Source organism: Dermochelys coriacea, chromosome 10 (genome assembly GCF_009764565.3).
Source record: "Dermochelys coriacea isolate rDerCor1 chromosome 10, rDerCor1.pri.v4, whole genome shotgun sequence".
Lineage (NCBI taxonomy): Eukaryota > Metazoa > Chordata > Testudines > Dermochelyidae > Dermochelys > Dermochelys coriacea.
This window is the reverse complement of record NC_050077.1, coordinates 32838883-32978891: the sequence shown is the minus strand read 5'-3', so window position 1 is coordinate 32978891 and position 140009 is coordinate 32838883. Positions and strand designations below refer to the sequence as shown.

The 140009-nt window shown below is 50.8% G+C and overlaps 5 protein-coding genes across 11 annotated transcripts; 2 read left to right on the top strand and 3 right to left on the bottom strand.

Annotated features, from left to right (window-relative positions):
- Positions 1-24483: 24483 nt before the first annotated feature.
- Positions 24484-31396, bottom strand: LOC119863088 (forkhead box protein J1-B-like). The gene is given in 4 exon segments (XM_043493855.1): positions 24484-26999; positions 27002-27551; positions 30189-30733; positions 31294-31396. Coding segments are annotated over 4 exon segments (1392 nt in total). The 5' UTR covers positions 31370-31396; the 3' UTR covers positions 24484-26778.
- A 12462-nt stretch (positions 31397-43858) lies between these two features.
- Positions 43859-48588, top strand: NUDT16L1 (nudix hydrolase 16 like 1). Of its 2 annotated transcripts, XM_038420476.2 has the most exons (3): positions 43859-44120; positions 45952-46212; positions 47481-48588. In XM_038420476.2, the coding sequence occupies exons 1-3, from the start codon at positions 43920-43922 to the stop codon at positions 47895-47897; spliced, it is 879 nt and encodes a 292-aa protein (XP_038276404.1). In that variant the 5' UTR covers positions 43859-43919; the 3' UTR covers positions 47898-48588. The 2 variants fall into 2 exon arrangements, with proteins under 2 accessions (XP_038276404.1, XP_038276405.1); XM_038420477.2 differs by lacking the exon at positions 45952-46212 and having other exon boundaries at positions 43879-44120.
- Positions 48589-52568: 3980 nt separating this feature from the next.
- NAA60 (N-alpha-acetyltransferase 60, NatF catalytic subunit) lies at positions 52569-108361 on the bottom strand. 6 transcript variants are annotated; one of them, XM_043494481.1, is made up of 7 exons: positions 108231-108361; positions 72165-72280; positions 71235-71364; positions 70326-70422; positions 59732-59966; positions 57878-58064; positions 52569-57210 (listed from the first exon to the last, which is right to left on the bottom strand). In XM_043494481.1, exons 2-6 carry the CDS (start codon positions 72272-72274, stop codon positions 57908-57910), a joined length of 729 nt encoding a protein of 242 aa, XP_043350416.1. In that variant the 5' UTR covers positions 72275-72280; positions 108231-108361; the 3' UTR covers positions 52569-57210; positions 57878-57907. The 6 variants fall into 6 exon arrangements, with proteins under 6 accessions (XP_043350416.1, XP_043350415.1, XP_038276683.1 ...); XM_043494480.1 differs by lacking the exon at positions 108231-108361 and adding an exon at positions 103947-103965; XM_038420755.2 differs by lacking the exon at positions 108231-108361 and adding an exon at positions 95692-95863 and having other exon boundaries at positions 72165-72282.
- C10H7orf26 (chromosome 10 C7orf26 homolog) lies at positions 99072-114512 on the bottom strand. Its single transcript, XM_038420754.2, is given in 14 exon segments — positions 99072-100836; positions 103947-103986; positions 108231-108299; positions 108302-108589; positions 108592-108615; positions 108618-108755; positions 109358-109393; positions 109396-109512; positions 109515-109521; positions 111536-111661; positions 111663-111758; positions 112544-112585; positions 112587-112743; positions 114361-114512. Coding segments are annotated over 13 exon segments (1350 nt in total). The 5' UTR covers positions 112737-112743; positions 114361-114512; the 3' UTR covers positions 99072-100619.
- Positions 114513-122563: 8051 nt separating this feature from the next.
- DNASE1 (deoxyribonuclease 1) lies at positions 122564-136528 on the top strand. Its single transcript, XM_038419601.2, is given in 9 exon segments — positions 122564-122684; positions 122687-122709; positions 126875-126963; positions 130761-130844; positions 131448-131563; positions 133072-133184; positions 134413-134512; positions 134515-134566; positions 135550-136528. Coding segments are annotated over 9 exon segments (846 nt in total). The 3' UTR covers positions 135698-136528.
- The last annotated feature ends 3481 nt before the right edge of the window (positions 136529-140009 follow it).

Genomic DNA, 140009 nt, shown 5'->3' with positions numbered 1-140009 from the left:
AAACACCTCATTGAGATGAATGGGCCACTTCACAGCTCCCAGAACTCCCTGTGCTGTAGATGGATGTGTAGAGCCCCCTGTGCCTCATAGGGCCCAGAGCTGGCGCAGGGACTCTGCATCTTCACTCTGCGGCCCCTGCCTGCCACGGGTGGGTCTGTGGCCTCCTCACAGCCTCACCACCTCCCCTTAAGCCATGGCCAGGAGGAAGTGGAGCTGGCCCCTGAGTGGTGCATAGCTCAGTGGTCAGAGCAGCAGAGATGCGGTCAGAGCCCCAGGCGAGAATATTCTGTGTTTGAGAAGATGTAGGGGATCAGCCAAACGCCATCTTTAGGAAACCCCAGTTCATTGACTAGAGCGCTGATGAAAAACTGAATTTGATCCCTTGAAAGAGGGATGGTCTTCAAAGGAGCCTTTGATCTCCCAACTTTCCCCTTTCTGATTCTGTGCTGACAGTGGTTTTGAGAAGAATCTGTTCCCTCCCCTACAACTACCCCCAACATCCTCTACAATCTCTCCCAGTGCCTGCTCCACCAGATCAGGGGGTGAGCTCAAGGGTTTCCCCTTCCCTCCACTATTCTCCAATAGGGAAAGGGAACCCAGAACTCCCCACTTCTCCATGCTCCCTCCAAGCATGGGGACAGGGCACCAGGCTTACCCCTTTTCCCCCACGATGCTGTTTCTAGGGAGAAAGAGGAGCTCAAAGCAGGGTAGGAGAGTATGGGGAGAAAAACAGGGTCAGAGTTGTTCAGGAGGGTATTGGGGGCCTTCAACTCTGCCTCCCAACTCCCACGTCCCTGCCCTCTCTCCCCCTTTCATTCCTCCCTTCAAAACATACTGCCCACCACTGGCTCCATGTCAATCCCTGTCTTCTCAATCTGTGGGACCCGCACTGATGCCTTGCCCCCATGACTTTAGATGGCCAAAAACTATTATTCTAACACTGAGAAAGAGGACAACTTTGGGTAAAAGCCCATCCTTTTTCAGTGTGAGAGAGAGAGAGTGTGTGTGTGTAAGCGTAAAAGATTGATAAGGAAACTAATAACATCGGGGGAAAGGGAAAAATCCATGTCTGGCTGGGCTAAAGACTGAAAGGCAGTGTTTTCAGTTTTGGTAATAGAAGATCCCAGCATTGTTGAGCTGTGTGTCACACTGAAGCCTAGAATATTGACACTGGGCTTAATGATCTGGTACTGTCTCAGTTTTTAAGTTCTCAGCCATTTTGACTTCAGGAATTCCCGGGGGCCACATCCAGCCCTTCAGATGTTTTAATCCAGCTCTCAAGCTCCCACTGGGAGCAGGGTCTGGGGCTTGCCCTGCTCCAGCCAGGGAGCAGGGTCAGGGGTTGGCCCTGTTCTGTGCATGCTGTGGCTCCGCATGGCTCCCGGAAGCAGCGGCAAGTCCCTCCCTCTGACTCCTATGCATAGGGGCAGTCAGGGAGTGCTGCACGCTGCCCCCCACCGCAAGTGTAGCCCCCACAGCTCCCATTGGCTGGGAACCATGGCCAATGGGAGCTGCAGGGGCAGTGCCTGCAGACGGGGCAATGCACAGAGCTGCCTGGCCATGCCTCTGCCTAGGAGCTGGAGGGGGGACATGCTGCTGCTTCCAGGAGCTGCTTGAGGTAAACGCTGCCCGGTGCCTGCCCCCCGTCCCTCTCCTGGGCCCCAACTCCCTGCCCTAGCCCTGGTCTCTCTCCCACCTGCCGAACACCTCAGTCCCAGGCCAGGGCACCCTCCTGCACCCCCAAATTCCTCAGCCCTACTCCAGAACCCGTACCCCCAGCTGGAGCCCTCACCTGCTCCTACACCCCAACCTCCAATTTCATGAGCATTCATGGCCCACCATGTATGCCCACCATACAATTTCCATACCCAAATGTGGCCCTCAGGCTAAAAAGTTTGCTCACCCCTGCCTTAGAGTTATCACTTTGAAGCCTAAAGTGTCTGGTATGAGGGACTGGTATCATAGGACGCACTCCCCTCTCCCGCATGGCTGAGACAGGTGCTGGGGTTATTAAGACCTACCTGGGAAGTGTCAAGGACAGGGTCAGGCTAGGGTGACCAGATAGCGTGAAAAATTGGGACACTTTTTTTTGGGGGGGGTATAAGACAAAGCACCCCTCTCTTCACCCTGTCCCACAGCAAGGTTCCTGCAAGGTGTGTGCATACCTTCTGCCTGCTCTCCTCTACCTTTCCCTTCCCTCCCAGGAGTTCTGCAGTCTCGCTGCAGCCAGCCCAGAGAGCTCGACCATCACGGGCGTGGAGCAAGGGGGGATGACCCTTCTCTGGCCCTGCCCAGCCCAGGGAAATTGCTCCTGAGAGAATCCCCAGCCATTTATACCTGCTGTTCCATGGCTCCACCGTAGGGCAAGGCCATTAGGCGTAAGGCATCCCCCTGCGACGGAGAGGGGAGCACCAGTGCTCTGGACAGGAGAAGTTCAGTGGATTGCTTCTAACAAAGGCAGCCATGGACTTCAACCACAGGTCTCCCGTCAGAACTGCCCTACCTGTACAAGCAGGACCACACACATTTCTGCATCCCTCGGCAGGTCATGGGGCCTGAAGACCTGATGTTCCGCAGCCCCGGGCCCCTCCGTGACTGGCCCTGCGGACAACGCCACTTTGTGAGGCACCCCCTGAGAGGGTGTGACCTCGACCAGGCGGCTCCAGGCTGAGTTTCCGCCTGGCCCGAGATGGGTGCAGGTGCTATGGGAGGGAGGGAAGGGAACAGGAGGCAGAGCCCACCCATGGCACCAGACTCTGAGAGGTCCCCCCCAAGCATTGAGCCCATTGGTCAGCCACACCAGATGGGCTTGTCCTCCTGGCCTCACCAGCTCTAGATCTCATGGAACAGCTGCCCTAGGCCACCCTGCCCAATGGATGTGTGGAAAGGTCAGGTGCGCAATACCCAGCAAAATGGCAGCTGTGGCCGGTGCCCAGCTTGTGGCTCCAATTGTCTCCCCTGGCCCTGCCCTCTTGGAGCAATTACCCTCATCCCACAGATCACTTTGACTCTTTCCCCCCAGCTGGAGAGGCACGTGGGGTTAGAATGGAGGCCCCTGGTGTGGGGGTTAGAGGAGACACATGGGGTTAGAATGGAGGTCCCAGGAAGGGGGCGAGATAGAGGAGACACATGGGGTTAGAATGGAGACCTAGGGTCTAGAATGGTATGGGGAGGCAGGGTAGAAGCGACACTCGTGGTTGGAATGCAGGCTCCTAGTGTTGGGGGGCACTATGGGGCTCTCGGGAGCCTCCAGCACCTCAGCCCCGGGCCCTGGCGGGTCAGTGAGAGGAAGGGCTGGGGTGCCTCCCCATGGCGCTGGCTGCCTGTTGCTGGGAGGGAAGCCCATGGTGGGCCATGCCCCTCTTTCCAAGCCTGCCTCAGGGCAGGACAACATCTCCCAGGATGCCGCACGGTGGCGAGAGAAGCTTTTTCTGCTTGGGTTACCATGTTCAGGTTCCCAAATAGATGCTACAGGGGGGCTGGGGTGTAAGGAGAATGGGGCGGGGGCAGCAGCTGGCTCCCCGGCTCTGAAGGCACCGCAGAGTAAGGTAAGTAAGTAAATCGTGGACATTTGTTCATATTTCAAAAATGTGCTTTGACGGAGCTCAGAGGACCAAAAGCGAGGTCAAGTGTGGGAAAACCTGGCTACATGGTAACCCTAGTTTCTGCCCAGCGTGTCATGATGTAGTGGCCGGATTTGGCGCCGAAGTCACTGCCTGCATCCCTCTCCTGCTCTGTCCTCATGGCCGGGCCTCGCTGTGAGGAGCTGCATGCCGCCTCCCACTATGCCGGCCCAGCCCTTAGTGCTGTGGGACCGGCTCATGGGCACAGCCTGGGATGGTGCTTGATGAGATGAAAGGAGTAGATGTGATCGGAGAAAGCTACAGCCAGGGCAGCCCCCACCGTCCTCGAGGACAGGAGACTATGCTTCTGTGCGGCCTACATGAGGACGCACACCTGCTCCCCTCATCACCGAGCCATTGACTGCCCCAGATCCACCTCCCTGTTCTCACGGGTGCCAAGGAGTCATTTCGGCTGGACTGAAGGCTGCCAGGAGCCCTTCCAGTGCTTGAAATCCACCCTGCTAGCGGCAACGATACCAGCCTACCAAGATTATGCCCTTCCCCTCAAATGCTGTTCACATGCTGCCACATGGGTTGGGTGCGGGGCTCTCCCAGGGCAGGTAGGTGGGGGTTAGCATATGCCAGCCGGGGACTGAACGGCTCGGTTATGGACAATGGTCACTACAGCAACTTCCCAGTAGAACTGCTGGCCCTTTTCTTAGGTTTAAGAGGTACCTGGCAGCTGCTCACTTTACTCTATACACAGACAACAACCCCCTGGCACAGCGCCACTGCCAGGCGAGGAGCACCTGACCAGCTATGCCACCACTGTGCAGTTCAGGCCTGGCTGAAGCAACACCAATGCAGATGCTTTGTATAGGCGCAGAGCACATGGGGTCTGGCATGGAGTGGGGGGGGGATAGAGGACCTTGGGGGGAAGGGTGAACAGAGCCCCTGGCAGTGGGGGGAATGGAGGGCATGGGGTGGAGTAGGAATGGTGCACACTGAGCCACTGGCCTGGGGGACCCTGGAGTGAGTGGAGCTGGGACTGGAGGGCGCAAAAAACCCTAGGCTGGGAGAAGGTTGGGGGCTTCCAGGGATTCCTTGCAAGAGAGGTGATTGGAGCGTAGCCCGCAGGGAGCTGATGCGGAGATGCAAGGAGCTCCTGGGGCTCAGCCCACAGAAGCTACAAAGAGTGCGCCCCTCTGGTTTGTTAAACATCAGCTGGCTCCCAGCAGAGTCCTCCTATCTGCCCCCACACACACCATGTCTGGGGCTCCACATGCCTCCTGAGCACTGGGTGGTTCATGTGTGCGCTTCCCCAGCCTGCCAGCTGGCCCAGTCGGTGCAAGGTCTCAGCCCTCTTAGTGCAGCTGTGCCCTGGCTGAGCTCTGCCTCGCAGCTGTATCCTTGACTTGGATGGAGCCTGCTTTTTGGATCACCCATCCGGTCATCTGCCCCTGCCCTTGGTCCTTCCCCGATGGGTCTAATCCCCCAAACTCCTGCCTACGCTCATGGGGCTCCAGGCTGCCCTTGCGCCAAGGTGCCTGGCCTCAGACCCTGAAAGGAACAATGGCCTGGGGTTCTCCAGCCCCATCCTCCTCTCTCCCAGAGCCTAGTTTGATTATTCCTTCAGCCCTATTCACCTTGCCCAGGCACTTGGAATGGGGCAACTGCCCTCCCAGCCTGCCTCCGGGAGCCAGTACCCCGTGATAGGGGATTCCCAATTCACATGGCAAGAAAGACAGCTAAGGAAAAGCAAAAAGAAAACGACCTTGAATATGTGACATCAAAGGGATCTTAGCAAATAGAACAGCGTCCCAGCCCTGGAAAGGTGTGAGGAGCCCAGCTTGGCCAGTGCCTCGGGCGTCTGCATGGGGCTGTGTCTGGGGACTGCTCTGAGGAACGGGCCGCTCAAGCAGGCCTCACTGACCCACATTGATTGGCTCTAAAAGGCCTGGGCTGCTTCCAGGCAGTGGGACCTCAGGGTCAGACTGCGCCAGTCCTAGTTCCGCCTGACCAGTGTCTGGACACGTGCTTCATGGAATTGCTTCAGTTTGACATTCTGAGCAGAATTCACATTGTACCAACACCCCCAACAGGCGTTTGTGTGAATTAAATTGTTGGAGCTCCCTGTTCCCACTGGTACTAAATCAGCTACTTGGTGCCAGACAGGGCAGAAGCTACCCCCCAAAAGGCCAGAGGTGAGCAATGCCCACTGCAGTTTGGGCAATCCTCAGGAGGGGCCTGGCTTATATCCAGAAGGGCATCTCATGCAGCTCCACTGCACACCCAATCTTGACTGACCCAGCCCGTCTTAGAATCAATCCTTATCCCGATCCAGCTTGCCGACTTCACTTCCTACACATGCCGGAGGCTGTTCCCTCGGAGACCTGCTGTGGAGGTCAACTATGTGCCATGAGTCAGCAGTGTGCCCTTGTTGCCAAGAAGGCTAACGGCATTTTGGGCTGCATAAGTAGGGGGCATTGCCAGCAGATAGAGGGATGTGATCGTTCCCCTCTATTCGACATTGGTGAGGCCTCATCTGGGTACTGTGTCCAGTTTTGGGTCCCACACTACAAGAAGGATGTGGAAAAATTAGAAAGCGTCCAATGGAGGACAACAAAAATTATTAGGGGGCTGGAGCACATGACTTACGAGGAGAGGCTGAGGGAACTGGGATTGTTTAGTCTGTGGAAGAGAAGAATGAGGGGGGATTTGATAGCTGCTTTCAACTACCTGAAGGGGGGTTCCAGAGAGGATGGATCTAGACTGTTTTGAGAGGTACCAGATGACAAAACAAGGAGTAATGGTCTCAAGTCACAGTGGCGGAGGTTTAGGTTACATGTTAGGAAAAACTTTTTCACTAGGAGGGTGGTGAAGCACTGGAATGGGTTACCTAGGGTGGTGGTGGAATCTCCTTCCTTAGAAGTTTTCGAGGTCAGGCTTGACAAAGCCCTGGCTGGGATGATTTAGTTGGGGATTGGTCCTGCTTTGAGTAGGGGGTTGGACTAGATGACCTCCTGAGGTCCCTTCCAACCCTGATATTCTATGATTCTATGGAGGTGGGTACAGCCAATGTGAGATTTACACCATCTCCCCCGGATTTTCAAGGCCCAGTGAGAGCTCACCAGATGCTGTTGGAACCATGATGCTTTCCAAGGTTCGGGCCCCTTTCTTCGGGCCAACCCATTTCAGGGTGCCCTGCCCTTCACAAAGAAAAGAGAACTCTTACCGGGGCTCCTGCCGGCTTCTCCGGGATCGGTTGCATTACTGCACTGGATGCCTCATGGCACCCATCTCCGCCACTCCAGATTCAGGAATCTGCACCCGATTCCCTTTCAATCGGCTGAGGGTAACGGAGGCCATCGCCCGTCTCTTCAGAACGGCACTTGCCTATCTCTTCGGAACAGCTCTTGCCCAGCCCTTTGGACCAACCGACCCTATTCACCCTTCTCCACTCCAGTCTTCAAAGTTCTTGTTTGAATATTTGCTACTGCCACCAAGCTCTGCACCTACCGCAGCTCTCCCTGGGCCCATACCTCAGCAGCCCTCCTGCCTGTCACAGCATAGATCCCTCAGCTCTCATCGCTGGCAGTGGCTGGGGATGGGACCAACGCTCCAGCATCTCCATTTTCCAGGCAGGTGAGTTGTTACATGCTCCTTGGATTCCCACTTCCATGGCCACCATCCTGCTGTCTGTACCAACCAGCAACTTTTCTGGGCTCTGATGAGCATCGGCATCAGGTGCCTAAACCCAGTGTTCGGCTCATCTCACAGCACCAGGTCTGCTTACCGAAAGTGAGCACTAGGCATTCTTGTCCCACGCCCGGCTCCATGAAAGCGAGCCGGGCACCTCACCCATGGACAGCCTGAAAGAGCTTGAGATTGTTTCAGCCCCACAACCTGTAGTCATTCGCTGTGTCAGATAAAACTGCTGATACAGATGAGAACCAGCTCCCCGTGGGAGCCAGCGACTAGATGGGTTGCTGAGTATGCCCAGGATGGACGACTGACTCGAGTGTCCTCTGGCTTTGCCCTGCCCAGGCATGGTTCAGTCTTATCGCCAAGGGGCTGCAGGTCAGGACTGAGAGGCATCAACAGAGCTGCAGGATGCTGGAAGAGCTGTGTGGGGTCCCCATACTGTCTGGAATCACTGTCCCTTAGTCTAGCCCCTACTATCCTGGCTGGTCCTGGCCCCATCTCCATGTGGGATCATCCACTGTGTATTCCCCTGGGGCTGGGCTGAAGGGGTGGGGGCTGGGCTGGGGGGTTGCTCTGTCCTGGGGGGGCTCTGTACAAGGCCTTTCCCAACAGGTGGGAGGGGGCAGCACAGAGAGGGAATAGGGAGCACAGGGCTGGGGGGCACAGATTCACCCTGACCACACCGGGTGTGCTGGGAGGGTACACTCCCTGAGTCCCTGTCAAGCAGCATGAGGTTCCCCACCACCTCCCCCATACACACCCAGCACTACACAGAACTAGGGGTCCCAGAGAGAGCCAGCCTCACTTGGCCCATTGCATCCCACTGCCCCCCGCCCTCAGTACCTCTGCGGGGACCTCAGACCCACCTTCCCCAGGGGGCCCTCTGGGACAGAACTAGCCCCTGGGACAGGGAATGAGGCACAAGATTCAGCCAGGGTCAGAGAGGGGAATTCGAGCCCAGGGCTGGATCCCCACAGCCCAGTACTCCCCAAAGGGGCCCCAGCTTTCCTCTCCCCCCAGGCCCTGCCTTCCCCCTAGGCTGTGATGCCTGGGACCGGGCCTTGCTCCCGCTGCTGGGACATGTGCATGGGGCACAGCACCCTAGTCCACACGGGACCTGTGCCAGACAGCTCAGGCCAGCGACCAATCCACTGAACAATGGCCAGGCAGTGGGGGAGGCGGTGGCTGGAATGCGGAGCAGGGCAGGTGCGTCTGTCTGGTGGTGCAAGCAAGCCCCAGCTTGCCCTGTGCTAAGCACCTCACACAAACCCTGGCCCAGGGACAATGGGCAAGGGAGAGGTAGTCAGAGGGATCTGGTTTCCCTGCAGCCCCCCCGCCCCTCGTCCAGCAGGCCCAGCATGGGGAAGGGACCCTTTTCTCCCTCACAGACTCAGCCTCTGTAACGATGCTGGTTCTGGTGGGACCCAATGGAGAGTGCCAATTCAGGACAAACTGCTTAAAGCAGGGCAGTTACAGCCCAAAGCTGGGGTTTCTGTGCACAAGCAGGCAAACCAAACCAGCTGGAAAGAGAGGACTTTGGTCTCACCCCACTGACTAACCACAAGTCACACAAGCAATTCCCTTAGACACTCCAGTTTCCCAGTATCACCACCAGCGCCACTCGTTATGGGGACAAATAGTTATGAAAACCAATACCCCAGTAAAAGAAAAGAGCTTCTCTCGATTCCAAAGGACCAAGCCCCAGACCCAGGTCAATATACAAATCACAAACTTACCCACAAATCACGCTATCGCCAATCCTTTAGAATTAAAATCTAAAGGTTTATTCATAAAAGGAAAAAGATACAGATAAGAGCTAAAATTGGTTAAATGGCATCAATTACATACAGTAAGGGCAAAGTTCTTGGTTCAGGCTTGCAGCAGTGAGAGAATAAACTGCAGGTTCAAATCAAGTCTCTGGAGAACATCCACAGCTGGGATGGGTCTTTCAGTCCTTCGTTCAAAGCTTCAGTGTAGCAAAGTCCCTCCAGAAGTATGAAGCAGGACTGAAGACAGGATGGAGGAGCTGCAGCAGCTTTTTATAGGCCAGGTGCATGCTGGAGAGGACCCTGAAGGCAGCCATCCACTCACTGTACATGGAAACCCTGAAGCATAAACCGAACCAGGGTAAAGCCTTCAAACTGACCAGCAAGTGGGACGCCAGCAACCATTTCCTCGCTGGGGGTGCTTCACCCATTTCGCAAACTGGCGGTTCATCCACCATGCCCATCTCAACTGCATCCCGCTCAACGGAGCTGTCCGCCACGGGAACCGAGACAAGCATTGCAGGAAGTGTGGCTACTCCAACGAGACCCTGCCCCACATCCTGTGTAGCTGCAAGCCCCATTCCAGAGCCTGGCAGCTGTGCCACAATGCCATCCAGAACCTCCTGGTGAAAGCCATCGAACCGCGCCTGGGGGAGGTCGCCATGAACTGCGCTATCCCCAGTACTGACAGCCAGTTGCGACCTGACGTGGTAGTCACCGACGAGGCCCAAAAAAATCCTCGTCGACGTCACAGTCTCCTTTGAGAACAGGACCCTGGCCTTCCGTGAAGCCCGAGCTCGTAAGCTGGAAAAATACACCCCCCTGGCTGACACCCTGAAAGCGAAGGGCTACGAGATGCAGATGGATGCCCTGATCGTTGGAGCCCTGGGTGCTTGGGACCCCTGCAACGAGTGCGTGCTGTGGACCTGTGGGATCGGTCGACGCTACGTATGGCTCATGCGGCACCTCATGGTCTCGGACACTATCCGATGGTCCAGGGACATCTATATCAAACACATCACCGACCACTGACAGTACTAGGAGGTGTGAGCCAGTATGGCATCATGCATCAACTATGAGAAAGGGACCAAGAGACTTTTTCCATTGGACCATATGAACTGGAACCATAAATTCATTGAACATTAAATCTCACCAAATGAGGGTAAATCCATCCTCATCATCGTATCCACTCATTATACTCCACACCTGAACATAGCCATTATATGAACAACATACCCCCATATCTCAATGGCTATACTTTGGCCTGTTAACCTTTTACTCCCAATCGGGGATATTACAGATTATGTATTCCTTACGCCACCCATTCCTAAACCAAACTTCGCACCCCTTCATAATCTGTACATTATTCCCTGATAACCAGAAATTTATATACTTAAACTCTGTACCGTTTTTTTTTATTTTAACATCATCTTAATAAAATTATTAATTCTCTTGCCATGTGGTCTTTCTTTCTTTGTTCCAAAGACAAGCTGTCCATCACACGGCCTGGAAAAACCTCAGAGTTCTGTCCATAAGCATGTCGCTGCATACCTTGCTGAGTCGCCAGGCATGTCTGCCTTCTCTCAATGGGTCAGTTGTCTAGCTGATGGGCCTTAATTGGCCATCAAGCAGGCTAGGTAGAGCTGACACCAACTTGTCTGGGGTGTCACCCGGAAGCATAGCATAAATTTGAAATACAGACAGTATAGAGTCAATACTTATATCTTTAAATACAAAAACATGTATACATGATACATGCAAACAGACAGCATAATCATAACCATAACCTTCTCTTAGACACCTTATTTGACCCCCTTTATACAAGATTTGGTGCCACTACAGGACCTTGGTTGCAACAATGTTCTATACGGTCCCAGTTCAAGTCAATAATGTCACAGCTTTCTTCGCTGCTGCTCTGGCCCATGGCTTTGGTGCCACGATGGGGCGGGTGCATGGACTCCTCTTCCTCTCACCCACTGGCCCAGGGTCCAGACACCCAGGGGTTAGGCTGGAAGAGACACTTTGAGCAAGAGACTCTGCTCTGTGAGCCCCAAATGAGAGGGGAGGAGGAATCGGTGGGAGGGGGGAAGATATCTGCCTCCAAACTAGCCAGCTAACAAGAGCCTGGCAGTGCTCCCATCTGGACTGGCAGAGACAAGCCAGGCAAGCCTCTTGTTTGGGCCCAATGAGCACAGAGAGCCCCTAGCACTCTCACCGCATCCTGAACCCTGCCAGACATTAGTGAGGGGTTGCTCACACAGCCTCTGAACCAGCCAGGCTGTGTGTGCCACAGACTCCACCGGATGGGCACGAGGGCCAGGGGAGCCCCCCGGCCCCTTCCAGGGTCCTGAGCCTCATGATCCCCAAGCAACCTCTCACCCCAGGACCAGCCTGTGCTGAGGAGGAACCTCAGGCCTTATCAGCAATTCTACCACCCGGGCTAGAGCCAGGCAGGGACAATCCAACAGGCCGGACTTGGCCTGGGGTCAGTTGGCATCAGCTGAGCCCAGTGCACTGCAGCTCCTTACCCCAGCTCAGGGTTTGTCCCCTGTGCTGGAGGGGTGGGGGGAATGTGACAGATGGCATAGCTGGATTCCCATGGGTCAAAAGTCCTGGAGCACATTGTTCCACACGTCTAAGGGTAGACACCCCTATCTGGTGCTAAGACCAAACCTCATCAACCCTGTGAGAACAGGCCAGACGGTTGCTGCATTAGGCCATCCCTCCCCTCCCCCTCTCTTAAGAGATGAGGGCGCAGGGGCTACTGAGCCACAGGCCAGAGAAAGCCCCACCCTGAAGCCTTGTTCTCCAAGTCACTCCTCTGCAGACTGCCCACAGCCCTGCCCGTTCTGTTCTCAGGAGCTGAGCTTCTGTGGTGCTTTCCCACACCTCCCGAACACCTTTGTTTTGCGTCCTTCTTTCTCTCATCAAATTTTGCTCCCGCCCTGTTAACTCCCCGGGTTTATTTTCAGCTCCATTAGCACATCAAAACCAGCCCTGGTTTTGGGGGGCCCCGTTCTCCCTGGGGGGGGGGTGTCTGGCAGCTCTCTGCAGGCAAAATCAAACACAAAACCAGCTGCCCCAGCTCATTAATCCTGGAGAAGTCAGCGGGAGACTGTGGGGCTTGGTGGAGCAGTTTGGATACCCAGAGCCACTCAGCCAGACGCCCCATCTCTCAGAACAAGGCAAGACTATTAGAGCGTCAAGAGTCAAGCAGCAGTTATGGTCAAGCAATGGGGCTGCAAGTTCAATGCAGCCTCTGTGCCGCCAGCCAAGCAGTGGCGGGTGTCAGCCTGGGGAAGGGCTCCCCTGGGAGATGCCTCAGGCCTCTGTGGTTCTTGGCGGGTACTGTTCAGGGCAGCTTTGGTAATTCATTGGTTTCAGCACAGGGGGCACAGCACAGCCTTTTGAAGGGGATTTCAGACAGCGGTTGGGTTCGTTAATGTCCACATGACACAGAGTAGGGGTGTTAGCCCTCCCCACCCATACTGGCCAAATGCAAACATGGGCAATTGAATTTCCTCTCCATGTACACTCCGGCAGTTTCAGTGGGAAACAGCGTCCTTCCCTGCTGTCCTGAACTGTGGGATAGCATTGCTATGCTCTGTTCAGCAGCTGCTACGTCCCACCCCAGAGACTGCTGCATCTCAGCCAGGAGGGAAGCAATTCTTGGGCATGTAGTTTGCAAAGTACTTTGCAATCTTGTGGGCTTCAAGGTGCTTGAAAAGCAAGCAGAGTCCCCGGGGGTGCCATCCCTGGGGTCAGGTTTGGGAACAGGTGCCCCACCCTAAGAAGGAGGTCCAGATGCAGAGGTAGACTGACTGTGCTGGGGCTTGGAGGTGCCAGAAACAGAAGAAATGATGCCTGGAGCCACTTCAGGAGCAACAGCCAAAGGGAACAGGGCTGGTCTCTCCTGCGTCAGAGCTCATTGGCTTGGACTTAGTGCCCGGCTCAGCCAGGGCCAGAATCCAGATCCAGAGCCCCAGACCTGGCCCTAGCTACTCGTCCATTCTGCCTGGCACTCTGGGGGTGATCTGGGGACTCCCCTGGCTCTCCATGTCTCCGATCACTCACCCTAGTGGCTGCACCTCACCCAGAGTTCTGGCAGGTGATGGTCAGGGGGACTCAGTTGCAGAAAATACAATGATGGGCCAAGCAGAGACAGACCAAACCCTCCAACCTTGTGGCCCTATGAAATATCCCAGCTCAGCCAGGAGGCGCTTCCACCAGTCTCAGCCAGTTCCCAGAGCTGAGCCAGGTAGTGGGGTTGGGTAAAAGCCCTCCCTCTATCTTCTTGTAGGACCACATCACGCTTGCAGCCATGGAACACTGCTGATTCCCGTCCCAGGGACAAGGGCTGAAGGTGACTTGAGGTGGCTGATCAAGTTGGGACAGGCCAGGCTGGGGGCTGTGAGGGGAAAGGCAACTGAGCAGAGGGCTGCCTGGCCAATCGGGGCTGCCTGGCCAATTGGCTGGGACCGCATCTCTGCAGAGGTGCAGGTGAGCTGGTTTCTGGGGTTTGCTATCAGGAGCAGACGGAGCCCCGAGGAATTTCCCTGTGACATGTAGGAGGGTAAAACACACCTCGGGGGAGGGGGAGCTCACAAAACGCAGCATCTCGGCCACCCATAGGGCAACATTAACCCAGCCCGGCAATCCTTGGCCAGGTCTAGGCTGAGCTCTCAGGGCTGTCAGGGCCTGTTCATAGACAAACCCCCCGCCCATCTCACCTCACCTGCCATCTAGAGCAGGGTTCCCCGTGCTCTGGCCGGTGGTGCCAGCACTGTAACTGCATCTAGCTGGGAGCCATGCGCAGGCTCATGCTGCTTGCAGCTAAGGCCGGGAGCTGGTAGGTGAGATGACGCAAAGGGCCTGTGGCCAGGGGGAAACCGGGCCCTGGGTATTGGCTCTGCATCATGTCCCAGCTGCTCTCTGGAAGTATCCTGGGTGGTTCAGTGCTGGGGCAGGCTGTGACCCTCTTATTAACCACCCACATGCCCCCGACCCCAGCCTGGTATCTCCCTGGTGGTGGCTCCATGCTGTGCTACAGCCTGGTCTGTGCAGGGGCTGGGGGCCTAGAGGGGCTGAGCAAACCTTTGCACAACCAGATCAAAATTCAGCCAACCCCCTTCCCCGCCCCGAGTTCTGCCTCTGTGAGCATTTCCCCCAAACTCCAGCCCAGAGCCTCCTAAACTGACCCCTGGGAGCCTCCTCTGGGGTATGTTTGGGCTGGACGCAGCCCCCGGATCAGAACCCTTGGGGACGGGCTGGACGCAGCTCCAAGATCAGAATGATGGGATGGGTTTGGAGCAGCCCTTGGGCTCCCCGGGGGCGTTGAGGTGGTTTGGACCCAGAGTGGAGTCATGCAGCACACACAATCGGGTTCACAGCCAAGCCCCACGTGGACAGGAACAAACATCCCCAGGAAGCAGAAATTCAACAAGGAAGGGGGTTCTCCTGGCCTGCCCTCTCTGGAAGAGAGAATGTGGAGGGAGCCTGCACTGAGCAGATTCCCAGCCCAAAGGCTCAGGGTGCTCTGCACTGGACCTGTCAAGGGTCAACAGCGGTGGTGAGGTGAACACTCTGGTCTTAGGGCACATTCTCTAGCATGCTCCTTTCACAGCCTCCATCCCCTAGGCTCCCAGTACTTCACAAGCAGCAGAAATTAATCCCCATAGCCCCGCAGGACAGGTCAGCAGCAGCATCCCCATTGTACAGTCAGGGAAACTGAGTCGCAGAGAGCTGGGAACCTGCCTGAGTTAGTGGTAGAGCAGGGAGTAGCGCCTAGGCATCCTGAATGTTAACCGTGAGAACAGCCCCTTGCGCAGTGCTGGGCACCAATGTTATCACCAAGTTGGCCATGCCTGGCCCCCACTCTGGATGAGATATCAGTGCCACTGGGGCAGCTAGTCTCTCCCCCAAAGCTGAGTCTCTGTGTTCTTGGTGGGAAAAGGGCTGCAGCTGAATAATGGAGCCGTTTTCACTTGGGGTGGGGATTGGGGGAGATTTTGTTCAATGCTGACCTGTTCTCAAAGGAGAATGGACCCTGTTTACTTTAAAAACCCTCATGGTTCACATCTGGTGTGTCCCAGGGGCTGATCCTGTGTCACACAGGCCAGGAACATGCCATTAGCCCTGCTGGGCCTTTGTGGCCTCTCCATGGACTCCCCACTCCCACACAGCTGTCCCTTCCCCTTCCCCTTGGCATTGCTCCTGTCTCAGCAGCAGGTGAGGGGGCTAGGAGAGCAGGGATTGTCCCTGTGCGCTCTGGGAGCTGGGGAGGCCCAGTCTGAACAGCCCCTTTGGGGAGGATTGTTGCTTCTGTCGGGGAGGAGCTGTTTCATTCCTTCCGCCTCGGAGTTCAGAGGAAGCAGCAGGATGTGGACACCCACCCCACTCTGCCTGCTGCCGTAGGGATGTCCAGGAGCTGCCCCACTGCAGCAGGGGGCCCACACACTCTGGCACTCATGACAGCGAGGCCTGCCTGGCACAGCCCTGTTCACCTGGACTAAAGATGGGCCCAAGCCACAAGATGCTGAGTTGGATCCAAACTTTCCCCATAGGGGCCTTTTCCAAGCCAGAGTTTTGCTTCAGGCTCATCTCTAGGCCTGAGTTATCCCAAAGTGCTTTACCCACTATAGCCCCAGAAATCACTTTGCCCACCACAGAACTAGAGCCACCTCTAGGGTGGAGCAAGGCAGCTGTTTAACACCACACAGCAGTTCAGAGCAGGAAGCAAAGAAGAACGTTGTCTCCAAATTGCAGCAGGAAGGGAACTGGAGAGGCACACACAGTAACTAGAGCCAACTGAAAAATCAAACTCTGTGCCAAAAATACTGCCCTTCTGGCATTGGTTCCATTTGAAACGGAGCCGTTTTTCATTGTTTGCCATTTTCTGTGTTTTCCCCCGCTAATATTTCTATTGAAAAACGTTACTGAAAAGTTTTGTTTGTTTGGAGAACCATTTGGAGACATTTCTGGGGAAAAAAACTTCCTATTTTAAATGGAAAAAGTTTTTTCACAAAACATTTGGCCATTTCTTTTGCTCAACTTCTCTTTTCTAAACTTGGCCATTTTTTTGTGGAGAACCTTTTCACTGGATACCTTTGGAGCCGCTCTAATATTCCTTCAGGGTGGAATTTGCCTGGACAACTTAATCAGCCCCTCTGTGCTCGTGATCTGTGCTGGGGGACCCCTTGTGAGCCACATGCTTAGGGAGGTCAAGTTTCCTTCATATGAAAAAGCAGCCCAACCTCTGAGAGCACAACCCTGGGACATGGGAGCTTGCCGGTCAGGCCCCAGCTCTGCCATAGACGCTCTGTGCAACCTAGAACAGATCTCCCTCTGCCTCAGTTCTCCACCAGTCAAACGAAAATAGCAGCCCTGACCTGCTTTATAGCAGTGACTTGAAGGGATGAGCGCCCCCAGTGGAATAAGCCACAGCAGATGGTGCATGCCAGGGCCAGGCCTGAGCAATGCTAGGGTCTCAGGCAGGGATGGAACTTGCTTTCAACCCACAGGCCTTTACCACCTGGATCCAGGGCATCCCGGGGAGACCTCAGGACTGACAGCTCATTACAGTGATGAGTCTCAGCTGCAATGTGGCTTCACCATCACCCAAAAAGGCCAGCCTAGCCAATCAATGCTCACTGCCCTTGCTCTGTGCCTGTGCCCTGTAACTGGCACAGAGCAAAGGCAGTGAGTGTTGATTGGCTAGGCTCCCTGCCCTGCCTGCTCAGCATGGAGTGCCAAAGCGTGCAGGGCAGGGAGCCAGCGCAGAGTGTTTCTTTGTGCCATGGAGAGCACAGCTACTGCCCATACTCCTGCTATGCCCAGCCAGCATCTAGTGTGCAGTGCTGGCACAGTGTGTGGCATAGGCCACCAGTCTCACACTGGCAGGTGGGGATGGCACCTAGGAACACCGCTGTGTGCTGGGGACCCTCCCTCCCTGCCAGCACTTTCCACGTTCCCTGTAACCCCCTGCTGCCTATTCCCCCCCTCCCCAATCTCTTCCCAGCCTGCTACTGGCCACAGGTTGGCTTCCCACACACCAGGGCTTGGGGCAGGTGGGTGGGGGAGGGCTGGGGGCTGGCAAAGGTTTATAAGACCTGAGCCCTGTGGTGCAGAGCCCTGGACTTGGCATAACCCGCAGTCATTTTGTGTTCTTCCCCCAGAAGCTGAGAACAAGAAACCCACATAGTCAGAAAAGATAATGTGGCCTTGCTTAGGCAGCCAGACCAACACAGCTGTAGCTTTGGTTAATCAGACTAATAAGTGACAGCCATGAGAATAGGAGTGTGACTAGCTGACCTTGGGGCTGGGTGTCTGACTGTTACTGTTGTGGCTAGAAGTTGCTTTGCAGATTAGTAGAAATGATGAGGGGTTTTTTTGCTGTTGCTAGGGAAATAGCCCATTAGGTGTTATTTGGGGTTCTTCGAGTGCTTGCGCATGTGCGCGCCGCATTGTTCCCTCAGTGGTAGCTGTCGGGCCGGCTTTAGTGCCCTCTGGTGCCGCACACTGAGGCACTGGTATAAGGAGCACCGCCGGCCCTGGACCCTCTCAGTTCCTTCTTACCACCTGTGACGGTTGCTGGAACAACTCCCCTTGCTTTGGCAAGGAGTTTTCAGTGTTTTGTCTTGTCAGCTTAGTTTATTAGTCTTAATGTAGTTGTAGTGTAAATAGTGTAAATAGTGCTAGTGTAGATAGCCCACTGTCTTTAGTGTAGAGGGGCTCCCTTTGCCCCTGGGGCCGGGCATGCCTTGGTCCCTGGGCATCAAACTTTGTGCCACCTGTGGCAAAATTATACTGGTGAACGACCCACGCTCCAGTTGGCCGAAGTGTCTGGGAGAGGCTCACGATCGAACGCTCTGTCAGATCAGTCAGGAGTTTAAGCCTCGTACGAAGCAAGACAGAGAGGTTAGACTGAGGGCTCGCTGCATGGAAACCTCTCGGATTCAGCGCTCCGGGACAAAGTGCCCCAACAGCACCGCGCGTCTTGATGCTCTTCTCCAGCTCCGGTTCTAAGAGAAAAAACATCAGAAAGAGCGCACCGAGAGAGGCCTGGTGCCGAGACAAGGCAAACAGGAGGAAAGCACTGGAGTGCGACCCACGTCGGGCCACTCCTCCAGCCCCGATCCTCTGGCAGCACCCTTAACTCCACCCCAGTGAGTCTGGTGTGGGAGCCTCATCATAGCGTCAATGGGATCATTGGTTCACCCCCTCCCGCACTTCTGGCCAGGTGTGATAGGTGCCGATTGAAAAGTCAGCCGTTAATGCACACACAAAAATCTCCTGTCCCTGGCTGCTCAGATGGAGACCCCACTTACCCTTCCCACATGCCTGTGATAGGGGACCTGCCATCCACTTGACTCCCACCCTGTCCTCCCCTGGCTGGCTGCCCCCTGGGCTTCTCGCCTTCCCTGGACCCACCAACGCCCGCTCACCGACTCACCCCCCCCCCCCCCCCGCCCCGGCTTCTCCTCTCCAGCTCCCAAGTAGAGGAGAGGGATCAAAGCAGTGGGAGGGATCAAAGCTTTTCCTTGGGCTCTGCGCTAGGACCATGCCTGGTTCAGTGGCAGGGCAGGTCTGTTTCCTTAGCCCCAAGGCCGCTGCACAGAGCTCTGTCATGGGCCCAGGCCTGGAAATCACAGGGCTGGAGGATCATCTTGTGTCATCACAACAGCTCCTGGCTCCTGCAGGCCCCAAACTCCTGTGGCTCGCAATCAGTTGGCAAGAGTTGGCAACTCTGCCAGACTGCCTTTCCCTGGCTATTGTGTGGTAGCTCCAAGGGGCATTGCCCACTCCCACCCAGCTGCCCAGGGGTTCCAACCCCAGGCTCACCTGCAGTAACTCCCCCGCATGTGTAGCACTCAGATGCCCTCCCACCCCACCGCACCCCCGTGCCCTGGGCAGTCATCCACCCCTAAGGCCGGCCCTGTTCATGTGAATTGCTCCAGTAGGGAAAAAATCCCAAGATTTGCGAGTTCTATCACGGGATCCTGAATGAGGCTTAATTTTACTTAGAACTCACGTCTCTCGTGATACATTTGTGAGAGTTGGCATGTCTGGAAGTGTCTCAGCCCAGCCCTTGGGGCGCAGGGTCCTACTTTGCAGTGGGGCCACTGATGCCTCCCCATCACATCCCCCAGGTCATACCCAGAGGCTGTGGGGCCCTCACTGAGGTGTGAGCCCCTCGTGCCTCTCCAGCAATCTGTGGCGGGGGACTAACATCTTGAGGGGGTGGAGGAGGGGGAAGTAGGGTGAGAGAAGGGGGGTGGATGGGGGCGTAGAAGCCTGACTTGTCTGGTGACCCCGGGGTGGGGGGAGGGGGCTATGCTAGGGGCCATGTGCCCAGAAGCTGCACGTGCTGGTGCCAGGAGGGCCTCATGCGGGATGGGATTAGTCAGAGCCTCGTTTGTGCCGAGACAAAGGCAGGAACAATGAGGCTGCACCCAGCTGGTTGGGCCACTCCCACTGGGCCAGGACGCTGTTCACCCCATGCTGATCGCAGGGCCCACGTCTCCCGCTCACTCGCGCCGGCATGCTCGGTTCTCCTGAGTGCTACAAGACACGGCGGGCACTGCCGGGCGAGCCCAGACAGGTACAGTGCACCTGATGGGGGGGGTACACACAGATGAAGGGAGAGGGAGGCACACACAGAGGGGGAAGGACACACTGTGGGCGGGAGCTCAGGCAGGGCAACATGGTGCCAGTCTGTGGGTTCAGGGTCGTGTCCTGCCTGCAGCTACCGGGGGGGGCTTTCTCTCCTCAGCCTTATCCCCCAACCCATGGCCGCTGCCCCAGCTATGTAAGGGAGGGCGAAGTGGGGGCCTTACACGCATACCTCACACTGACCCACAAGTGCCCCCCAATACTCAGGGGCCTGTGCACCCCATTTTAGTGTGCCCTCCTGCATGGAAAGCCACGGGGCTGGCTTTTGGAGAGTCCCCCACGTGATGATGGCAGGGCTGGATAGCCATGGGCTGCCCAGTCTGAGCATTGGGGGCATGGGAGGCCTAGGGCTCCAGCACTGGCAGGCATGGCACCAGACACCCGCTAATGGGGCCTTTCTTCAGCAAGCCGCTCCCTGCCCCAGAGCTGAGCTGGTGCTGCAGGCTACCTGGAGGAACAAGGGTGGCACGCATGGCACCTCCCCTCATCCAGCCCCACCTGGGACACTGAGCTTGGGAAGCTCCTGGACCTGGCCCGTGAAATGCCCAAGGGCTGAGACTCCTGAGCGATGGAGGGGCCCAGTTGTGTCTCATGCAGCCTGGCCCCAGGGTTGGGTTAGCCCACAGCCTGCTCCCTGGGGCTCCCTCCAGCACCTGGCCCTGAACCCTGGGGCCCTGCCTCTGGAGCGGCTCTGGCCCAGTCCAGAGAGCTGAGCTCTCCAGCAGTGACTGGAGCTGCCCCCCCCCCCTGAAATATAGAAGTTAAACTACACCTGTGCCACCTGTCTCTGCTGGTGCCCCTCAGCCCTGACCCTCAGCTCCTCTGCTAGTCTAGCCTTAGGCTGCCCCCCAGCTCTGCCAATACCCCTCAATCCTGACCCGGAGCCCTCCTGCTATTCTAGCCCTGGGCTCTCCTCTGTCCCCAGCTCTGCCCCTCAACCCCCCCGCTATCCCAGCCCAGGGCTCCCCACGCTTACAGCTCAGCTGCTGCCCCATAACCATTACAGGCAGCCCCTTGCCACCCCCTGCTAGTCTGGACCAGAAGCTGCCAGGTGTGCAAAGGGAGGTGGGTCAGCTCCTGCTCACTGCTCTCGATCCCACTAACCCGGCCCCCCAAGGGGAAGGGCTGTGCAGGACCCCACCATGCTGCCCTGCTTTAGTGAAGTGGGGCGGGAGCTCAGGTTGGCCCTAGCCCCCAGTGGGATGTACGCTGTGGGGCTCAGTTGTGGGGACTCCCAGCCCCATTCCTAGGCAGGGCTGGCCAGACGAGTTCTGTCTGCTCTGCTGGGCTCCAGGAAGCAGGGCTTGAAGCTCAGCCAGCTCCTTCCTGCAAGTAGCTTAGCGTGACATTGCAGGTGACATGTCCCTGTTCCCGGCACCTGTCTTCTGCAGCTGTCCCACAGCCCAGCAGCCAGGGCGTTAATCAGCCATTGTGTGCCCGGGTTCAGTGCCGGTCACTCTGGCGCTGGCAGGAGCTGCCTGCACCCACCCGCTGGGCTCTGTTCCCACTCGCAGCCCACGCCATGCAGTCCTGTGCGCTCACGCATGACATTCACAGCTAGCGCCTGCATGCAAACATGCCACCCACATTCCACCTGCCAGCCCCACGCAGTGAGCCCAGACCGAGAGCCAGCCCGCACGGAGGGCAGGGGAAAGGGCCCTGTAGACAGCCTGGGGGCAGTGGAGAGGCCCCAGGGGTCTGGCTGGGTTAGAGCTTCCAGCACAGACCTGTTATGAGAACCCCATCCCTTAGCAGAAGGGGGACCAGACACCCCCCCACACACACACTACTGGGTCCCCACTGCCCGTCTGCCCCAGGGGGGAACTGGGTATGGGCTGCACAGAGGAGGTGTGAAGGAAATGCGGGGCCCAGCCTGGCCAATCACAGGGCCTCCATCTCACCGTCTCTGGCAGCTTGTGAACAGCCCTAGGGAATTGCCCCCGTGTAGTTTTGCATGCCCCCCTGTCCTGCAGGGATGTGTGAGAAAGGCCCAGCCGGGTGGGGTGGTTTGAATCACTGGATGTGGGGAGCTCAGAGGGCCCCACAAGGCAGCAGGTTGGGGCTTCCCAGGCCCCACAAGGGCACTCACTGCAGTACATAGGTTCTTGTGCCTGGAGCTCTGGGTGCTATGGGTGGGTCTGTGCCCAGCATTAGGTGCTGAGATTTCAGCAGGGCTTGTAACCCATTAGTCTCCCCATGCTCAGCCCTGGCTCTCCAAGTGCCTAGGGACTCAATGCAATGGGTTATAAAATGGCACTGAGAGCAGAGATGCCCTAGCACAAGCCCCCTGCCAATGGGGGGGGCCCTGGGTCTGAGCCTCATGGTGGGAGTTTGCTGCACTCCAACACCCCCAGGATGGGCAGGGCATCAGGCAGTGCTGGGTGAGAGACCTAGAGATGGGGGTTGCACATGGCCCCATGAGCGTGGCAGCCCAGCCGCAACATCACGTGCCCAGCTGCAGGGTGGGCAGGTTCCCCCTCACCCCCACAAGCTGTGGGCACATTTGTTGCCAGAGAAGAGGCAGAAGCAAAGAGGAGGAGATGGGGATGGGGCAGAGTGTGAAAAGGGACAGAATAGGGGGGCAGTCAACCTAAACCCCAATCCCTCAGTGACCCCCTCAGGCTCCCATTGCCCCCAGAATTCCCAGATAAAGGCTGGCAGGGTGGGGGCAGGGTAGCATGCCCCAATGCCCTGCAGGAACTCAGAGGGCCGTATTCACCAGGGCGGTCACCCACGCCCTCACCAACTGCAGCAGCAGATATGGGTATGTGTCCGTTCATTTCAAATATGCAAATCAGCTCATTAAATGATTTACCTAAAATATCACCCATGGTACTGCCCAAAATGTGATAGCATGGGGCACCTGCCTAAGCCAGCCCTCAGCCGGAGGGGGCGCAGTGGTTCGAGCGGGCAATGCAAATAGCCAGGCCAGTGTGCTAAACCTCAGTGGTTCAGGAGACAAATTAGTGCTCACCATTCCCCAAAGAGCCACGGTTGCGTGCATTCATTGTTTCTGGCACCAGAGCGCTAATCCTATTTAAACAGCATGACAGGAAATACTGAGGTTCCATATATGTACATGTGGTGTCCTCTCTCTATTATCTCACAGCAAAATCACTGACAAGGTTTATTATTTTATCAACTACAGTTGGTTAATTACATAGTAAAAGCCTCCTGATTGGTTAATAACTCTGATCAGTTAACAATGAAATCACACAAGGGTTTAATATCATGGGCTGCACAGTGCAGCGGGAGGCACATTAAAGAGCCACTTGAGGCTCGCGCGCCGCAGTCTGTGGCTCACTGGCCCAGGCCATAGGTCTTGCAAAGCAAGCTCAGCATTCCCAGCAACCTGAACCCAGCCAGCACCCACCCCCCCAAGCCTCAGTCTCTGTTCCTAGCCTGGCTCTGGGGACCCCCACGGCAGCCAGCCCAAGTGCTGAGCCTCCGGGCTCAGCCCTTCACATTGTGCTGAGTATTTGCTGATCAGCCCCGAGGATGGGGGCAGGGAGGGGGATTTGGGGCAGTGCTGCCCACTGGTGAGAGGCAGACATTGGCCCTAGCTCCAGCCAGCTGAGCCAGCTCCACTGCTTGGGGATCCTGCTAGCTGCCCTGGGAGGGACTCGGAGCCAGTTCCAGCTCATGCCATTCATCCTCCTGCTTCAATTTACAGCTCCCAGCTTCAAAAGGCCATGCCCACTGGGGCTATGCAGGGTCAAGGGGCCTGGGCTGCAAGGCACTTTGGCTTTGGTTTATGGGGTCAGTGAGCTGTTGGCTTAGTGACCCAGACTAACGCTAAACTGGTTAGGTGAACAGTACCGTAGGGAGTGGGGAGGGGCGGGGACAAAATGGGGTTTTGCCTCTGTCCTGATTCCCATGGCATTGCTGCCAGGCTGGGGAAGACTGGCAGAGCGTGCAGCAGGCATAGGTGCAACTGCAGCTCCAAGGGCAGTGCCAGCTGGGCTGAGGACAGCCCCAGCCAAATTCCAGTGTGACACCCAGAGCAGCAGCGCCATCTCCCGCAGCCCAGGGGCAGTCTCTCTGTGTGGTGTCCCTCAGCCTGCGGGGTGAGCTGAGACGGATAAAAAGGCCAGACCCCACGGAGGCCCCTGCTTTCCCTGCTACTGCATGGGAGGCTGCTGTTCAGCTCTGCTCAAAGGGTCCAGCCTAGTGCTCAGCACACAGAATAGGGTGGGAGTGGGGGATCATGGGGGTCAGCAGCCACCTGGCTAAGCATGCCTTGGACGGGGTATGGCAGTGCCAGGGCTCTGGGTGGTCAGTGGGGGGGGGGGGGAAGAGGCTCAGAGAGGGAGGTGGGGCTGGGGAGCAGTGAAGGGGGAATGACCTGAAGCTCTCCATGAGGTGGGAGGGGCAGAGGGGCTGGACTCCACCTGGCTGGAGGTGCTGAGCACCAGATTGCTGCCCAGCTGGTTCAAGCAGGGTGAGGCCTGGCAGCTTTGGGGCACAGAGGCCCCAGCGTGTTGACATCTAGCACAGGGAACCCTGCGCTGGAGGTTTGCACCCCTGGATGCAGCAATGCCCATATTAGCTGGCCCAGCTGGTGTCAGCCCTGCTCGCCACACAGGGCTCACTCACCACGGCTGCCCGGCCACCCCCCCCGTTCCTCCGTCAGGGGTTAGAAGAACTGCCTGGTACACTGATGGGCTGGTGTGTTCTCAGCCTGGCATTAAGAGCCGTGCCACTGTGTGCTAGGGGGTGCTGGGCACAATCCCAACACATGCAATGGGCCATGAACGGTGGAACTGAACGCCACGCTGTAGGAGGGGTCCATTTTTATTCTTTTTGTCTTCTACAATAAAAACAACAAACAAAAACCCAAGGGAATTAAACACAAAAAGCTGCACAAGTCAGAGACTTCAGCATGTGGCTTCTCCCAGGAACCTCAGTGCTGTGCCAGATCGGCAGGCCCGTTCGCTGCACGCTCAGACAGCAGCAGGGAAAGAACACATTGTCAGCAGCGCATCATCCACAGAACAGGGGCTTCGGCACAGGTGCTCTGAGCGCTGGTGTAGGGTTAGTCGTCACTGTGACCTTACCGACATGTATGGAGCGTTTGCATGCTGCTGCATGTCCATGGCCCAGGCAGGGTGAGGGGATGGGAGGATGTGGGTGGAAGTGGGAAACATTAAGTCGGACTCTCCTGACACGTATGAACGTGCGTGGGCGTGTTTACAAATTCAGCCAGATCGCAGGGCCATCGCAAGCCCCGTGATTTCAGGCCAAAGGCTACAAGGATGCGCTTCAGCCCGGCTCCTTTGCCCTCTGGGTGCCTGGGCACGGCTCCAACGGGCAGGGGTTTGAGAAGCGTCCATAGATCCATTGAGATTTTGTGCTTTGTTTTCTGTGAAATCTCCAAGAACGCCTGTGGCCTGGCCCAGCAAAGCTGGGCTGTCGTTTGAATGGCTGTAGGGGACACACAGCCACACACACACTTTCTCACTCTCACACCCTGCCTCTGTTCCCTCTTAATTAGGGATGTAAATATCCATTTAAAAAGTTAACCATTTAAACAATTACAATTAGGTCATTTAAATGGTTAACCAATAAAGGGGAGAGGGGCTGAGACCTCTGCGGCTGAGGCTGCTCTGGCCCACGGGTCTGGGGGCTAAAGGTTAGGGTCAGTTAAGCCAGGGGTGGCCAACCTGTGGCTCCCAAGCTATGTGCAGCTCTTCAGAAGTTAATATGCAGCTCCTTGTATAGGCGCTGACTCCAGGCTGGAGCTACAGGCACAAACTTTCCAACATGCTGGGGGGTGCTCACTGCTCAACCCCTGGCTCATCATTCTCATTTCACAGGTGGGGAAACTGAGGCACCAAGCTGTACTTGCCCAAGCTTGCAGTGCAGGATAATGTCAGAGGTGGGAACAGGACCCAGCTGGCCTATTTGCCTCTGCCCCTCACTGGCTCCCTGCTCCAAAGAGTAGCACTGGCCACGCCCAAGGTAGGGCAACCTCTGCCATCTTCACCCTGAGGGGGAGGGGAGGCTGCCATGCCTAGCAGCCAGCCCAGATGAGGCGTAGAAGCAATGAAGCTGGCTAGGGCCCTGCTGCAGAGCCAGATGCTTCCCTCATGGGTGGAAAGTGGCTAGCTGTGGCTTAGAGCCATGCAGCCGGTGGAGGCTTCTTTGCTTTGCCTGGCAGACCTGCAGACCAAGGCTCAGCTACTGCAATGGGCGAGTGCAGGAGGGAATTTCACTGCCAGCTCATACCCCTCCCTGGCTGGACATCAGCAACTCCCAGCAGGAGGAGCAGCTGGGTCTCCAGGCCACTGGCCAAATACTCAGGTCCTGGCAGTGGGGCTCATGCCATGGCACAGCTGCTCCCTCCTAGCTCCTGCCATTGCCAGGCTGGGGCAATCCCAGCAGAGGCCCCTCACAGCCCAAGAAGCAGGTCACCCACAGCGGTGTTGGTGGGGCAGGCTATGCAACTCTGGTGCCAGCTCTTCCCTCCTGCCCTGGGTCATCCTGGTGTGTTTTGGGCAGAAGGCCATTCACAGCAGTTCCCTCAGAGCCTCCTGCCCACTCCTTCCCTTCCCCTACAGCTTCCTCAGGCGCCTCCCCCATGGTCCTGCCCAACAGCTGCTGCCACCTTGCCCCCCCCCCCCCGCAGCCTGGGGCCACGATGGGGCACAGAGCCTCCTGTGGCTTAGGGCCAGGATCCGGCCTGACCTGCAATGGTCACTGCACGGCCGAGTCGCCGGTCTGGGGCATTACAGCTTGCCGGGGTGGGAGTAGGGGGACGACTCCCAATGCGACCCCTTCACGAGGGCTCAGGAAGCTGCAGGCAGTGGCATTCGAGGACAGCAGAGAGACAGGGCCTTGCCCACAGAGCACTTGGGAGAGCAGGAGGGACTCAGCCTGCCTTCACGCCAGGGGGTAGGAGACAGACAGGGGCCCAGCGCTCTCTGCAGGGGAACGGTCACACCTGGGCAACCTGCCAGGGCTTGGATCCAGCTCAGCTGAGTGAGGGGCAGTCAGAGAAGAGCAATCAGTTGTGGAGCTTGGCGCTGCAGCCCACAGGCACCTGGGGCCCTGCCCCAGAGGAGAGAGGGGGATCACATGAAGGCATCAACTTTGTCCCAGGGCTGCGTCTCGCTGAGGAAGCTGTCACAGAAGTTGAAGCCCTGCTCAAAGCCCCAGGGGTTGCTGAGTGCCTCCCCCCTCGCCTCCTCCCAGGGGTGCTGGGGGGAGTCAGCAAAGGGGGTGAAATCCTCCCCGTGGGAAGCCCCTGGGCTGGGGTGACTGGTAGCCAGAGCGCCCCACTTGCCAGCAGGGGTATGTAGCTGCCTTGCATGGCAAGGTCCACCTCTGTGGCCAGCGAGCTGAGCGCTGCGTTAATATCCAGGTCCTCAAAATTGCTGCCGTTTCCACGGAAGACATCGTCAAAGGCATCGGCCCAGTCAAAATCTCCCCGCAGGGCCTCTGCATCTCTATCACTAGAGGGCAGCAGAGGGGATGGGGCAGTTCTGGCTGCCAGGCAGCCATGCTTCGGCAGAGGGCTGGGGGCATCCAGCAGGGGGCAGCGTTGGCCGTGCTGGTGCAGACGGCCATGGGTGGCCTGGTGAGGGGTGTGGCCTGGCTGCCCGTCCCCCAGGTGGGGCATGGGGGACAAGAGGCTGCACCCAGCCTCTGGGGTGGGCACGGTGGGGTGCTGTCGTGGCAGGCTGTAGGGCGCGGCCAGGGGCCGTCTGCGCTTGAACACACCGTTGACGAACATATCGGCATACTGTGGGTCGATCTCCCAGAAGCCCCCCTTGCCCGGCTCGTCCTTCTGCCGTGGCACCTTCCGGAAGCATTTGTTCAAGGACAGGTTGTGCCGGATGGAGTTCTGCAGCCAAGAGAAGGAGGAACAGGCCCATGAAGGACATGGTGGCAAGGCAGGGCCAGTAGTACCTGGACCTGCTGAGTCCTCCCAGCACCTAGAGAGTTCATAGCACTAGCCCCATTGGACAGATGGGGAAACCAAGGCACTGGGCTTTACGGACCATGGAGTTAGGCATTTAAAGATCTTTGAGGATCTGGGGCTAAGTGACTCACCTGGGGAGGAAACTGGATCAGAACCAGGCCTCCTGACTCCCAGTCCCAACCATTAGCACCCTTTACCCAATCTAGCCAGTCCCTTCACCTCTCCATGTCCCACTAATGTGCATGGGGTGGGGCCCCATAGCCCTGCAGGGTTGCCAACTTTGCCCATTGCCAATATCCAGGCTCCATTGTACAGATGGGGCCAGCAGAGTAACATACATGTGTGACTCACCATGTGAGCATTTGGGGTTGGGGGCCAGGAAATTTAGGCGCTACTGGCCAGGCGAAGGCCTCAGTCACGAGTGGAGCAGAATCTCCACTTTCAGTCTTAACAATGTCCCTTTCTAGCCCTCCTGGCTGAAAAGAAATGTGACTGGAGGGCGACCAACACGGGGCACCTGACTGAGTCTGCTGAGAGCCTGATGCTGGTGCTCTCTGAGACAGGAAAATGCCCCATGCATCTCAATGGCTCCTTAACACCAAGCCTCTGCTCTGGGGGCCGCCCTGCAGAGGCTGTGCTGGAGCTCAAGCATCCTCCCCCAGTCAGGGCCATCCCTCAGCCTCCAGATACAGATCCAGGGTCCTTCCCTGCCCCCCTCCCCCCCCCCCCGACAAGCAGCTCTGGACCAAGTGCAGAGAAGAGCCTGTCCACTTGAGGCCACCCTCTTCCCCAGTGCGGCAAACCACCCCCCACCCCCAGGGCTATGCAGCAGCCGTTGTAAAAGTACGGCCAGACCTGAAACCAACTGCCCATGTCATACACAGCTCTGTCCAGCTGAATGAGCCACAGACGCTGGACCCCTTTTCCCTGCAGCTGGGCTCAGGAGCAAAGTGTATGGGCTGCGGGCAGGGAGATGCTCCTCCCCAGAGCTGCTCCTGGCACCTTTCTGAGCCTGAGGCTTATAAGACGACCACGAGCAAGCTAAGGTGCGGCCTGTGGGGGCAGCACTGGGCTGCACGTGCCATGTCGGCATCAAGGGGTCTTTGGGACATGCTGGGCAGGTGTCACACCCCCACCCTGCCCAGCTCCTCTCCTGAGAGACTCCCAGGCGTCCCAGCAAGGCAGGGACCAGCAAAGAGCCCGTGTGGGTTTAGACACCAGGGACTAGTCCTGTGTCTTTCAGAGGGTCTTTGCCTTGCCCCCAGAGAGCCGGCAGGGCAGAGCAGCACCCGCTGCCCGCAGCAGGAAGGCCCGGGGAAGGGGCCGCATGGAGCCAGGACTGTTCAGGGACAGCAGTGTGGCTGCATGGGCTGGGCTCCCCCTTGGAGCTGGGGGTGGCTGGGCTGGAATTAAGCTGCAGCCACCAGGGGGTCTGGCAGCAGCCCTGCGGATTAGCACTGCTTAGTTCAACCTGCCCTGATGCTGCCCAGCAGGTGCACGCGGCCTTGGTGTGTTGCTAATGGGGACCTCACCTTGGTCTAAGAAGAATGCATGTTGGGACCACGTTTTCCAGCTTCTCCCCCCCCAGCGGCTCCCACACCCAGAGGAGAAAAGACACCCACCGTTTCCTGTGTTAGAATCACAGGCTTTTTCAGCCAGTCTCACGAGTCTTTGGGATCGGAGCGATGGTGTCGAAACACTTGGGGTGGGTAGCGTGGGGAGCACGGGTGCAGGGCTGCCCGGAAGCATTACGCTCTCCATGTCCAGCTCCCATGAGCAGGAACAACATGCCTGGGGTCGAATCTGCCTCTTGCTCACTTGTCAGCATGGTCAGAGACCTGCTGATGCCTCCTGGGACCCCCGCCCCCGCCCAGAGCCCTCCCTGCCAGAACTCAGGTGGCCCCATTAGCAGCCCTGGATCTAGACAAACAAGCCCAGTTTGTTCATCCCCCACTCTTTTTAGCAAGGGGCTTTTGATGAACCCAGAGATACTGGCTCTTGGAGTCCTCCCCCCCCCCCAAGTCCTGTCACTTATCCCTCTGAAATCCCAGCAAGCTCCTCTCTGCACAGCAGAGGTGGGGAAGAGATCTGCATGGCCACCATGACGAGTGGGCAGAGCTGCCAGAGTGAGGAGACTGCTCGGTAGGTTTGCTGGGAGCTCTCCCACAGCCGTGACCCGCCCCAGAGGAGGCTGCATTTCAGTCCCACCCTCTCTACCACCTGTAGAGTGAAAGGCCACATAGAAATAAGGGTGGATGAGCCACCTTTCCAGTTTTCCCCATTCCAGAAGACACCTGGTGGAGGAGCAGCCACACAGTTAAACACAGTGTTTGTTGGGGTCTTCCAAGAAGCAACAGAGAAAGAGAAACAGTGCCCTGCACTCCCCACCCCCACCCCTTGGCACATGCAGCTTCAATGGGGGGGTGAAGGAGGCAGAAGGAATCAAATGCCGCAGCTCATTTATCCACCTGTGGAGCTCTGGTCCTCCTGATGACAGACGGAGGCCTCCATTGTCCATCGCTTCAACAGGACTGTTAATTATTCAAGCCACCGACTCACCTGCCAGCTGGGCTCAGCATGCCGGTAGTAACAGAAGTTCTCCGTGATCCAGCTGTAGATGGCTGACAAGGTGACCTTGGCCTGCTTGCTGGCCCGTAGAGCCATGCAGATGAGGGAGGCGTAGGAGTAAGGGGGTTTCACTCCAGGGTTGCTCTTGTAATCGATCACTGCCACGCCAAGGCCAGGAAGGTAGCTGGTGCTAGGAGAGGTGGCTGTGGAGGTGGGTTTGCCAAGGCGCAGGGGCATCCCCTTGGCTGCAGTGTCTCCTGCCGGTGGGCTGGCCGGGGCCTCAGACCCTTGGAAGAGCTGCTGGGGAGGCTGCTGGAGAGGGTGGCTGGGGACAGGTGGTCTCTCTGGATCAGCGGTGACGATGGAAAAATCTTGGAGCCACTGCAGGCTGGTGAGGCTGTCGTCCAAGGTCACGGCCCCGCCCACATTGTCCCGGTCCTCAGGGTGCAGCAGCAGCCACTTCTCCTTGAACCGGGCAGCAATGTCAGGTGCGGCGAGGATGGGCATCCTCCGTGGATAGGCTCCCTCCACTCCCACTGTGGGGCAGAACAGAGGCACATCAGCCATAGGCCAGCCCTCTCCCATGCCCTGCACAGCTCCTTGTGAGACGCACCGCAGAGGAGGACATCTGTGGGTGGAGGGAGGAGAGACCCAGGATGCAGGGAGTGGACAGCTAGGGCCGGGACTTCCAGGAGCTGCTGGGGCCAGCACAGTCCTGAGGATGTGGATCTTTCCCTGGGAGTGTAGCCCTTCTGCCAGGTGGAGTTGGCAGCAACCAGGGCCAGGTTTTCAACATCCAGGGGTCCCTCTTAACAAGCCCCCACCCAGGAATCAGGGAAAACTAAACACTCCCCTCCCCTGGTGCCTCTAAGAGAGAACAGCACCCCACTCGCAAGCAGAGTCTGTGCTTAGAGGAGAAAATGTAATCAAAGGGGAAACCACCACAACCGTGATTCGAACATGTCTTCCCTTGAGCAAAACTCCCACCCCGGAGTACAGGCAGTCCCCCTGGCCTCCGCTTCTCAACTGGCGGTGTGCAAGTCCAACCAACAAATGTCCCTGTAACACACCACCCCATCCACCACACCCCACTCACAGCTGCTGTCCTTGATCAGCAGAGACCCAGCATTCACAGAAAGAAACCTCAAGCAATGTCTTCCCTGCTGCTGCATTCATCTGCTGCCCCTGGCCTCTCCCCTGTGCCCCAGGTACTGCCCCTGGCCTCTCCCCTGTGCCCCAGGTACTCGGTGATTTCAGCTCTCAGGGTGGGAACCTCACTGCTGCAGGCTGGACAGTCTTCTGCAGAAACCACCTGGTCAACACTAAGACCTGATTAGCATGAAATTCAACTCTAGCTGATCACTTAAAATGAAAGATTCCCAGTGGAGCTTGATCAGTTCTGTGTTTAAACAGTGGAGTGGGGCAGGTCAGATGGTGCCTGTAACCCTTAAGTAGAGTCAACACCTACAGGCACAAACTCCTCCCCTCCTTTTGCTGGTAGAGGGCATCCAAATCCCCTGCTTAGCGAGTTCAGTTCAGTTGAGGGTGACCCCCACCTCAATCAGGCCAGGCTACGCACAGTCCTGGTGCCCTTCAATGGTACAATAAGGATAGCATTTCATGAGCCCTGTATTTTGTACCCCAGAGCCAGCCAGAACTGATAACTTGGGCAACACAGCTCTGTCTGCTCGCACCTAGACAGAGTTGCTGTGTTGATGTAAATACAGTCTGGCCCTGAACCCCCCACCCCCAGCTCATTACTAGGTCTCAGGGAAGAGCTCATTCAGACCTTACTGGAGGAGGCTCCAGCACAATAGAACAGGCATATCTGACACCTTCCAGCAGGGACCTCAAAGCACCTTGTGTTACCATCTGCATTTACACATGGGAAACTGAGACAGCACAGGGACCTGCTCAGGGAGCACCAAGGAGAAGGGCAAGGAATCAGCTGGTTCTCACCCTTGGAAAATGCTCCCTCAAATGCACAGTCCCCTTTTGCATTGAGCAAGGGCAGTGCCCAGGCTTGGAGTCCCCTGCTCCCTAGGCGATGGACGGGGCTGTGCAGCCAGCAGGGAGACAAAGGCCAAGCAGTTGCCACCTGCAGCGAGATGAGTTACACTGGCACCTGGCTTGGCCCTGCTCACCTGGGACGTGCAGTGTGGAAAACAAAAGTGCTGAGGCGGCCTCCAGGGAGGAGTTCTCCTGTTACTGCAGGTGGCCAGGTGCTGCCACTGAAGGGCTCACAATGACACTCATTAAGGTCGTGCGCCAACAGACCGGGGGCGCTGCACAGCCGACAGGGAACACAATGCCACTGGGGAGGGCGGCTCAGGGTGGCCCCAGGTGCTAGCAGCTTGAGAATGGACCAGCAGCCACATGTGTGGCAGAAAACCTGGAGAGCCAGACCCATTGCTAGCTGCCAGGAGGGCCCAAGTGTGGCACGATGGGGCAGCTTAGAAAGTACCCCTCACTCAGTGGCTCCTGAGCAAACCTCATGGCAGCCAGGGAGAGCCAACCTGGGGCATCTACAAGAGGGGCTGCTCTACTCTATGCCTGACACAGCTAGACCCACAGCAGGCTTCCTGAGAGTCTGGTTACTGCCACCTGGGAGGCAGGGCAATGTCAAGCATAGCCTGTTACAGACAGGGAAACTGAGGCACAGAGCTAGTGTCTCCAGGCCACGCAGAGCTGGGACTGGAACACAAGAGATCTCGGCCAAGCCCTAGACCCTCGGCTGAAGGCAATCTCCCCCCCCCCCCAACCGGGGATGAAGGCCGTCACAGCCCCTAACGTCTGAGAGGCTCCCCTCTGCCCCCACCCACAAAATGAGCACGACGCTGGTTATGCAACTAGGCTAGAGGCACGGATGCGTGCGGATCCCATCGGACCCACAGCTCCAGCTCCTGGGCCCTCCAGACAGAACCAGCTGTGCGGGGGCAACCCCGTCCGGGATCTGCTCTCCCCACCCAGCTTTCCCTTTGGGGGAAAATCAGGAAAGGAGCCACGTTCACACGGGATCCAGAGCCAAACCCGATGCCCGCACGTCTGCTCGGAGCCAGCGGATGCGCTCGTCGCGTGCCTCGCAGCCTGGGTGCTGGGAACAGCAGCCTCTTGGGGCAGCGCCCGAGCGGGGGGCGACCAGAGGGGGCGTGTGTTCCTCGAACTTGCCAACCCCCGAGCTGGGCTGCAGGGGCTAACCCTGGCACGGGGCGGGCGCGAAGACAGAGCCGGGCGCTTGCCGGGGCAGCGGAGCTCTTACCTTTGCAGAGCGGTGCGGGCTGGGGCGGCGTCCCCAGGGGCACCTGGCTGGACCGGGAGAGACACGCGCCGCGCTGCTGCTGCTGCTGCTGCTGCTGCTGCTGCTGCTTCTGCTGCGGCTGCTGCCACCCGCCCGGCTGGCCCGGCAGGGAGAGGCGGGAGCGCCCGCATCGCCTTTTGTAGGGCTGGGGGGAGGGGGGCGGGGTTAAACCGATCCTGAGTGTCTCATTGGCTGCTGGCCTGTGGCGTCCCCTTGCGCCTTCTGGGCCAATGAGGCCCGGAGGGAGGCTCCCCGCCCGCTCAGCAGTTAGGGAGCCGCTATAAATTCTCGTGCTGGACAAAGAAAAGCGCCTTGACTTGAGGGGCCGGCAGCAAGAGCACCAGGTGGGCCTCCAGACTATGAGATTGGCTTAAACCTCAGGAGATTTTTAGAAATCCTAAATCTGGCTTCTCCCAGTTGGTCTCCTGGTCTCTGAGCCTTTGAGGGGGTCACGTTTTCCAGCTTTTCTCCGCAACCGCCAGGGCTAGGAATGGATTTTAAAACGCAAGCTGAGTCTCACATCATCACCTGACTCCAGGAGCCCAGGCTTTAAGAAAAACACCAATTGTTAGGAGGCCCATGCTGAAATCTCCAGAGCTGGCTGCCTGTGAAACTAAGGAAGAGGGGAAAATGTCTTCCACGTAGGTCCTTGGCCAGTGGCAAGGATGAGTCTGGCTTGTGTGGGAGGGTGAAGAAGTGGTGTGAGAGCTGGGGGATAAGAGACGTTCAACCACCTGCAGCTTCCAAAGCCTCAGGACCTCTGAAAATCAGCCCTTCAGAGGAGACCCAGAAAGGTCTATAGAGCAACGCCAGCTGCAATGCATATTGCAGCTCACAGAGCCTGCAAATCCCAGCATGCAGCATCCCATACTGGCCAGAGCAGGGGCCATGGAGACCACAGGCACAGCTCCAAGCATGGGGGATGACAGAGGGTGTATATCCTATACCAAATGTGTTGCATCCCAGGTGAGCTGGCCGCTGGCAAAGGGCAGTGTGACTGTATTTAAATGTGGCACCTTCACCAGACAAAGCCCATGCTTCAAAAGGGGGGAATTATCTACACACTATATGTAGGGAAACTGAGGCATAGCCTTGGAGGGAAAGTTACTTGCCCAAGGTCACACAGCAAGTTCAGGACAGAGCTGGAATGGAACCCAGGAGTCCTGGCTCCCAGTCCCCTGCTCTAACCTTCCATGAACAATGACAGACCCCAGACTTTTCTTAGCCCAGTTTAAACATCAGCTACAGCATTTCCCTCCCTATCAGAGCACATGGTCCAGTTCTTGGATGCTACAGGTCCCAGCATGGTCTTCGGGGCGGCAAAGTTTCGACACCTTAGCCCCTGCTTCAGCACTTCCCCTCATCAGTCTGATAAACTAAACAGCCCCAGCCCTAGCTAGTCAGAGGCCAGAGAGCGGGGTAGCAGGAAGAGCAGAGGGGGTCTCTTGGAAGGAAAGAAATCAAACTGCCTCAAGAGGCACTGAGCATACACGCACTGCTGGCTCCCCACAAGTCACACTGTGTTTGGAGTCTCCTATTTGCACCCACTCCCTGGTGAGCCTTGGCTCTGGGGCAGAGTAGGGCTAGACAGGAGTGCCCCTCTGCCTGACAGCAGGACTCTGCCTGAGCAGCTTTTATTTGACCCAAACTTATTGGAGCAGCTCCTGGGGCTGGTCCCAATGTCCGACACATTCAGTGTCCCCTGGACTTTAGTCCTAGTCACTTCAACCTCAATATTCCCCTCTCTCCCTACCCCATAGGCCTCAAAGGGGAGGCCAGATGTTGAGCTTTGGCCACCAGAGCTGGACTCTGAGAGCCACCAACAGCCAGCAAGGGCTGGGGAGAGGGAGGCAGGAAGGGGACCTGGGCCAGGGACCCATCGCCAGGTCGCCAGTTCTGACCTAGCCCAGGGAAGTTGTGACTAGATGTTGTTGGCTATCCAGGATGTGGGGGGTGCTCATGGGATGGAAATCCACCTCATGCTCTGCAGCATTGGCACAGATGTGGCCAGGTATGCTGAAGGGCGTGTGAGATGCAGGGACAGGGATCATGCTGGGCTGGAATATGCTGGTGATTGAAAGGTTTTGGGTGTTAGCTGGCAGCACCCCCCTGTCCCACCCTGTTTAACTCTTGGCCTGTGTAGACTGCCAAGGTTACCAGTAGCCACTGGACCTACAGGTGACCAACACAGGGGCCCCCCCAACCAAAGCTCTGCCACAGCATCCTGGGGACCTTTCTGCAGCCACAAATACATCCAGTGCACATGGGCCTCCAGAGGGGTACATGACTCCTCACCCATGTGCCAACACACTGCTCTTATTGCTGTCACTCGTTAATGGACCACCCCCTCCCCATGGCATACAGGTCAGTAGACATCACTGAACGTCCTGGCTATGGGGAGCCAAGGTCAGATTATACTATGGGATTTTTGGGCTGAATAAGGTCAAGGTCTGAGTGAGAGGCAAAGAGCCACGGCCCCAGAGAGATCCCAGCAGAATCTACTACCTGCATCCAGGCAGGCTGAGTGTTAGGTAACCAATTACTTTCTGCAAGAAACAGGCTGTGGGACCCAGCCCCGAAAAGAGCTTGTGAAAATAAAGGTGTTTCCAGTGTGTGATTTCAAACAGTGTTCAGAAATCCAGAAACTCAGGGCACATTGCAGGCTGTGCTGGTCTAGGGATACCTGCCGGACTGTGGTAGGAGAGGAGGGGTCAATTCCTGGTGAGTGTGTCAGCCCAACTCTGAAATATCTGTGGTGTATAGATCGCTCATTCCTCTCAGTGCTATGGGAAGCAGAGGGGTTGTTGATCCAAGGCTCTGACTCTGAGCAAGAGAGCTGCTAGAAGAACCTGACCAACAGTTGTGACAGTTGAAGTCTCAAGCAAGTTTTGCTTCATGGCTCATTACCAAGGCCCTTCCCCCTCCAAGAGAAAAAGCCACAGTTAAGCACTTTAGTGCCCTCAGGCGAACATAGCACTGACTACCTAAAGGTCCCTGGTTCAATCCTGACTTTGGCAGGCCCATCATCAGGTGCCTTTGCCAAAGGAGGCCCTTTTCAATGATGACAGCTAAGTGCATTCCCCCCTTTCTGAGATAGGGAGGGTAAGGAAAGAGCTTCTGCCTCTACCTGGGGGTGGAAGGAAAGGAATCCTTATGGCCAACCAATGAGCTGCAGGAGTACTCTGGGTGCCTGGCTCTGTGCCTGCTGCCTGGGAGATGTGAACCCTTTATGTTCCTGTGGTGGGACAGGACAGTTCTCACCCCTCAGGCAGGTAGAGGTTACAGAGCTCAGCTGAGCAAAGTCAGTCCCAACCTGGCACAGGTGGGAGGCCTGTCAAACTTGGAGAGGGGTGGTCCTTTAAAAGGGAGGATCCAAGCCATATGCAGGGTGGCATTCAGAGAGCAGAGCTCGTAGCTCAGGGGGCTGCTTACCAGGATGGCTGAAGAGCCTCTGCTGCCTGCATCCCCTGAAGTAGAGGGACCATCTTTACTTTGTTTGGAATCCAGGACCCTCAGCCTGGGTCCTCTGGACAGGAGGGGTCAGGGAGCCAGACCGCCTTTCCAGACACCTCTGCCCTTTTTCAGGCAACTCTGGGGGAACCTGGACTCTTTGTGGGCTCCAATGTTGTTTGGTTTGCCCTTGCTGGCTTTGGACTGCTTTACATCTGGAAGGGGGGCTGCCACCTCCCTCAGACCTACAGCCGGAAAAGCACATTCCAAACTGGTTCTCCCGCAACATCTACAGCCAGATAGGGATGTCTGGGACAGGCCCACCTTCACCCCATGGGCCGCCCTCGAGGTACAACCTCCACATTTCTATTCAGAGAAGGCCCTTGGTGTCTTTGCTTCATCCCATCACTCTTCACTCACAGATCTCCTTTACATCTCTGCTTCCAAAGGGAAGCCTAAGGCTTTGGCAGCAAAGGCCAAGCAGCTGTTAACATGCTTTGTGCAAGCGGCCATGGGACAGCTGTTTTTCAGGAGGAACCATTCCTCCCAGCTGGACTCAAACCAGGGATCTAAGGGCATAATTCCAAGCACACTATAGCACCCTGAGCGACCCACTGAGCTATCGAAGAGCACCAGGCTGCACCCCCAGGGCAGCCCATACATATGCCTGTGCAATCTCTCCCCAGGCAGACTGCAGGCACCTTCTCTTGGTTAAATGGAGTAACGAAAGAGGGCAGTATCATCCCAGTGTGGGCAGAGCACTCTCTCCTTCCCCAGCCCCCCAATCCCTCTATCCCCCTCAATCCCAGCCATTTGAGGGTTGATTCCCTCCAGAACCTCTGAAAAGAACCCAACAAGAAGGGATGAGTGAATGCTAATAACAATTTGGGCACAGAGCCAGCTGATCTGGAGACACTTCAGCCATGGCTGGAACACCAGGAAGCTGGGTTTTTGCCTTTGATTTGTGAAGGAAATATCCACCTCAGTCTCCTTTACCCCCCAACATTTCAATACCAACTGTAGAGAAAGGAGCCTGCCCAGTTAGAACAGGCAGCTGTAATCAATCCTTTCCAGCACTGCAATGTGAGCAAACAGGTCATCCCCATAGCTGGGTGAATGGGATGGCTGGAGCTTTCCCAGCTCAACTTTGCAATAACTGAAGATCGGGGGGGGGGGGCACATAATCCTCCAGCAAAGACCACCATGCTCCCTCTGAAACCCCAGCCAGGAGCAGACACCCACACCCCAGCATCTGCATAGCGCTATCGAAGGCGTGTAACAGGAGCAATGCTCTGGGCTGGAACAGGGATCTGGGGAAGGGGAGGTGTGGTGTTTAGATGTTGCTTGTAATTATTAGAATTGGGAGCACTGGCTGTTGGGAGTCTGAAAGGACAGGAAACAGGAAGGAGGAGTTGAAGAGGCTGAGGGAGAGCTACTGAGGGTGCAGCAGCAGCAGCTTGGTAAAGAGGTTTCCACTTCAAAAAATAAAGTCCTGTTGAAGTTTGTTAGTACCTTGCCTGGCTACTACAACATTTTGGTGACGAGGATGGATCTTCTGCCTCTGAACCCACCTGAACCCTTTCTACAAAGCCCAGGTGAGCCTCCAATTGCTTTTACTGCCTGGATCCATATGTTTGAGACTTATCTGCTTGCAATCAGTGCTACAGAGATTTCTGAAGTAAGAAAACGTGCTCTGCTAATCCACTGTTTTGGAGTAGAAGGGCATCGTATATTTTACACTTTTCCCCTTGCAGACGATAAATATGAGACTGCACTCACGGCATTAAAGAACGTTTTTGTACCAAAAGTGAATGTAGTAGCTAATCGCTACAGATTTCGCCAGCGTATGCAGAAACTAGGGGAGACTATAATGCAGTATATTGCTTCCCTGAGGAGTCTGATTGTAACTTGTGACTTTGGGAATATGGCAGATGAGATGATTAGAGACCAGCTCATTGAGAAAATAACCATGCTTCTTGTAAGAGAATGTTTACTTCTAGAACCACAACTTACACTAGAAAAAACAATAACCATTGCTACCCAGATTGAGTCAGCTATAGCTGAAGCCAAAATAATGAGCATGGATACAGGAGGCACAGTCCAGGCTGTGCCTCCTTTGCAGAAGAGTTCACCCGTGCTGCAGACAAACAATTGCAAGAGGAAAACTAATGAAAAAACACCAAATCAGCAAATTCAAAATACAATAAAAGCATATTTTCACTGTGGATCCCCACAACACCTTGCAAGCTACACAGGATGTCCGGCAAAAGTAGCTCAGTGCAATCATTCCAAAAAGATTGGGCATTTTGCTAAAGTATGTTGCAGCAGCCAGTTCAATCAACAGGTGCATGCAGTTACAATACCAGATGTTACTTTGCTAAGTGTGGACAAAATCACTACTGCACATATTTCAGAACAAATAAGTGCATGGTAAACGTTTCAGCCATACCCTCAGGCAAATCACACTCTATTCAGCTAATGTTGGACACTGGATCAGCAGTATCTATACTATCTGATTCCATCTATTTGCATTACTTTAAAGATGTGCCTCTTACTGAACCCAAGCTTCACTTGGTGTACTACTTGAAAAACCATATTCCAGTGCATGGCTGCCTGCCCGCAATAGTTACTTTTGGTGATTGCTGTGTAATTGCAGAGTTCTACGTTGTCCACAAAGGCACTCCTATCCTTGGCAGAGATTTATTGGCTGCTTTAAATCTCAGGGTAGTTAATGGACGACTTGATCTTCCTCAGCAAACCACTCTTGAGGTATACACACCAGTTTCAGCTGGGACCCAACACCAGGTTGAGGAGAAACTCAGCTGTGCTTATGGGTTTCTGCATAAAGTTAAAATGTGGAATAATGTGATGCCTATATGACAGAAATTATGGCACTTACCATTTTCAGTCAGGGAAGCTGTTTCAGAGGAACTTAGAAAACTTGTTCAAGAGGACATTATTGAAGAGATTAACTCCTCGGAATGGGTTTCACCTTTAGTAGTGACGCAGAAGAAGAGTGGAGGCATTCGCCTTTGTGAGGACTTAAGGGAGCCAAATAAAGCACTGTGATTGTCAGCCATCCTCTTCCTCAAATTGAAGAAGTATTTGCAGAACTCTGTGGAGTTTTCTACTCTTGATTTGCAGTGCGCATACCACCAGGTTATGTGGCATGAAGATAGCAGAGACCTCACAGCATTTATTACACATGAGGGACTATTCCGTTTTAAACGTGTTCCATAAGGTCTCGCATCAGCCCCAAGTGCCTTACACAAAATTGTCATTGATTTTGAAGAATCAACATGGAGTTCAGTGCTATTTAGATGATATTATTGTGTTTGGAAATACTTTGGAGGAGCATGACAATAACCTGCAGTCTGTACTAAACTGCATCAGCAAAGCAGGCCTCAAGCTCAATAGGTCTAAATGCAAATTTAGACAAACTGAACTCTCCTTTCTGGGGCATACAACTTCACAGGCTAGCCTAAAACCTGATCTGGCTCATATCCTGGCAATTTCAAATGCTCCTCCTCCAACAGATTTGCAAACCTTATGTTCCTTCTTGGGTCTTACCTCCTGATATGCAAAATTAATTCCCAATTATGCTTCTGTCATTGAACCGTTACGAGAATTACTATGGGGAAGTTCAACCTTAGTGTGGACAATGGGTGCACAAGCTAGTTTCGAAATGGTGAAAGGCTTGATTGTACATAGTCCAGTACTTGCACTATTCAGTCCTGCATTGCCCACAATTGCAACTACTGATGCTTCTGATTATGGACTTGGGGTTGTCCTCACACAACTTCATGAGGATAACACAGAGAGGACTGTTGCATTTGCTTCAAGGATACTAAGTAATCCTGAGAGAAAATATTCTACAGCCAAAAAAGAAGCACTTGCTTGTGTCTGGGCTACTGAAAAATGGAGAACTTACCTGTGGTGCCACACGTTCAAGTTGCGCACAGACCACAGCCCTTTGATGACGTTGCTCACCACAAAAGGACTGGGAAGAGCAGGATATTGTATTGCTAGATGGTCTGCAAGACCACTCTCTTTCAATTATGAACTGGAATATAAGCCTGAAAACCAAAATGTGGTAGCTGATTGCTTTTCTCGCCTGCCTTTGCCTTCCCCAGATTGTCCACCAGAGGATGAGGACGTAGTGGTTGCACTTATTACAAGCACTCTTACTGCAGTTACAAGAGAATAATTTCAAGCTGCTTGTTCAGCGTGTCCAATTCAACAAAAACTATAGGAATTTCTGACAAAGAGATGGCCCAGTAACCTTGACCCAGTTTTGCTGCCTTATTTTAGAGTTCAGGATGAACTTTCTTTGCTTGATGGCTGTGTGCTACGAGGTACACACTGGCTACTTGTGCCAGAAGAATTACAGTCAAAACTCATACACCTGGCACATGATACTCATCAAGGAATTGTCAGAACAAACAACGACCACAGGATCTGTATTGGTGGCCAGGGATAGACTCTCAAACTGAAGCACTCATAAAATCCTGTGTCACTTACCAAATGCATGATAAGACAGGAGTGACATGTACCCCTCCATTACAGCCTGTTCCTCTTCTTGAATCTGCATGGGAAAAAGTGGCGATTGATATTGTAGGACCCTTTGATACTGCTCCAATTGACTGTCGTTATGCCATCACCTTAATAGACTATTTCAGTAAATGGCCTGAGGTAGCGTTTACATCGCAAATATCTTCTGCTACAGTAATTAAGTTCCTCTCTTCAATTTTTAGCAGGGAAGGTAACCCCAAAGAACTGTTTTCAGATAATGGTAATCAATTTACTTCCTTGGAGTTTGAAACTTTTCTAGCAGAGAGGAACATTTTACACAGAAGGTCATCCCTATACTACCCTCAAGCCTATGGGGAAATTGAACGGTTTAACAGAAGTTTGAAAGAGAGTTTGCAAACAGCTAATTGTGGATAACCTTCACTACTGATTTCTTGCAAGCACACCAGGCTACACGACATGCCACAATGCAAAGGTCACCCGCAGAGTTACTGCATGGGAAACAGATGAATACTAAACTGAACATTGCTGGATTATTAAAGGCATGACCTGAGGCCCCAACCGAGGATGATGTGAGAAAAACAGTTGACCAGAACCAAGCAAAGTATAAGGCTTTCACAGACAAGTGGCGCGGTGCTAAGGAACCAAAGTTTCAGTGTTGTTCCTTTGTTAGAAAAGAAAACCTGGAACTTTACGCAAAGGGGACCATAAATTCACAGCTCCTCTTAAAATCATAGAGAAGAAGGGACCTTACACCTATCAACTTTCTGATGGGTGGGTATGGAATGCTTCTTATCTTGCACCTGCCTATGCACCAAGAGGAGATTATACAAACCCAGTCTGCATTGGATGACTTCACCTCAGTAGTATCAACACAACAAGACATTGCACTGGAACCGGGGCTTGAGAGACGGCCTGTCAGACCCAGATGACCACTTGTCTGGACTAGAGACTATGTTACCTAGTATCTATAGTGTTTTTAGTGTAATAACTCTGTCAACAGTCTAGTGTTTTGTTTCCTATTTGTTCCTGTGGTTAGAACAACGTTTATTGTAACTGGAAGAGTTTCTTAAGAGAGGAGGGAATGTGGTGTTCAGATGTTTCTACAGAGCTCCCTCACACCCCAGATGTGTTCGTCCCTAAAGCTTTGCCAGGGACAGCTGTGGGGAGCTTAAGTAGGGTATTTACATGCAGCGCCACCTGATGGCTGAACAGTACAATGCACATTAGCAACCATTGTACCCGCGGCCAGACCCCACGCACCCCCCCACAAGACCCAGTCTTCCCCATCCAGCTACTCCTGCCCCCCCCCAGACACCGCACAGCCCCCCCGGGTCACAGTGCGGCGCCCCCCCCCGGCTCGCCCCCCCCCGGGGTCACAGTGCAGCGCCCCCCCCCCGGCTCCTCCCGCCCGGGGTCACAGTGCGGCGCCCCCCCCCCCGGCTCCTCCCGCCCGGGGTCACAGTGCGGCGCCCCCCCCGGCTCCTCCCCCCCGGGGTCACAGTGCGGCGCCCCCCCCGGGGTCACAGTGCGGCGCCCCCCCCCCGGCTCCTCCCGCCCGGGGTCACAGTGCGGCGCCCCCCCCGGCTCCTCCCCCCCGGGGTCACAGTGCGCCCCCCCCCCGGCTCCTCCCGCCCGGGGTCACAGTGCGGCGCCCCCCCCCGGCTCCTCCCGCCCGGGGTCACAGTGCAGCGCCCCCCCCGGCTCCTCCCGCCCGGGGTCACAGTGCGGCCCCCCCCCCCGGCTCCTCCCGCCCGGGGTCACAGTGCGGCGCCCCCCCCCGGCTCCTCCCGCCCGGGGTCACAGTGCGGCGCCCCCCCCCCGCTGCTCCCGCCCGGGGTCACAGTGCGGCGCCCCCCCCGGTCTCGTCGCTCCAGGCGCACTCGCAGGTAACAAGCCCGCGAGCTCGGTGAGTGTCCCGCCCCCTCCCGCGACGGCGTTTTTCGTAGCTGGGATACGCCTCTGTTGCCTTTCCTCACTGCCCCGCCTCTCGGTCGCAGCAGCCAATCACGACGGTGGGTAGCAGCCAGTGGTCACGGGGAGGGCGGTGCTAAGGAGCTACTCCCGCCACCTCTCCTCGCTGCCCACCCCCCGGGAAGTGGGCCCTGGTCCGCTCTGCCTGGGAGTAAAGAGCCCCGCCCCTCCCCGGCCTGGCCGAACCCAGCATGCCGCGCGGCTGCTCCTCGCTGCCCACAGCTTTGATCTGATTGCTGATTGGCTAACAGCGCCACGGATGGCGTTACAGCGCCCGCCTCCTGGGAATGGCGTTGCCCGGATTGGGCGATGGCTGTTGCATTGGCGTCACACGCCGTGGTCTGATTGGCTGAATGCGGACAGTGGGCTCAGTGATTGGCTGTTTCAGGTATGGCTCCGCCCCGCAGCTCTGCGATAGGTCAGCGCACACAGGGGGGTTGGCCTCTCTCTCATCGCGGCTCTGTGTGGTGATGGCGGCTCTGACGGGGAGCGCGGGCGCGGCGGGGCTGCTGCCCTCCCTCTCGGTGCCCGGCGTGACCGAGCTGAAGCCGCTGAGCCGCTACGAGGCCATGCGGCTCGGGCCCGGCTGGAGCCACTCGTGCCACGCCATGCTGTACGCGCCCAACCCGGGCATGCTCTTCGGGCGCATCCCGCTGCGCTACGCCGTGCTGGTCAGCGGGGCCTGGGGCTGGCCTCGGGCGGGTTCCCTGGGGCGGGGCTTGGGGTTCGGTTCGGGGCCGGGGCCTAGGTCAGGTCCGGTGGGGCGAGGTGGGGAGCCGGGCCTGGGGCCGGGTTTGGGGTAGGGCCGGGGGCGGGGCCGGTTGGGCGAGGGCTGGGGTCGGGAGTGGGGAGCCGGGCGTGGTTGGGTGGCGATTGGGGCCCGCGGTGGGGAGCGGGGAGCCGGTCTTCAGGGTGCGGGAACGCCATGAGTCCCCTTGGTGGGATGGAGAACTGGGACCCCCGCTCAGGGCTAGGGCTGAGGCCTTCCCCCGCTACTGCACCAACTCCCTGCGGTGGCTGCCTGTCATTGCCCAAGCACAGATCTGCTAGTTCTGCCCTGCCTCGCCCCAGCAGGGCGTGAGCAGCCGGCCCGAGGACAGTGGCAAACCACCTTCTCCTACACACGATTAGCCCTCCCAGCTCATGCTATGTGTTTAGTAGGGTCGCCCTGGGCCAGTGGATTCTGTGCTGGCAACTGTTGCAGAATAGGCCCTTTACTCCATCGAGAGACAGAGGGTGTGTGTGTGTGTGCATGTGTCTCTACCTATAGTTGTAAGGCCCTTATGGCTGTGAGAATGGCTTTGCAGACGTGAACTTCTGCAGTGCTGTCTGCCGGAGTTTGCAGACGGGGTGTTCCATTGCCCCTGCTGTCGCACAGGATTTTGCTGAGCAAGAACAAAGTGAACTGAACAAGTCTGGCGGGTTTTGCTGTTGCTCTCCACAGTGCTGTAAGTGACATTGAACCTGACAAGAGTCATGTCTGTTTCACTCTGCTGCACCTTGGGAAGGGCTGAGCAGAGCCCAGAGGTAGTCACCCAGAAGGATTCAAACCCAGATGTAGGGGAGGGGCAGAGCAGCAGAAATGCCCCCTTCACATCAGCCTGCAGAGGAGAGATCCATCTCCCTTCCTGCAGGCAGAAGGGCTGGAGCTTCAGATTTTTCAACCATCCACTATCTGAGGCTGATCCAAAACATGGAGCTCTGAAACTGGCACACTGCTCCTGGACAGTAGCTAGGAGGTGGGGACTGAATGTACTCCTTGAGCTCACCAATGGCTGTGTCTTTTCTGTGTATCTCTGGTTGGTAGGCTTGGTCCTCTGGCTGTGATGTGTCTCGTGCACTTGTCAAGACTTGGTGCTGGCTGCTTGCAGGTCACCTGACTCCAACAGTGGCATGAGGCTGGATGGGTTTCCCTTTTAGGCTCTTCATATGGTGCAGTATTGATGTGTCAGGATTCCCCAGTACTGTTTTGTCATTCTGTGGGTATCTCATAAGAAGGCGACTCAATTGAGGCTCAGCTTCATCCTGCAGAGAAGTAGGAATGGGCTTTCTGGGGGTACCACTAGGCAAAAATTGGAGGGGATAAGCAAAATTGACAGTACCAAACTGTTCAAATACCAAGGATTTTCTGCTAAAAATGATCACAGTGAAAGAGCTGTTTGGCCTTCATCACTTATTTCCTAGTGAGATGAGTGGGGCAGTTCATACCTCTCAGCTGCAAAAACTGTCTGACAGCCCAGCAGTGGGTCAGTTTCTAGCTTTTCCTTCACGAAAGCACTTTAAAAAGAAGCTGCTAATGTGCCAAAGCAAGTGGGGCAATGGAAGTGGGGTACAATAAAGCCTCAAACCTCTCTGATTAGGGTACAGACTGTCTTGTGCCTCACCTGCTTTGGCCCCTTTGTCTTGGAGAGGTTTCCTGTGGTGGTAAGTGTCCTCTCCTCTCCCACAGGGTCCCTGGGGCTATGTGCTGTGCCCCATTAACATAATGCGCCTCTATTGCAGATGCAGATGCGATTTGACGGACTACTGGGCTTTCCTGGGGGGTTCGTGGATCGCCGTTACTGGTCCCTGGAGGATGGTCTGAATCGGGTGCTGGGCTTGGGTTTGGGCTGTGTGCGCCTGACGGAAGCTGATTATCTGTGCTCGCACCTGACAGAGGGGCCACATCGCGTGGTGGCGCACTTCTACGCCAGGCAGCTGACCCTGGAGGAGCTGCACACCATCGAGATCTGCGCGGTGCATTCCCGAGACCACGGGCTGGAGGTGGGGTATTCGGGGGGGTGTCTGGAAGCTCTGAGACTTCACATCATCGGGGAATGAAGCTTCCCTCACTAGGCCTGCTGGGCTGCTATCCATTGCAGCTGGGCGGGGGAATGCACCGCATTTAGCAGCTACTAGTGGCGACTGGCAAGTGCTACGCACTGCCACATGGCAATCCCTAGTTGTAAGCCCTGGCGTTTCACTGGGGAGTTGGCAGGGACGCGGTAGCATAGGGAGGAGGGCTTTGTGCTGCACTTAGAAGGGGAGTCCTGTTTGCTTGTCAGTCATAAAGACAGTGCCTCTGACATGGGGGTTGGGTGAACTTCAAGTCACCCTCAGCTCTGGTGAGCATCACGCGAGGTCTGGATGTGTTGTCTCTGACTGGAACTGTGATCTTTTGTATGGCAGTGCATTGCTTTAATCAACAAGGTATTGGGCCCAACTTGGATTGCACACAAGTTGGTAAGAAGTCAGAGAAAGAGACACGAGTTTCTTTCTGGGGAATCTGGTGCTGCAGGATTCTCTGGCAGGGTTGGCGAGCTTGTGCCAGGTCATCTAATGCCCCGATGTAGAACACAGATGGTGGAGGACCCTTTGTACAGCCTGGGTGCGATGCTGTGATCTGCCAGGAGTGATGCTGCGTGTGTACTAAATGTGACCCTGGGTTGTGGCACCTGTTGAGGGGGACATGGAGCCACAGCACTCTTGCAGAGTGGTATGAAGGGCACGGCATAGACCCAGAACATAGATCATCCCTGGGGGCAGTTGGTGGTACACCTGGGATGTGGTGGTGGGGAGTGGTATGGAACATGGGGTAGGGAAAGGTGGGGTAGTAAGCTGTGGTGCTCATACTGGGGGATGGGATAGAGCAAAGGATAAGGTGTGGTATGCTGGAGGGAAGAAGTGGTGTTCTTTTGGGTTGGTGGTGGAATGGGTAAGTAGGGTGGGTGGTCAGACTGGGGCTAGGGTGCTTGTGCAGAGGGTATGTGGGACATCACCTGGGTTTGGTATGGAGTAATGGGCAGGGGTGTGGTATTCATGCTGGGGGTTGGGGTGTTGGATGTGGCACCTGTGCTCATCCTGGGGGAATAAAAGGGGCTGTTATGAGGAGGGCATACATGGTCTGGGTGCTGGGGTGTGGTCTGGGGAGGTATGGCACCTGCAGATAAGCTGGTGCTCATCCTGCATGGATCGTGGTGGCTGGCGGGGTTTGTGCTGTGGGTGGGCTGAAAGTGTAATTTGTTGTTACTGAATTGCGTGTGCTGTTACAGGTGATGGGAATGGTCCGTGTCCCCTTGTACACCCAGAAGGACCGCATGGGCGGGCTGCCGAACTTCCTGGGGAACTCCTTCATCGGGACTGCTAAATTCCAGCTGCTCTTTGCCCTGAAGGTTTTGAATATGGTGCCTGAGGAGAAGCTGGCAGAAGCGGTGGCTGCCACCCAGAAGCAAAAAAAGCCTGCAGCTGAGCCTGCAGCTGTGACGGCCAGTGTGACGACAGCTGTGATGGCCAGTGTGACGACCAATCAGATGGTGGCTAAGCCAGCAAATGAGCTGGCAAATCAGCCTTTAGCTGTGTCAGTGGCTGAGCCAGCAGCAAAGCCAGTGGCTGAGCCAGCAGCAAAGCCAGCGGCTGAATCAGCAGCAGAGCCCGTGACTGAGCCAGCGGCTGAGTCTATGGCTGAGTGATGAATTTTTTGTTTGACTTGGTTAATAATGGGTAAAGAGACTTTCTTCTTACTTTCCAGACAGTCACTGGCTGCAAATGCTGCCCATTCAACTCCACCTCAGTGCTCCTCAGGTGGAATGGGATTAGATTTGCCTGAAGCAATGGAAAGCTATATTTTGTAAGGCCCATAAACAGTACCAAGCTTTCCAGATCTCTTAACTGTCCCCATCTGGAGTCCATGTGCTTACCTGAGGACTCTCTTAGAATGCTTTAATTTACAGGGATGCTCTGCTCCATTCAGGTCCCAGCTTGGGTTTTGTTTTAATGAACAGAAATGTTACTTTTTAAATTGTTCCGAGGAGGGTTTTTAGCCCCCTGCTGCAGTATTGTGAACCCAATCACAGCTGTGTTTGGGGGGGGGGGAAATAAGTGAACCCAACTGGAGAGGCAAGTCTGCCAGCTCTAGCTCCATGCCATGTGCAGAAATGAAACTGCCCTCCTGTAGGAACAGTCCAGGGATGCTCCTAGTTTTCCCAGGTTTCGTGACTTTGGTATCACATGGAAGAGTTTACAGTGGCAGCTTACCTGGCTAGTGGCAGTTCCCAGGTGGCTTAGTTGTCGGTGCCCCTGTGGGGTGCAGAAAGGTAGTGTGTGGCTTTGCATATAGTGAGTTGGGGGAGCAGGAAAAATCAAATAAATTGCTTTGCTGTACTTGTTTGCAATTGAGATCTCTTCTTTCTTGTAATGAAAACTGGAGAGCAAAGCTATTCCCTCTAGCATGCTTTGAGTGGCTGTACGCCTTGGTGTCTGCATCTGCATGGAATGGAGCAGCCAGCACTTTATTGCTGGGAGCTTCCATTTGCTGAGTTGCCAGGCTCATAAGAGGCTAGTAACTTTTGATTTTGTTGTAGGGTGATCCTGGGCTTTGTGTCCCCTCTGACTACAGTAATAGCACTTAACTGGTTCCTTTCCTTTCGCCACTGGACTAACCATTTTCAGTTTACCCTTATATTTCTCACCCCCTTTTCCTTTGGTCCACCCTGGCCCACCGTCTTTGTTCCCTTAGTCACTTCAAACTCTTAGGTGGAACTGGAGCAGTCCTTATTTGAAAATCCACTGGCATCACCACTATAGGTCTACCAACATTGCCATGTCTATGCTGGACTGTGGTTGCCACTCTTGGTCCTACATATTGAATTCCTTCCCCAATATGGTTAGGAACTGTTCCCAGGTCTTCTCTTTGGCTGCAGCCAGTGCCTGTGGTCTCGGTCTCTGGGGTGGGTGGGGGGGAGAGAAAGGTGTCTTGGTGGCCATGAACCAGTGTCAATGTCTTGTAAGTTGGTATTTTCAAAGAATTGCCTTCTTCACTTCTGCATAATCATTTACCAAATCCTTGCTGATGGCATGAGTTGCATCCAGAGCTTTCCCTGACAACAGGGGAACCAAACAGATGGCCCCCCTCCTCCACCTGTGGCCAGGCATGTTGTTTCCATTCATTCACACCTGGCTCTGTCTTCCTGCTCAACAGATGGGATAATTTCAGCTCTCTGAACTATCCTCCAACAGATTCCCCCAGCCCTGCAGCCCAACCTTGCCCTACCAAGGGTCATAGGGTGGAGCCTGATGCTGCCATATCTGTGTTTCAGATACTCCTACCAAGCTGTTTGCTTTAGTCACTGAACAGTCATTCTGAGCCAAGGGAGTTCTCTAAACTGAGCCTGTAGCTCCCCACTGTGGGCCTGTCTCTGTATCCCCCTTTTCCTGACAGCTCAGATTGCTGTAACAGGATGCTCAAGGCAGGAATAGATTCCTTGATGCTTGGTATGGTGCTCTCCAAAGATTGGCCAGTACCTCGCCACCTTCTCCACTCCCTCTTTCTCTGGCCGCCTCTCCCTCTTGGAGTGGAATACGAGTTTCCTCTAGCTTGAGAGCCAGAGTCTGACCCCAGAGTCATCTCTGACATCTTGTCTCCATCTCCTGGTTTGTGCCCCACCAGGACATCCCACAGCTCACACCAAATGTCACCAAGCTATTTGGTGGGCCTGATAAGCTGACCCACCCCTCCACTTGTTCCAGTTTCTACTCCTCGGGCTTTGGACCCCAGTCTCTTTGCCCAGTAAGTTCTTGTCCCACCTGGCCAGACTGTCTTCTCCCTGCGCCTGGTCTCCTTGTCCAGTCAATGCTATTTCCCTACTCTGCCTCCTTCCTCATTCTCCATTCCCCCTGGCTTCTCATTCAATCTGTATCCTTCATGCTTCCCCCTGCTCCTTGTGCCAGCCATTCAGTACTCCCCCTGCATCTGGCTCCTTGTCAGCTCCATCTCCCCCGCACTCTGCTGGTTCCCAGGCTCTTCATCTGATCACTTCCCTCCTCTGCCCTACCCACTGGCTCCATGTCCCTCCTCCCTGACAGCCAGATCCAGTCTCTGCTCCCAGGCTCCTTGTTCCATCTAATCCCCCCCCAGCCCGTTTCTGCAGCGCCCTATGTCTGCTAGTCTCTTCAGTGTTTGAAGGGGATGGCTTTGCCCTTTACAGTGCCTGATTGCCACTGAGAGTGGGCAGGGGATGGCACCTAACACCCAGGAAAGACAGCTTCTCTGCTTCCTAGCCCCATTGTAGCTAGGAACAGCCATTATAAGCCCGGGGCTGGAGCATGCTCAATGGGGCTGTAGGGTTGGTGCATGCACATGGGGTGGGAAGAACATGCCCTATAAAAAGGTTTTTAGAGATTCTTCTTTCCAGGGTTGGTCCCAGATATTAGACAAAGTCACATTTTATTGGATCAACTTCTCTGGAGATTGGGAGTTAAACTCTAGTGCCCCCAGCTCTTCCCCTGCAGCATCAGCACAGCAAGCAAGCTCCTGCGGGGTGGTGTGGCTGCCAGACATGCTGCTTTGAGTGGCACGGTATGGGGACAAGGGGGGTTGTATACAGGGCAGAGGTTTGGGGGTGGGGATCAGGGGATGGGTTGGATAAGCGTGGGAGTCCTAGGGGGCTGGCAGGGGTGTCAATTTTGAATCTGCTGATTTGGTGGTTTTTCATTAGTTTTCCTACCTGGCCCTCCATACAGTTTTGCAACCCTGATGCGGCCCTTGGGCCCAAAAGTTTGCCCACTCCTGCTCTAGCAAGTCTTCACAAAGCATAGGCAAGCTCATTTTCCCAAAGGCTTAACTGGCCAACTATGGGTGGATTTTCACAGATAAAGTGGCCTCTTACATGTCCCTGTTCCACAAAAAAAAGTTTTCTTACAGTGAAAATCAATGGTTTGCCCCTTGCCTGCTTCTTAGAGACAGCTGGAATTTAAAAGAAATCAGCTGGAGGCAGACAACCACCATGGACATGTAGAATAGTTAATAGTTTCCCTAGAGAGATGATGATGATCATCTCTACTAGAGCCTGTCCACTCCATTGATGGGTCCACGGCTATTGGCAGGAGAGGCGCTAGGTCCAGCTCCCCTGATGTCACTGCAGGGACCCTTAGCTAGATTGCCCTGGGGAAAGAGGTCAGGTTAGCCTTAAAAGTCTTACCTAACCCCAGCAAAGGTGTATGTAGTTTCAGGGAAGTCCCTGTTAACCTCTTTCACAATAGCAATCCTGGACATTCTCTGCAACATGTCTCATCCCAATGCACTACCGTGATAGGTGTTGCCCCTCTCAGTCTGTCCTTGTAACCTGCCAGATCCATTGCTATGGTTGCTTAATGCCAATGCTATGGGGCTAGCATTGGAAATCAGCAAGGCTGCACTCAGGATCTGGTTAGTTCAGATTGCTCAGGTGAGGCTGCACCGGAGGTCAGTGACAGCTATCATGGGGCTGAAATAGAGGAAGAAGCCACCTCCCATCACACTTGTGCTGGTTGAGTAGTCAGCAAGGCTCCCCTAGGTCCTTTAAGGTTGTCAGCTCTATGAGCTCTGAGGGAAGGACCAGAGAAGAGGGGAAGGTCTTAAAGTGACATCAAGTATTGCATCAGCCAGCCCCCATGGAGCTGGAGAGAGCCAACGCTGGGGTTATGCTTGCCCAGGAAGGGGGGATAGTACGACTTCCCCACATAAGATGCCATTTTCCCCCCCTTCAGCTACATGAGGGGGAGAGGCAAAAATAGGAGCAGCACCAAGGGATGTGCTTGGATCAGCAGCAGTGAGATGCTTGTCAGTACAACCCCCTTAATGCAGCCAACCAGAAAGTGTGTTTGAGGGGGATGAGGGGTAAGAAGAGGGTGAACTATGAATCTTACTGCCTCCACCCCGGCCCTGCCCCCAGGAGAAAGACCTGCTGATAAAATAGTGCACATGGACCTGATAATAAGACAGAAGAGCTGCTACACAGAGCCCTGACAGTGCCAAGAACACTACCAGGTGCCCCGTCAAGGGGAAGTAGTGCAAGTCACTTCAACCAAAATTCATCGGTGTGCAGGACTGTGCTGACTCTGGGCAGGGCTCTCCCCAGCCACTTTCTGAAAGGAAATGGCTGTTCCAGCAATGGGGTCACTGAAGCCCCTCAGCAATGCTCCCTGGTAGGGCTGACTGGGGCAAACCTTGTCTGGGAGGATGGCCCAGCTATCTCACCCAGCACTTGGAGAACAGGTGCTTTTTGCCTTTGTCACCTGTGTTTATGGAGCACACTGCAGTGTGGTTGCCGTTGGCAAGAGAAGCAGTTTAAATCCAGACTTCTACTTGAAAACAAGCAGGAGAATCACAAAAGAAAAAATTATTTTAATTAAAGACATTTAGAGAGACAGGCTGACTGTGGCAGCAATATGCTCTTCAATAAATAACAGGGCAGGAGGGGTGGGACAGGGTGGTGTGACAGACAAGCTGTTGCAATGAGGACAGTTCATAAAGGGACATTGCAGGTAGGACAAGTAGCTTGTCTCCTCTTGCTGGAGCACAGAGAGTTAGAATAGAAAACAGCCATGGGTCCAAAAACAGTTGGAAAAGTTCAAACTCAGGCCCATGGGAAAAAACAGATTCTGTACTGTACAACCATTTCAGAGAGATAGTAAAGTGCCAGGAAAACTAACCCCATGCACACTGAAGCATGTTTAGCAACCAAATCCTCAAGCACAAGTGTACACACTTTTAAAAAAAAAAGTGAGCTACATAAGGGAGGGGGGAATACAATACCAGTTACTGCAAATTAGGTTAAGATGCCTTGAGAGAAACTACAGCCTCTCCCTCTGGATGTGAGGAAATGGAATCTGCCTGGAGCCACTAGCTCAAGGGTCATTTACATTGGAATATTCACAGTCCTAAATACAAACAGAGCACCTGGCAAAGTCTGCTTGGGCAGGAAGCTGGGCTTGAGTAGGTGCCCCTGTAATTTCACAGCTGGGCACCTCCATACAGCATGACCAGGAACAGTTTCAATTGGCAAATCCTTTCAGCCAGAGGCCTTGGCCAAAGCAGATTGACAACGGCTGCTCTGCCTGGGAAGATCTCACTGGCACAGAAGGGAGAGCTCAAGATTTTTCCCACTGGGGACCCAACTCTTTTACAGTGGGAAGAACCAACAAGCCCCATCTAAAAACATGTTGAGAATAAAGCCATCTGTCACACAATGACTGTGAATGGGAAGGCCTCTCCAGGAAGGGTCTGTAATAGGAGTTCAAGCCACTCAGACCGCCTCTGTGGCGGCCCCACAACAGAAGGATCGTTGGTGATCTTACTGGCAGCTAAAGAACCTGTTCCTCTGTGGCACATGCTAATGCAGCGGCTGCACCAACAACAGACTGATCACTCCCTGTTTTGGTTCCTGTGTGTACAAGAGCAGGCTAACACAGCCATGTGGCCCTGCACTTCATTAGCGCACAAATTTAAAATGCAATACTAGGACATGTGCATGAGGATAGGACAAGCAGGTTCCACAGAGTAACTTCCCTTCCCCAGGAAAAGCCCATCAGTCCTAGGATGTCCACATTTCCTCCACATCCTGCCCATAGAAGCTAGAGAGGCCCAACCAGGAGCAGTACAAGTCTTATGGCAATCAGGAGGAGGCTAGATGGCACCCACTCCTAAGTACACAGAAAGCAGGTTGCCAGTGAGAAGCAGATTCAGTCTATTACAGACGTCTCCAGTCTCCTTACCCTCTTAGCTCCCATACCACCAACAGCACAGGTCCTACAGGGGAGCAGGATGGCATTTCCTGGCTCGAATACAGATGGGCACTGAAGGGAGAGGAAATCTCAGGCTGCTGTAAATCAGCCAGAGTCTGGAGACCTGGGCTGGGCAGATCAGAGGGAGGCTGCCCTTCCCATTAGCATAGGGACGTACCCCACAAGGGCTGCAGCCCTTAACATCCCATGTGGCCCAGCAGCTGAGTGCATAATGAATACTGGGTTAGAACTTCTTTACACTGATAACATTTGCTAAAAGTTTCTGTTGGATGATTAGGAAACAGTTTTTCCTCCCTCGCCCCCCCCCCCCCCATACAAAGCACACTGGTATCCATACCAGGCAGGTGAGCCAGGGAAACGAGAAAAACAGGGCGACAGAACAAGGCTGATAAGTTCTGCTCTGGGGAGGTGTCAGCCCATCCCAAGGAAACAGGCTTGGTTCAGAGTAGCCCTTTAAAAAACCCACTTCTAAGCAGCTTAACTGTCACGCTGGATCTAAGACATTTCAGTGTCAGGAGGAGAGGACTGTCATCTTGCCCAGCCTGCTGGGTGGGGTGACCCTGGCTGCAGAGCAGGGAATGCACATACACATGCAGAGATTCCATTCCTTCCTAGGAGACAACTTCTTTGCAAGAGAAGGGCTCCCCAGCCAAAAGACCTGAAAGACGTAAGGTACATGCACAAAAATGAAGCAGAGCTGGTGGGGTAGGAGGGCTGATTCTCAGTCTGAATGGGTGAAGATCATCCCATTGCAGGACCTGGTGAGATTACTGCATGGCACTGGCTAGATCTCCCCTCCTCACCAAGAATGGGGGAAGTCTGCCCACAAAACTCTGGTCCCAGCCCATGCTGGTCAGTCACTGCCCTCTTTCTCAGGCAGGGGCTCTACCTGCCCCACTGCACTGAATTAGATCCAGAACGATGACTGTGCAGCCCTAACACCAACCCATTCTCCAGTTTTCCCCAGAGGCCTTCTCCCTTCGAGTCATTAGCCTCTTTCAGTCCACATGATCTACACAAAGTGAAGCATCCATTTTGAAGCTCAGACATTTCCCCTCTGCACAGCAGCAGTTTGTACATCTGTACCAGCTCCACAACAGGCACGTTCCTGCTCCATGCGGGGAAATCCCAGCTATTCTTACGCACTATCGCTATAATGCATTGACTGAGAAACAGTCTTTTGTGATTAAACAATCTATTCCAGCAATATAACAAATGAAGCTGAGTGTGTCCTGCTGAGCTGGGAAATGAACAGCACCTTCAACAATGATCCGCACTGCTGCCTCAAGGCAAGACACACAGCAGCATCCCAGGGCCTGATTGAAAAAACTTCCTGGGCTTGGCTCCAACCCACATGGGACAGGGTTAGAGTGCAAGCTGTATTTTCAGCACACATTCTTATTAAAAAACAGGCTTCTCAGGGCCTCCTGAAGGGGGGTGCCAAGACTGCCCTTTATCTGGGATGCTGGCAGCACCAGGCAGAGGCCCCTGAAAACACAGTTGCTATTCCCACCCTATTTACATAGCAGCTGGCATGGTAATAGCAAGGGGATAGTTATCCTCTACAGCTGGACATTGACTTGTCTTCAAGTGACATCCGGAGAGCTAATTCTTCCAGCAGATTTAAGTTACTTTAAGCAACTTTGTGCTGCAAGACCCCATCACTCCCTGTCTCCATAGTAACCTCCAAGATACCTGCCACCCACATTGCCAGCAGAAGGAGACAACACACCCCAGCTTTAGTTCAAGACTTCCTCTGCCAACTCCCAGTTTCAAAGTGGGTACATGAACAGTGGGGACTGGGGTGCAGAGCCAAGGGAGCACAGCCTCCACCAGGAAAAGAAAGGACTTGTTGACCATTGCTGGAAGGAGGCCAGGCATTTACCAACAGGGTATGCTTTGCTCCTATTTACTCAGTCCTAAATGCTCCCACTAGCAGAGCTGAGGGACAGCACTGTTCCAATGTCCTGCTAGCACTCGGGTGCCCCTCCTGCGGCTATGGGATCTTTTTGCACATTAATTCAATATGTGGGGAGGGTCTGGGGCCTTCTGCCTATTGGGGAGGTCAATGTCTGGCAAGCTCCACGTGAGGAGACAAGTGTCCTGCACAAGTCTTGTGCAAACAAAGCAAGCATTTCACTGTTGACAGTCGCATTGCAGCCTCCTCAGGGACTTCAATACCAGACTCCTGGCACAGACCCAGTGAGGCTGCCCATCGGTGTATCCCCTGCACCCCTCTCATGGCCTGCAGTCTCTACAAACACAAGAGGGGCAGCAGGTAATTTACTTCAAAAGCAGTGATCTGTGCACAAATCTCATTCCTAAAGAGCCTGCGGGAGATTAACTTAGGTTCCAATAGTGACAATGTAAGGGAATGGAGATGGCTCACTCTCTTTCCTCTGGGGCTCCAACTACAGGAATAACTCTATACATCTCCCCCACTCATATCCTGGTGAGCTCTAGCTCAGACTCAAGACAGAAGGATCTATACAGTATATATATATTTCACTATGAAACAGTAATTTCAATCCCTGTCTTCTACTTTGGAGCATCGTGAATCAGACGCTTCTTTTTAAGTCATGGGGTGATGACTATCTCTGGGCATCTCAGCAGCAGTTTCCTTCCTGTGAGTGGTCAGGAGTGTTACCAGCAGCAACACAGACGCCTCAGCAGGAGCACGGGAGCCCAAGAGAAATGTGCCCCATTTCCATCGGACCTTGGACTAAGAGGACATGGTGGGCCCACGCCCAGCCCTGGCCCTCTGATGTATTGTGTGGGCTCTAACATGGTTGGTCAGTGCATGTTGCTTGCCTTATTGTGCATTCCTGTCATTAGCTATGCTACGGCAAAGCAGATGAGTGCATTCTTGTTCATCTCATGTACAACTACGTGCATCTATGTGAGTACTGGCCAAAAGCAAGGGGAGAGGGAAAGGAGGGAGGTGTAACACACAGAGCTGTAATGGGAAGGGCCACTTGCCTACAGCACAGTGACATCCCTTATAAGACAGTAATGACTGTCAATCCACACAGGATGCCTTGGGACTCTGGGCCAAGAAGATGGTGAATCAGGACTGCAGCAAGTCAAGCATACGGTCTGCCAAATCTCAGTCAATCCACTGCTGAGTGGTCAATTTTAAGAGGCTGGGTTGTTGATAGAAAGCCCGCATAACTGGAATCAGTGCAGAGCCAGATGATTCACGAGATAAAGGGAAGAACGATCCTATTAAAGACAAGAGAACAGCTGTCTGAAAACCATGGAAGGGACAGGACAGACATTGTGCTTTACAGAATGAAGTGGGAGCCCCTGCGTTGAAGAGCTTACAGTCTAAGACACCGGGGCTTTGCGCCTTTGAGCCAGTGGGAGGAGAATGGGGAGTTTGCTATTCTGATTTCCAGACCCTGTGGAACTGGGGGGGGGCAGTCTCAAATGCTCAGGGCCCAGCTGAGCTGCTCTAAAAGGTCAAGGAAAGGGGTCACAGCAGCAGGAGATTGCTTTTAAAAACATTCACTGGGCTCAAATAAATTACATCACATTAATACTCAAGGGTTGGGGGGGCAGGAAATCAGGGGCTTAAGTCAATAGGCATTCTGCCATCAACTGTAGCAGGAGCGAAATCAAAAACAAAAGAGGCAAGATTATTAAATAGTTGCCAGTTTACAGCCCTGCACAGAGGGATCCCAGGGTGCAGCTCTCTCAGAAGCTGGGCTCTAGCCGTTTCCAAAAGGCTGAATTGTATGCTGAGCCACACAGTCTATGTTGCAGTGACCCTTGCTTTAGGCATCTTGCCTCATGTGCCCCAGACGCTACAGTGGAGCAATTATACTACTGGCTTGTTGCAGTGCAGGGCTCCAGAGAGAAGGTAAACCCCATTCTCACAGCTCCCTACCTCTCGCTTTGCTAACAACATCTGACTGGGTCACGTTGCCCGGCTGTATTCAATACCACTCTTTGCGGAAATGCCAGACCATGGCAGCAGGCTGCGGAGGAGACTCTGGGCTTGACGGTATATCCGGTGAGGAATCGAACATGGGCTCAGGCTGGCGAGCGTTGAGCCAATGTGCTGTAGATAGTCAGTGAGCCTCAGTTAAGGACAACAGGGACATTTACAGTGAAATGTAAGAAACAACCTAAAACACTGTATTGACAACACCCTGTAGGACAGTAGTAGGCAAGGAGAGCTAAGCCATGCAAAGCAGCACTGGCCAGCTACCTGCCCTTCATATTTAACTGCTCAGGTACAAATAAGCAGGTCTGTACTGCACAGTAAGAGGACACCACTTTGGGAACATTCCTTGCAATTTGCCCAGGAAATGCTTTGGCTGAATAACCACTAGTGTCCCTTTCACTCCACAGCACTCCAGCTGCTGGAGCCATGGCCCATCTGACAGCAGAGACATTTCAATTGCTCAGATACAACCATGTTACCATTAAAGAGTTAGGGAGAAGGGACTTCTTTACACTCCACCAAGACTGACTGACCTGAAATATATCCTATAATTTAGTTTGTCATCTCTGTTCTGTACCCACCCTGCCTCCCTCAGGAGAGTATGGATCATTAGAGCAGTTCAGAAGAGTGGAGTAAGATAGATCACTGAACAGCATGCTTCCAGCTGCATTTGGAGCCCACCACACCATTAGCATTAGGAAGGTTCCACTCTGCATGACCTACGATAGTTAGCAAGTTTCTGATATACACAACAAAAGGGCAGACACAGCCCGACTTTTCTGGACAGGAGAAGAAGGGCTCACTAGCCCTTCATTTCTGAGACCTGACTTCAAGTCCCCAATCATATCAGCAGTGAAACCATTTGGAAGGCACCGGGTGGAAGCCACCACACAATGGAGCAGTCTCTCCTCAAGCGGAAGCCAAGACCGGATCAGAAGAGGATGCTGTAGGTTGGGATTAAGGCTTTGGATACTAAGTATTGCTAGCACAGCTGTGTCAGCTAGGAGCACAGGGGTTGGGAAATCACACCCTCTAGCCAGCACAGCAATGTTGGCAATCCCCCAGTGTAGAAGGGTACTTCTGTCCATATAGCTGTACCAGCTCCCTGATGATCATTAGATATGCTGACAGAAACTGTTGATTTGTGCTCCATCTCCCCCAGGGGGCTCTGCTGACATAGCTATGCCAGCAAAGCCTACGTACTGTACAAAGAAAAGGAGCATATTTATTAGAGCATAAGCTTTTGTGAATTTATTAGTCTCTAAGGTGCCACAAGTACTCCTTTTCTTTTTGCGGTTACAGACTAACACAGCTGCTACTCTGAAAACTATGCACTGTACAGGAGCCCTTAGATACACTGACAGAACCATGTGGGGAGCCCAGGACTGGGAATAGCAGAGTAGGAACTGCAAGTCTTGCCTCAGGAAATCAGCAAAGCTGTGCTGAGGTAGTTTTGCACAGTGCCCATCCACACCACACTTAGTCCTAGCTAAACAGTTGCGTTACCATCAGTCACCCACGTAGACAAGATATACATCTCTAACCTCACAAGAGACATGTACCGTTCTACTGAACGGATCCCATAGCACCCTTGAAGAAGTCAGGCACAAACATGCCAGAGACAAATCCAAATCTCCTCTGGAAAGCAAGGAATCCAGTTCAGTGAAGCCTACCCTTAAATTTGGATCAGTCACCAAATGCAAACAGACTTGCTTTGTAGGATTTGTTTTATCCCAAATACCATGTGTCTGGCTATCCTGCTCTGCAGCTAATCAAATCCAGGGTAAAGGATATAAGATTGTCCAAGGAGGATGTCCGCCATTGATGTATAGAACGTAGGTGAAGCCGTCTTTGAGGACCCCTCTGATAGAATAATAATAGGGCAGGTAGTGGTGCTGTCTAAAGTCTCTATTTTCATAGAAGTTAATTGCTGTATTGTTGGTGGTGAGGACATGCAAGTAGATGGCTTTACAGTGGTCTTGGGCAGTTGTCGATATATGATCCTTCAAGCTTTCAAGTAAGAGGGAACCTATCAAAAGAAGGAAGAGCAGCATTACACAGAGCAGCAGCGCTCTCACTGGGACAGGATGGAGTGTGCAGCCAAGCCTCTGCATGCGCCATCACTGCCTCTGAACAAAGCTTCTAGACTAAGTTCCCTGTAAGCTGCATGGCCACGCAGCAGGCTCTCAAGGGCTGTGCAGGTAGGCAGGGAGAGGCACCCCTCCCCCGGCCCTGAACTGCTGAGGCCCCGGCCCCACCCCAGAGCCTTCACCTCTAGCCACAGCCCTCACCCCCTGCACACCAACCCTTAGCCCCACCTCCAAGCCCCCTCCCACACTCTGAACCCCTTGGCCCTACCCCCACCACACATCAACTCCATATTGGTGCACATAAGAAAATTCATTCTGCACATGGATGTAAAAAAATTAGAGGGAACACTGCTCCTAGATCTTTCCTCATTCTCATTCACGCTTTTCAGAACAGCCAGCAGAACCTGGGTTGGGTGGTCTTAATAGGCTCCTTCCTCTCTACAATGACAGGCTTCAGAATACTCAAGGCTATATAAGGTGGGAGTGATCCTTCCTAACAGCCATTGATTGGTGGAAGTCTGCAGGGCTGGATTTAGATTGTAACAAGGTTTACAGATGCAGCTGTGGCCCCCACAGTTATGAGCATTCCAGGCACAAGGACTTACCAGCAATAGCCCACTGCCAGCCAAACAGCTACTCCCATTGGGCTGGCAAGGTGGTTGTTGGAACTATTTAGTTTTAGAATGGCTGACTTGTCACCTTGACTGGCAGCAGCTAGATCACAGGAGTACATTCAGTGTTCTAGAGAGACAAGGCGGGTAATGTGATATCTTTTATTGGGCTAACTTCTGCTGGTGGAAGGGACAAGCTCTTGAGCTACACAGAGCTCTTCTTCAGGTCTCAACACTCAGTGTTTTAAAGTCATTTTGAAATTGTAAAGAGCAAAATGCAACTGAAACAGGTCACATTCACTTGTCTTGCTAAACTCTAACTAAAAGATAAGGGAGGGCTTTAACTCCCCATCAGCTCCTGGGAGTTTGGCTCCAGCCATCTAGAATCTTTCATCTGGCACTTGTCAGTGAAGGGGCACGGTGCATGCACTTGGCCTTGGGAGACTAGGTCTGGAGGTTCATCTGAGCACTCAGTACCGTGTGGTGGATCCAGATTTATGTGCCTTCACACACGCCTCTAATGTTGAATATCTATCCTGAAATGGCTTCTACTGGTTCTGTACCCTTAAGTGCCCCAAGCCTCATATGAGCAGCCCAGGATACAGTCTAGGGGCACAGCTTCCATGCATGACTTCCAGTGTGAATCTCGGATGGCCACATTACAATAACTGAACAAAATACGTTTGCCCAAGTTAAGCTAGTGTTAACTTCTCCCAGTAGAGGTACCACTGGGCAATGGTAAAGACATGATTCACTAGTAGACGTCCACACACATGAACCTCATTTGTGCTACAGTTGTACAATCCATATGTAAAGAACCACATAGTGAATGGGATTTTTCAGGACTGCGCAAGTAGTTTAGGAGCACAAGTCTCATTGAAAGTCAGGAATTGTACCCCTACACCATGTAGGTGCTTTTGAAAATCCCTACCCAGTACATAACATTACCCCTCTGCCTAAATACAAGGCCAGCTAAGGATGCTGATATAAAACAACAGGAGGTCTTTTCTGGTCCTATACAACAGGTCATTCAGTCCAGCCCCTGGCACTGAGGTAGAATTAAGACAAACTAGGTATCAGCAATACAGAACCTGGTTTTGGGAATTCAACGTGGAAGAGTATTTAAATATAGAAGCTGCATGATAATTTCTCTCCTGTGTACCTGGAAAGATAACTACTGCATTGCTAAGATTTTGCACACTTTCCCACCTGTCCCAGGTAATCTAAATGAGTAATAAAATAAGAGCAGTTTAATCCTCAGTGTATTGCACTTTTCTGTATCCCACACTCCATCCAGTTCCTTTCTAGGTGCAGGAGAAGAAAGGACCAGAAACTGAAGCCATGTAGAATCTGCTACAGAAATCAGAGCTACAATAAAGGTGGAAAATGCCTGGAGCAAAAAGTCTCCTTCATGAAAGGTTTTGCTCTTACAATCATAGAATATCAGGGTTGGGAGGGCCTCACGAGGTCATCTAGTCCAACCCCCTGCTCAAAGCAGGACAAGTCCCCAGTTTTTGCCCCAGATCCCTAAATGGCCCCCTCAAGGATTGAGCTCACAACCCTGGGTTTAGCAGGCCAATGCTCAAACCACAGAGCTATCCTTCCCCCATCCTCTTGAGTGGAAATGGAAGAGCTCTTGGATAAGAAAAGAAGAGCTCTCAAAACATCAATCCCTCAAACGTCGTTATATAGTTCTGGAACATTTCAATGTACTAGTCTGTAATAGCTATCTGATCCTGAACACTGATCCAAGGCGATGGATGGACTTTAGAGAGGGTCTTTCAGAAAAATGTGTTATTAAATTGGGACAGAATTTAGGAAGTGCAACAAATGTTGACTTTAATGGAGAAAGTCCAGCAAGATTCACCAACCAGCTGGGGCATCTGAAGGTGACTCAGAGACCTCCTTATGAAAACAGGAGATCCCTCCCTTTACCAACTTCCCTGAATTCCATTCTCAGGATAACCTAGAGTTTGTCCCAAGACAGCACTTGAAGCAAGGCTTCAGTTTGGTGCTCTCCCACACAGACACAACACAGATCATTTCTATGGCATATCATATCAGCCTGGGTCTGCAGATGTGAGCACTCAGGAGAGGACAATTATAATCCTATCTTCTGTGACAAAGTTCCTCCTCTACCTTGGTGAGTCTTGTGCTTATTGGCAGATTTGCTCACCTCAGAGATTCACAGCAGCCCTCAGTTTGGCTGTTTTCGTGAACCCATAGTCCAGGTCAACTCCTTCTGTGTCTGATCAGGAGTTGGGAGGTTTGGGGGGGAACCTGGGCCCGCCCTTTACTCTGGGTTCCAGCCCAGGGCCCTGTGAAATGCAGCTGTCTAGAATGCCTCCTGGAACAGCTGTGTGACAGCTACAACTCCCTGGGTTACTTCCCCATGGCCTCCTCCCAACACCTTCTTTATCCTCACCATAGGACCTTCCTCCTGGTGTCTGATAATGCTTGTACTCCTCAGTTCTCCAGCAGTACGCCTTCTCACTCTCAGCTCCTAGTGCCTCTTGCTCCCAGCTCCTCACACGCACATCTCACTAACTGGAGTGACAGCCTTTTTAAACCAGGTGTCATGATTAGCCTTAATTAATTCTAGCAGCTTCCCAATTGGCTACAGGTGTCCTAATTAGCCTGCCTGCCTTAATTAGTTCTAGAAAGTTCCCGAGTGTTCTGGAATAGTCCCTGTTATCTTACCCAGGGAAAAGGGACCTGCTTAATCTGGAACTAATGTATCTACCTTCAACCACTCTCCTGTAGCCACCTGGCCTGACCCTGTCACACTACTGAACAGGTCAAATAAATCAAGTCAAGTCTAACATGGTCCCAGCTGCACGACACCTTAACGTGGTCACTGCTTCCAAACTTGGCATGTGTCCCAGCTGCTAGTGTTTGAATGGCAAATTTCTTTCTATGAATTGGATGCTTAAGGACAAGGATGGTACATGCTCTCCCACCAAAAAACCATACTAACCTGTTCTGTAACTGCTGTTCTTCGAGACTTGTTGCACATTTCCACTCCACTCTTGATGTGTGTGTCCTCCACGCATAGTTGTCAGAAATTTTTCCCTCAGCAATACCCATCAAGGAGGCATGAGTGCTCTCTCCTGCCATGCACCATTGCACAAAGGTATAAACTGTGGAGCCGACCACAAACCCCTTTTCTTGCTGGAAAACTCTGATGCAGAGGGATGGGAGGGCGGGATGTAGAATGGACATGTAGAACATCTCAAAGAGCAACAGTTATGGAACAGGAGACAGTTTTTTCTTTTAGCAATTGACCATGTGAATACTCTTGGTGGCTCACAACTCATGAAATCAGGAGGGCAGATTAGAGAGTCTATCTGAACAAGCACTGGAGGACAACTTGCCCAAATATGGCAGAATGCTGAGTGATGGCATAATGGGATGCAAACATGTGCACTGAAGACTATGTTGCCACCCTACAAATGCTTGGAACTTGCACGAGGAAGGCCACAGAGAATACTTGCAATCTTGTCAAATATGCCGTCACTCAATCTGGCAGTATGTCAGCCAAGTCACAGCACAAGCAAATACAGGAGGCTAACTGAGACAAAATCCACTGAGAAGAGAGTGGGAGGCCCTTCATCCTGTCTGTGACTGCCACAAACAGCTGGGAAGACAAATGGAACTGCTTGGACCTGCTGAGGTAGAATGCAGACGCTCTCCTGACATCCAGAGTGTGCAGCTCTTCCCCATCTTTATTCAAGCGGGCCTTTAAGGAGAACGAAGGCAGGTAAATCACTTGGTTGATGTGGAAGTTAGAAACCCAATTTTGACTCAAACTTTGGATGAGGACGCGAGTAAACTGTCTTAAGGCTTAAAAGGAGTCCCATAAGTTTTTACAACACCAAGTTTAAGTCCCACTGAGAAACAGGATCTTGTACCTGAGGATACAACTGTTCCACGCCATTCTTTTTTCTACAGAGATGTCAATAAGATTTTTGAAAGTGATCACTAACCTGACAGGGGAAAGGAGAGCGAGCTGCTAGGTGGACTTTGATAGAACTAAAACAGTTAACCCTTTCTGTTTTAGGTACAGATATGCCAAGATATGCTGGATTTCGGCCAAATTCTAGATTGTCAATACCAGACAGAGAAACGGTTCCACTTCGAGAGGTAACTAGATCTAGTAGGTGGTTTCCTATTATTTAAAAGCACATCCTGAACCTCTTTTGAACACTACTCCTCCCTAGAATCTAACTATGGACCATCAAGGTTGTTAAATGAAGTGCCTGCAGGTTTGAGTGGAGCAGGGGACCATAATCTTGAGATACTAGCTCTGGGGCCAATGGAAGTGATATCAGAGCTTCCACTGAAAGGGACAGGAGGGTGGAGAGCCAGTGCTGCTGAGGCCAAGCTGGGGCTATAAGCATGAATCGAGCATGGGCCAGTCTGATTTTTAGGAACCCTCTGTGAAGGAGTGGGATTGTTGGGAAAGCATACAGGAGCTTGCCTGTCCAGGGCAACAGAAAAGTGTCCATGAGGGAACCCAGACTGTGATCTTGCTGGCACTTCCCGTTTGTTCTCATTGCAAACGGGCCTGCTTGCAATGTGAACAAATTCCCACATCCAGACAGAAAGACCACTTGTGTTGAGCTGTAAACGACCTGTGTGTGTGGCTGCATTGCGTTTTGGCAGAGCAGGGACAAGTGGTCCCCTCCCTGGCTGTTGAGTTAGAACACTACCACTGTTTTCTGAAAATGAGCAGGCTTTTCCCTTTGACATGGAGTAGGAGAGCTATCCGACTGGTGTCAGGCTTTCAACTCCCTGAAGTTTATGTGCAGAGTCAAGTCCTTTGTGGACCATAACCCTTGCATTTGCAGGGAACCCAGATGAGCAGCTCAACACCCAGGGCAGACATGTCCATCACCAACATCAGTGGCAGCTGAGGGTGGACAAACGAACACCTAGGTATACGTTGACAGGGTTTGTTCTCCAATCTACAAGGTAAAATACGAGATGGCACCCTCACCAGATGTTTAGAGGGCAATGATTTGGCAAGAATATGGAGGACAGCCAACTTTGTAGATGCCCGAGATGTAAATCTGTCACACCAGATTATACAAGTGCAAGAGGTTATATGCCTAAGAAGCCTCATACAATTGAGTGAGTGAACCTTGAGATCTAAAACAATGGAACAAATTGTCTGAAACTTTGACCTTGGAATGAAAACTCTGGCTTGAGCAGAGCCCAATAATGCTATTGTAAATTCTATCCTCTCCCCAGTTCAGAGGATAGACATCTGAGTTGATCAACAGACCCAATGCATTGAAAGTTGACTGGATACAATCTACACTGGACAGCACCTGAAACCGCCTTTCACAAGCCAGTCATCCAGATAAAGACAGACTTGCACTTCTTACTCCTGTGGGAATTCTGCGCCACTGCACCTGCGCATAATTTATGTCCCCTGCAGATTTCTTCCTTTCTCCACAGAAAAATGATTTTCTGGCAGGTAAGCAAAGGGAAGCCACAAAAGCGGTCATGTGACCCTCCCCAGCAGTATGTTTCGGGTGCCCAGGGCAACCAGTAGAGAGGTAAATCACTGCAGGGCAGGGATGGAACTGGGGAAGACATGGCTGGTGGTTCCTACCCTGCGCTGGGCTCAGCTGCTAGTCCCGGCTGAGCTGGGGAGGCCAGGACTTCCTCTTCTCCTGCATAGCATCCAGGGTTGGGTAAGACCCAGCCCCAGGATTTCTCCCCTGGCTGCAGGAAGCTCTGCAAACTCCCCCCTCCCCTCCCCTACGCTTCTTGCGCCCATTGCTCCTCAGCTGCAGGGGGAGTGATCACTGTACAGGGAGCTGCGCCCCCGTCCATCCAAACCCCATGAATCCAGACCCTCTCATACCCAGAAACCCCCCGACAAGCCCCACTTTCCCTGCACCTGGACCACCCTGACGAGCCACCCGCACCCCCACCTTACTGAGCCCCAACCAGCTGCACCTGGATCCCAACCCCACTGAGCCCCATTCCCCCAGCATCTGGACCCCCCCACTGAGCCCTATTCCCCCACACCCAGACCCTCCTACTGAGCTCCAACCACCTTCACCTGGACCCCCCTGCAGAGTCCCATTACCATTGTACCCAGAACCCCACAACAAGCCTCTATGCATCCAGATCCTCCCCGCACCCAGATCCCTCACTGAGCTGCCCACACCCAGATTGCCCCACACAGAACCCTCTTAACCCACATCTGGATTTCCTCTACACTAAGCCCCTCCACACTTGGATCCTGCCTTGCTGAGCCTGCCTACCCACACCTGGTGCACCTGGATGGAGGGGCAGGGCTCTGGGGTGTTTCTGGGGCAGGCCCGGTCCTTGTGCTGTGTCAAGGTTGGGTGCAGCCTCACTGCTGAGTCAGTGTCCTGAGAGTGGGGAGCTGCACAGTGATCTCCCACCTCTGTGCAGCCAGTGGCCTGTGCTCCCCAATGCCATGTTGTAGCCTCCACATTTATTTGACAAATAAAATTTCTGAAAATGCTGCAGTGCAGACTGCCCTCAGGAGTAACTCCTAACTTTCGCAGGAAGGCAGCTACCACTGCCACACATTTTGTAAAAACCCAGGAAGCTGATGTCAGGGCTAAGAGGCAGCACCATGAACTGGCAATTAGACTGGTTTATAGGAACCTGAGATACTTCCTGTGGCCTTGATAAATCACCACATAGAAATACGTGTCCCTTAAGTTGAGCGTGACATTCCAGCCTCCAGGGCAGGGATAATGGAAACCGGTGTGACCATGCAAAATTATCTTTTTTTAGAGATCTTTTGAATTGACGGAGGTCTAAAAATATGAGACCTCCTTTTGCTTTTGGGATTAGGAAATAGCAGGAATAAAACCCTGTTCCTCTGACATTCGGGAACCTCTTCTAAGACTGCACCTCCTGGAAGAGGAGCTCCTTGTGAGAGTGGTCCCTGAAGAGGGGGAGGGAGGGTGGGAAGGAGGGGAAGAAACAAAATGAAGAGAGTGTTCCCACTTCCATGGCACTTAAGACCCATTGGTCCAAAGCACTGAGGAAGTGTCTGTTAGGTCCTGGCAAGGTGCAAGAGTAGGGCATCGATGGAACTGCCGAGAATGAAAGCGTTTCCTTAACAGGTCAGAAGTATACATACCAAGGAGTTCAGAGTCACCTTGGAGCTGTGAAGTTTATCACCTGTCTGCATCAGGAAGAGGGGTGACCCTTCAAATGGCAGGTCTTGAATAGTCTGCTGTACTTCTTAGGCCAACCCCAAAAGGAGTACAACCATGAGCAACGGTGCATGATGATGGCAGAGGCCAGAGTCCTAGCAGCCACATCAGTTGCATCTAAACTATCCTGAAGTGAAGTTCTTATCACTAACTTCCCTTCATTCACCTGCGAAAGGAACTCTTGTTTAGCATCCTCCCACAGCTTGTCCTTAAATTTCAGTACATAGTTCCAGGTGTTGGAATCATATCACCCTAACAAAGCCTGTGGTTGGTGATGCTAAGCTGTAACTTCACCACAGAACACATTTTTCTACCAAATAAGTCAAGCTTTTTGGCATCCTTCAACTTAGGGATACCCGCCTGCTGCCTCAGCGTTCCCTCTTGTTGGTAGCTGAGACAACAAGGGATCCAGGAGGGAGTTGGGAATAAAAATGCTGGAAGCCTTGGGAGAGAACACAATACCTATCATCTGCTTGTTTTTATGTGGGAGGGGAGCAGCAAGACACTGCGGTTGGAAGATGTAGGAGTCAGAAGATGATCACCTTCTCCTGACACCTGCTGAAGATGAGTGTCAAGAAACCAGAGATAACTGAAGAGAAGCCATCACCGCCATCTTTCCTCGATGGTACTGATAGGTAAGAGGTCCAGGATACAGGAGGTTGATGTGGTGCTAGGTGCTGCACCATGGAGCCTGATGATCTGCCAGTACCATAGGAACAATCTTCTGCATCTTTGGGGACACTGGCACCAACAAGCTCAACAAGTTCCTTGTTCCTACACATGCCTCTGTCATGGATGGTAATGGAATTGTCTTTAACTGGTGCGCAAGAGACAAAAACTTTGGGTCCCAGACTCAAATTGTGCCTTCCTTGGAGCCAGAGTCAATGGTGCTCTCTTGGCTGATGAGCGAGAGGAGGAGTACTTCAATTTTTATTGCACTCTACTTGACCCTTTGTCCCCTTGCTTGGTGGACTTAGGAACTGATGATCTTCCTGTCCCAGCAGCCTCCGTGGAATCCTTGTTTCTTCCCAGGCACCAGAGAAAGCAAGGAGTGCTAGGACTAATCCAACATTGGAGGTACACTTCTCACAGAAGCCAAAGCACTCAGCACCCTTCCCCAACCAGGAAGACTCTTAAGGTCGTTTCAGAGCAGCCTACATCAAAAGAAACTTCAATCTGGCTTCTCTCTGTTTCTTGCTCCTTGCCTTGAAGTCCTTACAAATTTGACACCGACCCCTAATGTGAGACTCACCCAGACACTTTAAACAACTTGAGTGCGGGTCACTCATGAGCATTGATTTAGAACATGAAAGACAGGCCTTTAAGCCCAGTGACCGAGGCATTCCTTGGTCCCAACAATGGAACCCCACATCGGGGAACCAAGAAAGTAGTAGAACTTTCACTAACCAAAGTTTAACACTAAAACCCATGCAAACAGGTAACTATAACATGCTGAGAGTACTTTTTGAAGCAAGACAAATACATTCCAATAACTGTCATGGGCGGTAAGAAGGAACTGAGGGGGGCTGGGGCAGCTCCCCGCTTTATATCTGCATGCAGTGGTGAGTGACAGCAGGGGGAGCTTGAGCTGTCCCAACAGATACTGCTGAGGGAAAATTTTTCCACCAGCTGTGCACACTTCCCAAGAGTGGAATACACATGTGCAAATCACTTGAAGAAAAGTGTTTTATCTGGCCTTGAAGCATACATTCTGCCACATCAAAGGGGTAAGACACTTGTTACTTTAGGATTTCCCCATGGCAGTGAAATTGTTGTGCTGTAGCTGGGGTTCAAACTGATCACTGCACTCACTTGATGGACATATTCTGATCCACACTATTATGTTATGTCTTGAATCCCCCCCCCCTTTTTTTTTTTTTTAAAGAACAGCTGGAGATGTCGTCACACATTTGCATCCTCTGAGGCTTGTAGTTCTCCACCACAGCACAACACAGGTATGGTATGATCAATGGCGGTGCCCACTTGCCCCCCCCCCCCCAACATCATTATCAGCACGCCTCAACCCCATCTGGGAAGGACCAGCTTCATAGGCTTGAGGAGTTCTGTTTCCATAGCCGCTCAGTCCACAGCAGACCTGTTGGCACTGCTAGCAAGTTTGACAGTTATGACAGTGTTTTCAGCATGATCAGCTATCCACTGGGAATGGGACTGAGATCCACCTACTCTTTTCAGAGGCCACTGAACAGCAACCAGATGGTAAGGACTCTCACTCTATATATGCAACAGCAGGCTAGTGTGATGTAATCTGTATCCTATTTCCAATTCCGTGAGACATGACAAGTTCTATATAAGCTTAGCGTACAAGCTAGTCTCTGAAGTGGGCAGAGTCAAGGCATTCTTAGTTCTATAACCTTCACCCACATACCAAACATGCGTCATGAGGGATAAATAAACCACACAATGGATTGGTGCTCAGCAACAGACACAGAAAAGCTATTTAGAATGTTCTTACCTATTCCATGTTTTCTAAATTCTTTCACCACTCCTAGACTTAAAATGTAAGCAACTTGAGTATCGACCGCAAAATTGGAAGCTAGAATATCCCCATCCTGAGCAGAGACATGACAAAACATTTAGTAGGATACGTGTATAGCACAGCGTATAATGTAAAAACAAAAGCAAGCATCAATTTACAGAAGAGTTTTCTTATATCGGGTGTCTTTATGGAGCTGTTGGAAATGGGGAGATAAACACAGCCCCTAAATGGAGGAAAAGGAAAGAACCTGTTTGGGCTGGGGGAGGGGTTTCTGCTATTTTCATATTTCTTGCCAGTTGGAGGATAGTAATCATTTAGTTCCTTTAATGTCCTCCACAGTTAACTGTTAACTAAACACACTTGTTTCATCTTTAGTCGTTTACTGAAAGGTATTAAATTGCATGGTGGGGTTCCACAATTGAGTGTCCAGATCAAACATCAGCAGTTTACCAGGTATAATGTGCTTTTTTCTGCCAACCTGCATAAGAATGGCCCTACTGGGTAAGACCAATGGTCTATCTAGCCCAGTATCCTGTCTTCCGACAGTGGTGATCCATGCCCTGTCATCTGCCCCCAGCTTCTGCAAACAGACTCTAGGCTCTGAGTCAAGCTGGGATCCTCTCTCTTACACATCAATAGTAATACAAATGTTCTACAGGCCATGTTATGCCCTCAGCAACATCACAGCCTTCAATGGGATTTGCACAGGTGTAACCAACTGGAGCTTAGTAAAATGAACTGTTGGTGGTGCACAATAAAAGATCCTGAAAAATGTAGTCTTTTGACGGGTCACATGAGTAGCCAGGCAAGGAGAGAAATGGGCCCTAGAGCAGGTAATCCTTTGGGGGTATACGCACATCTCATCTTAGACTATGGCTTGCCTACCTCTTTATGTACTTTTGTTCTGCTCTTTATTTCAGCTACTATCATTCCCACAATGGTGCCTCTGTAGGTGGCTCCAAGGGAAAAGAACTTCTTGTTGGAAGTGATGTCCTGATACCATGAGTCAGGGTACCTGGGAAGAAAAACGAACAATACCCATGAATGCTTAGGGAACACACAGCATTTCAAATTGAGCCATGAGCCTGCAGTCAGGCCACCCTGTAGAATCTGGCAGGGCTACAGCATAAACTGGGCCAGAATAAGACTTCAGTGGGAGACCTGCAATAAACACTCAGATGCTGAAGGAAGTAGTGTTGGTAGTCTAGTAGGCAGCACTCTTCTATAAGAGTCAATAGATATCCAAGCTAGGAAGCTTTGCTGATGGAGTCTCTTCTGGATGGAGTTAAAACTAAGGCCTCTGCATGTAATCATTAAAGATCTGTTGGCACTTTTTGTGAGGGTGTGGGTGTTGACCCAGGTGTCTGGACCACATCCCAGCTTGGCTAATTTCATTCTATGCTACCAGTAACCCATCTGACAAGTATTCCCTTAATGAAGGGGGGGGGGGGGGAAGAGAAAAGCAGCCCTCTCCAAGATTTCCCCCCTTTATTACAAAGCTCCTTGTAAGATGCCCACAGTTCCCTTGGTGAGGGCTTTGGGATTCTTTAGGATGCTGGTGCTGAAGAAACGAGAGTTTATCTGTTTCTGCTGTTCATTCTCAAGACCCCCTGAATACTGATGGACCTTTGGCAGTGTTGAATAGGTGACACAGGACTGGACAGGCAGTGGGTGATGGTCAGGACTGAAGTACATTAGCATGTGGGGCAGCTGTCACAGTACCTGCCTATGCTCTCAGCTCCGCACTTTCACATCAATTGTTTATAGACCGTCTCTCTACGCGCCCCCTCCACCCGCCGCAGGACTGTTACATACTCTATTGGGAACCAGTCACCGCAGAGCTGTTTCACTACATCTATGTCATCGTGGCAGAGAAGACGCAGGTTTATGTCACTAACTGCAGTTGGGGGCACCTCCTCTGTCATTCACACCTGCAAAGGAAAAGAAAGCATATTAGGAAGGATGCACCTGAAAGCTTCAGGTTTGAGACCTGTTAGTATCTAGAACAAAGGCAACACCGGGGCTAGGGGTAATCTTCACTGCCAGGCAAGTCATTCTTAGGTCAATCTGAATCTGCACAGCACAGGGAGATAAAAATCATGATTTTTTTAAAAAATGGATTTTTTTTCATTTATATTACAAGTTTTTCTTTTAAAAATAAATCGGTTTAAAATTAAATTGGAAGTTAGTACAAAATATGTTAAATAAAAAAATAAATACTCTGAATACATGAGCCTCCATCAAAAAAAGCTTTGGGTTAAAAGCTGCTTTCCTAAATAAAGTCAGAATTAGGGGGGAAAACATTCAAATTTGGAGGGCACGCTTTATAACTATGGCACAATAGGTCATGTACTGTATTAGGAGCTTGAGGGAGATCCAGGCCTGTGCTACTGGATTCAAGAGACTTGCAAAGTCATCACAGGCATTGAGACCCGGCCTCTAACTCCAGGAGACACCATCCTGTATCTCATCACGATCATCAGCTGAGCCCACCTGGGTGATCTCATGTTCCTATGTTATAACTTCTCCGTACCTGAGCTGTGATTGACTCAGCTCTCAAAATTATTAGTATTTATGATTCCACCCATCATGGATACTTACTCTAGTTATAGTGTACTCTCCTAAATGGCAAAAAAAAAAATAAAAAAAAAAAAATCAAATCCAGTGTAAAGGCTCTATTTAATTGTAAAACAACATGTTTTAACAATTCTCAACCAATAAGAAGCACCTTTCTTTAGAAAATAAAGGAAGTACAAATGGAAATATTGATTTAAATCAGGGGTGGGCAAACTTTTTGGTCTGAGGGCCACATTGGGGTTGCGAAACTGTATGGAGGGCAGGGTAGGGAAGGCTGTGTCATCGCAAACAGCCTGGCCCCTGCCCCCATCCGCTCCCTCCCACTTCCTGGCCCGACTGCCCCCCTCAGAAACACTGACCCATCCAACCCCCCCTGCTCCTTGTCCCCTGACCACCCCTTCCTGGGACCCCTTGCCCCTAACTGCCCCCCCGAGACCCCACCCCCTATCCAAGCCCCCCCATCTCCCTGTTCCCTGACCCCTATCCACACCCCCGTCCCCGACAGGCCCCCCGACCCATCCAACCCCCCCGACCACCCCCTCCTGGGACCCCCGTCTCTAACTGCCCCCCCCGGGACCCCACACCCGATCCAACCCCCCTGCTCCCTGTCTCCTGACCACCCTCCCCACCCCAAACCGCCACCCCATCCAACTGCCTCCTGTCCCCTGGGATTTTCTGCCCCTTATCCAACCCCCCCCCTTACCATTCCGCTCAGAGCAGCAGGACAGGCTTATTGGAAAGCCTGGGAGGTGGGCGGGTGCAAGCCATGCTGCCTGCAAGGCAGCGCAACTACAGGGGAGAGGGGACAGCGGGGGAGGTGCTGGGGGCTAGCCTCCCCGGCCGGGAGCTCAGGGGCTGGTCCCACAGGCCGGATGTGGCCTGCGGGCCGCAGTTTACCCACCTCTGATTTAAATCATCTGTTTTAATCAAAGTTTCCATTTAATGATTTAAATCAGGATTTAAGTGACTGATGTAAATCAATCCACCCTGCAGGGAATGTTTAAAATACAAACCTTGACACCATCTCTTCCCACCCCAGAATCAGTGCAATTATAGTGAAACTATCACGAAAGTTTTCTAGGACAATATTATCCAATGTATTTAAGTACTAGGGAATAAAGCAGCCAATAGTTGGCAGAGCGAACATACACATCGGTATGCACAAAGGAAGTGCAAAGCCAGGTTATACTTGCTAGTCAAAACAAGCGTTCTCTACAAGACGCCAAGTGGCAGGTGACCTAGAGCAGGGGTTTTCAAACTGCGGGTCGCGACCCAGTACTGGGTCACGGAATGCAAGGCACTGGGTTGCCGCAGCTTTGGTCAGCACTGCTGACTAGGCCATTAAAAGTCCTGACGGCAGTGCTGCCCGGCTAAGACAGGCTAGTCCCTACCTGTTCTGACACCACGCTGTGCCCTAGAAGTGGCCAGCAGCAGCTCTGACTCCTAGGCGGGGGGGAGGGGGGGCATGGGGCTCCGCGCGCTGCCCCCGCCCTAAGCACCGGCTCCGCACAGGGCTCCAAGCTGGGGGTGGGGGGACAGTGCCTGCAAGTGAGAGCCATGCAGAGCTGCTTACACACCTCCGCCTAGGAGCCGGACCTGCTGCTGGCGGCTTCCGGGGCGCAGCGTGGTCCGCAGTGCCAGGACAGGCCGGAAGCCTGCCTTAACACCCCTACTGCACCATTGACTGGGAGCCACCCAAGGTAACCCCATGTCCCAACCCCATGCCCCAGCCCCCCCCAAACCCAGGGCCCCTTCCTGCACCCCAAACCGCTCATTCCCAGCCCCAGCCCAGAGCCTGACCCCCTCCCACACCCTTCTCAACCCCAGCTCAGATCCCCCTCCCACACCTGAACCCCTCATTCCTGGCTCCCCCCCCCACCCCAACCCTCTGCCCCAGCCCTGAACCCCTCTCACACCCTTCAGCCCAAGCTCTGTTGGGTTGCGGGCATCAACAATTTTCTTCAACTGGGTCACCGGAAAATTTTTTTGAAAGCCACTGGCCTAAAGTAATAAACAAGTTATGCAGAGCCAGAGTAACAACAAGTGAATGAACAGCAACTGTTTAATCTGAATCCCCACAAGCCATCTTTAGTTATTAGTATCTCTGTTGGTCTCCAGTATCCTATAGCTTCAGAGTTTTTCCCTATTACAGCAGCTCTTAGATTATCTGTTGAGCTTTCCATCACAGTCATGAAGCATTCCTCAGGACTTCAAGCAATGCCTTCTACTAGTTGTAATCCAATTCAGGTTTCAGAGTGGTAGTCTAACACGGCTACCACTCTGAAACCTGCCACCATGCAAGACACTGCATTTATCCGTATGAAGTGGAAATCCATCAACTTCATGAAAAAATTCGTACAGATACAGACAGACACCATCTTCCTTTCCAAATGCAAACAGATGGACATCATACCAAAAGGACTGAAGGTAAAAAAAAAATCCACTACAGTCTACATACCACACAGACTATGCTGAGAGATTGTGCCACACACACACACACACAAAGAAACTGTGGGACCACCTGATCAACAGCCTATACAGCAAACAGGGAAAGATTCCACTGTATGCATCTGATGAAGTGGGTTTTAGCCCACAAAAGCTTGTGCTCAAATAAATTTGTTAGTCTCTAAGGTGCCACAAATACTCCTAATCCAATTCGGGACTCTCAAGATTTCCAAATGCTTGTTTGATGAATATTCAAAACGAGACAGCTCCCTCTTTTTGTCTGGTGCTTTTCTGGGTCAAGTTCAAGTGATCAAATATCTGAACACCAGAACTGGAAAGGAAAGCAGTGAAGGACATAATGGGGGCTGCAGGCAACCTGTAAAATCCTAGAATAGGTCTACACTTGCAGAGTTTTTGCACTGAAAAGCACTGATTTGTGTACTCAATTCCTCAGGCATCAGAGCGCGTTTACATTAGCAGCACTTCCATCGCCAATGAGAGCAGCCCTCTAGGGCACTTATCCCACAGTGCAGCTCTCTCCAGTTTGAAGATGGGTCTTCTGTGTAGAGGGGGCGGGGGAAGGGGGCATCCTGGGTCCCTGCAGCGTTTGGGGAGAGGAGGCTGTGATCAGTTCCAGTAGCTCAACATTGCTCCAAGCAGGGAATCATTTGCTCCCCTGCAGCAGGCCTTGTCACCTGGCCAGAGAAGTGACCACTTACCAAGAGACCAGGAACGGGAGTTTCAAAGTCCCTGGGGCTTTACAGTGGGAGGGGTGGATGTCTGTTAACCTGGTAACAGAGCAGCAGAGCTGCTGGCTAGAGTAGTTACCTAGGCACTGTGGGATATCCTGTGAAGGCTAAAAGCTCTGTAAGCAGGAAGAACATGTCTTCACTTGCACATCACCACAAAAGCATCACCGGTAAGAGCTGTATGCCTCTTATGGAAGTGGTTTTCTTTTTTTTTTTTTTTTTTTTTTTTGCAGTGAAACTGCAAAAAGTCATTGGCAAGTGTAGACGCTCCCATGGTTTTGCGCAAAAAAAGGGACTTTCTGCTTTAAATGGCAAGTGTAGACATGCGCCTAGAGACAAACAGATGCACAAAACAAAGGGAAGTAGCCAAGTGGCCACACCCATCACACTGTTGCAAGTTTATTTTCATTTGATCTCTCTAATCCTGTTCTAATGACCTAAACTGCCCTCAGAAAGGCATAGAGCCGGAGGGGAGGGGTGGTGTCTACCAGAGAATCTCTCTGTCAAGACATGGTCTACAGCTACAGCATAAAATAGTCTAAGAAACCCTGTCCTATAGACTTGGATGTTTCATGAGAGGGTCCCTCTCAGATCTACAGCGCACACAGATTCAGAACGAGCAATGAGACAGGATAGAGACGCTCAAGTCATTGATTGCAGTCACTCCATTCATCCACCAGCTGTTACCCCATTAACTTGTTTGAGCCCAGTGATAGTGTAAAGACCAAAGGCCCCAACTGCAAGACAGAAGCCCTTTTCCTTTTGTCTTATGGCTTTGATGGATTACAAGTACATTACCACAGGTAATGATATAGAGAAAAAGGTTATCTTTAGAATGCATGGAGTTAAGTATAGGATTAGAATAAGGTACCCCAGAGACAAAGCATCCTGTAGTCTGTATTTTGTTTTGCCGGAAATAGAAGAACCACCATTAACCTTCTTGTACTGGGCTGGTCCACAGCACATGGTAGATCAGTAACAAGGAGACAGAACAAAACCAACTAGTATTAAGAACCAGGAAAATTACTGATCTCTAACACTGTGGGAAACCCAGGGGGATCATGCTCTCACATTCATAGATTTTAAGGCCAGAGGGTACCACTGGATAATCTAGTTTGATCTAACACAGGGGTTCCCAAACTTGGTTCGTGGCTTGTTCAGGGTAAGCCCCTGGTGGGCGCAATACACTTGGTTTATTTGAGCATCCCCAGGTACAGCCACTCGCAGCTCCTAGTGGCCAGGGTTCACCGTTCCCGGCCAATGGGAGCTGCAGGAAGCGGTGGCACAGGCCTCACTGCTTCCCACAGCTCCCATTGGCCGGGAACAGCAAATCCCAGCCATTGGGAGCTGCAAGCGGCTGTACCTGTGGACGCTCAGGTAAACAAAGCGTCTCACAGCCTGCCAGGGGCTAACCCTGAACAAGCTGTGAACCAAGTTTGGGAACCCCTGACCTAACACTATCCTGATGATATCCCACTGAGGGAATCCACAAAGCAGAAGGCTATGTCTGCACTGACTGATGCTCTCTGCTTCCCCAGCTGGGCCAGCAAGAGCAGAGACCAATCCCAACATCTGGTCAGCTTATGGCACGTGTGTTTCTCTAAATGAAGAGGTGCTTGTCTCACAGCCCTATGCATAGAATGGATACAGCCACAACAGAAACACAAAGTTTCCCCAACCATGGCTCAACCACAAATTGGAGGGCTCATCTCTTTGGCAGAGGAGAGTCCATGGTCTAGAGTCCATTCATCCTTGATGCTTCTGCTTATAGGGGGCTAATTCAAGTGTGGTTTTTGTAATGTAGATATCTGTTCGATCAAAAGTGGAGTGAGGCCAAAAAATCATTTGACCCAGGCCACTGAACAATCCTGGTCAGTTATACTGCCGCAGGAAGTGCAGTTACCAACTCTGACAATTTTACTGCAAATTTCACAATATTTGGTGTTTTTCTTAGACTCAGCTCCCAGATTCATATAACCAAAAATGTCCACATCTTTAAAAAAAGCTTCTAGCCCTCATATTTAGAGAAAAGCCAGGAACATGAACAGAGTAAAACCTAAATGTTCAGAAATCAGAAGGCCAAAAGGGAAAAAAAAATCCATTTTTTTTTTTAAACAAAGATTTTAAACTCGGTCTTCTAATTTTTGGAGGGCTAACACCAATTTCTGAATGCTTGGGGTTGGTGATACTGAAAAGAACAGTGTGTGAAAGCAAGTGCATAATCCCCTGCTGTTGAAGTGGGGGCTGGGCCCAATTTACAGGTGCTCCAGTAAACCTCTGATCCTAGTACTCTTGAGATGGAACAGATTCAATTCCAGTCCATGCCATGATTGGGCAGGGTGTGCGATTTAAAACAGTAATGATTACAAAAATCACTTCAGCTGCAAAGAGCTCTCTATCGTTGTCAAATACAGAGAAGCAAGCAATTGCAGCAATGATTTGGGTTTGAGTTGCTCTGTCAGCACATTCAGTGTTGACCAATCCTCCAGGGAACTGGGAGCAACAAAATTGTTCCCAGGGACCTCAAGGAACATGGAGAAAACATTTTTTTAAAAGTTGTGGCTGTAGCAAAGTAGGCATTTAATTCAACTCCCTGCTGAAGAGCCATTGAAGCTATTCAAAAACAACAGCTACAATCACAATGCAGAGTATTTCTGTGCAAGACCAGAAGATTCCCAGGATACTTGGTCCTTTGAATACAGTGAAAACCCTGAGAAAGGGATACAGTTACTGATACTAATGAGAACAACCTTCAGCCATGACCTGGCATTCTTCCACTGCACTTCTGCAGTCCACAGGCATGTTCCTGGAAGAATCCTTGGGAACAGCTGATCATACTCATTCTTCCAATAATATGGGGCTGCTGTGGCCTAGTGGACAGAGCACCAGGCTGGGAACTAGGAGCTCAGCCATTGGCTCGTTGTGTGACCTTGTACAAGTCACAACATCTCTCTGAGGCTTAGATACCCCAAAATACAACAGGGATAAGTGTACTTTCCTATCCTTTAAAACACTTTGAGATCCAAGGATGGTAAGCATTATACCAAACTACTGAGTATTATTATTAGTGTTTTCTGCAGTTCTTATTTTTAAGAACAAAACTTTGCTAACCCTTTTCCCACCCAGAAAAGTCAGAAAGCTTTAAACAGTCCTGGGGCAGTGTTTCCCAAATGGTGGCTCCATCAGTAGGTCACAAGAAGGGTCTTGGGTTGCCTGTCACTGCCCCTCCCATCATACCCCGTGCATACCCCAAAAGTATCCTCCCCTACCCCCAGCAGAGGCTAGAGAGTCAGTCTGACCCAGGCCCCCACAATGAGTGGCATTGTGACATGGTGCATGGGGTTGCAATGCCATTCAGGTCTGGCCCAGTTACTGCTCCATCATTCAGTCCCATACTTCAAGAATAAGAGGGCAGATGAAATTAAAACACACATTTAAACAGATCAGAAACTACTTTTATGCAGCCTATAACTAACATCTCAGAATATTAAAGGAAATAACTTAGTAAGTTTCAAAAGAAGACTGGTCACATATGAGCAGGAACAGCATAGCAGTGATCGCCCATAGCACTCTGGGCGGCAGGGCTACACGCTCATGTAGGGCAGTGTGGCAGTGTGTCTGGTTCCAGCCGGGTGGCACGGCGGCCAGACATGCTGCTCTGAACGGCACGGTAAGGAGGCCAGGGCCGGGGCAGAGAGTGCCGGGGGCAGTCAGGGAACAGGGGGCAGTTGGATGGGGCGGAGGTTCGGGGGGGGGCAGTCAGAGGATTGGGGGCGGTTAGATAGGAGGTGGAGTCCCAGGGGGGGTGGAGAGTTCTGAGGGGGCCAGGCTGTTTGGGGAGGCACAGCCTTCCCGGCCCTCCATACAGTTTCACACCCCGATGTGTACCTCAGGCCAAAAAGTTTGCCCACCACTCAGCTAGACTAATTACAAGACCCATCAAATCCTCAGACTTCAGCAGATTACAATGCTGTTCCAGTTGGTATTCACAGTTAGATACTTTGAAGGGTTCTACATCTACCTCCCATATTGCTATTACTACAGAAGTGACACTTGACTAGAAGGATCATTGGTCCTTTCTAGTCTGGCAGATCCTGTGCGTTCTGAAAGATGACAACCTAACACGTCTCTTGAGCCAAGATACCAAAGGTACAAGAGATAAAGCAAACAGGGACATACTCATCCAGTTACATCATTTCACAACATTCAGCAGCAGTCTCCAATGGAAATATAGTATTTGTATCTTATTACTACAACTTCTGGTTCGTGCTCTGTTTGTGTAATTGTTCACCGTGTATCTTGACTCCTGGGAGCTCTTGAAGCCAGGTTTAGTCTGGTCTGTACATAACCCTCAAGTTCCTTCTACAGCAGCTGGGAAGGGTTTCAGTGTTCTCCAAGGACATGTAACTGGCAAGAAGAACAATTGTTCCCACTCATGATGGGTCTGGAAATTCACAGGAAAGTATACACAAGAAGAGCTACTGCCAACCAGGGGGAGAAACAAATAGATCAAGTTACCAGAAGAGGCAACTACAGAAAAGCATGCCAGTATGATTTTGTTTTCTTCCAGATTAAATTTAAAAACTATTAAATAGCATAGAGCCAAGAACCAATCCCGGTGGAATGCTATTAGAAATACACCTGCTCAGTGATGATTCCCCATTTACAATTACATTTTGAGACTTATCAGTTAGCCTGCTTTTAATCTATTTAACGTGTGTCATGTTATTTTAAATTGCTCTAGTTTTTCTTATCTAAAATGTCATGTGGTACCAAGTCAAATGCCTTACAGAAGTCCAAATATTTTATGTCAATACTATTACCTTTATCAACCAAACTTGTAATCTCATTGAAAAAGACAAGTTAGTCTGATAGGATCTGTTTTCCATAACTGTATGTTACTTGGCAGTACATTACCCTCCTTTAATTCTTCATAACAGAGTATTATAAAAGCCCCTCCATTATCTTGCCCAGGTTCAATATCAGATTGACAGGCCAATAGTTATCTGGGTCACCTAATTTACTGGCACATTAGCTTTCTTCTAGTGTTTTTGACCTTCCCCAGTAAGCCAAGGCTTATGGGGTCGGGGAGAGGAATCACCACCATTAACAGTCCAACAAGCTCCTAAACCAATTTGGAAGCAAGTTATCCAGACCTGACTATTTTAAAATGTCTAACTTTAGTAGCTGCTTAACATCTTCCTGAGATGCTAGTGGAATGGAAAGAGTACTGTGATGTTCCCCCCTTCCCAAATACAGAGCAGAGATATTTATTGAACATTTATTACTTTTCTCCATTATTATTGATAATTCTACCATTTCCATCTAGTAACGGACCAGTACCATTGTTAGGATTTTTTGTTCCTAAACTCTTTGTCCTTAACTGTGCCAGCCATGGATTTCTCCTTATGCCCCTTTGCTTCCCTTATCAATTTTCTACAATCCCTAGCTTCTGATTTATAATCATTACTCTCAGCTTCCCTTTTCACCAACATTTTTTTGTTGCATGCCTGGATCATGTGGTTATGCATTTGAAAGAGACAATCCATTTTTTTCCTTCCCCTTATACTTGTGAACAATGGCACTGATCTAAATTTTAGTGGAAGGGGCTTAATATTCCCCTAAGCCTACAGATGTCAGAAGGAGGATATAACATGTGATAGTGCCACTGAATTTTAAATAGACTGCAGAGAAGCTGTGAAAAATACAGGAAGACAAGGATCATGCGCATCCAAACTAATTTTATGCCTCCCCCTTCAGTGATATAAAAAGTTCAACAAAATAACTCTGGTTTTAGGAAGCAGATTTTTATCCCATCAATGTGCATTGGTTACAAGGGAACTCACCAATTTTTTTTTATATATATAAATAAATTTAATTCAACTGTAACAGGAATCAATTGCAGCTGGAGGGAATTTCCTGAAGACAGGGAGATTGTGGCAATTTGCCTCATCAGCAGTGGAGAGGAAGGGAGAAGACTCAGAGCACGGGGGGCAGGGCGGGTCAGGGGATGGAGAAGCAGCATACAAGCCAACAAAGAAGCAGGAGCACGGGCAGGGTGGATTTGATTTAAATCACCAGTCAGGAAGACTATTTAATCATGGATTTCTACATAGAAGTGCATTCATGTTGGTTGTTATAACCTTAATACATATTCTTCACAACTCAAATAGATGAAGGTTTCATTTTTAGAAGATGCAAACTATACATTTTTAAAGTGATTTATTTTGAAAACTTTTCAGATTAGTTTTACAGCTGTATCAGAAAATGAATGATTGTTTGGTTATTTCATTTACAAAGGTAATTGAAGATATTTATGAAGTCATTGGGAGGTCAACTATCATTAATATTTGGAGGATTTTCTTGCCATGCTGTGTTAGGAGGAGATCATCACCAGACAGACATTTAAATTGTTTTATTTAACTAAAACAACATTAATGTATTCTGGATTTTTTCTTCAACAGCAAACCTAGTATTTTAACAAAACAAGCATATGAATTTTGAATTTAGTTACAACATTCAAGTTTTTAAAATCAGGTTCCCACAGCTTCCATTGACCAGGAACGGCAAACTGCGGTCACTGGGAGCTACCGTACCTGTGGACGCTCAGTTAAACAAAAAGTGTCTCGTGACCCACCAGGTGCTTACCCTGAATAAGCCGCAAACCAAGTTTGGAAACCCCTGTTCTAGACTGAGAACTGAGTCCAATTGGATAGACAGAAAGATTAACCTAAATAATCTATACAGACGCCCCTGGAACTCCATAAAATTGGGTCCTTAATCCATGAACTATTGGAACTCATTTACAAAACTTTTCTTAAACATTACATGAATATATTGTCTCATACTGTAGAATTAGAATCCTCATTCCATGAGGAGATACCTTTGAGCTATAATGTATCTATCTTTAGATGGTTTTTTCCTCAAACAGCATTTTTATCAAAAAAATCCGATTTAAATAAAAAAAATCACTGATTTTTTTAATTTAAAAAAAAAATCACTGATTTTTATCCACCTTGAGCACAGGGCTCCCCTGTAAGCAAACTCCCTGATCTAAACCTCAGAATTTATTCAGCTTAGGTGTCAGGTTTTATTCTTGTTGCCCCCACACAAACTTAGATGGATGCCCAACATTTTCTATAGCAAGCTTCTCTTGGTTTTGTTTCTTTTATAATAGCCATTGTATGTTGTTGGGAAACTGAGTTACATACAAGAGCTGTGGTTAGAGAAACCTCTTCCTGTAGGTGGAGATGCGTGACAATTTCACTACAGTGCCATCTACACCACTTTATTACTAAGGGTACGTCTATACTACAAATGCTACAGTGGCACAGCTGCAGCACTGCAACTATGCAGCTGCAGCCTAGACCCTTACTATAGTGATGGAAGGGGGGTTTTCCACCACTGAAGTAAATCCACCTCACCAAGAAGTCTTCCACTGACTTAGCTGCATGTACAGTGGAGAGTTAGGTCAACCTAACTACAACACACAGGGTGCGAAATTTTTCACACCCCTGACCAATGTAGCTAAGTTTTAGGTGTAGACCAGGCCTAATAACATTGGAAAAGTGGAACAGAAGTAACAGTGGAATGAAATGAGGGTGGATAAAAGGATAAAGAACAACTAGATTTCTTCAGGTTAGTGGATCCTATAATTTAGGGAATGTTATCCCGATTTTCCCATGAGCCAGCCATTCTGTTTTTATGGACAGCTGAATCAGTCAGTGCTACAAGTCATTCTTTAGTTGTGGAGGGTCCCAGCCTTGAGAATTACTGTGGATCTTCATTACCGGGCATGGCTACTCTGCATGGGGAGCACAACTGTTTAGCTGTTACCACTCAAGAAAAATCTTGGAGTCACTGTGGATAGCTCTCTGAAACACCCTGCTCAATGTGCAGCGAAAATCAAAAAAGCGAACAGAACCTTAAGAACCATTAGCAAAAGTATAGATAAGACAGTAAATATCATAATGTCACTACATAAATCCATGGTATGCCCACACCTTGAATACATGCCTTTCGGGTTGTCCCATCTCAAAAAAGATACATTAGAAATAGAAAAGATACAGAGAAGGGCAACAAAAATGATTATCGGTATGGAGATTAAAGAGACGGACTGTTCAGCCTGGGAAAGACAACACTAAAGGGGGATGTGATAGAGGTCTATAAAAATCAAGAATGGTGTGGAGAAAGTGAATAAGGAAGTGTTATTTACCCCTTCATACAACACAAGAATCAGATGTCACCCAATGAAAATTAATAGGCAGCAGGTTTTAAAACAAACAAAGGAAATATTTTTTCACACAATACACAGTCAACCTGTGGAACTTGTTGCCAGGGGATGTTGTGAAGGCCAAAAATAACTGGTTCAGAAAAGAATGAGAGAAATTCATGGAGGATAGATCCATCAATGGCTATTAGTCAAGATGGTCAGCGATGCAACCCCATGCTCTAGGTGTTCTTAGACCTTTGACTGCCATTGCTGAGACTCTATGACAGAGGATGGGTCATGTAAAGATTACCCTGTTCCCTTCATTCCCTCTGAAGCAGCTGGCACTCGGCACTGTCAGAAGACAGGATACTGGGCTAGATGGACCACTGGTCTGACTCAGTATGGCCATTCTTATGTACAACAGTTCACCCTTCCTTTAGTTTATCCTGCTTGTTCCTCTTCACTTCTCGTACACCACGAGGCACATCTAAAAACCCACTGAATGTTTTAAGAGATATTCAAAAGGCAGGGGGAGAGTTTACAATCAGCTAAAACTGGTGAAGAGCACTTTTTTGAGTTTGAAACAAGAGATTAGAACTTACTCTCTTTAGAAGTGATTATTCCTTTCGAGAGTCTCAGGAGTCTCTCCCAAGGCATGTCTACACTACAGCTGGGAGGCGATATTCCCAATGGGGAGGATAGACTTGTGCTAGCTAAGCTTGCGCTGGTGCCTAAAAATAGCAGTGTGGATGCTATGACACTGGCAGCCGCTCAGGCTAGCCACACAAGTCCAACCTGTCATGACCGCAGGGGTCTGAGCATGGGTACCTAGCCAGAGCTGCCGCCAGTGCCGCAGCATCCTACTTATTGGAAGCTTCAACAGACAGAGGAGTTAGTCAGTGCTTGACCTTTCGCCTAGAGATAGTTAATCTCAATCAGAATCGAGGCACTTGGGCTCACAGTCTGGGGAAACCTGCACAGCTGTACCTCTTCTCTGAATAAAAGCCTTTAGTGCTACCAAAACCAGTGTTTTTCACTAACATTAAATTACCTACAAAACAGTTACACAAATAAGTAGTAGGACACTTCTTTCCTCCTATTGCCCCAAACTTCTCCACCAACTCCGATTACCATGCGCACACAGTAGAACCTGGACCAAAATTTCAGAGCAGAATGCACAAAACCAGAGCCATTAACTCTCACCTTTGGTTTTCTTCCTGCCATGGAAGATCAGAGTATGAAACTAACTTCAGAAGGATGTCAAGAAATGCACATTCAAAAACGTCACCCAACCTACGCAGTAAGGCTCTTCACAGTAGTTACATATTTGGAGTCAAAACAATAGCCTTTAACCCTTTTATAGGCAAACACCTGATACTGTGAACATTTCAAGCCTTGACTTCTTACACTAGAGGTGGGCAAACTACGGCCTGCCCGCCATTTTAATCCAGTCCTCGAGCTCCCACTGGGGAGCAGGGTCTGGGGCTTGCCTCACTCCAGCTGGGGAACAGGGTCAGGGGCCGCTCCACGAGGCTCCCAGAAGCAGCATCATGGCCTCCCTCCGGCTCCAACGTGTACGAGTAACCAGGGGGCTCCGCTCTGCATGCTGCCCTCACCCCAAGCGCCACCCCCACAGTTCCTATTGGCTGGGAACTGAAGCCAAGGGGAGCTGCAGGGGCAGTGCCTGTGGACAGGGCAGCGCGCAGAGCTGCCTGGCCGCGCCCACCGTGTAGGAGCTGGAGAAGGGGCATGCCATTGCTTCCAGGAGCCACTTGAGTTAAGCGCTGCCCGGAGAGTGCAGTCCTGACCCCCCCCCCCCCCCCCCCCCCCCGTCAGGCCCCAACCCCCTGCCCCAGCCCCGATCCCCTTCCCACCCTCCAGACCCCTCAGTCCCAGCCCGGAGCACCCTCCTACACCCCAAATTCCTCATCCCAGCCCCACCCCAGAGCCCTCAGCCCCCCTCCCCCCGGCACCCTACTCCGCTGTCCCAGCCCGGAGTCTCCTCCTGCACCCTGAACTCATTTCTGGCCCTGCTCTGGAGCCTACACCCCCCAACCAGAGCCCTCACCCCCTTCCGCACCCCAACCCCAATTTGGGAGCATTCATGGCCCTCCATACAATTTCTATTCCCAGATGTGGCCCTCGGGCACAAATGTTTGCCCTGCCTTACATTGTCTTTCAACGTAGTAAAATATCAGTGCCATTGACAAAGTGAATTATCTTCCTGTCTCATCAATTTAAATCAAAACTTCACCAGCTCTTCTGCCATGTAGCTACAGTTTTAAACTACATTATTGAAGTGGTAGGGTGTGCTGGAGTCCATACATCAGTAATATTCTGTCTTCAAAGCAGGCTGCAAATGGTACAACTTTCTGCGTCCCGGATACAGCATTCCCTCAAAGAATGAACAACGAATCACTGAGAGGGTTTTTCTGTTAAATCTATTCTGGCTAGATGTGGAAAAGAAACTTACTTTGTGTCAACAGCGTTAATGGGGGATGAAGCAAGAGGGTCAGATTAAAGCCAAGTTGTTGCACAATATCTGCCAACAAGAAAAGAGATTTAATGCCAAGACTGAATACAGCAATTTTACAACAAGCAGTTGGTCCTCCTCCAAACCCAAGCCACTCATCATGCACGCTGGCATTGCAAAATTAGAACAGGCAGTGACTAACAAAAAAAAGCAGCTAGTCTCAATCCAGTTAGCAGTGCACACACTCTGAGACTAGAATTCATATCTATCTAAAGGGGACAGGATCTAGAAATTCAAGACTCGAGCTCCTGAGCAATTATTTGTAGTGGTAGTTCTGGAGCCACTACCTGTCAATTAATAAAATCCATTCACTTAGCACACATGCCATTATAAGAGACACCGCCAAGTACCTGGTTATGGTTTTTAATATCTTGTTTGCCAATAGCCTCCAAGAGGCTTAGAGAGAATATTTTTCCCGCCTTGGTAAACACATTCTTCTCCCAGATCCTGCATTTCAAATACAGTGTAAACCAGTGATTTCAAACTTTTGTACTGGTGACCTCTTTCACATAGAAAGCTTCTGAGTTTGACCCCCCCCTTACAAATTAAAAACACTTTTATATATTTAACACCATTATAAATGTTGGAAGCAAAGCAGGGTTTGGGATGGAGGCTGACAGTTCACGACCCTCCACATAACCTCACGACCCTTGAGGGGTCCTGACCCCCAGTTTGAGAACCCCATGGTGTAAACCAACACGGCTCCTCCAATTTCTTCCCTGATGAAGTTTTCCAACATCCGTGATGTAGGCACAGCTCTGAAACACTTTGTAGCTCTTCCAACATAGTAACATTTCAAAGAGAGTCTGGTACAGATTTGTGTCACATCCCAAATAACCAGGCTACGGGAAAAATTAAAAATAGAATGGCGATTTAGATCAGTTTTAAAAACTGATTATCTTGGTATTCCTACTTTCCAGAAGAGGTCAAAAAGACATTCTAGGATATCAAATCCCAGAAGCCTTATTGCAATTATTTGTATTTAAGGCATCACAGGATGGATGGTGCACTCCAAGTATCATCAAGAAAGCAGGAATGAGTACATAATTTAATGTAGGTTTTATACTGTGCTAAACTTTGAACTTTGCAGAAGTGTCTCAAATATGAGAGAAGAATGCCAGAAAATAAAGGTTAACAAGTTTCTCCAGTCTCTCTTTTTTAGGATGTCCCAAACATAGAATCATAGAACTGGAAGGACTCATCTAGTCCAGTCCCCTATACTTGTCTTATTGGAATTTGGGAAGTGGGCGGGCGAAGCCCGTCCACCGCTAAAGGATCCCCCCCAGCCTAAAGGGGGATCCACAGGCCCTAGATAGCAGGACTAATTATCTAGACTATTTCTGACAGGTGTTGGTCTAACCTGCTCTTAAAAATCTCCAATGATGGAGATTCTACAACCTCCCTCGGCAATTTATTACAGTGCTTAACCACTCTGACAGTTGGTAAGTTTTTCCTAACGTCCAACCTAAACCTCCATTGCTGCAATATAAGCCCATTGCTTCTTGTCCTATCCTCAGAGCTTAAGAAAAACAATTTTCTTCCTCCTCCTTGTAACAACCTTTACACATATTTGAAAAAGTATGTCCCCACTCAGTTTTCTCTTTCCAGACTAAACAAACCCTTTTTTTTTTTTTCTTCAAATCTTCCCTCATAGGTCATGTTTTCCAGACCTTTAATCATTTTTGTTGCTCTTCTCTGAGCTCTCTCCAATTTGTCCACATCCTTCCTAAAATGTGATGCCCAGAACTGGACACAATACTCCAGTTGAGACCTAATCAGTGCAGAGTAGAGAGGAAGAATTACTTCTTGTGTCTTGCTTACAAAACTCCTGCTAATACATCACAGAATGATGTTCAATTTTTTTGCAACAGCGTTACACTGTTGACTTCTATTTAGCTTGTGGCCCCCAGATCCCTTTCCACTGTACTCCATCCTAGGCAGTCATTTCCCATTTTGTATGTGTGCAACTGATTGTTTCTTCCTAAATGGAGTACTTTGCATTTGTCCTTATTGAATTTCATCCTATTAACTTCAGACCATTTCTCCAGATCATTCTGAATTTTAATTCTATCCTCCAAAGCACTTGCAACTCCTCCCAGCTTGGTATTGCCCACAAACTTTATAAGTGTACTCTCTATGCCATTATTTATATCAATGATGAAGATATTGACTAGAACCGGACCCAGACCTGATCCCCACGGTAGCCACTCGTATGCCCGTCCAGCATGACTGTGAACCACTGATGATTATCCTCTGGGAACGGTTTTCCAACCAGTTTTGTACCCACCTTATAGTAGCTCCATCTAGGTTGCATTTCCCCAGTTTATTTATGAGAAGATCATGTGGGACAGCATCAAAAGCTTTACCAAATCAAGATGCGATTATCATTAAGAATGAAGTACTAATGGTAACCCTATGGGTGTTAGAGGTCAGTAGAGGCAGTAAAGCTCACCTACCAAAGCTGCTTTCGCTGAAGCCCACACCTCTAGTCTGTACCACATGGTGAAGATAGGCACACTAAGGCCTATATGGGCTGCTTTGCAGATTGGTAACAGGGAGGTATCTGTGCTGTGTGCACAGGATACCACCGACCAAGTCAAAATATATTTATTTGTGCAGCACCAGTTCTCAGTACTGAAGAACACCCAAAAGTAAAGACAATCCCCGCCCCAAAGAGCTAACAGTAGGCCTAAAAGAAATGCTGGACTGTTCCCTGGTACAAAAAAAAAAGCATGGGTGATTCCTGTCTTTTTCATATGCATAATGTTAAATTGGAGGCACCTTGTCCTTCCACAGGCAAAAACAGATGCTCTGAATTCCATTGTCACAGCTCCTCTGAGTTTGCAATATCTGAGCAGCATAATCTAGACTCAGACTTCCATAAAGAAGGTGATAATACTTCTCAGCTTAGATAAAGATATGAGAGTGAGGAACTCCAATCTTTCAGTGGCATTAATAAAAGATGTCCTTGCAAGCCAAATGCTTTTTCAGTTTCTCTGCAAGATCTCACAATAAAATAATAATATCCCACAATAAAAAAAACCTGTTACTTTTTACTAAAAAGTAGCCAGCTAAAGGTACAGAACAGAAGAGCTACTTCCAAAAGGACAACAGTATACCAGAGTAATGTTTACTATATCACTGTATGATTCTTCATTATTACCAGTCAGACAAGGACTTGTTAAAGAAGGAGTAATCTATTTTTTTTTTTAATCAAAGTGCAAATTTCTTGGTCAAGGTATTTAGCCAAGGTGCAGACTCCAGAGAAAAATGATACAAAAAACAACAACAACAACAACAACGATAAGTAAATAAAAAGATTTCAAGGTCTCTGGCTGTTTAGATTTGGCCTGCGGTCCACCTATTGACTATCCCTGGGTTAAAGCATTGGTTTGCAAGACAAGACACAGATTATTTGACCAACCGTAATTAAAATTATCTACTTAAAATATTATTTTGGAACCCAGCCTTGTGGCAGCATTCTGAGGAATCATCAGGGCTCTGCTAGAGAAGAAGAGGTTAAGAGATCTGATTAGTCCACAGGTAAATTCACTGGGAGAAGCTATTCCATACCAGAGAACTCTTTAACCTAGCAGACAAGGCCAAATGAGATCCTGCAATTAAAAGTTAGTCAGTAACATTCAAACTAGAAATAAGATGCACATTTTTACAACGAAGGTAATCAATCATGGGAATAGCTTACCAAGGAATGTGGTAAATTCTCCATCACTTAGAGTCTATAGATAAAGACAGGATTTTTTCTAAAGGTATGCTCCAGTTCAACAAATTGTGGACTGGATACAGGAAACACTGGGTCAAAACTATGGCCTGTGTGATGCAAGAGGTCAGACTAGATCATAATGGTCCCTTCTGGCCTTAAAATATGAGACAGTGAAGCCACTCAACCCTGCACAGGAAGCAAAGACATGAATTCAAAACCCTGGAAATGGGGCTAAGTACTTGGAGATGATACTGGATGCTCATGCAGAAGGCGTAACAGTGTACTTGCAGAATCCTTTTGATGCCAATGCACTGGGCATTTTCTGTGCTGTTCAACAAGCAAAAGGGAAAAAAAAATCAAACCACTGGTACAATCCACTGCTAAAAGAAAAGCCGACAACATATTCTAGTGCAATAAGAAATGGGAAAGCATATTCAATGTGCAAGTTAGACTGTAAACTCTTCAGAGCAGGGAACTTTTTTTTTTTTTTTTAAAATGTTATACTGAAACTGCATATGTTTACAGTGCTAGAAAACGTGCTGCTCTGAACTTCAAGAAGAGAAAGGCGCTGGTTATTTTGTAAATGGTGCTGGTCATTCTGTACTCTTCTTCCAAGTCAAAATTGAACGAGCCCCCAACCCGGTGCTGGTGGGCACTATGCTGAAGTGCTATCTTTCAGATCAGACACAAACTGAGTTTGACCTATCATGATTAAAAATCTCATGACACTTCATGAAAGAACGTGGTGTTCACCTGGCATCCTGCTCAAATTCCAAGTTGTGCAACTACATTCTCCCAACTGAAACCTCCACCTGCAATTTCAACTGGACATGATATTCTTCTTCAGTCCTTGTCCTAACTAGGGATCTAAATAGTGTTTAAAAAAGTAACCATTTAACTACTGAAACTGTATCAGCTAAACATTTAATCATTAACAAGTTCACAATCTATCCCATGTATATATTATCTTTGTCAAGTGTCTTTACTAACAACAAAAATAGTCTTGTGTAAAACCCACTTTTTTGTTTAAACTTTTTAAACAATATCCCCGAGCTGTCCAAAAGCACAAAAAATCCAATTAGAATTTCAACTCTTCTGCTGACTTTTGTTGAGAAATATTAACATGTTTACATGCTCTGGCGTCAGTCTTATGCGCAGACAAACAGTAAGGCGAGCGTTGGAAACATGTTCTATAGGCACAGACGATGCTAGAATGCACAGGTATGTGCATTCCAAGCCTTGGAAAACGCTGTGCAATGGACTGCATCACGCCAATGGACTGCATTCCAGTGAAGGACAAGGCTCCCTGAAGTAATACTATTGCAGTAGAAAATGAACTGGATTCTTCTCATTGGTATAATCTTCACCTAAAAGCATCACTAAGCACTTCTCAGTTTCACACATTTTTTCAGTGCTGGCTCTATTGGCTCATCCATTCAGCCACAGCACTTGGAGATGCTTCTATTTCTAACATCAAGTTGCAGAAGCTTTGATTTAGCAGCCATCTGGACAACCGCTGAAAGAAACTGCATGTGTTTATGACATGGATCTAAAAAGGAGGCAATAAGTGCAGGTTTGGCAGTTATGGCAGGATCATTGGATTTCACGTGATGCTCCAGAGAGTGACGAACAGAAGCCTTGAAATCAGCAACTTTTCCATTTTCAACAGGAGCTTCGCTTTTGAGGTCAGTTTGGAGAAGATTGATTGTTCAGCAGACATGGCAGTTGTAGTGCATTTTAAAGTGGAAAGTAGCAATAAGATATTCTCTACTAATTACCAGTGCTCATCTTGCAGCTGAAGTGTTTGGGTATCAGATTGTTTTGTTACAGGGCTATCTGAAAGCACAGCTGTCATAGCCCACCTTTGCTCACTGAGTCAGATGCTGAACATGTCATAATGAATTCTAGTGAGTTTTACATGACTGGATCGGACAACGTCGCTTACCCTGAAGCTGTGTTTTTCTTTCAAGTGCTTTTGCAGCCACGGAGCTGTGGTGGCAGTGTGCACCTAGTCTACTTGCAGCCACAACAGCACGATCCACACTACTTGAAGAAAACTCAATTTATGGCTAGCTGCCACATACGGCCAAAACCATTGACAGATTCCCATGTAACATACCTCGGTGTGTTGGTGAACACAATGTTGCTTGCATTATTGGGTATGCACACCAAGACACAGCCTGCCAGACCCTATCTTTCCACTGTAGCGTTTAATTTTTCAGCAAGGTTTTCCGCTATATGTCGTTCTGCCATACTTTTGGTTTGTAGAACCGCAGACTGAAGCTCCAAATTTTCAATATAATAGCAAGTGACAGTCAGTAGCTTTCTGTAGTTAATGCTGTCCAGCAGTCTGTGGTGAAAGCTACTTTAACGGTGTTTTCCAATTTTTCCTGGACAGACTTCACCCAGTCCTCATAGCACTTCTCTAGTCACAAGGTTATAGTCTGTCTCACAGCACACAGTATTCAGATTCTACCAAACTTATCAATGCACAAAAACCTGTATCCTCAACAACACTTGGAGCAGCATATCTGTTGTGATCATGGTGCACAACAGCTCAGTTTTTCATCATGTTGTGTGTTGCACTTTCTTGAACTATCAGAAACAAACACTGCCAGTGTTGTTCGAGTTTTGCCTTCTTTTTCACATGAAACAGAGAGATGTTTCAGCTTCAAATGGTTCAGCACTGCTCCGATGCTGTTTGCATACCTTAGCTCTGTCTTACGCAGTTTACATTTAACTGCATCTTCTGTTATTTTGTGAAATGATTCCAGTCTCCTTTCTGATCGCTCCATCTTCACTAGGGAAAAGTAGTTACCAAAAATCACGATAGCCTACATGATGCTGTTTGAAGGTTTACTACCACCAAAGAGTGACATCAGTTCCATAGCAATGCTCCTAACAATGCAGAACCTAGTTCCACATACACTATGAAATGGTATTGCTGCAGCGTTTCTAATGTGCCATTAGGTATTACAATGTCACAAAATATTTTACCAAGCTGTTTTAAACATTTACTGAATACATTAGAAGTAAGACTAATGTATATCGGTTACCGTTTAATATTTTACATCCCTAGTCCTAACCTGTTGTAGCATTGCTGTGAACCATTACACAAAAAAATTCAGCAATGTACCCCAGATGGCTGCATTTCAGTAGAGGGTAAAAATAATTCTTGCATATATGTATAGATGTAGACAGAACAAAAAGCACCTGTGTATTTGCAATATTAAAATACAATCATACTTAAAAACAGAACAAATTCAGTGGAGGGATCTACTCCAGCCGCAAATCCCAGGCTCAGCAACATCTGAAAAATTGTAAAATGCTATGAGATCGTTCAGACTGAAAGACAATAGACAAACTAAAACTGCTTCACCTCAGTGTGTGGGGTGAGCCCTTCAGAATTAGCATACACCTTAAATTTGTAGCTGTTGCCTAATTAATTTTAAAAGAAAACTCTCCCTTCACAAAATTATAGGTAAAATAAAGTTGTACCTTACAGCAGCTACGAAGTATAGCCTGGTAGTCTAGAGCAGCAAACGCTTCCAACCAGGAATCCATGTTTGAGAGTGACTATGCAGGAAACGGTAGGAATATTTAATTTAAAATCAGTTCCATCCTCTTTTCCTGAATAGCTAGTCATGAGACAAGGGCTATGGCTACACTGGCACTTACAGCTCTGCAATTTTCTTACTCAGGGGTGTGAAAAAAACACCCCGAGCACAGCAAGTTACAGCGCTGTAAAGTGTGCGCCGTGCTCCCAGCGCTCTAAGATAATCCCCTCATGGAGATGGAGTACCAGGAGCGCTGGGAGAGCTGTCTCTCACTCACACTCACACTTCAAAGCGCTCCTGCAGGAGCACTTCCGCGGCAGCGCTTTGAAATTTTGAATTTAGCCATGCCCAAGGTGTAGTTCCCTTTAAACTCAATTTATAGATCTTTTCTATTTCTCGCACTAAAGTTATATTAGACAATGAGAATTTAAGTTGTCACACTCATATCAGATAGCTAAACAATTATGAAACTGAACCATAGTAAGTAAAAAAAAAAACAAAAACACCACAACAAAACCCCCCACAATATCCAGTATCACAAACATTAAGTAACACATATCTCTAGGGCAGGGAAGTAGTATTACTACCAAGTTTACAAATGAGGCAAGGCACACAGAAATTAGCTTGATCTTCTAAGGAACTGGACCACTGCAGTCAATGGGAGCTGCAAGCGTTCAGCACATCTGAAAATTGGGCCATAAGTAATTTGCACAGGGCTACCTAGTGACTCAGTGAGGGAGTTTGGATTACAATTCAGGCATTTCTATCTCAAACCACTAAAGACCTGACCAAATCTTTCCATTAACTCTAGATACTTGTATCACAGCAACCAAGTGTCCAATTAGACTAGGCTAGTTAATGCTGCCAAAAAAAAAAAAAAAGATTACAAATTACAGCAATAATTTCCATGAAATGGTGAGATGAAAGGAGGAAATGAATTCCAGGTAGTGTGTGATCCTTGAATTCTCCGCATCAGACCACAGATTTGATAAAACAAGACGAACAGAGCCGCTGTCAGAAGGTGTCTATAGGGAATCAAGATATCCCAGCGTTGGCACTGAAGTCATGGGACTGTTTCATGGCAGAGAATTCGGAGAGTCACTTCCTTTACCTCTTCCCACAGCACAAGAGAAACCATTTGGAACCAAAACCAAGGGCGTGTGTCCACCTGGCGTCACTCCTGATGGACTGTCCCCGAGCAAGGCCCCAGAAGACGCGAGGTCGGCCATGGAGAGCTCCGCCTGCAGACAAACCCTTAGGCGCTTGGAAGCGGCGCCAGGAACCCCGGCGCTCCGGGCCGCGCCGCTCCTTGCCCCGCAGGGCGAAGGGGTGTGAGCGGCGAGGGACGCACGGCTGCGGCTGGCTCAGGCGCTCTCCGAGCCCGGCGCAGCGGTTCGGCGGGAGCGCGGACTCGAGGCCGGGCAGCGACTCCGGGGCGGGTCGGCGGCTCCGCACCTCAGGCTCGCGGAAGCAGGACCCTCCATCGGGCGGGGCGGGGCGGGGCCTAGCGGCACCAGCGGCCAGGACTCCAGCCCCCGTCCACTCACTCGGGCGGGGCGGCGGCTGCCTCGGCCTGCGGCGGGAAACGCGGCGGGGGCGGCGGGGCGTCACTCAGCACATTCCGGGCCGGCGGAGGCCTGCGGGGCCGCCCCTGAGGACCCAGCGGGATCCACAGGCCCAGACAGCTCCGCCCGGCGACCCCCGCAGCAAGCCGCCGCCCCATAGGCTCCCCGGCCCCACGTGACATCCGCATCGCCGTCGTAGCCGGAACTGTATGCGCGCATGCGCGCCAGCTGATTCTCGGGCCCGCCGGCTTGGGGGTCGGCAGCGGCCGCGGCGCAGAGCGGCGGGGTGGGGGGGGGGTCCCGCCCGTGCTGTGAGCGCCCCGCCGGTGAGAGGCAGCTGTAGGCCCGTGGCCCCCCGCTACAGCACTAGCCTCAAGGCTCTGCGCCTGTCCTGGGGCGCGGCCGCCTGAGCAGTGTCCGCGACTGCTTCCCCTCCCCCCACCCCAGCTGCCGCGTGCTTAGCTCGGGAGTTGGCCCTGGGCAGCAGCGTCCCCCTGCCCGGCCCTCTGGAGTCGCCCCCTGCTGGGCCCATCTCCACGTGTAACATTAAAGCACTGCCATTAAACCACCTCCACGAGGGGAATAGCTACGAGTGCTGGTGCACTGTCCACACCGGCACTTTAAAGCACTGAACTTGCAGTGCTCAGGGGGGGTGTTTTCTACTCACGAAAAGCTTAAGCCCAAATAAATCTGTTAGTCTTTAAGGTCCCACAGGACTCTTTGTTGTTTTTGTGGATACAGACTAACAGGCTACCCCTTTGATTACAAAACACTTTTAATGTAGCTCATGCATAATTCAGATTTCTCTCTAGTCCAGAGACAAAATCATGCATTCATGTAGATTTTAAGATGAAACATCTCCCCTTCGTGCCTCCGGAAGATCTGGATGACCTTGTAAACTGGAGCAATAGTAATAGGATGAAATTTAATAGCGAGAAGTGCAAGGTTATGCATTTAGGGATTTTTGTAATAAGCTGGGGATGCATCATTTGGAAGTAACAGAGGAGAAGGACCTCAGAATATTGGTTGATCACAGGATAACTATGAGCCATCAATTTGATATGGCTGTGCAAAAAGCTAAAGCGGTCTTGGGATGCATCAGGCAAGATATTTCCAGTAGAGATAAGGTGGTGTTAGTACCATTATAAAAGGCAATGGTGAAACTTCATCTGGAATATTGTGTGCAGTTCTGGTCTCCCATGTTTAAGAAGGATGAATTCAAACTGGAATAGGTACAGAGAAGGGCTACTAGGATGATCCAAGGAATGGAAAACCTGTCTTATGAAAGGAGACTCAAAGAACTTGGCTTGTTTAGCCTAACCAAAAGAAGGCTGAGGGGAGATATGATTGCTCTCTATAAATATATCAGAGGGATAAATACCAGGGAAGGAGAAAAATTATTTAAACTCAATGCCAACGGTGGACACAAGAACAAATGGATATAAACTGGCCACCAGGAAGTTTAGACTTGAAATTAGGTGAAGGTTTCTAACCATCAGAGGAGTGAAGTTCTGGAACAGCCTTCCAGGGAAGCAGTGGGCACAAAAGAATATCTAGCTTCAAGACTAAGCTCAATAAGTTATGGAGGAGATGGTATGATAGGATAGCCTAATTTTGGCAATTAATTGATCTTCAACTGTTAGTGATAAATATACCCAATGGCCTGTGATGGGATGTTAGACGGGGTGGGATCTGAGTTACTACAGAGAATTCTTTCCTGGGTGTCTAGCTGGTGAGTCTTGCCCACATGCTCAGGGTATAGCTAATCACCGTATTTGGGGTCAGGAAGGAATTTCCTCCAGGGCAGATTGGCAGAGGTCCTGGAGTTTTTTTTGCCTTCCGCTGCAATGTGGAGCATGGTCACTTGCTGGACGATTCTCTGCACCTCAAGTCTTAGACCATGATTTGAGGACTTCAATAGTTCAGACATAGGTTAGGGGTTTGTTACAGGAATGGGTGGGTGAGATTCTGGGGCCTGCATTGTGCAGGAGGTCAGACTAGATGATCATAATGGTCCCTTCTGACCTTAAAGTCTATGAGTCTGTGCCCATGCACGGGAAAATACAGCCTGACAGAATTTCTCTGGTGAAAGAGCTGTGCCATTGGAACTTTGTAAATGTACCTTGGAAGCCTTTATTACAATCACAAGCTGAATACATAAACTTTTGCAGTGAGATAAGTTAATGCATTTTAACGTAAACAGAGACCCTTTTACTAGCCCCTTGCACCCCATAAGCCTCTGCTCCAGAAACCATAGAGCTTCAAACAGGCTCAATGGCAATTAATGCAGAGGTGTACGGGACAAATGACAAGATCCTGTTACGAGTGAGCAAATGGGCAGATGACTATGGACGACTGCTAATGATGAAAGGGTCACCATGCATAAACTGAGCACTGCTGCAGTAAGCTATCTTCCTAGCTTTTCTAAGAACTGTGCAGATCACTACATGACAAACGGAAGATCATGTAAGCCTTCCTGTGCCAGATGCAGTTTGATGCGACAGGGGCTGCTCTCACTATTCTACTCAGTCTTCAGTAAACTTTGCCCTTTAAAGTTCAGCCAATGGCCAGAATGGTCCCCAATATACAGCAAGAATCCATCACGCACATTTTGGTTTTGAATGGAGAGAGCATCAGGGGACATTCTACACTTGTTGATACCATAATCAAATTACTACAAACTTCACTGATATAAGATGTGTAAATGACATGCCAACCAGCTTAACATAGGACTAGAGCAGGGGTCTCAACCATTTTTCTTTCCGAGTCCTCCCCACTGTGCTACAAGAAATTCCACAGCCAACCTGTGCCACAACAACCTGTTTTTCAGCAAATGCAGTAGATTAATAGCCAGGGCAGGTCTTAGGTGGTAGCCAATTGCCCAGAGACCTATACCATGGTGGGCCCCCGTGAAGCTAACTTGCTCGGTCTTTGGCTTCAGTCCCAGGCTGGACTTTAGCTTTCTGCCCTGGGCCCCAATGAGTCTAATGCAGCTCCTGCTCTCTGGTTTATTTTGATGGCCCCCCATAGACTGTTCATGCCCCCCAGGGGACCCCAGGCACCCATTAAAACTGCTCGAACTAGAGTACTTAAATTCCTTCTAGACCTGTTGACAGCAGCATGAAATCCAGACATGCATCATCATGCTATGCATCTCCAGGACACCTTTCTCAAACCCAAATCATTAAGAGGTAGAGGTTAATGGTCCCTCCACCTAACGGAAGTCCCCATTCATTTGGTTAGGTTAATTGTCTGCTGACCCCATCTAATTTGAAACTATCATCCTTCAAAGGGATGATGATAGGAAAGTTCTACAAGTAAGGTTTTTAACTTGAGTGTCTGAAACAGATCAGAGATACAAACAAGAAAGAAATCCCAAGAGTTTTAATTAAAAAAATGGGAGGCCCATCCTTGAGCACAAATTTTTGGAAAACAGGCTGCAGACAATTTTAAAATCAATTAACTAAAGGTTAAAAGCAAAATAAAATGAGTGTTACACATCAAGCTTACCACCACCTCCACTTCCCCCTTTCAAGTAACCTTTCAAAGGAGATATGGTACAATGTGTATTGATAAATAACTTTTTCATACTCCTTTCTGCTCAGTAGTTCTTAGCTTCAGGACCTTTTAGTCTTGTTGGCGCTTCTACAAAGTGATTAATTTTATCTTTCCAGGGAAAGAGAAGTAGACAAACATCAGGATTACTCTCCAGTTGTAATTTATTGAGTGAATTACAAGTGCCAAGCCCCAGCTTCCATCTCTTTGTCCTTTGATTTTAGTGTGTAATTGGATAATTATTATTGCCACCGTCTCTCTGTCCATTAGCGTGACATCTGAATATGTATAAAGAAATAAAGTGATTGACTTCTAGAAAAAGGATGCCCTTGCTTCCTTCTAAAGCCAATGAAAGGGGCTTAGAGAATTTCACTGTGCTAGAAAACTACCCAATTCTGAGGGGGATACATTATGTATTTCACTGCAGTGATACAGAAGACAAACTTATTATCTTGACTAGAACACTTTTCCACAGAATACAACATTCTAATTAAAAGCCTGTGGTACTGGGAACCTACATTCTCTGGAACAATATTGGTATGCATTTTTTGTGTGGCTGCAAATTAATTGCAGTAAAAGGTTAAACTGGTAAACATCAGTAACTAATTTGTTGCAGTAAGCTGTTGATAGTGATACCAGATTGATCTCTACATTTCACAATTTGTTCATTTGAACATATGAAAAGGATATTCCAGAGGCTTACAAAAAAACCCAAGGGATGGCTGCAATTGCAAAGGAAGTAAGTTCCTTCCTAGCAGAGGGCCTAAAAAAAATTGGATTTGCTGAACACCATTTGAGAGATAAAAGTGAGGCAAGCGATCACTTCTCACTCGTTTCTTTAGTGGTTTCCTCTCAAAGGAAGTGCTACCTCCCCTACACCTTGCACTTCAGAAGAAGCATTCGCCGTGCCAAAATATACAATGGATACAACCGTTTACAAAGAGAAAGAACAGGGGACTAAATTGCAGTCTTGGTATGGTTTCTTTCTGTCCCTCACAACATGAGAAGGAGCAAAAAAGTAGATAGTCTCCCTAGAGAGTCAGACACGTGTACATGTGAGAAACACCAAGATCAAGAATATAAGGTACTGCTCATTAGAGGAGTTAGAGTGATATTAAAAACCCCATACATTCCAGAGGGCTTGTTTTTGTCTCTCATCCATAAATATGGATTATAAAAAATGTCCATGTTTAGGGCTAGAGCAGCACTAGCAGCTGCCTCTCCCCTACTCTGAAGAAACTCTCAAACACAATATTAAAGCGGAAAATATGGTTCCATAAATGTTTGGTTTCCCTCTGTAAGGCTTCCCCCAGTAAGGGAAACTGGGTGCACATCGTACAGTTTAAGTTAGGTTCTTTAGCGAATAGGCCTGTATGGGAAAGTCATGCCTGGTATAAATGTCTGCACAGGATGGGCTGGGAGTGCTGGATGAGCTGGATGTGCAGGCAACGCAGGGTGTGCTGCATGTGCAGGATAGCCCAGCGGAGGGGTGTGGATATGTGGATAAAATCCTGGTGGCAAAGCAGCATGGGTTGGTTGTTGCACTGGACCTGAAATCACCAGCTGGAGTAGGCTGCGAAAAGAAGATCCAGATAGATGTAAGTATTACTCCAATAGTAAATTGTTCGAACAAGGAGCAGTTTGGCAGAAGTCCTGCTCCATGACAAGAAGAGTCACTAAAAAGCCCTTGCCAATGCATAGCAACAAACATTGGAAAGTGCTTTAGGGAGAGAAGGTGGCAATTATGCTTATGACATCCTGCAGACTGATGTGTATGGTGCAAGGTACATGCACAGTGGTATTTCTCAAAGGACCACTGTCCATGATAATCAACAGAGTTAAGTATTTTCAGTAATCCTGTTGAACAGCTGGCTTGTCAAGAAAGAGGGGGCTCTGGTTACCATCTCTCCAAAGGGCAGTTCTCTGTGAGGCTCTATGGCCAGGCTGCAGGAGAGAGGGCGAGGGCTCAGGTTTCAGAGGGATGATAAAAACGAGTGAGACTGTCAATGGTTTATATAAACTAGGATTAAATACCCAAAATCAGCAAGGGTTAATTTTTTAAAAATAGGCAAATGTTAAGGCCAACATTTTCAGCCCCAGGTGCCTAAAGTTAGGCTAAATCCACACTTAGAAACCTAAATAGAAATGGCCTGATTTTCAGATATCAAAGCCTACCTTTAGAGACTCAGGTTTTAATATTTTGGCTAATAATGGTTACAACAAACAAAAAATAGCACGGTTAAGCATGGAGTCCAAGTACAATAGGTGGGAATTAAGGATGGGGCAGAGGTAATTTTTCAAAATTGCATTTCACTTTCACAGTCTTGTTTGTCTATTTGTCTTAATCCAGGCTCTTATCCTGCAAACTGGGTGGACCAAGGAGGAGTCTCACTGACTTTAATGGGGTCTGCCTGGCTTGGGGATTTGTACAGATTTTAAGGCCACAAGGAACAATTAGATCATTTAATATGACCTCCTGTATACCAAAAATCAAACTATCTTGAATTATAGTTGGGAACCATTTAAGAATTTACTAGATTCCCAAAAAGACCATAATTCCACAACTGAGGAAAAAGGCCATGCTGGTTTATAGGGGACATGAAGGCAGCTATAATATACATCTCTATATATAAAGGGAAGAAAGGGGATCTTGATAGTAACGAATACAAATCAGAAGTTAGGAATTGTAGAAAAATGACAAGGGAAGCAATGGGACACAGGGAGAAATCTGTGGCCTGCAGGGTTAAGGACAATAAAGTTTTCAAAAAATGTATTAGGAACAAAACAATCCTGAAAATGGTATTGGTCCATTACTAGATGGAAATGATAGAATTAATAATAATGCAGAAAATGCATTTTATTATTTATTTATTTATATCCTTCCAATAAATATTTCTGTTGTGTATTTGGGGAAAAATAGATGATACAATCTCATCATATGGTGGTAACTCTCCATTCCACTAGTCTCTGGAGGATGTTATACAGAAACTGGTAAAGTTAGACATTTGTAAATAAACAGGTCCAGTTAATTTGCACCCAAGAGTTTAAAAGAGCATCCTGACGAGCTCGCTGGACCATTAGTGTTGATTTTCAGTAAGTCTTGAAGCACTGAGGAAGTTCCAGAGGACTGGAAGAAAGCTCATGTTGTGCCAATTTTTAAAAAGGGTAAATGGGATGACCCAGGTAATTATAGGCCTGACAGCTGGACTTGTATCCTGGGCAAGATAATGGAACAGCTGATACAGTATTCGATTAACAAAGAATGAAAGGACAGTAACGTAATTAATACAAATCAACATGTGTTCATGGAAAATAGATCCTGTCAAACTAATTTGGTATCTTTTTTTTAAATGAGATTATAAATTTGGTTGAGAACGGTAACAGTGTTGATCTAATAGACTTCTCTAAGGCATTTGACTTGATACCACACAACATTTTGATTAAAAAACTAGATTATAAAATTAATATGGCACACATTAAATGGATGAAAAATTGGCTCACTGATAGGTCTCAAAATGTAGTTATAAATGGGGAATCATCATCGAGCAGGTGTGTTTCCAGTGGGCCCCTGCAGGAATGGGCTCTTGGCCCTACGCTACTTAACATTTCTATCAATGACGTGGAAGAAAAACTCATCGCTGATAACCCATTTGCAGATGACCCAAAAATTTGGGGAGTGGTAAGTAACGAAGAGGATAAGTCAGTGATTCACCAAAATCTACACTGCTTGGTAAACTGGGCACAAGCAAACTATATGCATTTTCATACAGCTAAATGTAGTAAATACATACATCTCAGAACAAAAGAATGTAGGCCATACTTACAGGATGGAGGACTCTTTCCTGCCAAGTAGTGATTCAAAGAGATTTGGGGCCATGATGGATAATCAGCTGAATATGAGCTACCATTGTGACACTGTGGCCAAAAGAGCTGATGCCATCCTGGGATGCATAAAGAGGGGACGCTCCAGTAGTAGGGACGTTAATTTACTGCTGTATTTAGCACTGGTGTGACTGCTGCTGGAATACTGCGTCCAGTTCTGGTGCTCGCAAATGCAAGAAGGATGTTCAATTGGAGAGGATTCAGAGGAGAGCCATGAGAATGATTAAAGGATTAGGAAAAACATGCCCTACTTAGTGTTTGGAGTCCGTCTATTTAGCTTAACAAAGAGAGGTTAAGGGATGACTTGTCACAATTTAAAAGTACCTACATGGGAAACATTTAATAAAGGGCTCTTCAATGTAGCAGAGAAAGGTATAACACAATCCAGTGGCTGGAAGTTGAAGCTAGCAAGTTTAGTCTGGAAACAAGATGTTAAATTTTTCACAATGAGGATAATTCAACATTGGAACAATTTACCAAGGGTCTCCATCCCTGACCATTTTTAGATCAAGATTGGATGTTTTTCTAAAATATATGCTCTAAGAATTATTTTGGAGGTAGCTCTCTAGCCTGTGTTATACATGATCACAAAGTTCCTTCTGGCCTTGGAATCTATAAATCTGTGAAATTTCACCCAGTTGCCCCTGTATTGATCCCCAAAACTTGTGTTTGACTAAAGCACACCTTCCAAAAAAGCACTTACATTATAAGATCTTCAGGCAGATGTCTGGCTCAACAAACATCTAGGAAATGCCTTGAAATACGCATTACAATAAATACAAGTTTAGAAAAGTCCCTTACTTGTTGTGTGGTAGCCGAGCGCACACTGTTCTCAAGTCATCTGAAATTCAAGAGAATAGAAAACAAAGAGTGTGGATAAAGCAAAATAAAAGATTTTCCCCCCTCTACTCTTCATTCTGGGAAGTTTTAGTCAGATTTCATAAAATGACTAGTAGAGACCCAAAATTTCATCCTTTCATGCATAAGATATGTATAGAGAACATTTCCCTATAATTTTTACATCACAAACCATTTCGCACATGATCCATCTGCAGTGGAGCATTCTCTCACTTGCCTTATATTTAAGTTAAATGGACAGAAATTCACATCTGTTGCAAGGCAGACAAACCCTAGCACAAAATTCTTAGCAGATTAAACAGACAGAACTTTGCCCAACTGGGGCAGCCACACTGGCAACACAACTAGAGCCAGGGGAGCAGCACCCAATTCCCCAGGGAACCACTGCCTTGTATGGTTTGCAGAACGCTACAGGGGGTTCGCCAGAAAAATTTCAGTAATGGTGGCCAGAGGACCCCGGGCATTGGAGGCAGCAGGTAGAACCCGAGCCCGAGGGAGAGCGGGGCAGGGCAGTTGGGGCTGGCAGCCCTAGCCCTGTCCGCGTCAATGGGGGAGCTGGCAGCCCAAACCTCAGCACTCCATGCAGGGCTGGCAGCCCAAGCCCTAGGGAGAGTGGGGCCGGGCAGTTGGGGTTGGCAGCCCGAGCCCCGGTGGTTAGCAGGACCTGCAGCCCAAACTCAGTGGAGCTCAGTTGACTGGGGCGGCCAACAGGGTCCAGCAGCAGGACCCCCCAGAGTGTGGAGGAAATTTAAACTTAAATCCCTGGAAATATTCATTTTTAGGAGGGGTTCATAAGATTTCACAATTTAGTGAAAGGGGTTTATGGGCTGTTAAAGTTTGGGAACCACTGATATAAGGGAAGACTGCTATGGGCATCTCATTTTTAACAAGTAGTACAGTTAAAAATAGGAAGCCTGAAGACTACAAGTCCCATCATGCAATACTCCATCTTGTGCAAAACAAGACAAGGAATGGAGATTCAAAGTACCTCTTTATCAAGTATTAGACTGCTTCAGGTCATGCTGAGGTAGAAGAAACGTGTTTGGGAACGGTTCAGGCAAGAAGGAAGAGCAGATCTCCAAATCCCCGGTATCAAAGGCTACAAATTGGTTAGATGTACTCTCAAGGGATTCCAATAACAGTCATGGGAAACAGGCAGCCAAGATGTAGGCAATACCAGAAATATCACTGCCCAATGTAAAGTGGTACTTACATTTCGTAAGGCACCCGCCTCTGCTTTTTCCTACTGTTGTAGAAGAACTCTGCTTGCAGCCCTTTCTAACTGGTTTTTGTAATTATAACTGAACTTTATGTTGTCATATCAAAGTTTGTTATTGACAAACAAGTGTGCTGCTCCTTCCTTCCTCTTCCCCAATTGCTACTTGGGGAGTAGGACACCAGTCCTGGCACTGTTTGTATCTTTATATGCCCCATTCCTCTGTGCACTGCTTCATTTACCCACCAATGAAAGCTGCACCCTGCCGAGTAGGCTTGGAGGTGAAAAGTTCCTCAAGAGGTATTTTCAGATTTGTGATAAGAGACTCAGGTAACAGAATTTGGGACACTGGCTCTATTGGCGAAAACAGTTTACAACCAATTTAACAAGAATCCTACTCTAAAGAACATGCAGTTGTGAAGTCCTTTTAATGCTGGTTTAAACAAATTCCTCCCAATTCTATAGAAAACCGAATGCCCAAAAGTGTGATTAGCCGATATTTATATTGAATTCCCTTCCTCTTCTGGTATAGCAATCCCCCAACATGGGCCAAGTAAATAGTTAGGAAATAAGTTTAAAGGGACAGCTTTTTTTTTTTTTTTTTTTTTTAAAAAAAAGCCTCACATTTTAGCTTGCTACTATTACAAAAACAGACCTAAGTTTACTAGAACTAAAATCAGAGAAAAACCTGATTTATAGTTGGCTTTGTGCACTTGATAATACTGAGTACAGTCAGTGTAACAGGTGCTGAGAGGAGTTGATCAGGTTCACACAGGTGCCTCAGGAACACCTGTCTAGGAAAAAAGGCTGGTCTCTGAACCTCTGGGTCTGGTGAGAAGCCCTGAGCTGGGGAAGGTTGGTTAGAATTTTGGTCTTTTATTAGCAGATGTTCTGTTATATTGCTCTGAGAAAATGGTATGATTGGCTGACCCCACGTTTGGGTTGAATTACTTGACCAGCCATTTTTACTTTTTATTTGTGTGGGTCTTTCAGACATTTTTGGGCCACACAAATTGGTAGGGGGACTTTAGTTCCAAGTATTACACCTGCCCCACTTTTAATTCAGCTTTTAGACATTGACTGGATTTTCAAGTTGGTGTCCTTTAATAAATCACCAAGATTCCTCAACACGCCTCAGATTTATAATGATCCTAATGCTTAGCTAATGAAATAAGTTTACCATCACGTGTAAAAAGTACTAAAAATTATAGGCCAGGGAACATAAAACCCCCACGCAAACAAATCTTGCTTCTCTCATGATGAAAAAAGACTAGAAATGTAGGCTTCAAAAATGTTTCAGATAAAACCACACCTGGACTATTCTCCATATCATGTTTATACCCTATGGTCTAGTTCAGGGGCCCTCATCCAGTGCAGAGAAACCATCGAGTTGAACAAACAGGATGCCGTTTCCTTTTAAACCACTGGAAAATGTGTCCTTCCCCAGAGCTCCTTCAGAGAACGGTGGTCTGCCAGAGATTGTGGTGTGAGCAAACCAGGTAGTTCTTTTCAGTCATATGGGCCCCATGCACAGAGCCACAAACTGTTTTTTTCCTACTCTGAAATGTCACGAAAAATCGTCCCCTGTACCCAGAATCAGATATGGCAAGTAAGATTTGACTTCTTTTAAAATTGCAGAACCAATATACCGGCCAAATAGCCAAACTGGATTCTACTATGGCTCATGAATTAGAATTGTTTACTAACTTCTAATTGCAGTGCAAAACTCTGCCTCAGTTAATACCAGTACAGCCCCTTTGAAAGCATGGGCTGTACAATATAACTCCGGGCAGCATCTTTATTATATGTGATTCACGTGCCCACAAGAACATGGATTGACTTTCAATTCCAGGGTGTTGGAAGGGCTAGCACACATTTTTAAAAGGGCAAGTTTACCCTGGAGTTATTGCGCAAAATTTACACACGCACAGCCATCCCCTCCCCATAAAATGACATACTGTTTGTAATGAGCCATACATTCAATCTGTAACCCACCTAACCCTCCCACTCCAGTCTCTCCCCCTCATGACTATAGGGGTGCTAACGGGCTACTTCCCCTTGAACAGTCCCTTGAAATATCTGAGGCACAAAGTGGGTGAGGTAATATCTTTTATTGGACCAAATTCTGTTGATCTGAGAGACACTCTTTGAACTTACACAAAGCTTTTCTTTGACCTGTGTAAGCTCTTTCATGTCCTGGGATCAATACAGCTACACCACCACTGCACATCTTGAAATATGTTAACTACTTATTCTAAACAATCTGTTCCACCTTGTATTTAGCTGTGACACTCCGACTCCTTTTCCCAGACCCAAAGAAAGCCTGTATAGCTTGAATGCTTGGTCTCTCGCACAATAAAAGATATAACCTCACTCATCTTGTCACTCTAATTTTCACTGTATCATTTTCAAAGGAGAATCATAGCCTGCATCCTTCTCTAACCTATGCTGCAAGGATGTACAATGGATGGCTACATTCTAACTTTTTAATTCAACTGTTTTAAACCAGTTTAGGAAACAGGGTTTAAAGGACATATATCTGGAACCCATAATTATCTAACTGTGTAGGACCTAAACAGGCCACAGACCCATCATCTTGGAGCGTTTTGATGTCAACTGTACCATTCAGGCTCTGTTTATGGGCCCAGAAGAGGACAAACATACTCCCATGTCAAAAAACAAACTACAGACCATCAACACAGCCTGGCAGCAATGGTGGGAGTATGAACAGAAGAGTCCCTCCCAAATCCCAAAAGCAACAATCTTTCTTGATAGTCCATAGCACTTATTTTCATAAATGGTCTTTCCTTTCTTACTCTCTGTCCCAAGCTGTTTGCTACACCCAACTTGTAGCTCTAACAATCTCTTATTCCCTAAGACTTATGGAATATTTCTTCTGTTAATGCATTTACCCATGTATTATCCCTCCCTCACCTAGAGACAGCCTACCCACATACCAGAGAAAAGTGATTTCATGCCAGGCTCTTCACCAGCTGCTTTCAGAGACATACCTCTAGTGCATAGCAATGCTCCTGATGCCATGGCCACCTGCAGAGCCTGAGCCAATCTGTCTAGAGCCGTTCAATCTCTTTGGAAGCATTAAGTGGATTGAGTTCGTCAGACAGTCTGTTAATTTCCTCAACAAGTGGAACCACGTGGTCAAAGGGCACTAGACCCAGTCGGCCATATAGGTTCTTCTCTGTTAAGTGCCCCTGAAGCATCATGAGAACCTGTAGGACGCTTAGATGTAGTTTGGAATACAGCAGATGGCAGTCTTTGTCAGCTCCAGTGGCCGAGTCCTTGGCAATTTTATTGGTGAGGTGACCATTTGAGAGAGAAGCCTTCTTTTTCCTTTTGTAAGCCAAGGGGCCTTCACACACCAGCGGATCAATCCAGGAGGGGGGTGAGCTCTAAAAATCCTATTGGCAGGTTGGCTGCAATAGGAGTGTTTAAAAAAGTGATAAGTATCAAACGGGGGTCCTCAAAGATCCAGGAGACAACCATCTCGAGCAAGTCTGAAGGGGGGATGAGATCATCTAAAAAAAAAAAAAAAGAGAGACACTGCTCAGCAAGTCCCCTTCTCTGGCATAGGGACAGCAATTTCATTCTCCTCCCCTATGCTTCATCTGTAAGTCTGGGCCCAGCCTCTGCTAAAATCTTTATTCGTGCATCTCTCTCTTTCCGTCCCAACTACTGCAATTCTATTTTTATTGTCTCCTAAATCCTGGCTCTCTAACCTTCAGAATGCTACAGTCAGATACCCTCACTCCAAGAAGCCTGAGCCAAATTACCACCAGCTCTAGTCCCTTCACTGGCTTTGTAGCCACATCTGAACCTAGTTCGAGAAGACCCCTTTGTTCCTTGCCCTTCATCAGGACCGTCAACAACAGGACCAATCGTTACATGGACAGTTGTCTATTACAAACTGGATTGAGATCACTCACCACTGTGTTGTACTTCTTAGCTTCCCACACACACCAAAGGATAGGTGCTGCACCCAGCACCGTGTCTAGCAAAACTATGGTGCTGAGTGCCATTAAATGCCAATAGGTAGCTGAGAACACAAACATGCCCATAACAATCAAAGGGCACTGCAGCATTTGTTTTGAAAAGAGAATGCTGCCTATTTGCAGTTTACCTGAAGAAAGGTCATAGAGCGCGGTAACCGACGTATGAACTGGCAGCAGAAGCGAGGACTGGCGCTGAATATTTGTTTCAATGTCTGAATGGAACCTGGCACCAAACAGCAGTAGTCATCCACTAAGGCACGGGCTAACCTCACAGAGTAGATGCAGGTGTTCGCTGAAAGAGATTTGCAGTACCAAGTGGTGACAAGTACATCATATCAGGATGTAAGAAATTCTGCAGAGCCAGCCCATGGGGAGATACAGAGTTTTTCACTAAGGGTATGTCTACACTACCCGCCAGATCGACAGGTTGTGATTGATCTATCGGGGATCAATTTATCATGTCTAGTGTCAATTGATCCCCAATCGCTCTGCCATCGACTCTGTACTCCACCACAGCGAGAGGCAGAAGCAGAGTCGACAGGGAGCGGCGGCAGTTGACCCCGCACCGTGAGGAAGCGAGGCAAGTCAACCTAAGATACACAACTCAGCTGTGAGAATAGAGTAGCTGAAGTCGATGCATCTTAGGTTGATTCTCGCCCAGTGTAGACCAGGCCTAAGGCTCTGTTACATGAATCTATCAGTTGGCTGTACTACATCTTTTTGCTAACTTTTAAGTTTTCGTTGATTTATGTAAACACAAAGATCAGGCGCCTCAGCTTTAGTTCTGATGGCTGTGGCTAGCCCTCATTACAATGAGTTCACTAGTTTATCAGATCCGAAGTGAGAATTATCCTGCAAAGAAGAAACAGTCTTACTAATTATCATCTGGAGGGAGGGTAATTTCATTAAAATGGATACAAATATCACTTTGGAACAAGACAATCATTTTTTTTACCAGGACTGTCACCTTTACAAACACATCTAAGCCACTTTTAGCTTTACTGGAGTAGACTAATAATAATCTGTGCCAAAAAAACCCCCCCACCCTTAAAGAAACACCATCAACTTGAAATCTACTATCTATTCTAGTCAAACACGATTTAAAAGGTATTTCAGACACTATACCTGCCCATGTCCCCCTGCCAGTTTTTTTTATTTCAACTATATGCTTCCCTATTTTCTAAAAATGTTTTCTCATTCATTACTGTATGAAAGACCGATCTGTAAACTGACCATTCCCAGACAAAAAATATTTAAGGTCTAGGGTACAAGTCAGTAATTGAATAGTAAAAACCTTTGCAAGAATTTCTACAACTGGCCAAAGTTACATGTATCCTGATACAGAGCGTGATGTTTCATCATCACACTAACCTTTGCTCTTCGCATGAAAGTGTACTATTTATATGAACTGAGGATAGCAATGTCCTCTGTCCACTGCTGTCCAAGTCCTCTTAACTACAGTCCCTCACTTGACACTCATCCTGAAGACCACCATGGCCCAGAGGAAGAAAGCACGCGCCCAGTGATTTCTGGAGGGTATCAGGATCAGGGCTCCCCTGCCTAAAGTTCTCAGGAAAATGAGCGAGTGGGAGATGTGTGAGAAATATGAGGCCAGTTCACCAGGCCAGCACTGTCCCTGCAATGTGTTTTTTAAGCACCAAGTTTTTAACATGGAAACCTTTTGTACTTAAGTGATCTGAAGGAGGCAGTGCACCACAATAAGCCACCCCCTCAAAGTCTCCTGCCACCCACATTATACCCCTTCCTGTCCTGCAGCCTTCAGGAGACCTATATGGAGAAACAGTTACACTGAAGACTTCAGGGAAGTGGGGGGATTCCCCCTCTGCTGCCCTTCTCCACCCCTTCCATCCCCCTGTCTGCAGAACAGCCTGCTTCTGCACATCTCCTGAAGGTGGGGGAATGAAAGCTCACACCTGTGGCCCTTAGGAGGCACATCAGGTTGGGGCTCCCCTAAGGCAAACATAAAGAGATCCACAGGAGCAGGGGCATGAAAGCTCGAGAGGCTTGGAGAGCCGTAAAGTTATGCCCTGCACAGACCTCCGCAGGGAGAATGTCCCTCGCTGCACTGCCCTGTCAGCTTCCCTAAGCTGCATGGGAGACTGCAAGTGGAGCGTCCACAACTGTTGCACTGCGAGTTCTGTGAACTGAATCTAGAGCCCACCTCTCAGTCCTAAACCTGCATTGCTTTGGCCACTACACAGCCCCTTTTCTTCAGTTCACCCACTTGCACACCATGTCACCTAGTCAGCTCTTAGGGGACTGCCCTATCCATGCACCAGCTTTACCTGCAGCCACGATGCAGCACATTCCAGAACGGGAACTCTGCACACAGCTACTGCCATGGAAACCAATTTTCCTAGCAAGACCATCCTGCCATCATCTGCTTTGTTTCCTTGAGGGCTGAAAAGGGCCTGAGAAAATGATCTGCCGGACTGAATCCTTGGTTTGCTCTTGGAAATAACTGCACATGATCTCAAGGAGTTGAAGCTCCTGAAGAGAATTCAACCTCTAAAAAACAAAGCCAGAAAATAACAGAGTAAATCCCAATGTAGCATGTCCAGAAACAGAAGGAAGCATTATGAAAATATGCCTCTTTCTCCCTTCCCCATCACACTTCAATCTCCTGCTCATGGGCAAGCCTGGCCATACTTCTCCATGAACAGCCTGTAGAATAGGGTACACCACACTGACCAGCAATTTCAGGGACAATATAAATTCCTTGGTTGAAAGATCAAACAGCAGCAGTGAGTCTGAGGGTCTTGAGGGCTTCTGAGCAGTAGCAGAAATGCTGGCCTCCCAGACTTCCTAGCCTATTACAAGTGTAGCCTGACTTACCATCTTTCAGTTCTTGCATCCTCTCTGGTACAGTGTGCACATGCTTAGTTCCGAGACAAACATTACATTTACTTATCAAGCTAGAAAGTTTATTAATCATATTATTTGCAGGGTAACTGCATGGAGCTTGTTGTCAAGGCAAAGGATAAAGTCTAGAGCGGGACCCAAGAGAACTCTCAAAAGAAACTAAATCAAAATACAAAAAAGGGTCTAAAAGTGACTCCTTTTCCTGGTTCTTCCAGTGCCTATTATTTTTCTAGGCCCTGATCCTGCACCCAGATCTACATGGGTGGACCCTTGTATCTCTGTAGAGTCCCACTGATTAATTGGGGCTACAAGATTCCAGCTGTGTAGATTTGATTTCAGGAACAGAGCCTAGATTGTAAGTGCAACAACATCAAGACATTATCAGCCAATTCAAATGCAGTTGTATTTTGCTCATAGGACCTGTTACCTACTTTAGGCTGGGAGTTGCGCTCCTTGGGAATCTGAAATATGAAACTCTTCCAGCAACTCAATTGGGCCTTTGTCCACAATGGGAAGAGGTGCATTTTGGAGCTGACTGCTGAAGTAGATGTCCAAGTGATACAGCACTTCTTTGGCAGCACTCAGGGCATCCCGGCGGAGCAGGGAATGACGAATGTCACTCATTGTGCTCCTGCAAGAAAAGAGACAAAAAAGTGATGAGTAAACCTCAATATCAACAACAGCATCTGTCTAAGTTCTTCTGCCTCAAGGAAATGAGAAGCTTCTGCTTTTTTTTATGTGGCAGTTCTCTTGTATTTGCATGTAGGGATTCTTGAATGGGAACAGCCAGGACTTAAGATGGCAGGGGTCTGTCACCCTTTCCCAAAAAGCCCTCTATTTTTGTTTTCTTTGGCCCACACCTCACCCTACTTTTATTTAAGCAAACAAGCAAGGCCAAGAAACACAAAGCATTTCTCATACTGAAAGCATTAACGGCTCTGGCTCCTAAATATGCTTAGGACTCTTGAGAAACAATAAGCTGCTGTACTGCTGTCACAAAGACAGAATCACAGCACAGAGTCAGCAGACAGACGTTTATGTGCCTCAAATATAGCCAATTTGTGGAAATGGGATGAGAAAAATGCTTCATTCTAAAACTAACCTAGGGCAGCACAAATATGTCACCCTATGTATATCTGCAGCAGTGGTTCCACTTGAAAAATTTACCAGACACCTAGCAGCCTGAAGCTTCTGCATGTGGGGGAGAAGACCAAAGCCAGTGGCTCCAGAGCTCCTTCTGCAGCTCAGCGCTTTCCCAAACTGCTTTGGAATGAAATATATCCGGTTCTTGAGTTTCACTGTTACAAAGTTCTAGACAGCCACCAAGAAACCGACCAATCATGTTAGCTTCAGTCTGGGCAACTCTGCAAACCTCCCAGGAGCAGACCAGGCTCCCAGGAGCCCTGTCTGCAGCATCAAGATCACATCAGAGTGCCAGTTACACACAAGCCCTTTTTGGAAGGTTTTCTGGGCTAGGGAAGTTGCTGGTAAATGAAAACTCAGATACTGCAGAAAATGCTGGCATAGCCCCCCACCTTTACCAAGGCCAATCGCGTCAAAACCCCTGTAATGTTCTGTGCCACTGCTTCAGGTCGTTTGCTGGGGTGCCAAGCACAGCACTGTCTCTCCAGCTGTGGGGTAGGAGGCTAAGACAAGGTACAGCTGTGTTGTGCTCACTGGGCACAGTTACAGGTCCAGGTCATGGATGTGTGATGCCCCCAACAGAACTGGCACAAAACCTGCTGTTCCCCACTCCCACAGATGCCCCCTCCTATCCCCAAGCCTCCCAAATCCCCTCCCCCCATGTATTCCCTGCCCCCAAAACCCCTCCTCACCCCAGCCCCCAGTGCCCTTCCCCCATCCTTTCTCCGTCCCTTGCCCCCAAATCCCCTCCTCACCCCGGCCCCCCAGGTGCCCCTCCCCCATCCTTTCTCCGTCCCCTGCCCCCAAATCCCCTCCTCACCCCCGCCCCCCAGGTGCCCCTCCCCCATCCTTTCTCCGTCCCCTGCCCCCAAATCCCCTCCTCACCCCGGCCCCCCAGGTGCCCCTCCCCCATCCTTTCTCCGTCCCCTGCCCCCCAAATCCCCTCCTCACCCCGGCCCCCCAGGTGCCCCTCCCCCGGCGAAGCTACTAGCAGCCCCCAGGAAGTCACGAGGCCGCCCCAGACCCGGCCCGGCCCCAGGGGCCCCGCGCGGTTGTGGGGCTCGGCCCGGGGCCCAGCTGAGCGCGCACCCGCTCCCGGCCGCACCTCCTGCCGGGCCCGCTCAGGCGAACATATCCGGGCGGCCTCCGCGGCGGGGCCGGGCTGAGGCGGGAGGAAGCGGCGAGGCCTTCCGCGGCCCAAGGCGGCGCAACGCGGGCGGCACGGCGGCCCGGCCCGGCCAAAAAGGGGGATGGGACGCGGCCATCCGCTCACAGCGCCACCTGCTGGCCGCGCGCGCGAGGCGCCCGAGAGGGGCGGGGTGAGGGGAGGAGCTTGTGGGGTCGTGCCCGCGGGGAAGAGGGATGTGTGGGGCCATTGCCTGGGGAGGGGAGAAGGAGGAGGGCTGGGGGACTGGTGCCCAAGGGAGAGGGGTATGTGGGGCGGGTGGCCCTGGGGAGAGGGAGTTGTGGGGTGAGTACCCCTGGGGAGAGGGGTATCTGGGTTGATGCCAGGGAGGGGGGCAGTGCTCAAGGGGCCAGGGCCATGCTATAATGTGAGTGAGGGACACACAGAGGGCTGGTAAGAGACTGCTCTTTAGTTCCCTGTGCTAGGTTGGTGTTAGGAAGGGCGGGTGCCCCTTGTGTATGTGGATTCAGAGCAGCAGGGTGTGTCAAGTTACCTCCAGCCCTGGGCACTGCAGTGCCATGCTCCCCGCTGACTCTCACTGGGACCGGAGCCAGCTGCAGACCCTGAGGCACCATAGGGTCTGTTCTTTTACGTTGCACCGTGAAAGTCTGCTAAGGTAACCCCCAGGAAAAACCGCTAGTGTAGGGGCCCCCTCCAGTGGCATAGGGCTGAGCCATCCCCCTGTCGGCACAGGGGCACATCAGAGGCGTGGCTGAAGCGATGCTGCAAACTGGCTAATCTCAGTTGCTGGAATGGCCCCTAGGAGCCAGCACAGCCCAGCCTAAATTATAGAAGCCCTTGGAGTGCCCCTTTTTATGCTGTGGTCTGGGCTGGCACCACTGTTCCCTCTAAGCTGTGCGAGTGTGCACGTGCACACAGATCCTAAATCCCATGCACACGGCAAAACACTGCGCACACAAACATTTGCACAGAAGCACAAAAATTTGCACAGAAGACATTTTTTGCACACAGGGCTTGTCAAAAATTAGAGGGAACATTGGCTGGCACCCACCCAACCCCAGAATCCAGTGGTAACAAAAGTGGTATACAGCCTGCAGCTCAGAGCTGGTGCTTGAGGATTTAGTCAAGGTAGGATACAGCACCATTAGTGCTTGGATTACAGGCTCTTTGGGATGGGAACTGGCTCTTTATTACATTTCTACACAGTTCCTAGCACAGTGGGTTTGGGGCCTGTAGGTGTGATCACAAGACAAATAAATAATAATGAGAGCACTGTGTTTACTGTATCAGATATTTCTTGTTGTTAGTTAATAAGCAAATAATACTCAGTCATCCTCAGTCATCCTCAATACCTGCCTCAGTCATCACAGACATACAGCCCAAGTGTTACATGCCAAAGCCCATAGACACGCTTTCCAGTAGTTGCTCATATAGCTTTCCTCTTTTTGAAAATGTAAAGGAAATATTGTACCACCTAAAAGAACAACAGCAGACCAATACAGCCAGTTATTAAATACAGCCCTCCAAATGAGACAGGGTGACCAGATGTCCCAATTTTATAGGGACAGACCCGATTTTGGGGTCTTTTTCTTATATAGGCCTATTACTCCCCCACCCATCCCAATTTTCACATTTGCTGTCTGGTCACCCTAAAGTGAGACCTCCAGGAAGGGTGGCAAGGGAGTTAGCCTGACCCATTGCCAGAAGTAAAGCAAGCAGCTTCCCCCCGCCGAGCCATAGGGGCTGCACTGTTGCCAGAATAACTACAGTGTAGAATGCTCTGGCCTCCCTGAAATGGCCCTTCCCATCCCTGGCCTGTGCCTATGCTGTCTGGATAACCCCTGTGCATCAGTGGAATTCCTAGCTGGGAGCCCCTTTCCAGGCCCATACAGTAAAGTGGAGTAAAGGGGTCAGACTGCAGTTCATAAGTGGGCACCCAGTGTCCTCCTTGGTTTTGTTGAAGTATCTAACATTCTCTCACTTGCAAGGGGGTAACTGCTGGATACTCTTGTGATAATATTTCTTCTAGTTTCCTTCTAGAAGCTTGTTAGATGTTAGCACCACTGAGTGGGGGATGTGTCCCTAGAGATGGTGATCCTGCCTCCCACCCACACCAAGATCTTCAACCCCATCCCACAGCAACAACTTTTAGGTTACATCTACATTACAAGCTAGGGATGAGATTCCCCAGCTCGTGTACATATACTTGTGCTAATTGTCATTGAGTTAGCATGAGTATAAATTGCAGTCTAGCAGCAATAGCACAGGAAATGGAGGCACTGCTGAGCTGTGCTGAGTACATGCCCACTGGATTCATCCCACTTGCCCTTTTTGAATATTGGAATTTTCTCAGTATTCTAAGATTTATTAATCATTAACATCAGCAGGCCAGAGATCTCCTCAGCCAACTCTTTTAGGACTCGGCCTGCTGATTTAAAAATGTTTATCACTAATAGATAGTGTTTAATATCCTCCTTGGTTACTAATGGATTGGAAGGTCTTCATCATCTGTGTGTGATACAAGCACATCATCCTGCTTCTTTCCAAATACAGAACACAAATATTTATTGAACACATCTGACTTTTTGCAACATTATTATCAACTTTACCATCTCCATGTAATTATGGGCCTGTCACAGGGTAGCTGGTCCTTAAAGGTAAGTTGGGCCAAGCCTCACCTGTGATGGACCAGTTACCTCCCAGCTGAGACTGATCATCTAGGGATCAGCTGATTATAAAAGCCTGCAAATGGCTTAGCTGGGAGTGGAGAGTTGCAGGGATTTGGCTAGCTTATATGACAGGTCTTGGCGCAGTATGATGCTCTGTAATCAAACTGGTAGAAGGGTAGAAAGGCTCCTGTAAGAGAACTGGTTTGTGGGCTAAAGGATTATTGATGTGTGGAAGTGTGTTAATTAGAAGAAATAAAGTCAAAACCCTAAAAAAGGGGCCTGAAACAGTCTCTGAGTTTGGGGGTCAAGCCTTCCTGAGTGGTAGGGACAGAACAGCTGTCTGCAGGGTTTATGCATTGTTAACAGTATATCAGCAATGGAAGAAATCCTAGGAAGTCCTTATTGTTCTTAGCCCTGTTAGCTATGAATTTTTCCCCTGATGACTCTAGCTTCCTGTATCCATCTTCTACACTTCATAACTTCTAATTTATATTGACCTCTATTTCTCCTTTTTTCCTTTTGTTATATATTGCTTTTTTTATTTCTACTTGCAATTTTTACTTTGTCACTGAATCGGGATGGGTTTTTAGCCAAAGTTGTCCTCTGCTGCTTTTGGCCGTCTAATAAACAATTCTTAAAGCACTCTCAGAACTCTCAAATTTAATTTATATTTTTCTGTCTAAATTTTTCTACCCAGTTAACTTTGCTCATCATTTTCCTCTGCTTTGGGAAATTAGCCCTCTTGAAGCACGAAGTATATAGTGACCAGTTGGGAGTGGCCTTCATTTGCCCATATTGAATGTAATCCAGTCATGGTCACTGGACAGTGGCAACCACCAACTTCCAGTCCAATGATTAATTCATCCTTATCTGTGATAATTAGGTTCAAAATAGTTAACTTTGTGTTGGAAAATCATCCTCTGTTGACCCAGGCTGGATATGAATCAGTAACATAGCTACGAAAGGCTCTCGTTCAAATTATAATCACACCCCTGTGTACTTTGCAACAAGCCGGGCCTCAATCAGCAACAAAGTCCCCAGATTCCTCTTCCACTAGCAGAGGTAGGATGGAAGTTCTGTGGCAGAGTCAAGTCATTTTAAGAATGGAGGCTTATGGAATGAAACCTGACTGTGAATACTGCAGTCAGCACAGCAGACCCTTTGTTACTTATCCAATGCAGTTCATTCTATGCTACACCCACATTTTCAAAGGGCTGCAGATTTTTGTGTTGTCCTGCATCACGATCATTATTCAAAACTAACATGCCATGGCAATTACTGGAGCTGCTCATACCACTTACAGCTAGTGTTTCCAGCTGCCTGGATGCTCCAGCACCAGTAGCCAGCTCTATGTCCTCTGGACACTACATGGTTAGAAAATTTTCTTCCCACTCGGCTGTTTCAGGCGGCATGCAATGCGCTCTATTGGCACATGTTTGCACAGGCACTATCACAGCCCAGCATCCTATTTTACATTCTCCTTTCAAGGTAGGCGAAAAAATGGTGAACAGCGAGCAAGGGAAGTAAGAGCCAGATGGTTTTTTCAAGCCCTGGCCTGAGTTGTGAAGAGGATGTAGGGGAGCCTTGCTGCAGCAGAAGCCCGTGACTCAGCCAAAAATCTACCTGTGGAACTGGGAAAGAGCGTCCTGACGTTGCAAAGAGCAGCTCTGCCACTTCTTGCTGCATGCACCCCCTGCTGCCCTGGCTCTTCTCTGCTGCCAGGCCCCTCACTGGGAGGATCCAACCCCACCCTTGTGAGAAACTCACCAGCTGCATTTCAAGGATGAAAAGCTCTTGGCAGATAAAGGGATGTAAATAAAAGCAGCTGCTCCAGTCAGAGCAGTGCTCACAGTGCCCAAAGGAGAGGCAACATGGGGACAGCTGTAATGTGGCGGGGCTGGGAGCAGTGCAGAGAAGCAGCATGCAGAGCCCAGGGGAGATGAGTTCCATCATGTTGCATAACTGACCTCCCCAGCCCAGACAAGCCTCCACAGCTGCTGCCCTCAGAGATTCTGCAATCGTGGGGGTGGTCCAGCTATTGGAGGCATCTCCCACTCCCGTGGTGGTGGGGCTGTGGGGAGCTGCACCAAGCAGGGAGGCTCTGGGTCTTGCTGTGCTCCCACTCACATTGGTGTGCATGAGAACACAGAGAGAAAGGAGAATCAGGTCCTGTCACTACCCAGAGCCTAGGGAATGAGGCTAGGTGGGGGGATGGACATATCCTCTGGGAGATGGGTTCTTTCCTGACCATCATCTGAGAGAGGAAGATTTATAAGTGGGCCATAGAGGCTGAGGTCTCCCTCGCTGACGCTTTCAGAGTAGCAGCCGTGTTAGTCTGTATCCGCAAAAAGAAAAGAAGTACTTGTGGCACCTTAGAGACAAACAAATTTATTTGAGCATAAGCTTTCCTGAGCTACAGCTCACTTCATCAGATGCATGAAGTGAGCCGTAGCTCACGAGAGCTTATGCTCAAATAATTTGTTCGTCTCTAAGGTGCTACAAGTACTCCTTTTCTTCTAGCTGACAGTGCCACTCAAAGAGGCATTTGGGGCTAACGATTCACCCCTCCTCTGGAAAGTAGCAACTGGGGAGGTTGGAGGCTAGGGGGCTAGTCCCTGGCTAGGGACTGGGGAGTAAGCAGCCTAGGGTTGCCAATTTGGGTTGGCTGGAGATTTCATCCCATGAGGTAGCCTTTAATTAAAAATTAATCTGTAATTCCTGGAGACTCCAGAACAATCCTGGAGGGTTGGCAAGCCTAAACCAGCCAGGCTCTAAGTCTGCAGCCATAGGAGTTACAGGTGTGGGTGAAGAGGAGACTTGGGAGATTGAGCCCCTTGAGAAGGGCGCCGTAGATCAGATGGGCACCTGCCCCCTGAGTTCTGTGTAGGAGCCGAAGGAGATGAAAAACCCCTCCCCAGCTGCCTTTTCCTGTCTCTGGAACAGCTGGCAAGCCCAAGTCCACTCAATAGCTGCCCAAATTCCCAATGACTTCTTCAATGGGGCTAGGATTTCACTGCTGGAGTGGGGTAAAACCTGGGAGGAGTTAGGAATGCTTAGAGTTGGGATAGACTCTCTTAGTTTATTTTAGTGACAGCATGAACATAGTTCCTGTTAATGCTTTTCACAAGGAAAGACAAATGAGCATGTGTCTTATCCTGCCTTCACCTTCCACAGAGCAATAGTGAAGTCCCTATTGGATTTTATGGAGTCTCTGGCTCTTCTCCCTTTCCAGAGTCAAAACTCTGCTTGGGGTAAGATGTGTTATATATACAGATTTCATTTCCTTTGTTGTTGATTGGGGTTTAGGGGCATAAAGGGGTATCAGTGGCAGCATCAGGCTTTCCCAAATGGAGTTCTAGTTCAGGGCTTCAGCTCTGTGTTGAAAACCCCCAGGGCAACTGCTTCTTTTCCCAGACACTACTCGGAAGAAGTGTGCACACCTCTGTGTGTCTTACCAGCCCCTGAGACATTACAATTCTTTTACATGAACATGGCCTTGGTTTGCTCCCAGCCATGGGGTACCATGGAGCTGGTTTCACTCTGTGTCTCTGGTTTAAACCAAGCAACCCACTTTTTATCCTGTTACATTTGGGAAGTGATAACAACTTTTTCAATAATAGTTGAACCAATGTGGTAATGATTGAAATTCTCCACTTACCTACCTTTAGCAGGGCATTAGGAAGGAAGCCTGGCTTATTCAGACCATGGGGATATTGCCAATCCTACATATTCAAAAATCATATGTCAGACCCGAAAATCTCATGAGATTGCCTTAAAAATCATGAGATTTTTAAAGAATAATCAATCTGGGTTCTTTCTATTGACTTTGTGATTTTTGAGCCTTTGGGCTTTGTGTTTTCAAGCTTTTCTCCGCAACCACAAGGGCTGTTGCTATTGATTAGCGTCGTTTCCTAGAGTTATGTTGGACCCCATGGCTGGAGATATCATTATCAACTCATATAGAAAGAGCTGTTTTTTCACTAAGCAAACCTTTGCTTTTGTGAAAATGACCACATGGAACCTATACCAGGCCTTGAGCAAACAGTGGAATCCTCCTTTGGCAAAGTGAGGACTTCACAAACTTTCATAAATAGGGGCCAGTGGAATTTCTGCTCTCCGTGGGGCATACGGAGTGACATCAAAGGTAAGTTGCACTTTCATTTCCTTTTTACAGATGTAGGCGTCGGCTGTTCCAACTAATTTTCTGGAGATGAGATTTTTCTCCACCAGACAGTATCTAAGGCCAGATCTTCAGTGGGGGTAAACCAGTCAATTAACAGTCATTGAGGAGATATATGTTCTCTGGATTATAGTACTTCCCTATAGGCCCTGATCTTGACCTCCTTACTTCAATGGAAGTTTTGTACTGAAAAGTTAGGTCGGTATAGCTACAGCACTCAGAAGGGGGTGGGTGGGGGGTTGAAATTCACACCCCTGAGTGCCACAGCTATGATGAACCAATACCCGGTGTATACATGGCTAGGACAACAGAAGACTTCTTCTGTCACCCTAGCTACTGCTGTGCAGAGAGGTGGATTTCCTACAGTGATGGAAAACCCGCTTCTGTCACTGTAGGAAGTAGCTCCACTACAGTAGCACAGCAGCACTGTAGCTGTGCCATTGTAGCACCCATAGCCTAGGCATGGCCTGAATAAAGAGGGTAGAAAAGGGCACGTAGCATTTCTCTTATATTTACAAACACCTTGGGTGAAATCCTATCCCCATTGAAGTCAATAGCAAAATTCCTGTTGAGTCAATGGAGCCAAGACATCACCGTTTATGTGTAAGAACCATGTTTACCATCTAGTGTCTTGGGACACCAAACAAAGGGCTAGCACAAGGCGGTGGCAAAACAGTGGTGATCTTCTACTGAAGGTACCACACAATTGTCGGACGGAAGGGTGCATGGGGAGGGAGCTCTCTTATAGAGGTGTTGAAAGCAATGACCTTTGAATGAGCATGTTAGATATTTTAATGGGAGCATGGGGAATCATTCCCCTGACAGCTGTGCAGGTGGAAGTGACAGTGTTGGCATAGGGTGCTGGGGAGTATGGCTGGGTTTACTGGAGTTGGTGCATCAGGATTGGCTCCATGAATTTCAATGGGCATTTCACCTGTATAGGATTCTCAGGGAATGGCCCTGTGTTAATCTAGTGGCACAGGTGAACTGAGAACTGCACAGAAGTATGAGCAGCCTCAGGGAAGGATCCTGCAGCGTCAGCCTGCACTCCGTCCCCATCCCTCTGCCAAACAATCAAGCCTTTCTCTCGGGCTGAGTGACATTGGGAAGATGAATCCAGAGAGTCTCAAGGGCGAATGTTAGTGAGGGCGAACTCGGAGGAAGGGGGATCTCAGGTGCTGCTTTCAAGATCGTTACCTGTGCCAAAGTAATATTGCTGCATGGCACACTGACTGGGGGCAGGCGAGGCAGTTCTTACTGTAACTAACCTCTGCCGATCCCTTGGGGCTTTGCTTCCCTTCCTCACTGCAGGATGGGGGCCATGAGGCCGGTGCTGGCCTTGCTATCCCTGGCCTACCTGCTGCACACAGCCGCTGCCCTGAGAATCTGCACTTTCAACATCAAGACTTTTGGAGACAGCAAGCTGTTCAATGAAACATCGCAGGCATCATCGTGAAGGTGAGTATGGGGGAGTTCCCACGTACCAGCAGTTCTTGAGAGCTGTGGGTGCCCTGGACCCCATCAAACAGCTGGCCCAGGGGCTCTCACAAGTGTGTTTTCTGTGGGCCTGGAAAGTATGCTCTCACTTGGGCCGAAGGCTACTTAGAAACCCAACTGAAAGGGAAGTGATGAAGGGCCAAGTGCTGGGTTGTTTCTCTGCTTACTCCAGCAGGATTGGCTTAGAGATGGTAAAACTGGTTACTGTGACTCCTCCTCCATGGTGCTTATGCCCTAGACCTCTTGGTTACAAGTGGAGACAGCCTATCTGAGCCCTGCCCAGGAACCCCTGCAGGAGACACTTTCCAGCCACACTGTGCCCTATAACACTGAGAAGTAAAACCAAGGTCCAAGTGAGGAGATGATAGATCAATGGATGGTTATGTATGGGCATAGATGGTCTATCAGAACAAAAGAATGGCCACACTGGATCAGACTAATGGTCCATCTCTTCCAACAGCGGCTGGTGCCAGATGCTTCAGAGGGAATGAACAGAACAGGGTGATTATTGAGTGATCCATCCCAGTTTCTGGCAGTCATCAGCCACATGGTCCCCTATAACACTGAGAAGTGAAACCAAGGTCCTAAATAGATAAATAAATCGATCTATCCAGTGATGAGCTGCCAAAATCTTAACAACGGGTTCCCTCCTCACCTCCCACCCACCCCCGACCCCCAGGACTCCTGCCCCATCCAACCCTCCCCGCGTTCCTTGATGCCCCCCAGGACCCCTGCCCTCTCCCCCCCGTCCCCTGACTACCCCCAGAACCGGGCAGGAGGGTCTCGTGGGCCACCGTAGTGGGTGCCCACCCCACCCTAAGAGCCAGAGGCACCTGCCGGGGGGCATGTGGGGGGGTCCCAGCAGTGCTTACCTAGGGCATCTCCCAGGAAGCATCCAGCAGGTCCTTCTTGCTCCTAGGGGCGGGGGAGCGTAGCTGGGGGGGGAGCAGGGGGAGCAGCCGCTCCCCCCACTGATCACATCAAAAGAGGTGCCTTAGGCGCCCACTCCCTGGGTGCTCCGGGGCTGGAGCACCTACAGGGAAAATTGGTGGGTGTAGAACCCCCACCGGCAGCTCCCCGCCCTGCGCCCAGCCCCAGTTCATCTCCGCTCCGCCTCCTCCCCTGAACGAGCTGCCCCGCTCTGCTTCTCCACACCCCCCCAGCTTCCCGCGAACCAGCTGTTCGGCGGGAAGCCGGGAAGGGCTGAGAAGCAGATGGCCACTTCCCGTTCAGTCCGAGGGTGGCGGAGGTGAGCTGGGGCGGGGAGTGGTTCCCCTGCGCACCCCCACCGGGTTACCTGCTGCGGCGCGGGTGGCCCTCCTTGCACCCCCTTCCCCGCCCCAGCTCACCTCCGTTCTGCCTCTCTGGGCTTGAGCAGGAAGCCGCCGCTTGCTTCTCAGCCCACCCTGGCTTCCCGTGCGAACAGCTGATTCGCGGGAAGCCTGGGGGGGGGAGAAATGGAGCGGGGCAGCGCGTTCAGGGGAGAAGGCGGAGGCGGAGTGGAGGAGAGGTGAGCTGGGGCCGGGGGTGGGGCGGGGAGCTGCCAATGGGTGCTCTGCACCCACCAAATTTTCCCCTTGGGTGCTCCAGGCCTGGAGTACCCGTGGAGTCGGCGCCTAAGGCGCCACTTTGGGCCGGTTAAATTTAGAAGCCCTTTTAGAACCGGTTATTCCATGCGGAACAACCAGTTCTAAAAGGGCTTCTAAATTTAACAACCAAACCGGTGCGAACCGGCCCCAGCTCACCACTGGATCTATCTATCTGTAATGGGACTGTTGTCCCCTGACTAAAACTCAGTGGGAGTGTTTTGGTTGGTTCACTCCCAGTACCAAAAGAACTGGGAACAGTCAACGGGAAATCAAGACCCTGAGACTAACAGACCCCAGGAACAATGGGGAAAGGCCAATGCTCCAGGTCAGCCTGATTGATAGGGCCGGCAGGCTAATCAGGGAGTCAGGAGGCCAGGGGAGTCCTGTCCTCCATGTAAGCTGGATTTGCCTGGGTCAGACAGAGTGGAGCAGAGCTAAGGAGAAAGCAGGGGCTCAAGCTCAGGTGGGGAGCAGAGCTATGTCAGCCAGAGGGACCAGAAAAGCAGCCCAGAAAGCAGGTCAGAGCTGGGAGCAGAGTCACAGAAGCAGCCCACAGAGCAGCCTGTGCTGTGGGAAGAGCTGCAACAATCAGAGCTAGAGGGGCCAGAGAAGCAGCCCAGGGAGCTGGAGGCAGAGCAGCAGCAGCCGTGATGAGGCAAAGTGGAGCTGAAGTTGGAGCTGAGGCAGAGTGGAGCTGGAGCTGAGCTCGAGCTGGAGCAGTCCGGAGCTGGGTGCGGTGAGCAGCTGGGGAGAGCAAGGGGGACCCTGGGCAGCGGGGACGGCTGGATGCTTGCAGGCTGCACTGGGAGGGGGATCGTAACTCTGATGCGGTGGGGGTGATGCTGGGAAGAAGGGTCCTGCCACCTAAAGCCTGAGGGTGTGTGGCCACTGCCAGAGCAAGTGTCCAACCCGCAGCATCCGTGCAGCACAGCCAGGGCCTGAGCAGGAGGCCTGGGACTTGTGAGGAACAGACTGTGAACTGCCCTGACATTCCAGAGACACTGGTTGTGATGTCCCCGTGCCACAGAGTGGGGTGATGTGTTTTCCTCTAACCTTTCCCATTTTTTCCTTATTTTTTAAATTGATGGCTGTTTAATAAATTGTATTTGCTTTGAACTGTATGTAATGATCAGTGAAGCATCCAGTGCAGAGAGAGCACCCCGGAGTGGGGACATCCTAGCCCCTGCCCTAAGTGACCACAACAAGGTTGGGTGTTGAGACCCTCAGGAATCCTGGGTCCAGCCTTATTGGGGTTACGAGGACTCTGACACCCAGGAGAGTGGGAGGGGAGCTCTTGAGGTCAGGCAGGCCTCTGGGTAAAGGAAGTAGGAGCGAGGACTCAGAGCCTTTCGCTAGCCCATTTCACCGGGGGTAGTGTATAAGCCAGGAAGTTCCCTGCAATTGTGGGACCATTCCCCTGCTTACATATCTATCTATCTGGGACCTTGGTTTCACTTCTCAGTGTTATAGGGGACCATGTGGCTGATGACTGCCAGAAACTGGGATAAAGAAAAGGAGTACTTGTGGCACCTTAGAGACTAACAAATTTATTAGAGCATAAGCTTTCGTGAGCTACAGCTCACTTCATCGGATGCATTTGGTGGATCACTCAATAATTACCCTGTTCTGTTCATTCCCTCTGAAGCATCTGGCATAAGGATACTGTGCTAGATGGACCATTATCTCGATTAAGGGTAGGCAATCTATGGCACACGTGCCAAAGGCGGCATGCAATCTGATTTTCAGTGGCACTCACACTGCCCGGGTCCTGACCACCAGTCCGGGAGGCTCTGCATTTTAATTTAATTTTAAATGAAGCTTCTTAAACATTTTAAAAACCTTATTTACTTTACATACAACAATAGTTTAGTTATATATTATAGACTTATAGAAAGAGACCTTCTAAAAGTGTTAAAATGTATTAGTGGCACGCGAAACCTTAAATTAGAGTGAATAAATGAAGACTTGGCACACCACTTCTGAAAGGTGGCCGACCCCTGATCTAGATCTATCTATCACCACTTCAGATTCAGGTGCCACAAGTCCTCCTTTTCTTTTTTCAGATTCCACAGTGTTTTTAGAGACAGACAGAGGGTAATCCCGGCGGCCTGGCTGGCATTCCCCATGGCAGTGAAACTCATCCTGTGCAATCATTGCTGTGTTGGGATCCTGCTGGCTGATTTTTGAACCCTTCTGGAACAGCTTCAGTCTGAAAGCTGCCATTTCCTCATGTTCTCCTCTGTTTCCCCATCTAAGTCACCCCAGGGCTCAGCTCCTTCCCCCCAGCTCGTGCACTGCTGCAGAAGATAGGTAAATGCCCAGCTCAGCTGGTGGGTGAAGGGGCATGTTGGCCCTGGGGACACCACCCTTCTGGTGACTGGCTGCAGCCTGGGATTTTGCTGGGTGGTCTCAGCGATTTTCCCAGTGTTTGTGCATCTCTAAGGGAATCTGGGGGGAAAGGTGAGGGGTGTTAGGCACTGCACATGCAGCCTGCACCAGGCTCGGCTTCACTGCACGGCACTTTGCGTTTCCCCCAGATCATGCAGACGTACGACATCATTGTGGTGCAGGAGGTCCGTGACTCTGACCTGAGTGCCACCCGGAGACTGATGGATCAGCTCAACAGGTGTTTTCCAAACATACATGAAAGGGGGGAGGAAGAAGGGGAGGAGCCTAAAACATTGCTGTGGTCTGGAGTGTTTTAGAGCAGATATAAACGAGACTCCTTCGAGTGCAGCACCCAGCCAGCCATACGGGGAAGGTTCCGCTGCTGCCCACAGCAGTTTAGATGAAGGGAGTGCTGGAGCTGGGGCTCTGCAGGTGGCTCTGGCATAACTGACTCAGTGACAGTGTTACAGGGCGCATCACTTACCGCTGGTCTGGCACCTCCTCCTGGTCACTCCGGGGATTAGCTTGAGGCCAATACCCCCATCCACGGTCTGCATCCACCCCATCACTTCAGCTGCAGTCCACCTGCAACCCCTCTTGCAGCATCAGATACCACAGCATCCTCTTCATGGCTCAGCCTTCGGGCCATGTCACTATCTGGGTTCCCTGCTTCTGGGGGGAGGTTTACCTCCTCAATAGTTCTGCCACTTCCCCAGTGGCGAGTGGAGGGACCCAGGCCCACCGACTGCTCTGGGTCCCAGCCCAGGGACCCTCCAAACCGCAGTCACTTACTGCATTCCTTTGCCTCTACTATCACTGCATTTCCCTGGGCCACTTCCCCATGGCTACAGCCCCTTCCTCAGTCTCAGCAGCCCATCCAAAGCTCCTTCTCTTCTCCCCAGGTTCCTGCCTGCACTGCTGTGTTCAAGGTGCTACAGCAGAGGTGGGCAAACTACACCCGGCTCCTGAGCTCCTGGCCGGGGAGGATAGCCCCCGGCCCCTCCCATGCTGAACCCCCTCCTCCATAGTTTTAGTGCACCGCCAGCGCTCTGGCCTGCCTCTTCTGCCAGGCAGCACAGGCAGCATGGCTGGCTCCGGCCAGACGGTGGGGCTGCAAACTCTTGCCGCTCTGAGCGGCATGGTAAGGGGGCAGGCAGCAGGGGAGTTGAATAAGGGGCAGAAGATTCTGGGGGGCAATCAGGGGATTAGGAGCAGGGGGGTTGGATAGGCATGGGAGTCCCAGGGGGCCTGTCAAGGGTGTGGGTAGGGGTCAGGGCAGTCAGGGGACAGGCAGCAGGGGGGATTGGATAGAGGGTGGAGTTCCAGGGGGGCGGTTAGGGAACAAGGAGCAGGGGGGGTTGGATGGGTCAGGGCTTCTGAGGGAGTCAGTCAGGGGACAGGAAGTGGAAGGAGGCGGACAGGGGGCAGGGGCCTTTGGGGAGGCACAGCCTTCCCTACCCAGCTCTCCATAGAGTTTCACAATACCGACGTGGCCCTCGGGCCAAAAAGTTTGCCCACCCGTGTGCTACCAGGTTGCAGCCACCTCCAGACACAGTTCTCCCTCCTCAAGTTCCAGTCAATACTGACCCTGATCTACTCTGCAGCTCTTTTATATGGGCCTGCCAGTCCCTGATTGGTCACTCCTCACAGCCCCTCTCCTTACTGGCCAGTATGGGGCGAATGCCCCATCACAAACACCCTCGCGGGTCTCTGGAGCTTTTCACCACCGAAAGGCACATGGGTGTGAAGGGACCTGGGCATCCCTGCCTGGTGCCACACGCTACCATTCTCACAAAGCGAGCACAACATGGAGTACAGTGGTACCAGGGTGGCATATTTCAGGACAATAATCTTGTATACAAAAGACAGCACAAAGAGAGAAGCACAGAACTCACTGAGGACATCAGCAAGGTGCAGACACTGAGCAGGTCATGGCTAGAAGCTGGGATTGAGCGGGATCCCTGGATGGCAGCTTTCCCCTGGGATTACAGCATCTTTGTGGCTGCTCTAGTTTACACCACTGACTCCAATGCTACCCAGGCTTCTGAGCAAAGGCGTGCAGGGTAGATTTTTGCCAACCGCACCCATTTTGTAATGTGCAGGGGGCCTCCCAGAGGCAGCCAGCAGCCCTACGTGCCACGCAATCCACTTTATAAGAGAGAATGGCCTCACCAAAGGAGGGGGGTGCAGTGCATGAGGGGCGAGGTGTGACACACACGTGACACCGCCTGTGCGATGCGGTGACAAGCTGAGCCCGGAGGAAACAGGGAATGAAGATCACAGGAGATGCCCCTCCCCCTCCCCCCCACATTCCAATGGTTACTTACAAAAATACATTGGGTGTTTGCTGACAGGGCAGACAAAAATCGTGGGGCCTGGGGCTCCCCTGCTGTGCCCCCTGTGCAGCCGTTTACACCAGTGCAAAGTGACTGTATACACTGATTCTGATGTCAAGTACCCAGATATAAATGAGGGGTAACTCCATTACAGCCAATGGAGGCCATCCAGTGTGAAACCGGTGTGAGGTCAGATCTGGGCCCTACCATATAGGTGTGAATTGGTGACAAGGGACAGGGGCCACCAACCCCTCAGGAGAAGCCTGTCAAAGGGGCGGAGAGGGCTGGAATGGGCTTGGGAAGTGCAGAGGGAGCAGACAGGGCTACAGCCTCAGGCCAGGGGTAACATGACACCCGCGAGGTCTGATTCTGGTTGGAGGTATGAGAGCTGAGGCCACCTGCAGATGTCCCTGATGTGGCGGGGGTCACAGGCACTCAGCATCTCTGTGGTGGAGGGGTTCCCACAAGACCTCTTCCACTCGGCTTCCCAAGAACTCAGTTCGACTCCACTCCCATCACTCAGGTCTCTTCATTAGGCCTACAGCGAAGCTACGCTGAGTTGATCAGACTCAAGTGGAAGGGGTGATGTTACGAATTCTTCCAGTTAGGACACGTACAGTTCGTTTCTAGGCTGAGGCAACCAAATAAAGACAGACTGCAGAGTGTCTTAAAGTTTGTAGGTTTATTACGCTCGAGCATGGTATCGCTCCGTTAAGGAGAACAGGACCCCGATTACAGGTTACACAAAGATTATATACTGTTGGCAAAACATCCTGCCTGTGTGCCCCGGGTGGGGGGGTCTAAACCAATAAACAGGCCTTCTCTTCATCTATCACCAATCCCCTGCAGCCACCTTCCCCATGCATAAAAGCTAAATTAGCAACTATTTCAGGCATGTTGGCTGATTCCTGTCTCCTTTGTTTCCCTTATCTTGAAACTGTCCAGCTGTCCACCCTGAAGGATCCTCCCTTGGTACGTGATGTGCTCGCTTCTAGTTAATGGCCGAGAGGAAATCCAAAATGGAGTCATATATGCTAACTAGGTTGATTTCCCCTAACAGTGAGGATCGAGCATACCGGTACCACCCATCCAAAGTGACCCAGCAACCCTCTTTTTTTATAGACAGGTACACATGCCATTAGAGCACTGGTTGGGGGATGGGCGCGCTCTCTTTGCAGGACCCAATCCCTGTACAACATGCACTGTCCATGCACAACTTTCTCTTAGCCTCAGCTTACCTTCCAGATTTCACTTACCCATTGTTATCTTGTCCATTATCAGCGGTTCCCTGAGGGTCCCCCCTTATCTTAGCCACCACACAGTCTGGTTTCACCCTGCTGCTCCACTTACCTCCCTAATCCTTTCTCCCAAGAAATGAGGCCTCACCCATGTCCAATTACTCATGTCAAGCCAGCCTACATATTGAAGGGTCCCCATGGGAATGATGCTCCCTGAGACACCCTCCCCTCCCCCCCAAGCCTGGCTTCCCGGAACAGAGTGGCAAGGGGCCTGCATGGAGGGAGACGTCTCAGCCGTAAAGCAGGCAGGGTCACTCCTACGCTGGCTGGGAGATCGGTTAGGGGTGGGATGGAAATGATGGGAGGTGGTGCAGGAGCAGGGAGATGTGCTGGACGTGTGCACAGCCCTCCCTGCTCCAGCACGGACCTCACTGACGGCTTTTCTGCCACCCCCACTCTAGGGCATCTCTGCAGCTATACAGCTACGTGATCAGCGAGCCCCTGGGCCAGAGCACCTACAAGGAGCAGTACCTCTTCATCTACCGGTAAGGATCCAGCAAACAGCCACAGCGCCTCCTGCCCAGCCACTGCTGCTCTCTGCATACAGGTCCCTGGGCTAGGTTGCCAACTTGGTAATATTTAAAAACTGGAACCTCCCCAGCCCTGCCCCTTCCCCTGAGGCCACACCCTGCTCCACCTCTTCCCCTGAGGCGCCACCTCTGCCATGCCTCTTCCCCAAGGCCCCACCCCTGCCACGCCTCTTCCCGCTGACACCCTGCCCCTGTCCACTCTTCTTCCACCCTCCTTCCTGTCGCTTGCTGCTTTTCCCCTCTCACCCCTCTAACCAGCTCAGGAGGGACTCACTTACTTTGCTGTGCTTGGAGCTGTAGCCACCTGATGCAGGTAGGAGGTGGCCCTGGCTATATAGGGGCTGGTGTGGGTGATGACTTGGCTCCTACCCAGCCTACAGTAACCGGACATTAGGTGTCTGGTCAGTAGATCTGACCGGACTCTGTCAGGTCCCCTTTTTGACTGGACCTTCCGATAGAAAACCGGACACCTGGCCATCCTACCCTGGGTGCACCAGGGCACACCCCAGAGTGGAGCCACCTGACTGCGTGTGGTCATTCCATCTCTCCTCCCAGCAGGACGGGTGTGGTGTCGGTGGTGGACAGTTACTGTTACGATGATGGCTGTGAGCCCTGTGGGAGCGACACCTTCAGCAGGGAGCCCTTCATTGTGAAGTTCTCCTCCCCCTACACAGGTAAGCGGGGACCAGGGATCTCTCTGCCCCATGGCACTGGGAGCAGCAGCACCCCAGGCCATCCTGCATCTAGCTAGAGAAACCCCTGCTCCCCCACACGCTGATCCCTCCCACCAGGGAACAAGGAACGTTACCATGGAGAGTTCGGCAAAGTCTTTGGGAATGATGCTTCAACTCAGAGACAGGCCTGATCCAATAGGGGGAGCGGGGGGCTGGATCCGGGCCTGGGGAGTTATTCTGACTGGAATGTGGGCAGCCTGACCTAGTGGTTGGAACAAGCATTGAGAGTCAGGGCCAGTCTGATACCAGGAGTCAGCATCCAGAACAGGCCAGAGGGCAAACCAAGGTCCGGGGTCAGGCAGGACCAGGTTACCAGGAGCTCATTAGCAGATAGCAGAAGCAGGTGTGCCAGGGGAAGCAGCCCTGAGCAGGGAGATCCTGGCAGCATGGGCAGCTTCCTGTTCCTGTACTGGGTTTATACAGTCGCAGTGAAGCAGTGAGGGCCCCCCATGTTCTGCCAGCTGGAGTCCAGGACTGAGGTTCTCTGGCAGAGTTCAGCTCCACTCTGACACCAGTTAGCAGGTCAGTGGGTGGCAGGTTGGCGCTTACTGGTGCTGAAGTGCCGTGTGGACCAGGGTTCAAGACCTGCAGTCCCCAGTGGGTGTGGGTCTGGATGCTGACTTGGGGAGTGTGTGCCTGGGGCTGTTTCATGGCATACGCCCCTGCAGGGAGCTGATCTTGGACACTGAACCTGAATCCCAGTGTCTGGCAGGTTGGGGGGTGGTGTTGGCATCCCTTGAGCTGGGGGTCAGCGGCAGGGGATCAGTTCAACTCATTGTAGAGCCAGGTACAGTTGGGACCCAGAGCACAGCTTCCGGGTCGTGGGGGTTCACTGGGCTGTGAGTATATCTGCCCCTCTGTCAGCCAGCAATCCCATTGCTCCTTGGGGTATGATTGGTCACGGGGCTGAGGGAGGAAAAGGGTGGCTGTGCACTGACATACAAACCCCACGGCAGCTATTCTCATAGGGCCTGAACTCCTCAGAGCAGCCAGGGAGAAGCAGTGACAGTCCTGGCCAGCGGGAGCCCAGCCCAGAGGCTTTGCTGGCAACTAATCCCCTGCTCAGCTGTTCTGCAGCTTCCTTTGACGGCTGCTGCTTTGGCACAAAGCCAACCAGGGGCAGCTTTATGGGTGGCACTGATCCAGGAGGGCAGTACACAAGTGCAGAAGGACCCAGAGAGCCCAGCATGGCCAACTGGAGCTGCTAGCACTCTGGGAACTGCCAAGTGACAAAAAAGTAAGCACAAGTAATAGGAGATTCTGGTTCAAGTCCCAGTCCTGCCTGGTTCTGAGTGGGAGGGGAAGTGTCCATACGGAGAGCATGGTCTTGGGAACCCCAGGGTGGAACAGTCCCAGATATGTGTGTGAGAGAGAGATAGCAGGGGGGTGGGTGACAGCTCTGTGTGCGCATGGAAAATGGCTGGCTGTGTAACTTGTGTCTTTGGCAGAGGTGCCGGAGTTCGCGCTAGTGCCTTTGCATATGGCCCCCAGCAAGGCTGTGGCAGAGATCGACGCCCTCTATGATGTCTGCTTAGATGCCAGAAACAAGTGGGGGACTGACGTAAGCAGATGTATCCGCGTGCAAACCCAGTGCCTGCCGTGTGAATGAACTCACTGGCATTCCCTCCCCCACTTGTCTCGGATAAGGCTGCTGCTGCCAGGATGGGACATCAGCTGACTTGGCTGTGGAAGGTCCTGCCTAGTCTATTACTTATGCCAACCCCCGACTTCCTGTGCAGAGCTGCTCTGTCTGCCTGGGCCAGTGTAGGTTACCAGGAATGGTCAGAGGGAACAGCCAGGAGCTAACCAGCAGGGTTTGCCTCTGGGGAAGCAAATCCTCCTTTGTCCATATCCACACGCTGATCTGTGTCGAAAAAAGCTGTGGTGCAGAGAGGCCCATCTGCACTGCCCCCAACCCCTTCAGCCCTAGGCCCATAGGCCTCAGAACCACACAACCCCTCTGGGACCCTCGCCACAGAGTGCCCAAGGGTGGGGAGATGCGGGTTCCTTCCCGCTTCCCTGCCAGGGTCTCCACCCTTCATCACACGGATGGCGAACGAGGATCTGGGATCTGCTTCCAGCTAAATTGAGGGGTTCTGCCGCTTAGCCTGGAAAGCACCGTCCCAGCGTGCTGAGGGCTCGAGCAATCAGGAATGGGCTGTAGGCCCTTTCACCTGCTGGCATCGGGCCCAGGGCAGTGGTGACTGAAGCCAGCTGTTCCCTGATGACATTGAGCCAGGGAGGTGCACACAGCACGTCACCCTAGGGGTGGTCTTGGCACGAGAGCCTGGGCACCTGCACTGCGCTCCCTCCTTAGAGCTGCTCTCTCCAGGGCAGGGCTGGGTACATCAGCAGGAGGCGTGGGGGGCCCTGTCTGTGCTGCCCCTGCTCTGCAGATGAAGCATCAGCCCCCCTGGCCCAGGTCATTGCAGTGCTGGGACCTCATGGTGTATCTGAGCACAAGGAAAGCCTCATGACCCCAATCCCAGAGAAGACGACTCCCCGTGCAGAGAAGGAACCAGCAGAATGGCCAGAGGGAGTGACAGACCCCCAGACCACCATGAGTCAGCTCCTGCCCCTGCCTTAGCCACAAAGACAGACACAGCCAAGGAGAGCAGTGGTTAGCCAGCGAGACCTCAGCTTGTGGCACTGGCAGGGCTGCCCGGGACACTCCAGAGCGAAGGGCTCAGGGAGGCTGCCGTGCGTGAGGTTCTTGCCTTGCACGTATGCTATGTGTGGGAGCCAGCCTGGCTGGGCCCCCCCTCACTGACCTGGCACTTCCTTGGCAGAACATCCTCTTCCTGGGAGACTTCAATGGCGACTGCTCCTACGTCAGGCCGCAGGACTGGCCTTCCACCCGCCTGCGCACCAGCGACGCCTTCCAGTGGCTCATCCCGACGGTGCAGACACCACCGTGTCGTACACAGACTGCGCCTACGACCGGTGAGGAGAGCTGCTGCTGCTGCTGATCATCCCTAGTGCCGCCACTGGGTCTGCGCCTGGCAGCTGTCCGGAGAAGCCCAGGGCTCCATGCTCTGTGGGCTCCCCATCAGCCCTTGGGGCTTGGGCTGGTGCTGAGGCAGATGGGCCGTGGGGTGTCGGGGGAGCCTGCGCTGCCTCTGCCCTGGCTGTGCCTGTTCTGTAGCGGGTTTTGGTCCCTGGGACTGCCAGCCCCTCAGCAATGCAGTCACCTGGCAGGAGGGTACCATGTGAGCACCACGGTGCATCAGAGATAGGAATGACAGCAGCCCCAAGAGACAGCCGAATGCGGCCAGTACCAGCCCTGGGGACAGCAAATAACGGGGAGGGGATGAAAAGGGACAAGGAGAGGACTGCAGGTGTGCAGTGCCCTAGTACGAAGGTCATCACTTGTAGGACCACATCTGGGAATACTCAGAGACCCCTTCAGCTGGGGAAAAGCACAGCCTCTGGCACAGACTGCAGAGAGACTGTCTGTGGCCCAGCCAGGACACTCGTTAACCCTGATTGCCCTGTGCTGTGCTGTGGGCATGTGCTCCCCACACACCTGGGTGCGATAGGAAGCCCCGGCTCTCTCCAGAAGGTTCTGGAATTAGGTGCCGCTGGAACTTGGCCCCACATTCAGCTATCACCTGCCTGCACTGAGCGCAGCTTCCACACCAGAAGGAGCTGGCTGAGAGCCCCGGGGGGTCTAACTGCTAGGGAGAGGGATTTCCCCCCCAGGACTGCACAAACCAAGCCACCCTGTCAGCTCTCCCCAGCACTCTCCCTGGCTCCACTACTTAGGGAAGCTGGTGAGGAACCCCACCAGCAGCGCTGCCATCGCTGGCCCTGGGCTCCAGCTTGGCTCTGGGGTGGGCAAGGGCATTCCCTGCAGGGTGTGACCCTGAAGCCCAGCTGCCTGAGAAGTGCAGTGTTTAACCCTAGCCCCTTGTGGCATGTCACAGGATCGTGGTGAGTGGCTCTGAGCTGCAGCACTGTACGGTGGACAAATCTGCCAAGGTCAACAACTTCCAGGAGACTTTCCACGTGCAGCTCAAGGATGTAAGTGAAGCCGACAACCTGCCTGTGTGCTTGCAGAGCAGCTATCTGTGAGCAGAGACAATAGCTGCTAGCTAGCCAGGGGACAGCGACAGCTGGTCAGGACTGGAGCCAAACTCAGAGATCACTGCATCAAGCTTTGCAGGGAGTCTCCCAGAGTTAGTCCAGCTCAGCTACACTAAGGCCTGCTCTACACACAGGTGTTGTCCTGCTATAGCTGTGTGGGTTTGAGGGGTACTGCTGTAGTTACAGGGGCAGGAACTCGTGTGGATGCAGTTATACCAATATAAAGGAGCTGGATAGCTTATTCCCCTTCCCAGATGGGAAGAGCTATTCCGGGGTAAGCACCTTTAGACCAGTGTAACTCCATCCACACTAGGGGGCAAAAGGGGTACCGCTAGTGGGTGTAGACGAGGCTGGAGACCCTACAGGCCTGATTCTCGATTGTCCCACACCTTGTGCAGAGTGAGTGCCGGGGCAGAGTAAGAGCACAGGATCTGCAGGGCAGCCTTTCACACACACTTGGCTGTCACTTACTGCCCAAAGGGCAGGATGACGGGCCCTAGACATTGTTACATCGCCTCCTGGCCAGGACACAGCATTTCCACTTGGAGGGTCCTGTTGGCTCTATGCTGTACAGCTCACTCCGCCCCAGCAAGTGCTTGGTAGGGGCCGTTTTCTTATGGGTATTGTGTAGAATATCCCCACACCTGCAGTTAGCCCCGGCCATGGGTTAAAACCCCGGGCCTGCTCCTGCTCTCTCCCTGGGGTAACCGTTGTTCTTGGCGGACCAGCTGTCAACTGGTATAACCATAGGTGCCGATCCAGGGCTGGACCACCCATGGAAAAAAAATAGTGGGTGCTCAGTACCCACCAGCCACAGCTGTTTGACGGTGCCCCCAATCAACTAATCTGGGGCACTGCCAAACAGCTGATGGATATGCCACCAAACAGCCGTTTGGTGGCTGGTGGAGGGTCTTGGGGGAGAGCGGAGAGCAGTGAGCGGTAGGTGGGTGGGGGCCTTGGGGTGGGGGCAGGAAGAGGTGAAGTGAAGGTGGGGCCTTGAGGGAAGGGATGGAATGGGGGCAGGGCTGCTCCTGGCACACACTCATGGCTGGTCACAAACCCACCTCCCTAGGTGCTGCATCGAATGGCCCACCAGCGTCACTTACTGGGTACATGGATAACTGGCATATCCATGTCATGCCATTGGGAGAGCCCTTCATGCAATGTAGTTAGTAAACTTTGAAATCTTTGGTCATGGGGCATCTTGGAGTGTTATGCTGGGCAACAGGGCTGGGGCGGTGCTGATTTTGTGGCCAATGGGTATGTACAATTAAAATAGGATGAATGAGGGCAGTTTTATAAGTGCTTGATGATTGGCTAGAAGCCAACTCTGGAGTTGCATGGTATCTGGTGTTTTTCATAAAGCCCTAGTTCTTGGAGTCATGTGATTATAGCAGACTCTTGGCTGTCATTAAAAGAGCCAGGTTCCAGCCTTCATGCATGTGTTTAAAAGCTGGAAGACGTGACTGACTTCTCAGCATTCAACCCCACCAGGCCAATAAACAGAACCCACCACTGATTATTTTTTCTCTCTCATGATTTTTAAGCCAGACTCATGAACTCTGAACACTTAACGTGGAGCATAAGAACGGCCACACTTGGTCAGACCAATGGTCCACCTAGCTCGGGATCCTGTCTTCAGACAGCAGCTGGTGCCAGGTGCTTCAGAGGGAATGAATGGAGCAGGGCAATTATCGAGTGATCCATCCTCTGTTGTCCAGTCCCAGCACCTGGCAGTCAGAGGTTTAGGGACATCCAGAGCATGGGGTTGCATCTGTGACCTAAAGCCATTGAGGGCTACCTGTCCTCCATGAACTCTGTGAACCTGACTGTTCTTGTAACTGTCTGTCCACCTGGAGTCATTCCCTACAGGACAGTGTTGACCCTGCATTGTGGTGTCCCATCCTGACTTGGGGCATTGCTCTAGCAACTCTTCAGGGAAGAGATTCTATTCTGTGTCTATGGCTTGCCTTTTGTAAGCCCCACCTGCACTAATGACACTATGTCTATACTATGGAATAATAAGGGGAAGTGCTGGTCATCTGCAATTTGATACCATGACATGCAATCAGTATGTAATCAAAGGGCCTGGAGAATCAAATAGATCCATCTGTATCTGATTCAGAATGTTTTTGGAGCGGTCATTTATGCTCTTGAGGGCCTCTGCCATCTGAGTTGCCAGATTTTGTAATGAGGGGCATTTTTCTGCTCACGGCAGGGTCCCTATTCAACAAATGCTACTGCAACAGCAAGACTACAGCTCAGCCCCAGGAGGGAAGGGACTAGACTGTGACTGTGGGAACAGGACGGGATTTGGGATGGGAGAGGCATGTGGCTCACTGGGCATGTAGTGGGAACGTTTCTGCTTATTGCAGTCAGTCACTCAGCTCCCACAATGCATGGAGAGCCCCCAGAACAGCTCAGCGGTGGCCCTGAGTGAATTAAGCCTCCATCTAGGCTGCTGTGAGCATCCTGTTTATTTGGGAGGTACTTAGCAACTTGGAAGTGGAGTGCATTAGTGCAAGGGTGTGTGTGTGTGTGTGTGTGTGTGTGTGTGACCACACACCTGCTAGGGTTTTACTGCCATGTTACAAAATGTTTTATTTTAGAACAAATTAAACCATGATTAATGATTCTTCTAATTTATTAAATAAGGCACCAAAATATCCCACTGAGCCAGGACGGGCAGGGATGCAACCCCATGCTCTGAGTGTCCCTAACCCAGGGATGGGCAAACTTTTTGGCCCGAGGGCCACATCGAGGTGCGAAACTGTATGGAGGGCCGGGTAGGGAAGGCTGTGCCCTCCAAATAGTCTGGCCCTTGCCCTCTATCCGCCCCCACCCACTTCTCGCCCCTGACTTCCCCCCTCAGAACCTCCAACCCATCCAACCCCCCCACTGCTCCTTGTCCCCTGAGCACTCCCTCCTGGCACCCCCCACCCCTAACTCCCCCTGGTACCCCACCCTCATCCAACCCACCCCTGCTCCCTGTCCCCTGACTGCCCCGACCCCTATCCACACCCCCGCCCCCTGACAGGCCCTCTGGGACCCTACCCCCTATCCAACCCCCCTGCTCCCTGTCCCCGGACTGCCCCGACCACACCCCTGCCCCCTGACAGGCCCCCCAGGACTCTCATGCCCTACCCAACCCCCCCATTCCCCGACCCCTGACTGCCTCGCCCCAGAACCTCCGCCCCATCCAACTGCTCCCTGTCCCCTGACTGCCCCCCAGGACCCCGTACCCACCCCACCCCCCCCGCCACCGCGTGTGTCACCGCCACCCCCTTACCATGTCGCTCAGAGCGGCTGGAGCTCGCAGCCCCGCTGCCCGCCACTGGGGGAGGGGGAACAGCAGGGGAGGGGCCGGGGGCTAGCCTCCCCGGCCAGGAGCTCCAGGACTGGGCAGGACGGTCCCATGGGCAGGATGTGGCCTGCAGGCCATAGTTTGCCCACCTCTGCCTTAGCCTCTATTTGCCAAAAGCTTGGAGTAGGCAACAGGGGATGGATCAGTCAATGTTTGCCTGGTCTGTTCATTTCCTCTGAAGCACCTGGCTTGGCCACTATCGGCAGACAGGATACTGGGCTAGATGGACCATTGGTCTGACCCACTGTGGCCGTTTTTACGTTCTTCATTCCTTGTGACAGGAAAAAAAATGGGGAGGGGGGGGAAATAGTCATTTCTTTTCTACCATGTCCATGATCTTTGTTACTGGAACGAGTTTCCTGCTCCATCTCCCTTGGCTCCCTAGGTGGCAGTGGAGACTGTTTGCATCTGGCTATGGCAGAGTTGGACACCTGCACATAACCCTTGTGCCAGGGGGTGTCACAGCCCCAAGGTGTCGCGGGGCAGTAACCCCTGCTCCTGGGAGAAAAGGTAGGCTGCTTGGGGAAGCGGCCACAGCTGTGGTCACACCTAATCAGGCCACAGCGGGCTGGAGAAAAGGGCTAAGGGAGGAGCTGGGTCAGTCTCACTCCAGCCTTGGAGTGGGAAGGGCCAAGCTGCCTGGGAACAGAGGGTACAGAGCAGAGCACAGCAGGGCTGGGGAAGGGCAAGAGGAGCTGGGGAGCTCCGGCCTGGCAACTCCCCAGGTTGAGGCCTTGGTAAAGGCCTAAAGAGGTACTGGTGCTGCAGGGAAAGGCAATTGGTCCAACCCCCTTGCCAGTGATGAGTGGCCATCACAGACTGCAGTTTGCCCCAGTGAGAGGGGGCTAGATGATGACTGGCAGTAGCCTTGCGGCAAGGTGGGTAAAGGGGAAGGGAGTTCCCCTGGGAGGGGAGACCCAGGGTGAGGGGACTGCT

Excerpts from the sequence above, each read along its gene's own strand:
- NUDT16L1 (XM_038420476.2), top strand. The coding sequence starts at position 43,920 with ATGGCGGCTCTGACGGGGAGCGCGGGCGCGGCGGGGCTGCTGCCCTCC. Across the intron at positions 44,121-45,951 it reads CGCTGCGCTACGCCGTGCTG|ATGCAGATGCGATTTGACGG; the intron begins GTCAGCGGGGCC and ends CCTCTATTGCAG. Across the intron at positions 46,213-47,480 it reads CCCGAGACCACGGGCTGGAG|GTGATGGGAATGGTCCGTGT; the intron begins GTGGGGTATTCG and ends GTGCTGTTACAG.
- NAA60 (XM_043494481.1), bottom strand. The coding sequence starts at position 72,274 with ATGACAGAGGAGGTGCCCCCAACTGCAGTTAGTGACATAAACCTGCGT. Across the intron at positions 71,365-72,164 it reads GGTGACTGGTTCCCAATAGA|GTACCCTGACTCATGGTATC; the intron begins GTATGTAACAGT and ends TTTTCTTCCCAG. Across the intron at positions 70,423-71,234 it reads GAACAAAAGTACATAAAGAG|GATGGGGATATTCTAGCTTC; the intron begins GTAGGCAAGCCA and ends GTCTCTGCTCAG.